This window comes from Tachypleus tridentatus, chromosome 11 (genome assembly GCF_004210375.1).
Source record: "Tachypleus tridentatus isolate NWPU-2018 chromosome 11, ASM421037v1, whole genome shotgun sequence".
Lineage (NCBI taxonomy): Eukaryota > Metazoa > Arthropoda > Merostomata > Xiphosura > Limulidae > Tachypleus > Tachypleus tridentatus.
The window spans coordinates 45,086,338-45,197,270 of NC_134835.1; the positions used below are offsets into that span (position 1 = coordinate 45,086,338).

Sequence of the window (110,933 nt, forward strand, 5' to 3'; positions counted from 1 at the left end):
AAATTCGTACATTTATTTATTTGTCAAAATATTCGTGAAACATAATAATCGTGAACAAAACAAAAAAAAGGCATATGTGGAACTAAAAATGAAATAGAAAATATCTTTCAGACACATTAACTTTATTAAATAACAATATTTTACCTAATGAGATTTCGACCAAAATTGTTGAGAGATTGTTCTGAGATTACCGAGTGGAATGAAGGCTTTATGACTCATCAATATTACCTTTATTACAATAAAAGAACAAATAAAAACATCAAACTCTCTACACTTTACTGCGTTCATATACTTAAAAAACAACAAATTAACAAATACGACCATCAAAATATGTATACAATAAACAAATATGGATACTATTTCACTTATTGCAGCTATATGAGAAAAATAACTATGTCTAAAACAAGCATCGGTGTATGTTTTACAAGCTTATACAAAGTATCTCTCACAATCAATTCGTCAGTATTGACATTAGTGAAGTTGCTCTAATTCTAACAGGTATTATGATTCATTTTATTAAAATATTTATCTACAGTCGTATAAAAACACACAAAAAACTATTGAGTGATGAAATTTTATGTACTGTAAAGTTTATAATTTTGAAAAGTAAAATAAATGTCTTATTCAGTATATTTTTATGAACTGTAAGAATAATAATTATTATTATCATTGTTTGTTGTTGATAAGTTTTAAGCATTCGCTATCTTTACACTAAAAGCCAAATATTTAAAACAAATTTTATTTAGCCACCTATAAAAAAGAAATAGAATTCTTATCCCCTAGATCGCATGCGCAAATATTTCATCGCATTAGTAATGTTACATGTATCCAGCTGACACCTTACTCTGTCGTAGGGTTAACATTGATTAATAATTTTATCTTTATTTTAATTTATATATGTGAGAGTAAAAAAGTCTAATTGATAACAAGGCATGGATATGAAGTAGGTCTTTTAGTTGATTTTTACATCCTATGCAAAACCTAGCCAGTAACTTAACTTATTTAACCGAAGGTTTTAAAACTGGAATATCTTCCCTGATGAATTTAGCTGGAGAAGGAGGGGACCCCAACAGTGGAGTTTGTTTTGTTAACTTCAATCAAGACTGCACGTAAGTTTCTCTAGCTTATCAACACCTAGTACTTAAATTTAAAAGCATATTTGGTTGAGGATCAAACATGTTGATTTAATTGATTTTGATTTTCCTTCAGTAAACTAAAATGAAAGTTATAGTTGAACTCAATCATGAGGTTTAATTTATGATTTACAGTAATGACTTCTAGTATCACTAATCATAGTAATATTAGTACTAATTTTAAGTCCTACTTCCAACAAGTAAAATATAGTTAAAAGAAATATAAATACCTTGCTGTGTTTCCCTGTGTTGCAGTTTTCTTATCTTAATATCATGTTTGTTAACTTAAATTTGAGTGTTACTGTTAGTAACATTATTATTAATACTAGGGTTTTATAGTCTACTCTGAAGTTATGCTGGTGTGACTACAGTGGCTATGATATTGTGTAACATTGTGAAATGCTTAAAGTTTACCATTTAGTCAAATTCATGCCTAACCCTCCAAGTTTAATGAAATCAGTAGATTGTGTATGATAATTACATATAAAATAAATGAGTATAAAATCTACTATGCTAATATATTTGTACTAATTGTGTCAAAAGGAATAAATTGCCCTTAAACAGAGATGTATGACCAACTATTAAAAGTATGATCTCAAAGTAACTGTTTACATTGAGTACACTACTTACAGTTGGACCCTAAAGAACCTACCTCATAACCCAAGGAACTGTAAATTTTCCAGCTCAATAATTTTACTAACATTGTGAAATGACATATCATATGTGTCCTAGTACAGAGCAATGGAAAATGTCTTAAGAAAATTGCATGTGCTATGATACAAAAAATATTATTGTATCAATTATGTTTTATTAAAAACATTTAAGTTTCCTTCCTTCATATACCACATTATGTACAAAGTTACTTCCTGTGTTAAATTTATTATATTACACTTAAACATGTTTCATAATAATACTTCAAGGTAATTTACAATTTTTGCTTTTTATTTGAGAGTATAAGACATTAATTGTTGGGTAGAAATGCTTGAAGTTTGTATAAACTTTCAAAAAAAATGTTTAGAGGATATTGTTTGCTATGAATAAATAACTTGCAAAATTATTGACAAGTAACATTTTCGTCAACTGTTTGATTTTTGATAAAACTACACCTGGCATGGACAGGTGGGTTAAGGCATTCAATCCATAATCTGAGGGTCGTAGGTTTGAATTCCAACCCCACCAAACATGCTTGCCCTTTCAGCCATGGGAGCATTATAATGTTATGGTCAACCCTACTATTTGTTGGTTAAAGAGTAACCCAAGAGTTGGTGATAGGTGGTGGTGACTAGTGGAATGTGTTAATTGTTGGACTTCTTGGTTATCCTCATATGAGATATTTTTTTCTTGTTTCTTATCTTTTAAGACATTATTTTTTGACCTTTCATTTAATCCCATAGACTTCTACATTTAAAACCTATTTTCATTTGACATTTCAGAAGCTTAACTACAGAGACAACTAACTCTGGATTGTATATACAGTAATTTTTTCATTCAGATAACTCATTGTAATCAAATGCTTCAGTCTAGCTATTGTGGTTGTTTCAGTAGATTAAACAATTGAACATTTTGAACCAACTTGCAACCAGGATCATATCAGTTAAAATGAATATAATTATTTATCACTAGTGAAAGGGAACAGTAACTAAACAGCACATTCCATGTTGCTTAAAGTTATAGTAGTGTCAGATTATTGTGAGTATGAACTAGTCATTTTTTTGCACCCAACAATATTCTGGTGTGAAGTGGACCAAATGTTTTATATTAAATCCAGAAAATGTTGATTCAACATTTATTTTTATTCATTGATACAAATAATGGCAATAGTTTGATTGCTTGTACAATTTAAGTAATCGAAATTAAACAGTAAGTTCAATTAATTATTTTCCTGACAGTAATTGATTTAATGGCAATTTTGGTTAATTGATAATTTTAATCCCTAATCAATACTCTTAGGTGATCAATTAGTATAATTAATCCTATGTTTTTAATCAAATTTGATCAACATCATAATAAGTCAACATAAAATATAAGAAAGACCAAAGTGACAGAAGGACATGCAATACATTAAGGTTATCCATTCCCTCACAAAAACAACCAAAGTATCAAAGGTAAACTAAAAATAAACTTGTGTGTTCATAAACCTAATCAACAATTATTTAAGGGATCATAAACTAAAACTAACAACATACACTACATCATTAAACAAACCATTTCACAAGGTTTATTTAACAGTTTTATGTATTAAACTTTTGTTGGTTTGGGAGGGTTTTTTTTATCTTAATAGCTTAAATGGCCTTCTGTATTATTGTGCTTCATGAATAATAAATGGGAGGATTGAAAATATGGATTGTTATTTCTGTAATTTCTATAAGAAGTATCCAAAAGTAAATAAATGCTGCAACAAAAAGTATGCAAACAAGTGAAGTAGTAGCACTTGGATATATTTTAAAACAGTTTACAATCCTTTGACTGGCAAATTTAGACTTCTTAATTTAACTATATGAATTATAATGCCAACCAAACTATTATCAATTCAATTGTGTACTTTTTATTGTAGTATTTGTTTTGGATACTTCTTATAGCAATTCTACAAATAACGAACAATTTCCACTTTCTTTTAAAATTTTATTTTTTCCCATTTATACATGCAAAAACGGCTCGTTTGGGTTGAGAAAATATTTTACGTAGAAGAGCAAACAACGTTTCGACCTTCTACGTAAAATATTTTCTGAACCCAAACAAGCCACTTTTGCATATATATTTCTCTACAAGTGGGTTTTCTTGACATCACTTATTATTTTTTCCCATTTAATCCCCCTTGGTGTGGATTCCTCTATGTGGTAAGGGGACCTCCTGGGGAAGGTTCTGTTCTTTCAATTTACCTCCTCTGGGATTTAAACATCCACCCATGTGTTTGCAGTGCATGGTGACCTAAGTAGGGGAGGAGAGGATCCTGGTGGTCCAACCCTAACACACACTTTGGCCTTGAATTACTGTAGATGGGTGGCCAAAGGATGGCTCCCCTTGGGCCATTCGGCTGGTCCACTTAGGGTAGGGTCAACCAAGTATTCCTTTTTTATTATGGATCCTCCAAATAAACATTTAAAATACTGTACAAACAGTTCATAGGCAAACGACTGCATCTTGATTCTGAGCAGCAATCTTCAACATCTGTACCACCTGTTGTATGTCATCTTAATACTACATTCTCTTTCAGACAAATCTTCAGGGCAAATATCTCCCTTTTTCATTCAGAAGGGGCTAGAGGGACTTGCTGACTCTCCAAAGTCAGTAAAGAAGCTTAGCTCTAGTGATATTGGTTTAAACATCCATATCTCAACAATGAATTTCTCTTGCATTCAAAGGCAATTGGGCATATACCTATTGAGGTTACACCTCATGCTACTTTGAATTCATCATGAGGAGTTATTGTTGAAAGGGATTTGAAAAACATCTCCAAGTCAGAGATTTTTGCTGGTTTCTGCAGTGAGGCATACCTCCACTCATAAAGATGGAATTACAATGCCAACCAGGATCCTCATTCTGACATTTACGTCACTAGATCCACTTGCCACCATTAAAACAGGTTATCTTAATTGCAGAGTACGGCCATACATTCCAAACCCTCTTCGATGTTTCCAGTGTCAGCAGTTAGGTCATTCAAACATGTCATGTTGTGATTCCTTGATGTGTGCTAGTTGCAGTGGCAAGGACCATGATGCCTTTGAATGTGAAATGGACCCTCATAGTGTCAATTGCAATGGATCTCACCCGTCCTACTTTCGGTCTTGCTCTAACTGGTGGAAGAAAAAGAGGTGCAGCATTTGGAAATGATTCATTACATTACTTATCTGGGGGCTTGAAAATTACTGTCCAACACTTAATCTCGGACGCATGCTGCTGCACTTCATTTCACTACCACAGTGGGAGTGCAGTTGGATCTCTTTGTTACTTCAAAAGAATTGTTCTCAAAACAAATGAAAGTCTTTTGCACTTCATGGTTAAAAAGTTGATGAATCAACTTCAACACCCATCTCTGGCCCTTACATACATTCCAACAAATCCCAAGATCCACTTCCTTTGGTTCCAGGTATAGGCATTTCCTCGGATCCATCTTCTTCTCCCACCCCAAGATGCAAAACAATAATTCGTTAATGTCCCCATTCACTGGAATCCTCTTCCAACAGCAAAGACCTGTGCAGTCGACCCAGGGCAGGATCCATGGAGGTTGATAGACCACCCTCGAATAAAGACAGTAAGGAAAAAAAGACAATTGTAAATAGAAGGGTTCTCTACCCAATTTGCCTACACAAATAAAAATGGCCACCTTGATGCAATGGAACTGTTGATGTTTACATTCTAATCTGGATGACATCAAAACACTGATTGCTTCCTACCATCCTGTATGTCTTTCCTTACAGGAAACATTTCTGAAGCCTGCTGATACAGTCACCTTTTGGCACTTTTCTTTGTACAGAAATGACAGGCTATGTGATAGAAGAGTGAATGGAGGGACAGCACTGTTGGTTGATCAGCATGTGCTCACCCTGCCTTTGCCACTTAATACACCCTTGGAAGCTGTAGCCATCCATGTTTCCTTAAGTCATACCATCACTGTTCGTTCTCTCTAGCTGTTGCCTGGAGAGACCTATGATTAATCAGACCTTGATGCTTTCATTGAACAGTTGCTGTTTCCCCTATTAATCCCGGGCGACTTTAATGGACATCATCCCTCTTGGGAAGTGTTGATATTGATAGGAGGGATTGTCTGGTGGAGCATCTGCTCTCTGGTCAAAACCTTTGTTTTCAAAACTGGTTCTTCTACTTATTTTCATGCACCTAGTCAGTCCTTTACTGCTATTGATCTCTCAGTTTGCTCCCCTTCACTATTCTCCCATTTTTCATGGAGGGTTGACAATAATTCTTGAGGCAGTGATCATTTTCCTATGATTTTGAGAGACACTGGCCGTGGTCAATGCCACCCGACCTCTGTGCCCTGGTAGAAACTGGATCATGCAAAGTGGCCTTCTTTCACAGCTCATGCAGAACTTGATCCTGTCATAGTCAGTAAGCCATCAACAGATGACTGTGTGGCAGCAGTAACTGATGTATTATACAAGCAGCTGCTCAATGTATTCCTAAAACCTCGATGCATTTTCTATGATATTCTCCTCTGTGGTGGAATCCTGCCTGCCACATGGCACAAAAGGCTCAAAAATGGGCCTAGGATACTGTCTGTAGACATCATGTACTCTTGAATCGCATCACTTTCCAGCAGACCCATGCACATGATTGGTGGGTACGATGTCAAAGCTAGAAGGATTAAGTTCACGACCAGCATATCTTTTATCACCAGTTCCAAAGTCATATGGGACAAGATCAGAAAGGTCAGTGGGCAATATAATTCTGTTCCCCTCTCAATCTTGCTCTCTGATGGCCAGGAAGAAGCTGATACCCAGATCATTGCCGATACTCTAGCTTTTGCTGGGTATCTAGCACTTCTGCTGTTTCTTCCATCTTTTCAGCCATCAAGTCTCATGCAGAGCAATCACCTCTTTCCTTTCAAGCTGATTGTCTTCATGACTATAAACATCCCTTTACACTGGTGGAACTCAAACTGGCCCTTCATTGGTATGGCAGTACATCAGTTGGACCTCATGATGTACACTATGAAATGCTGTGCCATCTGTCTCCTGCTTCTCTTGCTATTCTTCTGATTGTTTTAACCAGATCTGGCAGGAGAATGTTTTCTGATACCTGGTGCCAGGCTACCTTTCTCTAAGCCTGGGAAGGATCTCAAGATTCCTTCAAACTACTGTCCAATTGCTTTGACTAGCTGTCTCTGTAAGACCTTAAAGAGGATAATTCATGCTCATCTTGTTTGGTTTTTCAAATCAAACAACTCTCACCTACCAAGTGTGGGTTTCAATGACAGCGCTGCACCATGGACCACCTGATTCAACTTGAAATGTCAATCAGAGAAGCCTTTCTCAAATGACAACATCTTATATCAGTATTCTTCGACATTGAGAAAGCTTATGATACAACATGGAGGCATGGCATTTTGTGAGACCTCCATAAATAAGTATGGGTTACATGGTTATTTGCCCATTTTTATAAATTTTTTAATGGCAGGAGATTCCAAGTTTTTGTGGGTTCAACACTATGCTGTTCTTTTCTGCAGGAACTTGGAATCCCTCAGGGCTGTGTTTTGAGTGTCACACTTTTCAGTATAAAGATTAATACCATCACTGAACAACTCCCTCTCACTGTTGCAAACAGGCTCTATGTTGATGACTCTCACGTATCATCATTTGTTGAGCATGAGGTATATTGAGCAACAGCTACAGACTGCCCTCAATCATTTACTGAAGTGGACCACAGCAAACGGCTTTAACTTATCTCTCTCTCTGAAACCATTTGCATGCACTTTTGCTGCCAACAGTGTATTCACCCTGGTCCTGAACTCCGTATCAGTGAAGTTGTGCTACCTCTGGTCCCTGAGACAAAGTTCTTGGGGCTTATCTTTGACCGTAAGCTGACTTTTATACCACCCATGAAGCAGCTGTGGATCAAATGTTCAAGAGCACTGAAAATCCTCTGTGTCCTCTCCTTCACCACTGGGGTGGGGGAACAGATCATTGTTCTATGCTAAAGATATATTGTGCTTTTATTTGATTGAAACTCGACATGATCACTGGTCTGTGGCTCTGCCAGAACCTCTTTTAAAGATGCTGGACCCCATTCATCATCATGGACTTCTGCTCTGCACTTGGGCTTTCCACACTTCTCCAGTTCAGAGCTTATACATAAAGTCTCATGAACCTTCTTTGCATATCTGCCATTTGCTACTGTCTTCACTATATGCTTCGAAACTTAGTTCCTTACCAAAGCATCTCATCTGGGGTTGTGTTTTCCTTCCTCAGTGAGCCATACTTTTTCAGAACCAGATAATCTGCCATTGCTTCTTTTGGCTTTCGTATCTATTCACAGTTGGATGAATTGGATCTGTCTTTGGGTAACACTGTTGTATCCACTAGTCAGCCCATCCCACCATTGCTTATTACAGTCCCCAAATGTGAGCCATCTTTAAGTTATCTGAGAAAAGCAGACACTTGCGATTGGAAATACTGTCTGTTATTTGCTGAACATCTTTTGAACCATCCTTCCACTCCTATTTATACAGATAGTTTAAAATCAGGTACTGTGTAGGCTCTGCCATGGTATGTTGTGGTTCAGTGGTTGCATGCAAAATCCTCTCTACAGTTTCTGTGTTCACTGCTGAACTGTATGCCATTTCCCTTGCCCTGAATCACATGGAAGCTAAGCAGTACTTAAACTGCAATATTTATACTGGCTTGCTCAGTTCTCTACTGGCCCTGGAATTGCTTTCATGTCAGTTCACACCTTGTTTTTGCTGATATTCAAAACTGACTGGCCCATTTCTCTTTAACATTTAGTTCTATCCAGTTTTTCTGGATACCAGGCCACGTTGGTATTTACAGGAACGAGCTCGCTGACACTGCAGCTAAATCTATCTGCTTTGGCACTGTACTGCTCTGCCTGTTCCATACATGGTCTATGGTCCTGTATTCAAGACTCAGCTTTATGCCAGCTGGCAGTCAACTTGAAATGAGCAACATGAAAACAAGCTTTTCCAAATAAAACCCTACATTGGATTTTGGCTGTCTTGCTGTTGTAAGGATCCAAAAGTGGAAGTTCTCACTAGACTAAGCATTGGCCACAATTTTTTAACTCATTGTTTTCTTTTATCTTGGACTGATGCACCAGTGTGTAGTTTGTGTAACATTCAGGTCACAGTAAGCCACATTTTGCTTTCTTGTCATCATTATAACTCTCAACGATGGCACCATTTTAAACATGTTCTGTCCCAAAGTTTGTCCATAACATTACAGTGTTATTGGTGATGGTGAGACTGTTCACCTTGGAGAGGTTTTTATTTTTTTAAAGGCTATTAATCTTATTAATGCCATTTAAGTTTTAATTTATACATTAGACCTTTTTTGATGTGATTCCCTTTTAAGAATTAGTCCATCTGGTTCGATTTGAAATTTGTAAATGTCCGTAACATCAAAATACTCGAAACCAGGCCTGAAAGACCAACTTCAGGTCACTAATGCTGCTTTTTGAACTACCCGTTAGTCATCCTGGTGAGTTATAATAATTAAAATATTGCTACAAATCACTTTTATTACTTTCTGAAAATGGCCATAACATCAAATAAGTCAGAAGCAGGACTGGAAAGGCCAACTTCAGGTGACTGGTGGTGGTTTTTGTACTTACCTATCAGTCTTCCTGGCAAGTTATGATAATTACAATTATGCTTCAAAAAGTCCTTCACAACTTGCATTGCTGTAGTTTTTCTCTAAATATTGTAGACATTGATTTATGTTGTTTTCTTAAACTTTGTTTTGTTTTACTTTAATTTCCTTATATGAATTTTACTAAATATCCTTTAATTTTAACTTAACAGATGTTTGGCTCAGATAGCCTAGCTGCTTTATGCCTTAAAACACTAAATCAACCAACCATACAACTAACCAATCCTATTTATTTTGTCAGCTTTTATATATACACGGAATGGACACAATGTGTATGAATTTTAAGTATAACTATATGTGATCTCTACTATAAATGGTCTTTATAGACCATTTTTCTGACTTGTTGGAGTTAAGATGAAGGCTGTTTATCAACACTTCTCCATTTTTGTCAGCGGTCTCTTATCTTTCACAATCTTTCTTTCTTTTGTTCTTGTCACAACTGCCACTCTGCCTGTTTACATTTTCCCAGAACCTTCCCAATAATTTGATAATTGGTCCGTTGTTGCCAATAACGCCAGTGACTATACCTTAGATTCTAGTACAGTTGAATCATGTTTGGCCAGATTTGTGCATCTAAGGAGTAATAATTTCACTTTAGATCACTGGGTGCTTCTAAGGGTCATTCAAAGGTCATTTTCTAAGCCCACTTCCCTTATCTAAACATCTCATTCCCTTCCCTCATCCTTGGGATCCAGTATCGGCATCTTTCTGAAGCAGTTTGGGCTCTTCTCCAGGAAGCTGTTAAACCTATCGGCAATTCTTCAAGGTTTTATTCTTGGTTGTTTGTAGTACCCAAGAAGGTTGGAGACAAGTACCATGGTATAGATTTTTCCAAACTCAACCATTTTATTGACTTTCCTCGTATCACTCTTCATTGAATCGTTTATCTCTAATATATGATTGAAAGAAGGATGTCTCGGATGCTTACCTTCATATACTTTTTCTCCCATTATCCAGATGTTACCTTCACTTTTTCCACAAATGTTTCTCGATTTCTCACTCTTCTGTTTGCTCTGGCTTATGCACTTTTGTTTTTTTTTCTGTTGCACTGTCAAGGGCTTTGTTCAAATTTTCATTCTCATACCCTGCTGCAATTTCATCATTATATGGATAATTGGTTGCTTTTAGCTCCATCTCAACAAACATCTCATTACATAAGTTTCTTCTTCAATAGATGACTTGTTTGGGTTGGCTACTCAAGTTTAATTTTTTTCTCATCTTGATCAAATACCTCATCCATTTGGGAGTTTTTTAACTATTATCTCAGTTGGGCCTAGCCTTCTCTTTATTTGAGATTGATAGAGCTATTAGGTCCCAAGTCTCAAGCCTTTTCTTCTCACTTCATGCAAATTTCTTTTTCTTTTGGGGATGTGGACTTCCATTGTAACCCAAATCCCCTTGGGTCATGCATGGGTGTGTGCTTTTATATGATTAATGGAATATTGAATCTTGCTTGGGATCTCTTGGAATTGGTTATCCTATTCTCAGTTGACAAGGGGGCACCAGGCTGGCATGTGGACAACACTATTATCAATCATTATCTTCAACATGTGGCTGTCTCATCTTGTTGAGATAAGATGTTCCTCAAGGTCAGTAGAGGTTTCATTGCAGTGTTTTGCATCCCAAATATCTGTTCCAGACTGCATCAACTAATGAACTATCATGAGTAAAGCTGTATCAGGATAGCTGCCCATCCCTATGATAATGGCTGAATAAATTGACTCTGGCCTGCTTTTAAAAAGCTTCATGGCAACCCATTCTGCTATCTCTAGTGTTGCATCCTTCCTTAATTTCCACTGCATTGTTCCCCTTTCTTTTAATGGAGTACAGGAGTCCTTGCTGCTTATCAGTTCTTAGTTGGTGGGGTGGTAGATCATGGTGGCATCTTCCTGAGTGAGTTGGTGTAAATGGTGTGAACGATAGACTGGAAGACAAATTCTTGACATCACCTGGTTTTGAACTGGAGATGATCCACTAAATACAGCTCACCCCTTCAGTTCTCCTCTATCTTTTTTTTTTAATTTGACCATATATATTTGTGTGTGTGTCTGTTCTAAGTCCTAAAAGAAAAATGCTTAAGCCCTAATTTATTTCTTACTCTTACATTAATCCAATAACTAAGAACAAATTGTCATATTTTGTGTAGGTAAAAGAAATTTGATTTACCAAATGCCTGTAATAAATAAAAGCACATCAGTTGTTAAATGACAGTTAAAATCATGTTAGATGGGTTAGCCTAAACAAACTTCCAGTGTGTGTGTGTGTGTGTGTGTTTTCATATAACAAAGCCACATGGGGCTATCTGCTGAGTCCACTTAGGGGAATCGAACCCCTGATTTTAGCATTGTAAATTGGAAGACTTACCACTACCAGCAGGGGGCCTCCAGTAAGCAACTCTTAAGTCTTAATACATAGTTACCTAAAAAAAAAAACTGGTTATTTTGTATCGTCAAAATATTGAAAAAATCTTCAGGTTTTTTACAGATTTTGCATTTGCTTTAAACTTGTTTATGATCTGGGCTAACTTAGAACCTGTCTTTTCTTACCTATACCACACAATCTAGTACAGGGGTTTCCAACTTAGAGTGCCTGAGGGCCACAACTGTAATGAGTCTAGTGCCAGGCAGCATTATATTTTTGTCAAATTGGGGCTTGTTGGTGTATTATGTAATGTAAAATAAAGAGTACATAGATTCATGGTAGGGTTAATTTATGTTCTTTCAACATGGTTAAATGAGTTACGATTGGGGAAGGAGTTAATCTGAATGTGAATTTGTTACATGATATTTGGACAGGCATATTTGTGAAAAAAGATGTATTCCATTGTGAAAATAAAAGGAAAATGTAAATTAAACATGTTCAATTACGTAATAAATTCTAATGAAAAATGCTGCATGTAAAAGAAACTAGAATAGCAAACATATCTATGATATTTAACATTGTAAAGAAGTAAAATTTTCAATGTGAACTTTGAGGTCACTCACCAGGACTGTCCAAAGTGGGTATGTTGACATGGAGTGCTATTGTTGCTAGTCTCAGGAGGGGATGATGGTATAATACACCGAGGTGTATATGATATAACTTAAAAGCTATTACTATCAAGTTATTGCTGTAAAACAATAACTTAAAAATTTTAAAATTTCGTTAGTGAATATTACTTGGAGCTTTTATGCATTTCTACTTTGCAAGTCAATTTTTTATTTCTTCACTACAAAATATAAAAGTAGGTTATTTTTCAATAGATCTTCATGGGCCACATAAAACCACGCCTCGGGCCACATGTGACCCACGTTCTGCCTTTTGGAAATCCCTGATCCAGTATATATATCATCAAAACAATTTCCATTCTCTTTACATAACACGTACGTTATATTTTGACCAAAGAATGATATGTAGATGGTTGTATTAATTATAAAGTACATGTTTCATGGGACAAGAAGTGACAGGGATAAAAAGCTCACATTGACAGTCATACACTTATTGCTTTAAGATTCCTTATAAGAGGATAACCAAAAGCTTTAGGGAAGGTCATACAATCAAGTTTTATCACAAAAAGCCCACACATAAAATTAAAGGATTGTATTATAAAGTTTTAAACAATAAAATTTATAGAAATTTGATATTTTCACACAATTTACACTACTATAACAGGCAAACTCCACATGAATTTCACATATGTGGTATATATCTTTAAGTTTTGTAAGTTTCTATTTCTTATCTTAATAATACAGGTCTTTTAGTTTCTTCCTTATCAAGTTAAAAAATTCAAACTTTTCAAACAGGTTTATCAAGTATCTGCAAGTAGTTAGTCCAATTTTCTAACTTTTCTGAACACCTAAATCATTCGTGCGTTAACCACCACCAGTGCAGTAAAGTTATACGTCTTTATTATAAAGAGAGAAATGTGTGAGTTGTTAGACTGGATGTTACTTCATATTTCAGGTTCCAACATTGTACAGATAGAAAGTACATCATTCAGTACTTTCCTAATAGTATATTTGTGTGAAAGGTCATTCACAACTGTCAAAGCTTATAATAGACTGCTCCATAAATGTCATTAATTATTGGCTCACAAGATGATTCCTAGTGCTTCTGTTGTGTAAAAATTACTGTTTTTTAGAAGCATTCTAATATAAAAATTCATTTTAATTATTGTCCTAAAGAACTGCCTTTCATGCAGTACTAACATGCAGTACTGAAATTATTTGTCCATATACTTAATAGTAAATTTGCTAATAAGTTTTCATTATTTGTATATGACCATTGTTCTATAGTAAATAAACATTACATATCAATAATGTTTAAGTTGTGGTAAATTACATTTTGCCTCAAGTCTTTAACATGAAGATAACATTGTTCTATCGCACTAGTCACAGCAATTTTATCACCATGTAGCTGTTTGCAGTTATGCTCTAATTCTTTTTACCTTAAATTACATGTATTCAAGTTGTTGAATTAGGAAATGTTTTAACACTCCTACGAAAAGTGGGGCCTAATAGGCCCCAGAGCAACTTGAAAGGTTATTAATATTAGGCTAATAATTTTGTATTTAAATGAAATTGCCATTTAAATCCATTAATGAATGGATTAACGAGATTCCCACTGTCCCTATCTACTATCTAGCAAAACCACAGCCAGGGGAACGAGCTTGGAGAAATCAGGACTAGAAACGTCTTTTCGTAGGAGTGTTAATGGGCAAAGTGGCACTGTTCATATTGTATACAGCATGTTAGGAACTCTGTAGTGAAAAATTGTATATTTTGTGAAATTGGACTTGGTAAATCAGTATTCTACTCTTGAGGATTCAACTGTAGTGTACACATATAGATAATCACTGTATTGATGTTTCAATTATAAATATAAGTATTACATTGCAATCAGGGACAGAGCCATAAAATGTAGATGCACAACATTCAATACTTTATTTGTAAATCGGAGATATAATTTCTAAAATCATTCCACTCTTGTAATTTATTGGTATTCCATTTGTCCTACTTGTAATATCTAGATACCCAAGGATTTTTATTGGGTTTAGAGCACGTACTATTTTTGACAGTTTTGATTTATGTGCTGAAACTTTGTATATTTGAGCAGTTTTGATCTGGTATCCCTTCACTCCATTACCTGACCAGATAGATGAGTATTTAATTTTTATCACCTGGAACAATTCATTGCATTAAATTTGATGTCAGTATAAGATGGCAGGATGTTACCTATTGGGTGTGTTGCCACAGTGACTTAGGAAGAAAATAATTATATGAATTCACATGTATGAGAATTTATTGATATTTTAAGTACTTCTAATGTAAAAATGACCCTCTGAAGCTAAGTTTTCCATGTATGCAACATGCACCTTTAGATACTTAACTCTTTGTATGTGTTAAGTGCTATATTGTAATCATGTTTTGAAAGAGTACATGTAGATATCACATGACTGGAAACTAGCTAGTGTAGTTGTTAATTTCAGGAATCCACGTAGATTTGTTTTTTTATTACTCATACATATATTTCTAAATAAGCTTAACTATTGGCTGCTCAATCAGCTTACACTGTAAGTGTTGAAGAAAGTAGTGGGCTCCACTTTGAATTTAGCTGTTGTTGAAAACCTGTTTTTTTCTTAAATGATAGGTTTAGAATGAAGTATTCACTGCTGTTAGTGATAGTAAATGTTAGGTTTGTAGCAGCTAAACCTGCTAAACATGTACCAATTAAATTTTTTTGTACTTCTTGGTTCCACATACATGTACTCTTGTAGGTGGTAGTACAGACCTACTTATCCAGTTTTGCTGCCATTGTAACAATAAAAAAAACTTAGTGAGGTTTTTGGATGTTAGCAAGATGTTGTTTTTTTTCTGTATGGTACCTATATTGAGAAAGGGCTCTTTCAACTTCTGAATTTTGTGATCCAAGGCATCCATAAACTCATTGTTTCAGTAATTACACCAGGAAAGCATTTACTGGTAATAGTCTGGTTTCACAATTGTATACCAAAATAGTATATTGTTTTGTTTTCATTTCTTCTGCCTCCCAGTGGCTCAACAGTAACTCTGAAGGCTTATAGTGATAAAACCAGAGTTCAGTACCTATAGTAGGGTACAGCACAAATAGCCCATTGTGTAGCTTTGTGTTTCATAACAAACAAGCAAACAAAATATTTCTTCTAATACAAATGCAATGAATATATATATATAAATTATCACACAGTCCAGGTGATGCAGCAGTTATTACACCACCATATATATATTTTATTTTATTTTTTAAGTGCTGCCCTTCACTTCTTTGAAATGTGTATCTCTGATATCAACACAGTACAATAATAGGTTCTCTTCCACATCCATTTCTGCAAGTTTATTTAAATCCCACCCAATTATTGTGAGAAAAATGAGGCATTGAAACACAAACATTAATTGGAATAATCATAGGAAGGGCAGGACTTAGAAATACTATGGTGGTGTGAAATTTTAAATTATGCTATACCAAGTTCACGTTTATTTCATGATAACTTCATTTTTTTAGATCCCTTGCTGTTGGAACGAAGACTGGATATAAATTATTTTCTTTGAATTATGTGGATAAATTTGAAAAGATATATGAAAATGGTGAGTTAATTGTGTAACTTAAAAATTTCTTTTTATTGGAAGTTCATTAAGTAAGATTTGAGTAAGCAAATCAGCTTTTATAACTCCATTAATTTTTTGTTTAGAGGCCTAGTGTCCAGACAAAATGAGTAAGTTAAACATATAAAAATGGTTTTATTCATGTATAAATTAAACTTCAATATAAATTCCATCCACAGCTAAAAACAACTTTTATTTATTGGAACATTTTCTTAACACTTTTTAACAAATTTTGAACCAAGGCTGGTTACACTACATTCATTCTGGGAAAAAAAACTATATCAGAAAATCTCAGAATATATATATATATATAGTCACTTGGTTGAAAACAGTTGTAGACTCAGATGATTATTCATTATTGAAAGTAGTAAACAAGTATCCTTACATTTGAAGAAACATTATCAGCTCGCTGTTTTGGAAGTGAATCTTTTGTGCAAGTTTAGATTTTTGATGTGCATTTATTAAAGAGTTGTGCGAGTTATAGCCAACAGAGATCACCACAGTGTTTAAAATTGATGAAAGATTAGATTAAGCTCGTTCAGAATTATCTCAAATGAAAACATAATTATAAACCTTAAAATTATAACCTGTAAAAATCATTCATCCATAAACTTTCTTAGCAACTGCAGAGTTAAAAGAGAAATTATACCACAGCAAGTTGTCCCTTAAAATAAACTGAAGTTCAGAGTTAATCTTGAAGTTGTTTTAAAATTACATGTAACTGGTGATATTGTATATATTTTTGGGTTGAATTAAGCTAGTAAATTTTGTGATCATGATTAAATGAGAGATTTTCCTCATGAGATTAGTGTGGTACCTCTCGAATGTGTATTCACATAGCTAAATTAATCTTTTGGTTAAAATCATGATTGTATTAATGAATGATGTGGTTTCACCTTTTAATAGGAATGCTGCCCATTGTTTTTGTTGGATTGAAGAGTGTTTATGTAAATTAACATACATATCTGGTATATTATTTCTACATAAATACCTGTAAAGTTTAAGTTCCTCTTCAAGGTAGGTCATCACACTATTGGTAATATCACACAATACATTATCTTCAATCGAGGAAATATCTGGTCTAATTTCAGCAATGAATGATTGTATAGTTTAATATAGCATTATGTTACATAATCCTACCCTCAGAAGTACAATAAGGTTTATGTTGATGCCTTGTCACTCCACAATTAACCCACAATTACAATGGTGATATTCAATGATATTGCATTGATATTTTTTCACTACTAGCTATCCAAAAATGAACTCTTCAAATATTTTAGAAACATTAAATTTATCTGTAAAAACAGAAAAGTGCAAAGGAGTTGTGCAATCAGTTGTGAGGTTGAATTGGGGGTTTTCAGCTTTAGTCTGTTCACCATTTGGTCATTGCTGATTATTGTAATTACTATACCAAGTGAACATGTCATGCAGATAGTGTAATGTACAAATGTAGATAGTGATCTTCTGAAATCTTGCTGTTAACTTTCCCATTACACACATTAATACCTCTAAAATGAACTATTATTTGCTACTGTTTGTCTATTTTCCAACATTTAAATAGCTTTACCAGTCTGAGTTTCTAACAAGCACCACAGACAAGTTCTCATACGTGTATATGAAAATAATCAAAACTGAAGAACCAACAAATGGGAAGCTGGTGAATTATCAAATGTTATGTTGATATTTTCAAGTATACTTAATTAGTATTTTGAGTTTTGTATTAAATGTTTTACATTTATGAAATTCTCTCATTTTTATTGGTTTATTTCATTTTAGGAGCAAAAACTTAATTGCTGTTTAAGGAAAATATTTTCTGATATAAGTTGTACACCTTACATGTATTGTGACATTAACTACTTTTAAAAGACCTGAAGGAATTCTGAATTCACTAATGAAGTTCTGAAATACTTGCATTTTACTTCTGTCTTTATCACTAAAAAGATTCAAGAGAGCATCAGTTCTTGTACTGCTATGATATACATGTATTTGAAAGTATTAATAAAACTTATCAAATTAAATATTTTTACTGCATTTTTTTATAGCTGCATGTTGTATTTTTAATACAAGAATACTATTTTTACATATAAATTAATATCCAGTTTGTGTCTCTCTTCACAGATACTGAAGATATTTGCATTGTTGAGAGACTGTTTTCTTCAAGTCTGGTGGCCATTGTCAGTCTTTCATCTCCACGAAAGCTTAAAGTTTGCCATTTCAAGAAGGGAACAGAAATCTGCAACTATAGCTACTCTAATACTATCTTAGCTGTCAAACTAAATAGAGCTGTGAGTATTGAGTGTCAAAATGTAATCATGTATTTGCTACCTACCCTTTGGGATATACGCATATGTAGGTAGTATTTAGTATCAACACAATATGTATTTGTAAAGAAACGTAATTCTTCAGCATTAGCAAATATCACTTTTTTATTTGTTCTTGTTAGGTAGGATTGATGTAGTCTTTCTTTTGTTTGATTTTATAAATTTTCATTTGAAGGTTCTTGTATTATGATTTAACAACTCCTTTATTAAGGTTAAAACTTCTCAGAAATTGTGAAAGTGGCAAATTTCCACCTGGAAAAATTCGGAAATTTTGTGATAAAATTGAGAATTTTCGTCTTGTTATATTGAACAAATGAGTTATCTTGGATCAGGTACTCAGTGTAACTATTGTTTTGGAATACAGGAGAAAGAAGTAATTTTTGCATCTGCTTTGTTTCAAGATTTGTGGGACATTTGTATTTTTTAAAATTATTTTACTGTTTACAAGCCTTTTTAATATACTGTTGATAAAAGTATTTAAATAATTGATTCTTTTACATTATTTGTTACTAAAGTGAAATATTTCCATACTTTCAGTGGTAAACATGGCATTATTCTATAAAATTAAATAAAAAAACAAGATTTAGATATTGATATTAAATATGTACGATTAGTTATGAAACCTAAACCCAAAATATGATGTTAAATTTGGAGATGACACATTTCCTCTGTAAACTAAAAGGCTTGAAACCTTCATGCATGTGTTGTAAGATTTGCATATCACTAACCTTAAATTACCTCCCACCTAAAAAATTTAACTCCAACTGCACTGGTGCATGATGTCATAATCACATGTAGATAGACCCCGTATGGCTAGGTGAGTTAAGGTGTTTGATTCATAATCTGAGGATTGCGGGTTTGAATCCCTGTCGCACCAGCATGCTTGCCCTTTCAAACATGGGGGTGTTATAATATGACGGTCATTCATACTATTCGTTGGTAAGAGTATCCCACGAGTTGGTGGTAGGTGGTGATGACTAGCTACCTTCCCTCTAGTCTTACACTGCTAAATTAGGGACAGCTAGCTTAGATACCGCTTGAGTTGCTTTACGTAAAATTCAAAAACAAACAAAACCACATTAAGATATTTCTCCACTAGTAGGGAGGGCATTACAACCTCTTTGTACTTTAGCTCCCTGTAAGCACTTGCACTTGGATCAACTTCATTCCTTTTCTTAGTATTGCCTACACATGTTCCAAAATTGTTAATCAGTTATTTGAGACTTACGACAGTTTGCAACTGAGTTATTTTTTGCTCAGATTTACCTGGTTTACTTTTTGTTCCACATAACCAGAGATTTATTTTATTTCACATAGAAAACAAGTAAAGTTTTTTTTATAACCTTTTGTTATGAATTTTCAAGTATTGGTGACATCCACTTTATCCTGTGATAGTGACAATTTCTCTAAGACAAATCCTGTGTCTAATTAAGGCCCACTGTCTGTGAAGGATGTGACAGACATTATTCAATATGTTGTTGGTTTCTTCAAGCACACTGAGCCTCCTTTTCCCCTTCATCCAGCTGATTTTCCTTCCTCTCAGTTTTAACATGACCGGGATGATGATTTTGACTGGTTGTACACCTACCAGGATTTGATCTAGATACAGCTTTATTTGTAAAGGAAAATTTTCATCCTTCTAATTTTTTCTTGAAACAATTTTATAGGTCAGTTATTTTTCTTCTGTGTCTTCCATTTCCTTCTGTACTTTAGGACACAAAACTAATACTCTAGATTACTTTATCTTACACTCCTTCACTTGATAGTAGTATCCATGTAGACTCACTTCTCAAGAAGTGTACACCTGTAGTAATATGCCTCTTCCTCCTGATCCACTTGAGTCTTTTTGTCTTAAAGTTACTCTTGATTTTCATTCTTTTTTACTTGTTTGTGAGATAGACCACTTAGAGTGAGTTCCTACATTATATTTTGGCTCCTCTCACAAAATAGCTTTTCTCAATCAGTACTGTTTTCTATCAGCCTTCCACCTCCTACTTCTGCATATTCACATGTTAATGATCATGTAACAACTTTCCACCAGTGGAAGCAAGATCGTTCGGGAACCATTTCTTGATTTCATAGTACTGTACAGACATGCTTGTTATTACTTGCAAATTTGTCAGTTTTCCTTTATATTACAGATTTAATTTTCTTTAACATTTCTTTACTTCACATTTTTCAGTTGTGAATGGTTGCTTTTTCCAACTTTTCATTTTTCATTTTTTTTTCTTCCACTTTGTTTCAGGTATTTACAACTACCACAGTTGTTAATGCTGCTGTGAGTGTTCCACCTAATACCACTGGGTCGAGTATTCCAAATATCAGCCAAGGACATGATAGCAGTTGTTTGATGAGAGATGTCCATATTTACGTAATCTTCACCATCACGAGAACTGTTCTGTCACATTCCTGCTCCTGGATTTTGACAGGGAGGATTAAAATTTGGACAGCATAATCCACCCCTTTCTGAATATGTCTTCCTGTCACAAATAATATTGGGGATTTACCAAGACATTTTTCACAATTTGTGAAATTAATTAATCAGGTTTGTATTGTCTTATTCTTACTTCCTGCTTCGTATAATTCTCAAACTGCCCTCCTTGGTGAAGGATCTATGGGTATTTAGTGTTCCCTCACCTGGTTTTGGGGATCAATTTTGGTTGCAGGTTAGCATATCTTGTTTACTCTATACATCTGAAGATCATGCTTATGCACTTCATAGCTTTTTCTCTAATTCTCTTGATTCCTAATTTTTGGAATCTCTCATTATATTGTGAGGTTAAAATTAAAACTCTACTGCACTAATGAATTTCTCACAACCTTAATTTTCATGTATCAGATTGTTGTCCACTATTCTGCATGCATAATTAACTGACTTGGACAATTCATTTGTCTCCTAAAGGATTTCCAGATGATTTTCTGTTTAATACAGTAGCAAATCTTTCATCTTTGACTTTTCAGATATGGCTAATATGCTGTTAAGACCTTTTACGTTTTGGTTCAGGTTCCATTATTAGATGAATGGCTGGTCTCTCCTTTTCTCACATTAGAATTCTGCTGGAGACTGCTTGGCTGGACTGGCTTATCAAACCTTAAGTCTTTTCTCATCTCTATGTAATATTTAGTACATCTGACCATGTCAATACCATGATTGGCATTCCTTTGTTGCCCACCTGACTGGACATCTAGCTCTTCATTAGTACTTCTCTGTCAGGCTGGGATTTACTTACATAACAGCATAACATTGTAGATGTGGGCTTCGAATCAACATTCACATCATTCTGGAACTTCTGGCAGCCCATTGGGCATGTTGTCATTTTATTCCTGTTTTTGTGATTTGTTTGGTTGTAATCTGAACTTGGCTGATCAGGATTCTACCCACACGATGTTCTCTCCACTCCTGTGTTGTTCATTAACTATGCTCTTATTTAAACAAGCCTCTCATTTATGCTGTTATTACTCCTCTCAACACCAGCCCCTCAGTGTGGATTCCTGTATGTGATGAGAGGACCTCCCAGGGAAGGTTCTGTTCTTTCAATTTCTGCCTGGGATCTAAACATCCACCCACGTGTTTGCTATGCGTGGTGATCCATGAAGAGGAGGAGAGGATTTTGGTTGGTTGAGGGGTCGAACCCTAACACACCACTTTGGCCTTGAATTTCTGTGGATGAGTGGTCTTGGGGTGGCTACCCTTGGGTCAATCAGCTGGTCTGCTTGGACTAGGGTCATCCAAGTACCAGTGTGTGTTCTCGACAAATGTTGTGGACATTGTATCTGATGCTGGTGTTTGAGTATAGTGCTCACAAAAACCTGGAGTTGCTGCAGTATCTGTGTTTGGCATTTTAGTGCATCACCTCACAGGGCTCTATGGTGGGTAGGGTCAGATGGCAATGAAAAATTTGTTTTTTACTATGGATCCTCCAAATAAAAACTTAAATAGTGAAAAACGTCCACAGGTAAACAACCACATCTTGAAGATTCTGAGCAGCAATTGTCAACATCTGTAATACCTGTTCTACCTCATTTTCTTATACAACATTCTGTTTCAGATAAACCTTCAGTGCAGATGTCTCCCTTTTTCATTCAGAAAGGACTAAAGGGACTTGCTGGCTCTCCAAAGTCAGTAATGAAACTTTGCTCTTGTGATATATTGATGGAAACATCCACATCTCAACACAGTGAACTCCTCTTACATTCAAAGGCGATTGGGAATATATCTATTGAGGTTACACCTCATGCTGCTTTGAATTCCTCACAAGGAGTTATTATTAAGAGGGATTTGAATAACATCCTGAGTCAGAGATTCTTGCTGGTTTCTTCACTGAAGGATTTTCTGCAGTGAGGCGTATCTCCACTCATAAAGATGGAATTATGATGCCAACCAGTATCCTCATTCTGACATTTACGTCACTACATCCACCTGCCACAATCAAGGCAGGTTATCTTAATTGCAGGGTACGGCCATACATTCCAAACCCTCTCCGATGTTTCCAGTGTCAGCAGTTTTGTCATTCAAAGATGTCATGTTGTGGTTTCTTGACATGTGCTCATTGCAGTGGCAAGGACCATGATGCATACAAATGTGAAATGGACCCTCACTGCATCAATTGCAATGGCTCTCACCCTTCCTACTTTTGTTCTTGCCCCAAATGGTTGGAAGAAAAAGAGGTGCAGTGTTTGAAAACAATTCATAACATTACCTATCCTGAGGCTCGAAAATTGCTGTCCACCACTTCATCTCGGATGTATGCTGCTGCACTTCATTCCGCAACTACTGTGGGAGTGCAGACAGATCTCTCTTGCCACTTAAAGAATGGTACTCCAAACAAATGAAAAGTCTTTTGACCTCCATAGTTAAAAAAAGTTAATGAATCAACTTCAACACCTATCTCTGTCTCTTATATACATTCCTCCAAACCCCAAGATCCACATCCTTTGGTTCAAGGTACAGGCATTTCCTTGGATCCATCTTCTTCTCTCACCCCAAGATGCAAAACAATCATTTCTTCACATCCTCAGTCTCTGGAATCTCCTTCCAACAGCAAAGATCTGCCCAATCGACCCAGGGCAGGATCCATGGAGGTAGATACTCCTCCCTTAAATAAGGAAAGTAAGGAAAAAAGACATGGTTGTAAACAGAAGGGTTTTCCACCCAATTTGCCTACACATGAATAAAAATGGACACTGGCACAATGGAACTGTCAAGGTTTGTTCTAATCTGGATGATATCAAAGCACTAATTGCTTCTTATCATTCTGTGTGTCTTTCCTTACAGGAAACATTTATGAAACCTGCTGATACAGTCACTTTTCAGTAGTTTTCTTTGTACAAAAATGACAAGCTGTGTGATGGACAAGTGAATGGAGGGACAGCACTGTTGGTTGATCAGCATGTGCCTACTCTGTCTTTGCCACTCGATACATCCTTGGAGGCTGTAGCCATTCGTGTTTCCTTAAGTTGTACGATCACTGTTTGTTCTCTCTACCTGTCACCTGGAGAGATCCATGATCAATCAGACCTTAATGCTCTCAATGAACAGTTGTTGTCTCCATTTTTAATCCTAGGGGACTTTAATGGACATCATCTCCTCTGAGGAATTGGTGATATTGATGGGAGGGGTTGCTCCATAGAATGTATGCTCTCTGATCACAACCTTTCTCTTTTCAATACTTGTTCTTCTACTTATTTTCATGCACTTATTCTGTCCTTTACTGCTATTTATCTGTCATTTTGCTCCCCTTCACTATTCTCTCACTTTTCCTGGAAGGTTGACAATAATTCCCAAAGCTGTGATCATTTTCCTATAATATTGAGAAAAACTGGCTGTGGTCAGTGCCATCTGACCAGCGTGCCCTGTTGGAAGCTGGATCAAGCAAACTGGCTCTCTTTCACTGCTCTTGTAGAACTTGATCCTGCAATCATCTATAAGCCATCAACAGATGACTGTGTGGCAACAGTAACTGACTGTATTATACAGGCATTTGCTCAATGTATTTCTAAAACCTTGACATGTTTTCACGATATTCTCGTCTGTGGTGGAATCCAACTTGTCACATGGCATGGAAGGCTCAAAAACGGGCCTGGAATGCTTTTTGTAGGTATTTCACACTCTCGCACTGCATCACTTTCCATCAGGCTTGTGCATATGCTAGGTGAGTAAGACGTCAAAGCCAGAAGGACACTTGGATCAAGTTCAGTCAGCATATCTTCTACTACCATTTTCTAAATCACATAGGACAAGATTTGAAAGGTTAGTGGGCAATATAATTCTGTACCCCTTTCGATCTTGCTCTCTGATGTCCAGAAAGTAGCTGATACCCAAATCATTGCTGATGCTCTAGGTGATAACTTTTGCTAAGTATCTAGTACTTCTGCTTCTTCCTCCACCCTTAAATGATCAAGACTCAGTCAGAGTGATCACCTTTTTCCATGAGAGCAGATTGTCTCTGACTGTAATTGCTCTTTACACTGGTGGAACTCAAACTGGCCCTTCATTGTTCTGGCAGTACATTGGATGGACCTAGTGATGTACACTATGAAATGCTGAACCATCTATCTCCTGCTTCTCTTGCTATTATGATTGTTCTTAATTGGATCTGGTAGGAAAATCTTTTTTCTGATGCCTGGTGTCAGGCTATTGTCCTACCTTTTTCTAAGACTGAGAAGGATCCCAAGATTTCTTCAAACTACCATCCAATTCCTATGATGAGTTGTTTCTGTAAGACCTCAAAGAGTATGGTTAATGCTCATCTTATTTGGTTCTTTGAATTAAACAACCTCCTCTCCCCACCCAGTGTGGGTTCCATCGTGGACCACCTGATTCGACTTGAAACGTCAATCAAAGAAGCCTTACTCAAACGTTATCTTTTATCAGTATTCTTTGACATTGAGAAGGCTTCTGATACAACATGGAGGTAAGGCATTTTGTGAGACCTCCGTATATATATGGGAAACATGGCCATTTATCCACTTTTATTAAATTTTTTTAATGAACAGACAATTCTAAGTTTGTGTGGGGTTGACACTTGCCTGTTCTTTTTTACAGACACTTGGAGTCCCTTAGGACTGTGTTTTGAATGTCACACTTTTCAGTATAAAGATTAATGCTGACACTGAAAAACTCCCACTCACTTTTGCGAACAGACTCTCTATTGACGACTTTCACATCTAATGTCAGTTGTTGAACATGAGGTATATTGAGCAGCAACCATAGACTGCCCTCAATCATTTACTGAAGTGGACCACAGCAAACAGCTTTAACTTCTCTCTCTCTCAAACTGTTTGCATGCACTTTTGCTGCCAACAGGATATTCACCTTGATCCTGAACTCAGTAGTTGTGCTGAAGTTGTGCTGCCTGTGGTCCCTGAGACAAAGTTTTGGGGGCTTATCTTTGACTGTAAGCTGACCTTTATACCACACATCAAGCAGCTAAGGATTAAATGTACAATAGCACTAAACATCCGTGTCCTCTCTTCCACCACTTGGGGAGGGGATCGATGTTCTATGCTAAAGATATATAGTGCTCTTATACGATTGAAACTTGACTATTGATCACTGTTCTGTGGCTCTACCAGGACCTCAGCCATCAAGATGCTGGACTTTATTCATTATTAAGAATTTTGGATCTGCACCGGGGCTTTCTGCACTTCCCCAGTTCAAAGCTTATACATAGTTTCATGAACCTACTTTGCACCTCCACTGTTTTCAACTGTCTTTACTATATGCTTTGAAAGTTCATTCCTTACCAAAGCATCCCATCTGAGGTTGTGTTTTCCTTCCTTGGCAGACCATGCTTTCTCAGAACAGATGATCTGTCATTGCTCCTTTTGGCCTTTGTATCCAGGTGCAATTGGATGAATTGGGTCTCTCCTTGAATAACATTGCTGTATCCCACCATGACTTATTAGTCCCCAAATGTGAGCTATCTTTAAGTCACCTGAGAAAAGCAGACACTCCCGATTGGAAATATTGTCTGTAATTTCTCTTGCCCTGAATCACATAGAAGCTTAGCAGTACAAATAATTTCACAATTTATACTGACTCAGTTCTCTGTTGGCCCTGGAATTACTTCATGTTAGTTCACAACTTGTTCTCACTGATATTCAAAACCGATTGGCCTATTTCAATTTAACATCTATTTCTAATGTTTCTGGATACCGGGTCACGTTGGTATTTGCAGGAACAAGTTTGCTGACACTACAGCTAAATCTATCTGCTCTGGCACTATCACTGTTATGCCTGTTCCATACATGGACTCTGGTCCTGTATTCAACATTTGGCTCCGTGCCAGTTAATAGTCAACTTGGAATGAGCAACATGAAACAAGCTTTTCCAAATAAAACCCCCTATTGGACATTGACCATCTTGCTTCCATAAAGATCGGAAAAATAAAATTGTTCTAACTAGACTATGCATTGATCACAGTTTTTTATTTAACTCATCGTATTCTTTTATCTGGGACTGATGCACTAATGTGTTTTCTGTGTAACACACAGGTCACAATAAGCCACATTTTACTGTCCTGCCGTCATTATGACTCAACTATGGCACAATTTTAAACGTGTTCTGTCCCAAGGTTTATCCATAACGTTAGACAGTGTTATTGGTAATGGTGACACTGTCCACTTTAGAAATTTTTTTAGTTTTTTAAAGGCCTTTTATTTTTTAATGCTATTTAAGTTTTTTAATTTATACATTAGGCCTTTGTTAATGCAATTTCCTTTTAAGAACTAAAGTACATCTAGTTCAGTTTGAAATTTTAAAATGGCTGTAATGTCAAATAACTCAACCAGGACTGGAAAGGCCAACTTCAGGTGACTCATGCTGCTGTTTGAACTACCTGTTAGTCATCCTGGTGAGTTGTTATTATAATTTTGCTCCACGTCTTTTAAAACTTTTATTACTTTCTGAAAATAGCCATAATGTCAAAAAGCTCAACCAGGACTGGAATGGCCAACTTCAGGTGACTCTCAGTGGTTTTGAACTTACCTCTTAGTCTTCCTGGCATTATGATAACTACAATTATGCTACAGAAAGTCCTTTACAACTTGTTTCACTGCAGTTTTTCTCTTACTGCTGTAAACTAGATGTAAAAATTGAATTTAGCACTATATGCTTTTAATTAAAAATTAAACTTTTTGTTTTACCTTAATTTCCTTTTTTGAATTTTATTAATTTTAATTTTAACTTTTTATTGGATGTTTGGCACAGATAGCTTAGATGCTTGGTGCCATAAAACACGAACCAACCAACTCAACACAAAACATCTCCTTTTCTGGTCTCCAGTTCTGCATCCTTGAGCTGTGGATGTCAGTGTTCTTATCTTAGACTGGTCTCACCTTCTGTATGCATACCCTCATTTTCATCTCATCCCTCATGTCCATGCTTTGAGGTATAAGAATCCTTTTTGAGTGCTGTTGAGTTTTCCTGCTTCATTAGTTGGAATCCAGCCCCCCCCCCCTCTTCCTCTGCTTCATTTATGCTCTTAGTCCAACAACATATTTTTTTTTTTTACCTTGGAGTACATTCCTTCTTGTCATTGCTGGTCATCTATTCACCTAAAGTTGATAAAAACATCTTTGACTTGAATAATGCCAGCATCAAGATGTAGCATAAAACTTTAAAAAGATGAAAAAAAATAATCCATAAACTGGGTGAAGTTGAACCACAGAAGATGTTAGGTGTGTACATCACCTGATGAAGCATTCTGATATGTACCAGAGATGTTCAGTTGGATTGATGTGCAGAAACTGTGTTGGCCAAAAGTATATACAAGAGAAATCTGTGCGAAGTTCATGGAGCCAGTCATACACTACACGAGCCCAATGAATGTTTACATTGTCAATTTGAAATATCTTATTATCTGAATATATGAGTAATATTAAAGGGTGCACTTGGTAGGCTGAATCCTAAGATACTTTCTCAGTGTCATCTGGTCTTTTAATGGGATGAGAGTTTCTAAATCATAACAGTTGAACATTTTCAGATCAGTACACAACTTATAGCAGCAGAATTAAATGTTGGAACACTGTACTCAAGAACAAAAAGTTTCTGAAATTTCTGCTGCATCTGGATCTTGTCATGAGATTGAAATAATGTAAAACAATATCAGTGATGATGAGAAAACCCACTTGTAGAGAAAAATATATATGTAAAAACAGTTGGTTTGGGTTGAGAAAAATTTTTATGTAAAGGAGCGAACAACATTTTGACCTACTTTGGTCATCGTCAGGTTTACAAAGAAAGAAAGAGGTAACTGACTGATAGCTGACTACATGTTTGAAGGGGGTTGTGTAGATGACACGATTGTGGGATTCACATCTACAGAACACACACTTAATTTTTTTCAATCACATTAACTTTATACATTTCACATTAACTTCACATTTGAACAGGAAGAAAACAAATATCATTTCTTAACCTCAATATTACAAGAGCCGATACACAATTTAAAACAGAAATTCACCTAAAAGTCACCATACTTGACTATACATTCCTTGAGGCTCAGCACATGAAACAAAACAACAACTCAACATATTAAGAAACCAAATATATACAGCCATAAAACTATGCTCACCAGATAAAATTAACGAATAATTAGACAAAATAACTGATACTTCATCAACATCAACAAGTTTCCTCCACAAACCATAGAAAACATTATATGCAAACACCTAAACAGAAAGCAAAATCAACTAAAAATAAATGTATCCCACGAATTAAAAAAATCATAAAACCATATACTGCTGCATACCATATATTTCCGACATCAACAGAAAAATAACCAACATTCTATATTGGAGAAACAAGTAGAAAAATGGAAGTCAGATTCAAAGAACACAAAGTCACCTTCACACATTTTCGAATGCTGCAAGTCAAATAAACACAATATAACAATAGAAAACACCAAAATACTAAATAAAGAAGCAAACATAAACAAATGCAAAATTAAAGAAGCCTTACTTATACAACAACTCAAGCCCAAAATAAACCAATACAAAGGAATACCTTTTTACCTATATTAATAAATATAGCATCTCAACACACCCTCTACATTCCTGCACTCAGTTACACAACCCCCTTCCAACATGTGGTCTGCTATTGGTCAGTTACCTCTTTCTTTTTTTGTGAACCTGACAGACCAAAGAAGGTCAATGTTTTTTGGCTCCTCTACATAAAAATTTTCTCAACCCAAGCCAGCCGTTTTTACATACATATTTTAAAACTATTTGTTACACCACATGACTTTCTTGCATTGGCTCAGAGTCCATTCTTAGTGATTAAAATGACACTGTAGGTGGCATATCCAGTTCTCCCCTCGGTGTGGATTCCTGTACGTGGTGAGGGGACCTCCCAGGGAAGGTTCTGTTCTTTCAGGTTAGTTCCTCTGAGATCTAAACATCCACTCACATGTTTGCCATGCATGGTAACCCGTGAAGGGGAGAAGAAGATCCTGGTGGTTGAGGGGTCCAACCCTAACACACCACTTTGTCCTGTAGACGGGAGGCCTTTGGGTAGTCCCCCCTTGGGTCAGTTGGCTGGTCCACTTGGGCTAGAGTCAACCAAGTACCAGTGTTGGAAGTTCTCAATGGGTGTTGTGGACATTGTATCTGATGCTGGTGTTTGGGTATAGTGCTCACGAAACCCTGGCATTGTTGCAATGTTTTGCTTGACATTGTTGTGGACCTCATAGGGCTTCATGATGGGTGGCATCAGTGGGCACTGAAATTTTCTTTTTTTCCTATGGATCTTCCTAATAGGTAAACAACCACATCTTGAAGATTCTGATCAGCAATCTTCAACATCTGTACCACCAGTTGTACCTCATTTTCTCATCCTACATTCTCTTTCAGAGAAATCTTTAGGGCAAATGTCCCCTTTTTGATTTAGAAGGGACTGGATGGACTTGCTGGCTCTCCAAAGTCCGTAAAGAAGCTTCGATCTGGAGACATATTGGTTGAAACATCCACATCCCAACACAGTGATTTCCTCTTGAATTCAAAGGCAATTGGGGATATACCTATTGAGGTTACACCTCATGCTACATTGAATTAATCACTAGGAGTTATTGTTGAGAGGGATATGAAGAACATTCCCAATTCAGAGATTCTTGCTGGTTTCTTCACTCAAGGAGTTTCTGTAGTGATGCACATTTCCACTTGCAAAGATGGAGTTGCACTGCTGACAAATATCCTTGTTTTGACATTTACATCACCACGTGCACCTACCACCATCAAGGCAGATTATCTTAATTGCAGGGTATGGCCATACATTTTAAACCCTCTCAGATGTTTCCATTGTCAGATGTTCAGTCATTCAAAGACATCATGTCGTAGTTCCCTAACATGCTCGTTGTGATGACAAGGATCACAATGCCTATGAGTGTGAAATGGACCCACATTGTGTCAGTTGCAATGGTTCTCACACTTCCTACTTTCGTTCTTGCCCTAAATGGTTGGAGCTTTTGAAAACGACTCATAACATTACTTATTCTGGGGCTCGAAAATTGCTGTCCACCACTTCATCTTGGACATATACTGTTGCACTTCATTTCACAACTACAGTGGGAGTGCAGACAGATCTCTCTGTGCCTCCAAGAGAATCATTCTCAAAACAAATGAAAAGCCTTTTGATCTCCATGATTAAAAAAGTTGATGAATGAACTTCTACACTCATCTCTGTTCCTCCCACACATTTCAACAAACACCACAATCAACATTCTTTGGTTCCAGGTACAGGCATTTCTTTGGATACATCTTTTTCTCTCACCCCCAGATGCAAAACAGTCATTCGTTTGTGTCTTCAGTCACTGGAATCCCCTTCCAACAAAAAAGACCTGCTCAATCAAATCAGGGCAAGATCCATGGAGGTTGATCAACCTCCCTTGAATAAGGACAGTAAAGAAAAAAGACGTGGTTGTAAACAGAAGTGTTCTCCAGCCAATTTGTCGACACATCATTAAAAATGGCCACCTTGATACAATTGAACTCTCGAGGTTTACAATCTAATCTGGATGACATCAAAACACTGATTGCTTCCTACCATCCTGTATATCTTTCCTTACAGGAAACATTTCTAAAACCTGCTGATACAGTCACCTTTTGGCAATTTTCTCTGTACAGAAATGACAGGCTGTGTGATGGAAGAGTATGTGGAGGGGTGGCACTGTTAGTTGATCAGCATGTGCCCACGCTGTCTTTGTCACTCAACACACCCTTGGAGGCTGTAGCCATCCGTGTTTCCCTGGGTCATACAATCACTTTTTGTTATCTCTACTTGTAACCTGGAAAGACATTTGATCAATCAGACCTTGATACTTTCATTGAACAGTTGCCATCTCCCTTTCTAATCCTGGGGGATTTAATGGGCATCATCCCCTTTGGGGAAGTGCTGTTATTGATAGGAGGGATTGCCCTGTAGAGCATATGCTCTCTGATTACAACGTTTTTTCTTTTCAATACTGGTTCTTCCACTTATTTTCATGCACTTAGGTAATCCTTTGTGGCTATTGATCTCTCAGTTTGCTACCCTTCATTTTTCTTCCATTTTTCATGGAGGGTTGACAATAATCCACGAGGCAGTGATCATTTTCCTATACTTTTGAGAGAGACTGGCCGTTGTCGATGCCACCCAACAAGCGTGCCCCGATGGAAGCTGGATCAGGCAGACTGGTCCACTTTCACTGCTCTTGCAAAACTTGATTCTGCCATCATCTGTTAGCCATCAATAGATGACTGTGTGGCAGCAGTAACTGACTGTATTATACAAGCAGCTGCTCAATGTATTCCCAAAACCTTCACACGTTTTCCACTATATTCTCATCTGTGATAGAATCCTGCCTGCCACATGGCATTGAAGGCTCAAAAACGGGCCTGAGATACTTTCTGTAGATATCCCACAATTTCAAACTGCATCACTTTCCAACGGGCCTGTGCACATGCTAGGTGGGTAAGACATCAAAGCCAGAAGGAATCTTGGATCAAGTTTACAATCAGCATATCTTCTATTACCATTTCCTAAGTAGTATGGGACAGGGTTTGAAAGGTCAGTGGGCACTACACTTCTGTCCCCCTCTCGATCTTACTCTGATGGCCAAGAAGTAGCTGATATCGGGAGCATTGCCGATATCCTAGGTAAAAGCTTTTGCTGGATACCTAGCACTTCTGCTTGTTCCTCCACCTTCTTGGCCATCAAGACTCAGGCAGAGCGATCACCTCTTTCCTTCGAACTGATTGTCTCTATGACTATAATCGTCCCTTTACACTGGTGGAACTGAAACTGGCCCTTCATCGGTCTGGCAGTACATCTGTTGGACCAGATGATGTACACTATGACATGCTGTGCCATCCATCTCCTGCTTCTCTTGATATTCTTCTAATTGTTTTTAATTGCATCTGGCAGGAGAATGTTTTTCCTAATGCCTGGCAACAGGCTATTAACTTACCTTTTCTTCAAACTGCCATCCAATTGCTATGATGAGCTGTCTCTGTTTGGTTCCTTGAATCAAACAACCTCCTCTTGCCCACTCAAAGTGGGTTCTAATGCCAACGCTCTACCATGGACCATCTGATTTGACTTGAAACATCAATCAGAGAAGCCTTTTTCAAACGGCATCATCTTGTATCAATATTCTTTGACATTGAGAAGACTTATGACACAACATGGAGATATGGCATTTCGTGAGACCTCCATATATATGGGTTATGTGGCCATTTATCCATTTTTATTAAAAAATTTTTAATGGACAGGAGATTCCATGTTTGTGTGAGTTTGACACTTTCCCATTCTTTTCTACAGGAACTTGGAGTCCCTCAGAGCAGTGTTTTGAGTGTCACACTTTTCAGTATAAAAATTAATACCATCACTGAACAACTCCCTCTCACTGTTGCAAACAGGCTCTATGTCGAAGACTTTCACATCTTATGTTAGTCGTCAAACATGAGATATATTGAGCGGCAACTACAAACTGCTTTCGATGTTATACTGAAATGGACCACAGCAAACGGCTTTAATTTTTCTCTCTAAAACCGTTTGCATGCACTTTTGTCGCCAGTGGGGTATTCACCCTGATCCTGAACTCCGTATCGGTGAAGTTTTGCTGCCTGTGGTCCCTGAGACCAAGTTCATGGGGTTTATCTTTGTAAGCTGACCTTTTATACCACACGTTAAGCAACTACAGGTCAAATGTACAAAAGCACTGAACATCCTCCGTGTCCTCTTTGTTCTCTGTTTGGGAGCGGATCGATGTTCTATATTAAATATATATTGTGCTCTTATTCAATCAAAACTCAACTATGGATCACTGGTCTATGGCTCTGCCAGACCCTCAGCCTTTAAAAATGCTGGACCCCATTGATCATCAAAAATTTCGGCTCTGCGCTGGGGTTTTCCACACCTTCGCCATGTGCAACTGTTTTACTATATTCTTCAAAACTCTGTTCCTTACCAAAGCATCGCACCAGAGGTTGTGTTTTCCTTCCTCAGTGGGCCATGCTTTTTCTGAACAGATGATCTGCCATTGCTTCTTTTGGTCTTTGCATCCAGGTGCAGTTGGATTAATTGGGTCTATTCTTGGATTACCTTGCAGTATCCACTGGTCAGCCCATCCCACCATGGCTTATTATAGTCCCCAACTATGACCTTTCTTTAAGTTATCTGAGAAGAGCAGATACTCCCGATTGAAAGTATTGTCTTTTATTTACTGAGCATCTTTCAAACCATTCTTCCAGTACTATTTATAAGGATTATTCAAAATCAGGTGACTGTATAAATTTTGTTATGGTTTGTTCTTTGGTGGTTGTTGGCAGAATCCCCTCTACAACTTTTGTGTTCACTGCTGAACTGTACACCATTTCTCTTGTCCTGGATCATATTGAGCTAAGCAGTACTGCAACTTCACTATTTTTACTGACACACTTAGTTCTCTACTGGCTCTGGAATCACTTCATGTTGGTTCACACCCTGTTCTCAATGATATTCAAAACCGACTGGCCTATTTTTCATTAATATATACTTCTCTCCAGTTTTTCTGAATATCAGGCTATGTTGGTATTTATGGTAAGGAGCTTGCAGACACGGCAGCTAAATCTATCTGCTCTGCCACTATCATCTCAGTGCCTATTCCATACATGAACTATGGTCCTGTATTCAAGGCTTAGCTCTATGCCAGCTGGCAGTTGACTTGGAGTGAGCAATGCAAAAACAAGCTTTTCCAAATAGAACTCTACATTGGACTTAGGCTGTCTTGCTTTTGTAAGGATTGGAAGGAGGAAGTTCTAACTTGACTAAGCATTGATCACAGTTTTTTAACTCATCATTTTCTTTTATCTGAAACTGATGCACCAGTTTGTAGTCTATGTAACACTCAAATCACTATAAGCCACATTTTACTTTCTTGTCATCGTTACAACTCTCAATGATGGCATCATTTTAAACATGTTATGTCCAAAGGTTTGTCCATAACATTAGACACTGTTATTGGTGACTGTGACAATGTCCACCTTGATAAAGTTTTTAGTTTTTTAAAGGCCATTAATCTTTTTAATGTCATTTAAGTGTTTTATATTTGTTAATTAAACCTTTTTTATTGTGGTTACCTTTTAAGAATCACAATCTCTTTAGTTCGATTTGAAATGAGAAAATGTCCATAACATTAAATAACTTGACCCCAGAATTGGAAAGGCCAACTTCAGGTGACTAACACTGCTGTTTGATCTGTTAGTCATACTGGTGAGTTATTATGACACTTTTGCTGCATGCCTTTTAAAACTTTTATTACTTTAATTTTTGATAATGGCTGTAATGACACAACTCGGTACCAGGACTGGAAAGGCCAACTTCAGGTGACTGAAGGTGGTTTTTGTACTCACCTGTTAGTCTTCCTGGCAGGTTATGAAAATTACCATTATGCTACAGAAAGTCCTTTACAACTTCTCTTGCTGTGGTTTCTCTCTTAACATTGTAGACTAGATGTCAACATTGATTTTATGCTATTTATGTTTTTAAATGCTGTTTTGTTTTACCTTCAGCTCCTTTTATTAATTTTACTACATTTACTTTAGTTTTACCTTTATACTGGACGTTTGGCACAGATAATCTAGCTGCTTTGTGCCATAAAACACTAAATCAACCAATATCTAGTTCTTGTCCAAAATCAGAGGCTTGTATAGAGGTGCCTGGATGTTAAACCCAGTTCTATGAAGATTTTTGCGTAGTGTTATGATCCTGCTCATGTTCAACCCATTATTTGTGGTAACCATTTCATACCTGTGACTTCTCATCATGAATCCAATGAATTATCTACCTCTACTGGTTGTACTTCTATAATGATCAGAATTCTGCATATTGGTGAATGTTTTTTTCTGTTTATTTTCTTGGTAGACATATTAGTCAAGTTAGGTACTTTGAGAGAAGCACATGCTTTGATCTACTTGCATGCATCTTGTACAACCTGTATTATTTATTGATATTCTCTACTGTACTCCCTGTTTTTAACGTTTTTTGATGATGTGGAGCACTGTGATCCAGTTTATTTTACATAATAGTTCAGTAGTGAGTTTAAGAATAGTATTATTAAAACCCTCTAATCAGATGTATGTTGCCATTGGCAAATGTAAAATTAAAAATACTTTACTAATGTTTAGAAGTTGTTTCAATGTACCAGTTCTGCCTTTTCAGAGACTTGTTGTCTGTCTTGAAGAAAGTCTGTACATACACAACATCAGGGACATGAAGGTTTTACATACAATAAGGGATACACCACCTAATCCTCACGGAATATGCACACTCTCTGCTAGCGGTGACAACTGTTACTTGGCTTTTCCAGGCAGTAACACAATAGGAGAAGTTCAGATATTTGATGCTGATAACTTGGTAAGATGTTTTATTTGTTACTGTTGCTGTTGGATACAAAGCAATAGAAATGTTAGGTTTATAATATCTGTTGTTCTAAGTTATTCAAAGTGATGCATTTGCTGTTAGTCATCATTACAGTAAAATCTGAATATTTTGTGAAAAAAATAAGAATTAGTGGTATTTGATAAAACTTTCATGCTTAAGTGTTTATTCAAAACGATAAGTGTTATTGACTGCATGATTTAGCAGTTTGTTTCATACCTTTCATTCTAGTTGACTATAATGTAACTTAACCTGCTTCTGCATCATAGTTGTAGCTGCAAAAAATATTTTATAAGACTTTCATTAGTTTCTTATGTTTGATTACTGCTAGAACTTGCATTTTAGAAAGAAAAACATCTTGCTATCACTGAAGAAAATTGTAGGTATATAGAATATTAATCCCAGTTTCAACAGTAAAACTGGGAAATATTGAAGAGAATCTACAGACTTAAATTATTATATTAAAGAAAGTTAGCTATGGATTTTGGTCACATTTGTATTAATTTCTCCATTGCAGCTTGAAATTGGAGATGTGTAAAAGTAGCATTTCAGACCAATATTTACATACACACAAAAATAAAATAATCACACTTTAGCACACATGACTTAAATTCCAAAGATTCATAATATGGCTTACCCAAAGCTTAAAAAAATAACAAATACAAACTGACAACTGAAGAGAACAAACATCACAATTAAACACTGACTAAACATTAGTAATGTCACAGTATTTCACACATTAAAAAGTTAAAATAAATAAGCAGCAGAAAAGTTCAACTTATTGAACAAAAAGAATAATGTTTATAATAATTACAAAGGCCAAACACTTATTTTTATTTTAGGTTAATGAGAATGAATCGGGAGGTGCTCAAGGTGTTCATAATAAAGCAAATCATTACATTTAGCCAAGAATTTTATTAAATATTATTCTTATCTACTGTACCCATGTTTCAGCAGATAGTGTTCAGCAGTAGCTCATTAGAATCAAGATTTGTGGTAGTATGGTTGTTTCTTAGAATATATTTTTAGTGGATTGCTAGTATCACCAATGCAGTTATCACAGAAGTATGTCATTTCATATATTACATTTTTAACAATACAAGAGTAATATCTAGTCCATTGTTTATAGCAAGACAATATTTTGTTGTAAAATCACTTTCTTGTTAAAAGCCAAATGAATAAATAATTTTTAGTACAATTCTCATATTTCATACAATATAAATCTCTAACCTAGATTTTTACAGCTTTAATAATGCTTTTTGAAAATATCCTGAGCAAAAGATAGTCTATATGTCATTATCAGTCTGTGAAGGTTTACTGAACTGCTTTTGTCTTCTCTATTTGTACGCCCGGCATGGCCAAGCGTGTTAAGGCGTGCAACTAGTAATCTGAGGGTCGCAGGTTCGAATCCCGGTCGCACCAAACATACTCGCCCTCCCAGCCGTTGAGGCGTTATAATGTGACGGCCAATCCCACTATTCATTGGTAAAAGAGTAGCTCAAGAGTTGGCAGTGGGTGGTGATGACTAACTGCCTTCCCTCTAGTCTTACACTGCTAAATGAGGGACGGCTACCACAGATAGCCCTCGAGAAGCTTTGTGCAAAATTCCAAAACAAACAAACAATTCTCTATTTGAATGAAAGATTTTAAAAATTTGTGAAATATAGTTATTAGGGTAGCCATTACAACAAAGATTAAGTCTGACCTAGTGGTCATATTACTATTTTTGTTCCAGGTTCTTTCAATTCTTTAAAGTTGTCTATAAATTTTGCAGTAGTCAGTATTAGGTGGATGTTATGAATTTAAATGTAAAATCAATAATTAAATAGTAATTTAGTAAGTTTGTTACTATCAACAGAAACATTTTACATGGAATTAATGTAGAGAAATACAAACTTATCAAGATAAGACTAGACAATATTTTTGATGACAAGAAACCCACTTGAAATAAAAATATCTCAAAGGCTGGTATGGGTATTAACACTTATTGATAAGGAGAGAACAACATTTTGACATTCCTAGGTCATCTTCAGGTTTAATAACTTGTGATTTGCTGTTGCTTAATAACTAATTCTTTACAGAAGCCTGAAGATGACCTAGGAAGGTCGAAACATTCTCTCCTTATCAATAAGTGTTAATGCCTATTATACCAGCCATTCTAAGATACAGACTAGACAATAAATCTAAGAAATTTTCTAATCAAAACTTCAATGCTTTCAAAGGCATGGATAAAAATTTAGAATGAGAGCAACAGCAATGTTGTCACCTGTAGCAATACACATATTTGTTCATTCAATTTAAATTAGTTAATTAAAAGATGGATAATATTCTCAACCATTTGAGGTGGTATATCTCAAGTGTCAATGAGAAAAGATTTGATTTTATAAGATTTGTATTTGCATTGATTTATTCCTGTATGAAAATAGAGGGACACATGGCAACAATATTGAGAGTGAATAACATATCCAAGCTACCATAAATCTTGATTCTAAGAAAAATCCCTGAACACTTTCTAATGAAAGATGGTACATTAGATAAAACACTGTTTAATATTGAGCACCTAACAAAATGTAATATTTTTCTTGATTATAAATTCAAAGTATAGGCCTTTATAATTGTTTCTGTTGTTGTTGTTGTTGTTGTTTAATAATTTGTGGTTTACTGTTGCTTAATCACTAATTCTTACAGTACATGTGTGGTAACATTGGGCATTACCATTGTTAAGTTGGTTTTAATTGTTGTTTATGTTATTTTCAGTGATAGCTTTATATTTGTGTTGGATGCTCTTATCCTTGAAAGGTGTGTGCCAAATATTGTATTTTATCCTGGAGTTTGAATATTATTTTTTGTAAACATGTTTTCAGTTCTTCAATCCAATGTGTAAGTTTTAAAAATTAATATGCATTTCAGATTCATGTTTTGTCTCCCACAAATCAGTGAGTAATAAGGTTTTCACTCAATGTCTGAACAGTGAAAGTTTTTATGAATGTATGTATTGTAATATATTAATTAATGGTTTAATTGCTGAAAGCTGGGAAAATATTAGAAATTCAATATTTCTAAAAATTGTTATAAAAACAAGTTATCTACAGTTGTTTTTTTTGTTTTTTTAGCATTTCTCAGAATTTAATCATTGCAACTCAAAGTCAGGGATGTTTAAAAAAATACCACTTTCATCTTTTATCTGCAATTTCCCAGTTAATATATTGAATTTTATATTTAGTTTGATTTCTTAATTATATTCCTATAATATTGGCTCTTGGGTGGTTATGAAATTATACGAAACTCGACTTTTATCATAAATAAAAGATTCTGAAATGAATTCAGAAGTCTCTCCTTAACTTTTTATTGCTAATATAAATATGTATAGTATGTGTGCACAAGGAAGCAAATATACTTTTGAAATGAGTAATGACTTCCTTTAACAAAATGGTTTGTTAGGGTTAATTTGGTTCTAATTTTATAAAAATATTCCAGAGTCAAAGGACCTTTTTCCATAATAATAATAATAATAACAAAACTCCATAAACCTCTTCCAGTTTTGGTTTAAAAAAAATATAAATATCTCAAATAATTTTATAAACTTTTGAACATTTCAGTTTCAAAATATCTTGTAATTCAAGTGGCAAAAGTTAGAGATACTTTTGTTCCCATTGACATTCTAGAACTTTGTTGATGTCTATTACTTTTATAAATAACATAACAGGTAATTAAATTAAGGTTAAAACCTTTACTTATCACTTTATTAAAATGTGAATGTAATGAATCTGGAAAAATATCTAAATATTGAATAACTTTTAAACCATATTTGTCTTTGATATTTGGGTGAAGGGAAGCAACGTCTAACAATATTAAAATATTATTTTCAATTTTCTTTGGTAAGTGATTAATAAAATCAAAATCAACTTTTAAATAATTTTGTACCTGAGATGTAAATAGTTTTTAAAATTGTCCTTTACAGAACTAAGTGGCTCATTCACCTTATTTTCTCCACCTATAACTGGTCTTCTAGAAATTTTTGTAGGACTATCTAGAGATATTTCACCTTACCTTTTTCTAAAATTTCTTTAAATACTTTACATGTATAATTTTGCATAATACATAATGTTTCCAGTTAATGTTTGCTCAACAAATTTTTTTTTCTTAATATATAATACTCAAATTATTTTATATTAATTTCTTCTTTGACATTATTTATAATTTTGAAATATTTATAGAAGACATATTTAAGTTTTTATCATATAAATATTTTAAAACCAAATTATCATAGTACTCTTGATCATTATAACAAAAACTTTAACACTTTTTGATTGAAAATCTATTTTCATATTTTTCAATTCAACTTCCTAACTTGGAAGTTCAACACAGATAATTAAAATATCATTATCCAGAAAGTGTAATAGGAATATGGTTTTTAATTAGCTAAAATTAAAAGAACAAATTTTCTTTTATAATAAAGCATTACTACAGAGTTAAAATTAATACCAGTTATATCTGAAAAGAATTTCAAGTAAAACTTAAAGCTAAATTTTAAAAACATACAAAGATAAGCTAAAAATTTTTGTGCTGTCTTAAATTAGAGAAATTTTCAAAATTCTGATTAAGGGATTTTCTGCTGCAGCAAACAAAATTGTTACATTTATGAGAAAGATTATATTAAATATATTATAGCCTTATTGGATAGAAAATATTTTTATAAACTTTAGATTTAGTTGTAATTTGCATAATGTTATTTATGTGCTATCCTATTTATTATTATAAAATATAGATTGCAGTGATAGATAATTTATCTATGAGAATAAATTTACACAACTCATATTTAAAAAACAAACAAATAATAGCCAATTAAGTAATAACACAATAAGTGTATTCTGGAGAAATATACTGTAGAAGAACATTTTTATAAGATTTTCTATTTTAGTATTATTGTTTAACATAGAGTTTAAAATGTAAAGCTTTAAGGTAAGTTTGAAGTTTTTAAGTAGGTCTTTGATAAAAATCTTATTTTAAAAATTGAAAGGTATCCTGGATTATACAAAACTCGTGGCTTTCTATATATGTGTGGTATATCTTTTTTCTGAATGAATAGTAATAAAGAAGTTTTTTTGAAACATTTTTGGTCACTTTTATATTGTATTGTGTGTATGTGTTTGTTTCTAGAAATGAGTGGTCCATTAAAGATTTGAAAACTAATTAGAGCATAATTGTAAAACTTCATGATGATGAATGCATAGGTTTTGTCTCTTACGGAGAAAAAACCTACTTAATAAAGAAAATGACAAATTTTTCACAGTGCTTCTGCTGTATAGATTATCAACAGGTATCAAACTACACATCTTTAGGACAGAATTAAAAACATACTGAAAGATTGTGAGAGCAACTTCTAATGCCTCTTCATATCTATTAAAAAATCTCAAATCTTTATGCTCTAAAACTCCCAACTTGTATGAAATGTCTAAATATAAAATAGGTGTACCATTTAGACCCATAGTTTCTATGCTGAATTCTCCTCTCGTTCCTTTGTATAATTATCTTATATTATAATATTTCCATCAAACTAAAGAAATTATAGCAAATGTTTGAGCATACATTGATTATTATCCTGAACATATGACACTAAAAAATAGTACATAATGGTACAGTTAATTAACATCACAATAAAAAGCTTGAGTGAACTTTGTAGCCTGATGCCTTTCATGATCTTTAGAGAAGATTGTAATGCTATGAAAGAAGAGTGAAGTAATAACCTCTGATAATCGATTATTACTTAACTGGGAGGGGCAGTGATACAGAAATGTATTCTATATAGCTGAAAGATTTTGTTCCAGTTGTATATTTATGTATAACTCTTTATTTTTGTGTTCTCTTTCTGCACATTACACCCACTTCTGAAATCCTAGTTTTTGCAATTTGTATTTAGTCGTTAATTAAACCTCTGTAACAACATATTTTTGCTTCATATACAACGTGGTTCTGGGAGTTTTATTTCCTTATTTTTCAGTCTGAAACTACCAGTAATGTATAGTTTGAACAAAAGCAGTATAAAATATTTCAAACATTGTTTGGCAACATGATTGTGTAGTTTGTTTAATATAAGAATAACAATTTACTGTCAGATTGTGTCCTTCAGTAGTATGTTTGTATAAAATCTTGAACTTCAAATTTAGGCCTAAAAACACAGACTTCTGTCCAACCTAAGTCAGATGTCTTGCATCATAGTCTAAACAACGTTGTGCATGAATTTCATCAAAATATAATATAAATTGAATTATTAAAAAATAACGATAAATTGTTTGTAAGCCCATATTTTATTACGCAAGTATTTGGTACATAACACTAATTTTTTTTTACGTGTATAGTGAAAGTAACATATATGTTACTTCTTAAGTATTTTAATTTAATAAATATCAGAGTTGTTTACTGTTTAGTAGAACTTGTTACTCATTTTTTTCAAGATAGTTTCATTATCTGCTTTAAAGAGTTTAGTACTATGACCGACACAGATTGTACTAGAGGTATGGGTTCCATTTATTTTTTTTCAAAAGTTTTCTTTTTTTAATCTACCTTTCAACTTAATTATGTATTCCCTACCATTTTACATTTTGTTTTCACTTTAAGTACTAAACTCATCAATTAAATATTTTTTTTCATAGAAAGTAATCAAGAGATGACCATTAAAATTGTTTATCTAAAGCAGCTACTCATATTTTATCTCTCTTTATTTAAAGAGTGAAACAAGTGACTTTATAAAAATGTTAATTTTGATCATAAAGTTTGCAGGTTATGACAATGGTACAGATGATCTTATGGAGCTCCATCTGAACTGACACAGTCTGTAGGTTTTAAAGTGAGTTTCTTGTCTTTTGGCATCCATTGAAAATTAAATATATGTACTTAATATTACTCTGGTTAAGAATGTTTATCATTTAGGTAACATGTTCTTTCCTTAACCATCTTTTTTCTCATTGACTACAGACTATTTATTACTATGATTTTATTATCAACAGTTTGCTGTTACTTCAGCAAAATTTAACATTATAGTTTTTGTTTTGTGCTTAATATATCTAAGAGCCTGGAAAATAAAATTATAAGTGAAATTTTGATTTTTCAGTATACTCTGTCCAGATGGTTCTCCAGAAGACCATGTATGAGAAGTACCTTGTCATGGCCATAGCAACATAAAATAAAACTTTAGTGGTTAGTATGAGCTTCTTTAACATTGTATTTGTCAAATGTATCACATTATTATGTGTCTTTACATTGAAACTTTATTTCTTTGTCATTTGTTTGCACTTGATATATCTTTTTACTACTACTACTTTAACTTTTGAAAATTAAGTGGGAGTTTTTAGAACAAACAAGAAATTTCCATTTCTGTCCCTGACAGATACTTGTATACTGTATTTGTTTTTCCTTGCAAACTATTTAAGTAATTGAATTACACCTAAGATAATAGTGATATGAGTAATGTTAGGCAGATAGTTTTTTTGATAGAATTCTGGACAGAAGATTAAAAGTAATTGAATGGGATTGACTACTGCAAACATCTATGAACAGAAGTCTGCATGTAAGTAGACAAACATAAACAGCTACATTTATTTCCCTGTAGCTGTGTGTGTATTACTACTAGTATGATGATCAGCTCAATTGCATGGTTATGCACAAGCATGAAATATGCATTTTGTTTCCCATCCTTTAACATTTTTTATAGTCGTATGTAAAATTTTTCATTACTTTTCAGCAAGCTAAGATCATGATACAAGCCCATGATAGCCCTTTGGCAGCTATGACTTTTAATCCTTGTGGAACCAAAATTGCTACAGCATCAGAAAAAGTAAGATTAGTGTGTTTACAGTTATATTAGCATCTTGAGTGAACAGTACACAATATATGAACCATAATCATACTTTGATACATATAGATGTCTGTTTTACATATGCACAACAGTAAAAAGTACTAGAATAATTTCATATTCCTTGATAGTATAAATCTGTTTTCATAAATACACTTGATTTAGAATAGTTCCTCCTAAAATTTAAAGTAAGTTAGTGTATTTATACATTTTTTGTTATTAATGTCAAGTATTAACTTTCTAGTTAAAGTTTATATTTGTTTCTTACAACTGAGCATGAAGATTTCATTAATCTGAGTGTCTTCCTTCTATCGCTTCTAGAGGTCTTCTATTGTAAACTAGTGATAACTTTCCATGTGTTTCATTTATGGCTCTAAACCTCTTATTGAATTAAAGAAACTAAAAGTTTAGTTAACATATGAGATTAGGAATATTTTTTTAGTCCATGTGAAGTGTTACAAAATAAACTGTTTGGGCAATACTAAAAACTTGTGTTTTAAATTATAACTGTTATTTAATTGTTGTTCTTTAATTACATAACTTGCCTGGAAGAGCTTTGAAATTGTACAACATTTTACTGCATTTATGTGAAACGTTTTCGTATTGCTGATTAATGTTGTGTCCTCATGAATATGATAAATTTTGTTTGAACATTTCTTGTAAAAGTTTGACTAACAAGACCTAAATCCTCTTTCTGGATCACTGGGATGAGTAGCTTGTTTAGCTTTTTTTTTTAATCTGTGTTCAAGGTTAAGTTTTGTTTTGTAAGAAGAGACTTGTATCCCTATGCAAGCTATCATATATTTTTTCCCTGTGATTGTACAGCTTTTCTAACTTGCATGGTGTTTTGTTAGTAAGATTTTCATGTATCCTAATCTTATAAAAGAAATTTATTGAACTTTCATATCAAAAAGGATATAAAAAAGAACTATGTTTAGGCCCTTATGCAGAATGTTTGAAAGTATTCTTCTGATGTGCGAGATCAAAAGCCAACACATTGCATGAAGCACAATCAACACGTAAAACATGCTAATACCGTGGGAGTGTTGGGCATGTCTCCCCCGAGAAAATATGTAAAAATTGGTTCTATGAGATTAAATATTGAAGCAATTTTGCATGAAATAGCTTACATTTGCATGGTTCTTCACATAAAATCCATAAACATTCAATAAAAAGTTAATAAATCATCATTCTGCTCTAACACTACATGTGGAGCTACATTAAATTACAATAAATGTGTATGTTTTATTATGGTAAATTATTTGAAGCTCTGGATACAACTGTGATAACATATATACATTTGCCTTGTTTTAAGATATTTTGAAACAAGTGGGTTGAGCTGCTTTTTGCTTATTGTTCAAAATTTATCACCAGCAAACCACACACTTACTGTAAAGAGTTTAGCATACAATGCAGTGTGCTGCATTAATTTGCATATTTAAAATATTCTGCCTAGCCCTAATACATATATTTAAGTTTCAAGTGACCCATCAAGAAAAGTACAGTAACCTTCTGACCATTGAAGCTGCAAAACTTTCTGATATTACATCTTTGTTGGCAGATTAAAAATACTTGAGAGGAAACTTGAACTAATATATATTTGAATGACTTACTGTAATAAGCCAGTTTGAATAAATCAAATTTATGATTCCATTTACTCTCAAATTGAAGTAGTATTAAAACATTAAAGAAAAATTCACATTTATTCTAAAACCAGTTATCCTACAGAAGTCAATTAATTGTGTGCAGTGTGGAGTATATATATGTAGTTATTAATAATATTTTTGTAAAAACCAGCAAATATCAAAGTTGCAAACAAAGAGAAAATTAGATGTAGTCTCAAGTATCATCTTAAATATCAGAATAATTCTTTAAATTTGTATTTTATATCAGCTGCAAACAATATCTGAGAAAACAAATTGTGGAAAGGAACTGAGTAGAGTTTGGATTTCACTGACCCTAAAATTTCAATTTTCATACTTGAGTAAAAATATATTTATGTTCAAATAGGCAAAGTTCTTAACAGCTACATGTGAATAAAAAATACATTGCCTGTGCATCAAAATATTATTCAAACTTCAAGTTTACCAGACAGATCATTTAACTCCTCAGTATATGCTGTTTCAAGTGAAATTTAATCAGATATTTAACTAAAATCTATATGAAAGTGAAATGTAACAGTAATTTCTCTTAAACTGTGCAGTGCGTTTAGAAAACTAAATTATTTCTCAGTCCATGTGATTGATTACATTTACTTTGTCTTAACTAATTTTTACTTTCTGTGAAGCAGTGTTTTGAAGAATTTTGTGTGTGCATGCATGTGCACACACACACACACACACACACACACACATTTTCTCAAAACATTTTAACTGCATAAATCACAGCTTAGCTCCTACAATATACTTGTTTCTCTTTTAGCACTTTAATAACTAGAGCATAACCACTGATTAGTGTTAATTATGAATTTGTTTTTAAGAGTTTCTTTTATTGATCTGACTAAATTAATAAGTATGTTCTTGCACAAGTGTAATGATCTTAATTCTGGATTATATGTATAGTAATTCAAATTAAATCTTTCATTATGCAGGGAACAGTAATTAGAGTGTTTAATGTAGCAGATGGAGTAAAGCTATATGAATTTAGAAGAGGTGTAAAGAGGTAAAGATAAAAATTTCATTAAACATTAATTATTGATTGTAGTTCATCTACTGATGTGTTTAGAAGAGTAGTGTAGTCAAAAGTAAATAACTTAATTGGTTGATAAGAAAAATTACAGAGTTCCAGTGTTTTAATTTAAGTTTTTACTTATTTAAACAAAAAAAAATGCTTTATGAACCTTAACTTTATGGAGTTGATAGTTTTAGAGATTTTAATTTTATGAAGAGTGTGCATGTGCAATTCAGTTCAGTTTTAATATACAAAGTGTATTACAAATAATTGTTTCAAGACAAAAAGTATATTGCTTTCATAGGTGAATATTTCACTTATAAACAGCTCTCTTTTAAATTTTTCCAGTTTATAATTAGAGTACAAAAAAGTAAATATATATTCATTATTTACATTGTTACTAGCATTATAAAATGTTTAGCCCAGTACTGATAGATTTACTAGATACTGAATAAGCTGTCTTTTGTTTAGGTGTGTGAACATATACTCCTTATCATTTAGTTCAGACTCTAATTTTCTCTGTGCCTCAAGTAACACAGAAACTGTTCATGTATTCAAGTTGGATGATCCACAAGAAGAGTAAGATAAGGACTTTAATACATTCATACTTAAAAGTACCTTGTTATTATGATCCATGAGAAGTGTACAATAAGAAGTTAATTTGTATGTTCAAAGGGTTTAAATTATTATGGTTTTGTTTGAAGTAATAAAATTAGTATTATGGATGCTTTGCCATTTGATGAAATTAATCAATATGTGATGTTAGTTTACTTAAACAATGTAAGATATATCTTTTAATTTAAAAAAAATCAATCCATGAAAGAGTATACATAATATTCAGAAAAAATATTTGAATAATTTTTAAATTGATATTTAATGTATTACTCCATTAAAAGAAAATGTATTACATGTACCAGTTTATCAAGAATCATTGAAAATTTAAACTATGCATTCTATAATTTTAGATGTAGCTGTTTCACATTTTTTAAAATAAATTAATCCTTATTTTTAAGAAAAATATTCTGTAAAGAGAAGGTATTCATATTTTTCACTAACATTATTTATAGATATTTCAATTAAAATCCCTTGTATCGTTTCATTCTGATTTACATAACAGTAAGGTAGAATGGTATATGTAAATTCAAGTACTTAGGTTGTTTTTCCATGTGACCCCCACAAATGTTTACTTCCATGTAGACTATAACATATCATGTAATAACACAATTTGTCACTTACTGCTAGATTCCTGTTAGAAACAAAATCTGTATTTCCTGTTTTTCCTCTACAGGAGGTATGTTGAAGAACCTCAAGGTTGGATGGATTATGTAGGAAAAGCCTTAATGCAGTCAGCAAGCTACTTGCCAACTCAAGTAACAGATATGTTTAACCAAGGAAGATCATTTGCTAGTGTTCATCTCCCTTTCTCTGGCCTTAAAAACGTTTGTGCCTTGGCATTGTGAGTCTTTCCAACATTCTGTGTACTTGTTATTTAGAAGAAGACACATTTTCTACTATGTAAACAAACAGCTATGTTAAGCTTATTGTTAAACATGTAATTAACTAGTATTTGTTCCTTATCTGTTTTCAAAGACATTATTACTCAGTCAAGCTCGTAGAACTAGAAATTTGAGAAGTTGTCAAAGAAGCATTTTTTAGTTAATTACATCTGCATGTAGAAATGCTATTTAATTTTTGCATCACAGATAATCACTGAAGGTTACAGTTGTGGTGAGAGAGAAGTAGTAGGTCAATTATTTATGGGAAATTTGTGAAAGTTCTGCACATTGTGGGCCAAGTTTTATAACTGAAAAGAAATATACTAAGTTTTGGTTTTGTTTCAAATTTGGTAAGTGGTTAATTTTACTGTTAAGGCTTATTTCGATGCACTAACTATGGGTTTTACTAAATATATTTGTTGGAAAAAAATGCTTGTTTATCATGAAAGTTACATTATTACACTTGGCTTTGAACACAGAAGGAATTATATGTAAAACTCATTTTGGGATATTGTTTCTTTATGGTATTTTGCCATAGAATTCAGAAGATACCAAGAGTACTGGTAGCTTCAGCAGATGGATACTTGTATATCTATAATTTGGAGCCAGGTGAAGGAGGAAACTGTGCTCTTGTCAAGCAGCACAGGTGTGTGAATTTCTTTTTTGACATATATTATTGCCTTTAACATCTTCAAAAAAATTCATTTTATTATCTGGCTAAAGAAAAACATTGTCACAAAAAACAATACAGTTTAATAGTATTTAAATTTTTTATTGCAGATTTATATTTGTGGTTGCTATAGCTAAAGCCTTATTTATAAATTGTTTCTAATTAGTTTGTTTTATGACAACCCTGATAGTTAATAGAATGTGTCAGGTTTTAACACAAAGGTTTGAGACTGATTTTCTTATAAAATGTTGCACAAAAAGTGTGTTTTGAATTTTTCTTGTCAATTCAAAGCTAAGTGCTCCTGCTGTTTTTATATAAAGTTTTCCAAAGCTATGTAATTGATCACTATCACTACATAAATCTTTTATATTTTTATACAGCTATGATTTCAAAGATTTGCTCTAAGGAGCATTGCATATAACAGTTGAAATTTGTTGATACGTAGTTTGTGTGAAATATTTTTTTTAAACTTGAAATAAATGTGGTAATATTATGCTGCATTATTTAATGAGTAGTGAACAAACAATACTGTGTGGTCTCTGGGGAGTGGTTCAAGACAATGTCATTGAACATGCTGTGCACTTTCAGCCATGGGGATAAGTGATAGTATCATTACTTTATTCACAGTATTTGGATAAATCTGTTGTGGAGGCACGTGCTTCAGGCTGCTCTCTGGTCAGTAATTCAACATTAAAGACAGCTGTACTAGACATTATTATTAATCCATGTATGCATGAGATGTTCACATTTAATATTTCAATATACAAGTTTCTTTTCAGTTACTGGAATTAATGATGTTACAAGAACAATACATTTGTGAAATAAATATTTTATTCTAATCTGGATAGCAAAGGACATATAGTAATTTAGTTTTGATTTACACTCTTGAAAGTAGTGGCTTATTAAGTACTTATTATATGTGTTTATTTTACATTGTGGTAGTTTGTGTGGTTTTAACATTTATTTCAGTGTAATTCTGTGGAGTGTACTTGCTTGTAATTAATACTCAATATATAACTTTTCAAACATATAAGATTATTGTCTTTATATATCTAAGCTAAAATATTTATAAATGCACCAAATTATGAGTTTCTTAGAATTATCAAGTACTTTTATACCACATTGGCTCTATGTATTTTTTAGATCTTCTGCATTTCAGATCTGATAAAAGAAAATACATTATCTTAAGGAAGTTGATCTTACTATATGACCTAAGAAGTGAAATCCTAAACTATCTTTTGAATTTTTGTATATAGACTGGATGGACATGCTGATTTAGCAGGTGATCAGGCTTCTGGACTAGTACAAGTCAAAGAAAGTCCAGTGGCTGCTAACAGAAGAATGGAGAGACCAGGTTAGATGTTTTACACATATTGACATAACAAACTTTTCCATAAGTGTAGAATGTATGTACAGGGTAAGAAAAAAGTCCCATTTATTCCTATTGTTTAGAAGTAGGTGTGGAATTTTGAAAATTGACTGATCTAAAGTGTGTAGGCATATGTGAACAACTAACATGTCATGATAAAGGTAAAACGAAAGCCATAAAAATGTATAACTCCATAATTCTAACAACAGTGTTTATTTGGTATGTTTCTGACAAATTTATCGTTGATGATATGAGGTTATATTTATATTCTGCTGACCTTGATAAAAAGTGATGCATCTGCAGGAAATTGAAGTATACAAGTTTAAGACTTAAATGTTCTACATATTTTATAGAAAATTATTGATAATATATATATATATATATATATATATATATATAGTGCATATGCTAATTTTCTTTTTTAGTATAACTATGCAACCTTTGTGTACTTATTAATTTAATATAAATGCTGTACAAAATATTTTATTATATTAGGTAATGGCCTAACTGCTGTATTACTCACTGTAGTAAATTTCTTCTTGAGCCAAGCAATTTGTTAAACTCATATGAACACATGGTAAAGTGTATGTCACAATAACAGATGTAATATTCCATGCAAGCTTATTGTATTGTTATAATTAGCTTTCTGTGGAAAGATTATAACTGAAAATTTCAGAACATTATGATTATTAGCCATAATGCTCTTCACCATTTTAAAAACTGAAATAACACTTTGTGCTGTTAACTGGTTTCCTTCTCTCTACTCTCAGTTCAAAACATAGTCATACTTATATAAAGGTAACTCTTATATAAATTTCTGCAAAATTCTAAAACAAAAACCTTTGTAGCTCTGCTTCAGAGAGCTATTAAGGAATAAACCCCTAATACATTACAAAGATTTTGCAAACCTGCATGAAGGGATAGAGTCATCAGAATTTTACTGTTATAATTCAGGTCCATGGTTTATAAGGTTTGGGTTTAATACAAAAATAAAAATTAAATTAGAGTTGTGTTATGCTAAATAAAGAGGGAAGTATATGGTATACAGTGATATTTAATGTATCCTAACAGTGTTCCTTTGTTAAAAAAAAAATGGGTGCATGTATGCACGCACACACAAATGATTTATCAATCTGATTCAGAGCTCTGGGGCCTTTTGTAATCAAAGTTTAACTGCTTTAAGTAAATTAAAATGTATCTGAAGCATTCACATAGTACTTTAAATTTCACACAATTCTTTATCTGACACTCGATAACAAAAAGAAAAATACATTAGCTACAAATTATTTATTTTGTTATATATCAGTCTTGCTTTTTTATCTATCAGTTTCTTTTGCTTTTTATGCTCTTCACCTTTTGTCACTGTTTTTGTGAATAATTACATATTTTAGGCTCTTGATCTGTAGCTTGTTATTACTTTCTGTATAAACGTTTTATTTAAATCATGTTTTTGATGTTTTTTTATTCAGTTATCTTTAAATAAAATATATAATTTTATGGGAAGTAACAAAACTCATTTAAAAAAAAATTAAAATTTAGCAGATTGGGTACCTGCATACCCCTAATAGTGTGGGCTAATAAAATTGACTTATCTTCGGCTACAGGGGCTTCAAGTTATGCTGCTGTTGTACGGGGCTGTGAGGGAAGTTCCAGTGAAGGTTTGTAGGCTCCTGGTTCATGTTTGCATGCTCTTTCATCTCATTAGCTTGTTTTTACTGGGCTTAAACTATTGTGCTTTAGGATAAACAGTTGACTGAAACATTTAGTTCGATTTTCATAATTGTTCTCTTAATGGGACTAGTATAAGAACTGCTGTTTGCACACTTGCTATTAGATGTTAGTCCAGAAGAAAAAAAAATTAAAGCAAGCATGTGCAGTAGAACTGAAATTTTGCTAACATTTAAGTGATTATTTTTAATTAAATCTATAAGAAAGTGTAACGGAAGTTTCAAACATTGAATTTAAGTGCAAAGACATAACTCAGCTATATAATTAACATTTCTTGGTGACAAACTTACAAGTTATATCAGTGTTCTAAAATTATATGTAATTATTAATATTTGTTGGTACCTAACTGATAAAAAAAAGTTCCTTTAATGAAAATTATTTTAATGTAGCCAGACCTACAATCTGTAACTGTAATCTAGTAATAGTCAAAATTGTAAATCTCAAGTTGAAAGTCTTCTGTAATGCTTTTTTAAAGTATTCTGCTTTTCATTCCAAATCAAAAAGAGTGACTGCATAAAACAAGAAAGTATTTTTAGGGTAATAAGATGTGATTTAGTGAATAATATTGAAAAATAATTTTAATAATTGTTCTTGAAAAAAACACACACCAAAAAACAGGGTAAGTACTGCTTTATTGTAGAAAAGAGAAGTTTCACACATGAAAATTTAATTGGCTGTTTTATGTTAAACACAAGGATGTAATAAAAAAAAAGTAAACATTTAGTCTATTTTTCCTCTGTAATAAACTTAGAATATTTGAAGAATTGCAAGATAATTAACTGCATATAACATGGCAATCTATTGTGTTTTTTGTTTGTTTTCCTGTTCATTTTTGTTGAAAAAAATGTAGGTATACATATCAAATTGTACAAGGATTTTGAATAATAGAATATCATAGTGAAAATATTTTTTTTTAAATTGATAAATAAAATGGACAAGACCTTAAAGGAGTATGATATCACAATGTCTATGAGCATCAAATATAACCTCTGGTTCTTCTGTTTTTCTCCAGAATATAATTGAAGCTACAAATAACTCTGAAGGTACTTCATCTGGATATGATTATCTGTTTAAAGTATCTGGAAATAAAAAGGAATGTTTTAATTATCTTGTAGCAAATATAAACCAAGTGTGTTACTTTGAAGGTAGTCTTGATAATAAATATGAAATGGCATGCCACACTATTAAGGGCTCAGGTGTAAGACTTGATTATAAGACAAGCTGAAAATACATTTAGATCAAAATAGGAGGAGGTTATTTCTTGCTGTATTTATTAATATACACTGTGAATTTGTTTTGAACCTATTGGGTCAGCTACTTTTAATTTTAGACATTCATATTTTATGTAATGGCACTTTTTCATTTTCTTTTTTTAACTTTAAAAGGTATCTTAAGTTTGGCTTCTGTGATTGCTGTTTTATCATTCCTAAATTTTAAAAATTTATTATTACTTAGTTTTCACTTTATTAATGTAATTTACTTTATTTAAACTTCAACCCCATTTTTTTCTTGTCCAGTGAATGATTTTTTTTTAAATTCTCAAAACTTGGTATTCATCCTTGCTTAACATCACATTACCACTGGATGCATGTATCCAATGGTATGCTAGCCAGTGCTTCCAATGTATGTGTGTTAGATAAAACTTATACAATACAATATCTGTTCTTAGAGTACAGTTATGTTATTGTTCTAACCAATAGGAATACAACACACCCTCCTGATGCATTTGGTTGCCTCTTTACTGTAGAACTCGATTTTCACTTTTCAATTTAACACAATTTTGTAAAGACATGTTAAAACTTTGCTTATGTTTGATTTTTTAATTTTTTCTCTGACTTTGCTTCTCATTTGTTTCCTTTTTTCTGCAATTAAATTTGAGTTATTGTAGGTTGTTACTTTTGTTATCCATTCTCAGTTGAGTTACCAATTCCAAATCTCAAATCATGGCTACTACTGCAGCAGTTATCACCAATATTGCATCTCAGCATGTAATTTATGAAGTTTCACACTTTTGACTCAAGAAGTCTCAGTTTTAGTACATTGTGAATTGGAATCAATTATATGGCTTGTAGTGTCACCTAATCCCAAATCGGTTATTACCTTTCCTGATGAAAATGGACAAGGTGATGATGGTGTTTGCCATGCGTAGTGACCTGTGAAGAGGATGAGAGGACCCTGGTGGTTGAGGGATCCAACCCTAACACACCACTTTGACATTTAATTCCTGTAGATGTGTAGCCTTGGGGTGGCCCCCTAGGGTCAATCTGCCGGTTTACTTGGGCTATGGGTAACCAAGTACCGGTGTTTGACATTTGCAGCAAGTGTTGTGGACATTGTATCTGATGGTGGTGTTTGGGTGTAGTGCTTGCAAAACCCTGGCATTGCTGCAGTGCCCTTGTTTGGCATTGTAGGGCTACATGGTGAATGGGGTCAGTGGGCAGTGAAAAATTCTTGTTTTTATTATGGATCCTCTAAATAAAAACTTAAATAGTGAAAAAACAGTCCATAGGTAAATGACCACATCTTGAAGATTCTGAGCAGCAATCTTCAACATCTGTAACACTTGTTGTACCTCATTATCTTATACTACATTCTCTTTCAGACAAACCTTTAGTGCAGATGTCTCCATTTTTTATTCAGAAGGATTAGAGGGACTTGCTAGCTCTCCAAAGTCTGTCAGAAACCTTTGCTTTGGTGACATTGGTGGAAACATCCACATCTAAACATAGTAAACTCCTTACATTCAAAGGCAATTGGAGATATATCTATTGAGGTTATGCCTCATGCTACTTTGAATTCTTCACGAAGAGTTATTGTTGAGAGGGATTTGAGGAACATCCCAGAGTCATAGATTCTTGCTGGTTTCTCCACCCAAGGAGTTTCTGCAGTGAGGCATATCTCCACTCACAAAGATGGAATTATGGGGCTAACCAATGTTCTCATTTTAACATTTACGACACCTTGTCTACCTGCTACCATCAAGGCAGGTTACCTTAATTACAGGGTACGGCCATACATTCCAAACCCTCTTTGATATTTCCAGTGTCAGCGGTTTGGTCACTCAGACGTCATGTTGTGGTTCCTTGTCGTGTGCTCGTTGTGGTGGCAAGGACCATGGTGCCTATGAATGTTAAACAGACCCTCATAGCATCAATTGCAATGGCTCTTACCCGTCCTACTTTTGATTTTGCCATACATGATTGGAAGAAAAAGAGTTGCAGTGTTTGAAAACGATTCAAAACATTACGTATGCTAAGGCTCGAAAGTTGCTGTCCACCACTTCATATACTGCTGCACTTCATTTCACTGCTACGGGGAATGCAGATGGATCTCTCTGTGCCTCTAAAAGAATCATTCTCAAACCAGATGGAAAGTCTTTTGATCTCCATGGATAGAAAAAGTTGATGAATCAATGTCAACACCCATCTCTGTCTCTAACATTCATTCCAGCAAACTCCAAGATCCACTTCCTTTGGTTCCTGGTACTGGCATTTCCTTGGGTACATATTCTTCTCCCACCCCAATATGCAAAACAGTTATTTGTTCAAGTCCTCAATCACTGGAATCCTTTTCCAACAACAAAGACCTGCCCAACTAACCCAGGGCAGGATCCACGGAGGTCGACAGGCCACCCTCGAATAAAGATAGTAAAGAAAAAAAGATGTGGTTGTGAATAGAAGGGCTCTCCACCTAATTTGCCTACACATAAATAAAAATGACCACCTTGATACAATGGAACTGTCAAGGTTTATGTTCTAATCTGGATGACATTAAAACACTGATTGCTTTCTACCATCCTGTGCATCTTTCCTTACAAGACATTTCTGAAACCTACCAATATAGTCATCTTTCAGCAGTGTTTCTTGAACAGAAATGACAGGCTGTGTGATAGATGAGTGCTTGAAGGGTATCACTGTCGGTTGAACAGCATGTGCTCACCCTGTCTTTGCCACTCGACACACCTTTGGAGGCTGTAGCCATCCATGTTTCCTTGTGTTGTACCATTATTGTTTGTTCTCTCTACCTGTTGCCTGGAGAGACCTATGAGCAATTAGCCCTTGATGCTCTCATTGAACAGTTGCCATCTCCCTCTTTAATCCTGGGGGACTTTAATGGACATCATTCCCTCTGGGGAAGTGCTGATATTGATGGAAGGGGTTGCTTTGTAGAGTGTTTCCTCTCTGATCACAGCCTTTCCCTTGTCAATACTGGTTCTTGTACTTATTTTCATGCACTTAGTCAGTCCTTTACTGCTATTGATCTGTCAATTTACTCCCCTTCACTATTCTCCCATTTTTCATGGAGGATTGACAATAACCTATAAGGCAGCAATCATTTTCCTATAATTTTGAGAGACTGGCCATGGTTGATGCCACATGACTGCCATGCCATAATGGAAGCTGGATCAAGCAAACTGGTTCTCTTTCACTGCTCTCACAGAACTTGATCCTGCCATCGTCTGTAAGCCATCAATAGACAACTGTGTGGCAGCACTAACTGACTGTACTATACAGGCAGTTACTAAATGTGGTCCTAAAACTTTGACATATTTTCCACAATTTCCTCATCAGTAGTGGAATCCTGAGTGCCACATGGCACGGAAGGCTCAAAAACAGGCCTGGGATACTTTTTCATAGGTATTCCACACTCTAGAACTGCATTGCTTTTCAACTGGCCCATGCACATGTTTGGTGGGTAAGATATCAAAGCCAGAAGGACTCTTGGATTAAGTTCACAACCAGCATATCTTCTGTCACAAGTTCCAAATTGTATGGGACAAGATTTGTAATTTTGTACCCTTCTCTATCTTGCTCTCTGATGGCCAGGAAATAACTGATACCCAGAAGTGAAAGCCTTTGCTGGGTATCTAGCACTTCTACTTCATCCTCTACCTCCTTGGGCAGAGTGATCACCTCTCTCCTTTCGAGCTGATTGTCTGTGGCAATAATTGTCCTTTTACATTGGTGGAACTCAAACTGGCTTTTCATTGGTCTGGTAGTATATTGATTAGATCAGATGATGTACACTATGAAATGCTGTGTCATCTATCTCCTGCTTCTCTTACTATTCTTCTGATTGTTTTTAACTGGATCTGACAGGAGAATGTGTTTCCTGATGCCTGGTGCTGAGCTATTGTCCAACCTTTCTGCTCAGCCTGGGAAGGATCCCAAGATTCCTTCAAACTACTGTCCAGTTGCTTTGACGAGCTGTCTCTGTAAGATGTTAGAGAGGGTGGTTAATGCTCATCTTGTTTGCTTTTTTGAATCAAACAACCTCCTCTCGCTCACCGAGTGTGGATTCCAACGACAGTGCTCCACTATGGACCACTTGATTTGACTTCAAATGTCAATCATAGAAGCCTTTCTCAAATTACATCCTGTATCAATATTCTTTGACATTGAGAAGGCTTCTGATACAACATGGAAGTATGGCATTTTCCAAGCCCTCCATTTATATGGCTTTTGTGGCCATTTGCCCACTTTTATCAATTTATTTTAATTAACAGACAATTCCAAGTTCATATGGGTTCGATTCTTTTCCACAGGAACTTGGAGTCCCTCAGGGCTGTGTTTTGAGTGTCACACTTTTCAGTATAAAGATTGCCATCACTGAACAACTCCCTCTCACTGTTGCAAACAGGCTCTATGTCAATGACTTTCACATCTTATATCAGTCATCGAACATGAGGTATATTGAGCAGTAGCTACAGACTGCCTTCAATTGTTTACTAAAGTAGACCACAGCAAAAGGTTCTGACTTCTCTCTCTAAAACTGTTTGCATGCACTTTTGTTGCTAATGGGGTATTCACCCTGATCCTGAGCTCTGTATCGGTGAAGTTGTGCTACCTGTTGTCCCTGAGTCAAAGTTCATGGGGTTTATCTTTGTAAGCTGACCTTTATACCACACATCAAGCAGCTATGGGTCAAATGTACAAGAGCACTAAACATCCTCCATGTTCCTTCTTCCACCACTTGGGGAGGAGATTGATGTTCCATACTAAAGATATACAGTGCTCTTATTCAATCGCAACTCGACTATGGATCGCTGGTTTATGGCTCTGCCAGGACCTCAGCCTTGAAAATGCTGGAACCCGTTCATCATCAAGGACTTTGACTCTACACTGGGGCTTTTTGCACTTCCCCAGTTCAGAGCTTATACACAGTTTCATGAACCTTCTCTACATCTCCACTGTTTGCAACTCTTTACTCTATGCTTTGAAACTTTGTTTCTTACCAAAGCATCCCACCTGGGGTTGTGTTTTCCTTTCTCGGTGGGCCATGCTTTTTCAGAACAGATGATCTGCCATAGCTCCTTTTGGCCTACATATCCAGGCACAGTTGGATGAATTGGGTTTGTCCTTGGATAATATTGCTGTCCACTGGTTAGCCCATCCCACCATTGCTTATTACAATCCCCAAATGTGACCTTTCTTTAAGTCATCTGAGAAAAGCAGACACTCCTGATTGGAAATACTGTCTGTTATTTGCTGAACATCTTTCAAACCATCCTTCCAGTACTATTTATAAGGATGGTTCGAAATCAGGTTACTCTATAGGTTCTGTCATGGTTTGTTGTTCTTTGGTGGTTGTAGGCAGAATCCCCTCTATAGCTTCTGTGTTCACTGCTGAACTGTATACCATTTCTCTTGCCCTGGATGACACAGAAGCTAAGCAGTACTCAAATGCACAAATGTCACTATTACTATTCATACTGACTTGCTTAGTTCTCCGCTGGCCCTGGAATTGCTTCACATTATTCACACTCTGTTGTTGCCGATATTCAAAACCGACTGGCCCATTTCTCTTTAACATCAACTTCTATCCAGTTTTTGTGGATACAGGGCCACATTGGTATTTGTGGGAACAAGCTCACTAACACTGCAGCTAAATCTCTCCACTCTGGCACTATCACTATTGTTCCTGTTCTATTGGACTCTGGCCATTTTTATTCTGTAAGGATCAGAAAGAGTTCTGACTGGACTAAGCATTGATCACTTTTTAACTCGTTTTCTTTTATCTGGGACTGATGCTCCAATGTGTTGTCTGTGTAACACGCAGGTCACAATAAGCCACATTTTACTGTCCTGCCGTCATTATGACTCAACTATGGCACCATTTTAAATGTGTTCTGTCCCAAGGTTTATCTAATCCATAAGATTAGACAGTGTTATCAGTAATGGTGACACTGTCCATCTTGGAAATATTTTTAGTTTTTTAAAGGCCATTAATCTTTTTAATGCTATTTAAATGTATTAATTTATGGATGAGACCTTTTTTTTTAATGTTATTTCCTTTTAAGAATCAAAGTACATCTAGTTCAATTTGAAATTAGAAAATGCCTATAACATCAAATAACTCAAAACCAGGACTGGAAAGGTCAACTTCAGGTGACTAACACTGATGTTTGAGCTACCCGTTAGTCATCATGGTGAGTTTTAATAATTAAAATTTTGCTAGAAGTCTGTTAAAACTTTTTTACTTTACTTTCTGAAAATGGCCATAACATCAAATAACTTGAAACCAGGACTGGAAAGGCGAACTTCAGGTGACTAATGCTGATTTTTGAACTTGTTCGTTAGTCTTCCTGGCAAGTTTTGATAATTACAGTTATGCTACAGAAAGCCCCTTACATTTTGTATTACTGTAGTTTTTCTCTTATCTCTGTAGACTAGATGTAAAAATTGAATTTAATGCTATTTGATTTTAATTGAAAAATTAAACTTTGTTTTGTTTTACCTTAATTTCCTTTCATGAATTTTAATAATTTTACCTTAACTTTTATTGGATGTTTAGTGCAGATAGCCCAGTTGCTTTGCACCATAAAACATCAAATCAACAAACCATTCTTCATCATGCAATACTGTAATCCCCTTGACTACACCACTAGATTGTCATCAGCTTTTCTGGATATAGTGTCAGAGATATGTAACATCTTTTTGTATCTCTTCTGTATCTGAATACTCTTCCCCTTTCACATTCTGCCCCTTTATATTATTATCTGGTTCTCATCATACCTCTAAGTCCTGCTCAGCCATTATTTCTGGTTCTTATCCTCCTTCAGTCAGCATCTGTTGTCACTTTTGCTATTCCTTTCTCTCTGTTGACAACCTCAATTACCAGTGAATCATCCCAGTGTCTTCACACTCCATCTTCACATGTGGCATTTGTCTGCTCCATTGTGAGATGGTTCATGCTAGCCATACAGCTAACTACTTTTCTTTCCATCCTTCTTTCTTACTGGTCTATCGGAGAAGACGATGTGTTTTTCTTCGGTGTTTTCTGTGCCATTTTTTTTACCTAGCTGTTTAACAGTGGATTTTGTGTTTCTGTCACTGCTGGTTATAGAAAAACCTTTCCTGTATCTTCCATTTCTTGAGATCTTTTAAAATATTTTTATTTCCAGTCCTCTCCCTTTTGTTTTGGTCCTTACATCTCCGTCATCCTATGTCCCTTCCTGATTGGGACTTCACTGTGGTTCTTCATGGCCATACGCTATTTCCTTTCAAACCTTTGGCCATTTGTTTTCTGTACCATTTGTCCTGCAAGAGCTGTTTTTGCTCTTTTTTTTGCCTATGGCTATTAATAGTTGGATGTTTTTTTTCTTAACATGTGTTCTTGATCACCATACCTGTGTTCTCATATATCTGAATTGCAGCTTGTATTTCCAATATGTAGGTGGCTATTAAAGATTACATCACTTTCACCCCTATTTCCCTTTCACACACATCCCTTTTATATTCCTGTTCCAATCTAGATCATCTCCTCTTTTCTATTTGTGCTGTTACACTACCTACTTGCGTGGCTTCTTTCTGTGGTTCCTGTTCACATTTGTTTACCTATTGGCACCTTTCCTTTCTGTCATATTATGCCTATGATCCTGATGGAGTGGATTCACCATTTTATTAGATTGACTTGTACTTCCTTCTCTTTTGATTTCCAGTTTTTCTAGGGGAGTCCTCTTATCAGGTCCAACAACTCTCCCTTTCTCTTGGTGCCAATTTCCATCATACCATGAAAGATTTTCCCCAATGTATCTTGTGGACCATGCCTAATATATTCATTATGTCTCTTATTATTAGATTCATTAGACAATTTGGATAGTTTTCTCAAAGTGAGAATGACTATTGTCCAAATGAAGTAAATGACATTGATTATGAGATATGAAATTTCTTCAGTGTTTTGAATGAATTTTTAGTTAAAAATGAAGATGCTAAGCATAATATTTTTAAGTCTAGTAACTTTAGCTGTGTAAGGATATTACTCTTGATGAGCTAAACATTTTTTTATGGTTGTGGCTTCACATGAGACATATTCAAATGTGATATTTACATGACTGTATGTTAACTATTCTTGTACATTCAAAACCTACCCCAAAACCACGACAAGACGTGAAAATTAGATGACTCACATGTGATATTACTCCTTAACAGGTTTTAGCTGCAATGCCAATTATCTCATGTTGATAAGGGTATAGATTTTTGATGAATAAGCAGACATGCTCTTAAATTCTTTATCTGACATTATTTTGCATTAATAAAATGCTCTTGACAAAAGAAACCCAATGGCACCTGGTATGGGTATCTATCTCTGAGGCAGCATTTATAGGCAATTTATTTACTTTGATAATTAGGACTTTATCTACTTAAACTTAATCCTCTTGGAAAGCTTAATGTCTACTTTGCACCTTAAAAATACTGGTCTATAATTTCTGATATCTTAGTCTTCCTGGAAATTTGGGGTAGTTTTAAAAATATATAAATAATATTTATTATGAAAGCACAAGAGTTTATCACAATTTCTCCTAGTAAGTCAAACAATTTATAGATGAGTTTAAGATAACAAATAAGAAACCATTAATTTTTGTGTCTAAACAAAGAAAATAAATATAAAAAGTAACTGCCTGTTGATTTACAATTTTGCTTATGGTAAGGAATGTTAGTCACTTAATAACAAGATACTTCTGTGGTTATGAATATTACTGGATTATCTGTTCAAATATTGAATGTGTTCTCAATTATACTGGAAAATTGGACTTCATAATAATTACAGAAAATTTCACTAGTTCTGCTGAATAAAAACTATGTAAAGGAAGATTTTTTTTTTTTTAAATGCCATCATAATAGTATGCTCAGGATAAACCGTAATAACATTTTATTAGCTTTGTGTGAAATGTGAACATTCGATTTTATGCTGTGACACATTACTTGTATCAGTTAAATTTTTAAAAATAAGCTGTTTTCTATAACTACATTTATTGTGTTGGTGCAATGGATAAAACCCCTAATGTTTTTGAAACTGTAGATAGTAATGTTTACAACTAGTAGTTGTACTTATTAAAGAATCAATAATTGTAAAAAGGACATTGTTTTATATAATGTTCTCCTTCCTTCCTTTCTTTTGTTAATACATTCCTAATGACCTCATTAAGTTCTTATTGCATTGCAAGGTAATAATTGACTTATTTTACTGATTGTCTTTAAATTCAAAGCGAAGTTTCTATAAAAACAAAAGTAATAATGTGCCATATTTCTGGAAAATTTATTCTTAGGCAAAACTCCTAAAATGAAATAGCCAATATACACCATCTGACACTTTACAATTATCAGACCAGAAATTATGGTAATTGAACCAGTTAACTCTGGGTGATGAATACGCATACACGGTGGTTCATTTTTGTAACTCAAATACCAAATTACTAAGTATATCTTCACAAAATTTGACGAGTTTTTAGCAAATGTGAAATATCTTTGAAAACAGACAACTTACAATGCTCATATTTCAGGCATGTAACCTATAAAACCTCCTAAATGAATATCAAAATTTATTTGGAAAACTTTATATTCTGTCTTATTTTTTTTATATTAAACACTGTATACAGACACGGCTCAATTGACCAACATTGTAACAATCACCACAAAAATGTAGGAAATCTATATTATACTTTTCTTTCTGGAATGACTATATTGCTACAGAGTTATCCACTATTTACTCTTGCAACCAATGCTAATACAGTTTAAATCTCTAGAATATTTAAATTTATTGCTTTATTTAGATTAGTGCCAAAACAGCTTATCACAGCAAAGAAGCTTTATGTAAACTCTGTATTGAACTCCCATCATGCCAGTCAAATTGCAACATGTGTTCTCATTAAACATGCTCATGCTGTGTAATATTTTTATTTTAATTTTTCTTATCTAACCTAATAACCTTCTGACTCTTACATTTGAGTTACTTTATGCAATAATAATTGAAAAGTGTACATAAAAAACAAATTGCCAAAAAACAAATTACTTAATACTTACCTGTGAATCTTGTTCTGCTTTGATTTTAGTTCCTGGATGAAACTTGAACCTTTTATTTGTAATGGTAATAGTAGTAAGTAAAATAATTATTTCAAAAATGCAATTAATTTTTTTCTTTTTAACACAAAAAATATAATAGCCTAAAACTATTATAATTTTATTGGCTTTCTGGCTGAGCTAAAAGTGGATTAAAATAACTCCCCTACCAGATTAAGATGACTTTAGTAATAGTAATTATAAAACTGTGTGTTATAATCAAGTAGGATTAATGGCAATTAGTATATTAAAATGTCCTCTTTCTCTTGGTTATAAATAATAAAATGTCAAAGAATTATTGACATTTTTGTGAGACAGTATATTGTAGGAGTGTGTGACGTGGTTTGACTTTTTAACTTGTATTTCAGTAACGTGAATCGATTGGATAATAAAAATTCAAATCTCTTTGCAGCAGCTGTTCTATAAAATTCTATGTCAAATAGAGAAGATCATATAAAGGTAGTAACTTAGTGGGCAAATCTGAGAGAGTTTCATGTGATACACTAAAGGAAAGATTTAGAATTTATTTAAATATTTTACTTTGAAACTAAGGAATTAAGTTGTGAATTATGAACTAAATTTTGATACTAAGCTTTTCAAGATACATAAATAATAGTCATTTAATTAAATTTTAAGTGTAATTTTAAAAGTTTGGCTTACGCTTCCACGCAATCATACATATATGATTAAAATTTTAAAAAACTCAGCAATTCCTTGCTTCAGTTTACTGAACCATGTTTGTGTTTGCCAAGACTTGTAAATACTAGATGTTGTCAGATATATGCAATGTTTAGGCACCTGTTAAATTAGTAGATGTTACTGCTACAAATGCTGTTTCTTTTCAAGTATTCTATAGCATTAAACACTGTACTTGCAGATCACCATCAGGAATTGAAATGCAGTTTGGAATCTCCACCTCATTCTGGAATTTCTCTTGAAGATGAAAATGAATTTCCACCCATTACTCACAAGTCTGATTGGTAAGATACTTTTCTCCTAACTCCAGAATAAATAAATATTTTTATACAAACAGTTTTCTACATTACGTTATCTTTCAACTCAACTGATTAGGGTGTTTAATACAAAATAATACTTTAATTATTCTTAACAAATTAAAAATGAATTTTTGTATTTTACTCGTTTATTATTCTTGTCTGTATTATATAGTTGAATCAGTATATGATCTTCTAACTTATAGATTTTGCAGAATTATAGAGAACTAGATCAAGAGTTCTGAAACCTCCCACAAGAAACTTTCTATTTCTGATATAAAAGTTTGTCATAAAAAGTTACCATTTTTTATTGCTTTAAATTCTCACTTGTTGCTGCTACAATGGGTAGTACTATGCATTCTTATTTGATAAAGCCAATATTAAGGTATGTTGAAATTGTACATTGTGTCATATGTAATTCTTGTACAGGTAATTGTAAACAATTTGCTTTGTACATACATATGTAATGTCACATAATTAAAATCATACTGCTTGTTTTGTATGAATATATTTTGTAAGATTTTAACAAATTTGTTACTAAGCTTTGAATATATCACTTGTGATGAATTTAATAAACATTAGTACTCTCAGAAACTTGAGCACTGAATGAAGATATAATTAAGCAAAACATATCAGTTTTTAGCACATTTATCAAAAAATAAGCAACAATCTGTTAAAATCTGTCTTAAGATTTTATCTATTTTATTCTTATATGAAATTTATTCAGTTGTTGTGAATAAAGGTTAATGCAGAACTATACTTGAATGAATTTCTTTTTTGTAATATTTTTTTGTCTATGTTATAGCTGATTTTTTATTTAACTCTAGAGTTGTAAAATATATATATATATAAAATGTTATATAGACTGTAATAAACCTTGAACTTTTAAATGTTAGAAGAAAAAAAAAAAACTTAAGTTGCAACTTCTGACTGTTTAATATGGTTTACTGATTTAACCAAAGAATATGACCAAACAAAAGTTATGAATGTGATGTTTTTGTTTCCTTTTAAAGTATGATGTACATCTGTTATTTCTGAGCTTATGGATTTTCAGGAATTCTATGAAAGAAATTTATATATATATATCTATAGAGTTGTACTTCTGAAGAATGTTTTCATAGTTATATGAAAAGCCAGTATAAGTTGAGTCAGATGTACTGAGAAATATAATTTTCTTCAAAGTTATTGTTTTACTGTTAGTCATTGTTATTATTTGGGTTTTTTGGTAAAATTCCTATTGCTCTCATTTGACCATTTTTACTAAGTTACTGTGAAATATAATCTTATATTTCAGTGAAAGGTTTTTGACATATCTATACACAGTGTGGTAAAATGAAGTTTTAGAGAAAATTTTGTTGGAAAAACATCATGATTAGTTAGTATGTTGCATATTATTGAGAATGTTCTAAAACAAATGTACTTGATTTACTGTGCACTGGAAAAATTTAATTTCTTGGAGATTATGAGTTACACTTAATGTACAGTTTTATAGGATTTCAACATTAGAAAGAAGGTTCAAACTAATTATAGCACTGTAGTGCAGTTTCATCTTATAGAAGAGGTTTTTAACATGTGGATAGGTAGATTACAATGTTGCAAAATTAAATCAGCCAAGTAAAGGGTGTATAACTGTATTTCTCAAAGAAAGTTTGTTCATACAGTGTAGTGGAATTATATTGCATAAATAAAGGTCGTTTACAAGTTACTGTAAAATTAGTGGGTATTTTATTTTCCACAAGATGTATATACATATATACACTCATTTTTATGTTGTGGAACATAACCTCTTACAGGGAACTTCAAAATGAATTGATTTATTATGTAATGAAATTGCATCTCCATTAAAAAGTTTTGTACATTTACACAGTATAGTTGAAGTAGACCTTGCAGGAAAGGTTTTTGAAGTACTTAATGTGAGTTGTATTAAAACTGCACATCTCACAATATTTTTGGGAAGTTTAATATAGTTTATTTGTTGTATGTATGAATATTTTCTCCATCAGAATATTTGTTTTAATATCTGTAGCCTTAGCTTTATTTCATACTTGCTTTTATTCTACTTGTCTGTAAAATTTATTATATGACTGTTCAGAAAGGTAATCTTTTAAGATTCATAAATGGTTTATGATTTTTTACAAAACAGAACACAAAATTTATAAAGGAATTATAGGAGGAAAGCTAAATGTTATTGACTTCTTAGCCAGGGTTGAGTTCTTAGTTGTAATTATTGATTTAAATGCACTGTTTTCACGTATTTAGAACATTGTGAATAATAACAGTGGAAACAAATTGAGATTTCTTTTGTTAATCATTTTTATGCATGCATTATTTTACCTAATGTTGAAATGATGGTTGATGTACAGATTATTTGAGTGTATGTGTAATTTCTCAGTTTCTTTATTGGATGATACATTTCTGATAAATGTGTTACAAAATTTGTTGCATTATTTGGTTATCTGTTAATTTCTTTTGAGAGAGAAACCATTTATGAAATTCTTATAATCTCACTGTAGTTGAATTCATAATAATTTGCTTCTTTAAATTATCTACATTCTTTCCTTTTCATGTGACTATACCTATATCTGCTTAAATATTATATTCAAATTTATCAAAAAATTATTTTCAAGTCTATGTAACAGCTAAATGAATCTCTTAAGTGTCAAAACCAAGCACACTATTAATAATAATTCTCGCATGAATGATTTGTTAATTTTTTTAAATTCAAATATTAAAGTATGTAGTATCAGTTGTAACTTATTTATGAAGTTTTTTGTTACTTTAAATTCAAGAACTTTAAACAAAATAAATTTGAAAAAAAGTGCAACTTTAAAAAAAAACAAGGCTTATTTTGAAATAGTAACTATTTCTGACCAAGGCCTTTCATTAATAGATAATGAAAACAAACTTGAATTGCAGTAACAATAAAAATATGGAACATATACATCACATCATTTGTATGTTAATCTTCAAAATAGTTACATGGGTAAAATAAAGGATGCTATAAAGCACAAGTAACTGCTACATAATAACTTAAAACAATTAAGTGAGAAAGTTATTCAAGGAAATTCAAAATAAGGGGAAAAAAAATTCTTCTTACAGTTACAAACTACTGGTTAAAGAAGGGAAGAACATAAGGTGTAGGTATCAAATTTGGTCACCGACCATAAGGAAGAACAAAAAATTAAGTTGTTTTTTTAATCCTGATAAAGTGTGCTCAAGATGTAAAATAAGGCACCATTTCATGTGTTTGTATGAGAAACATTTAACAGGAGCATGCCTTAAGGTTACTTATGCAAGTTGGACATAATTGAAATTACATTCATTTTGATTGAGTATTTGATTTCATAAAAGCATTGTATTAAATGCCATTAATTTTCCTAAAATTACATCAGTTACTGCATACAATAAAGTTGTCAGTTAGTAAATTACTTTACATTTACTAGTTCATAAAATAAGAAAAAGGTTCACAGAGATAGATTATTTTTTTTATTTCAGTAAGTCATCAATCCAAGATTCTAAAGTGAAGTTCTATCATGAACTGTAGTGGTTTGTTGCATAATTTCTAACACTATCTGTTTCAAGGAAGAATAATTTATGTAAAAATTAATTTACTTAATACATAAACAGAAAGTGCTAAGCACAATAAATATTTTGTTTCAGTTTATTTTATTAACTTCCTGAATTTTATAATGTCTACAGTTTCTGGTTTAATTATGAACTGCAAGGTCTTTTTTTCATAAATGGGTATTCCATTGTTCTTCAGTATAGATGGATATCAGATGGGGCATAGTCTGGAGAATAAGGAGGATGTGAGAGGTTTTCCCAGGCTAGCTCTTCAACCTTTGCAGATGTGATCCTTGCTGGGGCCCGTGCGTTATCCTGGTGTAACACAACACCTTTACGATTAATCAAAGCATGCCTCTTCTTTCAGTGCAACATTCAATTGCTTTAACAGTTGACAATAGAAATCTGATGTAATATTTACATTGAGTGGCAGCAACTCAATGTGGATCACACCAACAATATCCCACCAAACACTTAACAACACTTTCCTAGGGTGAAGGTCCATTTTGGGCTGTGCTTTAGCTAGTTTACTTGCACTGATCCATTGTCTGCAGCAGTTAACATTTTTGAAAAATATTCATTTTTCATCTCCAGTCACTAACTTGTCGAAAAAGGTGAGTTGCATTCAATAGAGTGCAGAGAAGTGCAAATGTTCTCTTGCTCTAAGGTTGGCTTGTGCCAAATCATTGGTGACCCATTTTTCAAGTTTTGATATCTTTCCAAACTGTTGCAAATAATGGTGAACTCTGAATGGGTTGAATTAAGATTTTGTGCTAATTCTCCAACTGTTACAGCACAATCTTCATCAAGTGCAGCCAGCAGCGAGTCATCATTAAACTCAACAGGATGATTTGAACGTGGCACATCACTTAAGCGGTAGTAACCTGACCAGAACTTCTGAAATCACCTTTGACATTTTCTTTCATTGAGAGACTGCACCATAAATACTTTAAATGTTTTGTGTAGTTTCTGCTGCACTATTGCCTTTTTTAAACTCATAAAGCATTATATACCTAATCTGCTCCTCAGACACATCCATTTTCATAAGGGTTTATTTGATTAATGATCTGAAAAAGCGGAGTTGGGTAAGTTTCTCTTATTTGTTTGACCATTTTTATACATGTCCTACTACATATTTTAGTCATTAAAGCCTTCTACAAAGACAAAAATGATGATGCACTTTCTGTATTAAATTTTTGGGCATTACTTATGTCTGATACTCAAGTTAATTTATCTTTATTGTTTTGGAAATGTTGCAAACATGCTTATTTTTTATTCATGCAGAATGAGCTTAGCTTGTAGGACCATAAACTGTCACAGCCTCCTTTAATTTCTATCAATATATATGTATGTGAATCAGTTTTTAGTTAGTTTTTTCTCATAAGTTTATAGATTTGTCTGTTTCCTTTGATTGTTGTAGGACTGACTTGTCTTTTCACAGTGATACAAGACACAATAGGTTACAACTTTCACTTCTATATTACACGAATGTGGTATCATTATTCAGTTTGTTGTCTGACTTTCCCAGTTGGGACTTTTGCAAAAATGCTCTGTAGTAAGAGCTGAGGAGTGGAATAATGTTTTGCAGGTTAAACAATGACCATTTGCTAAGCAGATTGGCAAAAGACACATTTGTTGAAAAGAAATAAGAAGTTCAGGAAACGTCATTTTGTCTTTCCATAGTCTGTGCAAAATCACTATTTTCAAATACTGAGTAACTTTGTTATTCTAACCTATAGAATACACTAATGTTAAAATTATTAAACCTTCCAGAGTATGTTTAATGGTGTATATATATATATATATGTGTGTGTGTGATAGTTCACCTGCATAAGGAGGAATATTTTGTATATAGTGTAACAAGAAATTTGGACTTGTACCATAACTTCACAAGTGATTGGATGTAGAACTTACCAACATGTAAACTGTGTTTTCTCTTCATGAATAATTATACCACATATCAAACTTAATTTGCTTTGAAATCAAGCAGAAGATGAGCCAATTTTGTTATTATTTAATACAGTTGTATTGAAGATAAATTATTAATATTGCATTCCTGGAACAGAACTGTGGTATTCAGTTAATGCAGTGTATAATGTACACCTTGGTAGAATGTGATGTTTATTGAAATGTTATTTTTTACTTCTTAGCATCATTGAGTTTTTGGAATACACCTATATTGTGTTGTCTGATGAAGCTTAATGTAGTATATGTACAACATTGTGCTCCTCACTTTATCCATTAATGTAGAATTGAAATCTGGCATTTCCTGAATCACAAACAGTAAAAGGTACTGATATTTTATAATGATTTTCAGTATTTGCCTTAACACTTAATAAATTGCTTGGATGGCTTAAGAAACTGATTACCGAGGATACCAAGATTTTGTTATTCCATAGCAATATTTTGAGTACTTTTATCAAAGTTATACTTGTAATTCGAAATGTGATATTACTAACATGCATTACCTTGCATTTATTATAATTAAATGGTATTTGCTAATTATTTCACCAAATAATCCAAAAACCTATGGAAAGAAGGATGCTACTTTACAACAGCAAACAACACCCAAGACTTTCATATCATCATCAAGTTTAAATAATTTATTGACACTTCATCTATGACATTAATGCATATTAAAAGTAGCAAAGCTCCTAACACTGAGAGCAGAGATACCCTACTTGCAGCAGAAATATAGCTTGACTGAACTCTATTTATAACAATTCTCTTTCTTCCATTAATTCAGTGAGCCAGTCTATCTCCCACACCTACAGAGATAACACTTTTAATAAGCCTTTTATGTGGCATGTTATCACTATTGGCTATTATCATCAGAACTGTACTCGTAATTCAAATTATGGTATGCAACATGCATTACCTTGCATTTGTTATAGTTAAGAGCCATCTGCCCTTTACAAGTTACATCACTGTTATTAAAATCTTAAAAGGCCTGAAGCACAACAAAATACAAGTTATAAATGTACACTACTTAATATAACAAATAACTAGAGCAACATGAGAATTGTGTGTGTAAGCCATTTTCCTCACACAATTATTATATCGAAAACTTGGACTTTTACAATGGTTAATTTTGTATATTTTATTGAAATTTATATTTATAATGCTTGGCTACGTGGTAAGGGGTATAACCCGCAATTTGAGGATCTCGGATTTGAATACCAGTCCAACCAAATATGCTCGCATTTTCAGCTGTGGGAGCATTACAATATGACAGTCAATCCCACTATTTGTTGGTAAAAGAGTAGCCCAAGAATTGGCAGTAAGTGGTGATAACTAGCTGCCTTTCCTTTCATCGTTAAATTCTTAATATTACGTACCTATTAACACTAACCACAATAGATCTCTTGTTTAGAAGCTAGTTTTTCGTCTAAAGCTGTATAACAAGGTGCTGTTTAATACCACTAGGGGAGTGTGAGAAGGTTATTACTGTTTTACTCTCCTAAAATTGTTAAACTATTGTCAATAAATATTAATATAAAATAAACAGTAGTAATTGTGTGGCAGTTACTACAAATAATATCGTGTAACTGTCATTCTAATTACGTATTTTGTATAAATATATTTTAATTTTTGCTCTTTTTAAAAATAAATATAAACATTAATGTTTCGTGAGGTTAAAGAATTTGGTTTGTTAAGGTTAGTAAGCTTTAAGTAACGTTGTGTTCAGAACAAACTTTATTTCTGAAAATTAGTACATGAATATTATGACACTTAATACACAACTATTTCAAAGGAAACTAAGTTTAAGTGTGAAAGCTTAAAATATCTAATACGTGTATAAAGTTGTCCCACAATCCTTTACTGCTTTGCACAGCTTCTACTCGTAAACGTAAAAGAGAAGTTAGAACAAAATCATTTTGTTTATGACCCGGAATTTATTTTTAACAGCTTTATATGGGTATATGATGAAATTGTAATAGCGAAATAACCAGTGTGAATGTAATGATTTTTCGAGGTGTAGGTCCTTTTTCTTTATCTACCAAAACTTTTCTGGCTAAATGTTGTTCACAAATATACAACCATTCACCATAGGGTTCAGTTTTAGCAATTAAAACAAAATCCAAATGAGGATGTTCAAACAACTCGATCAACGGAAGTGATTGGTTTTTAATAGCAATTAATGAAAGAAAAAATTTTGGAAAGCGGTTTTCTTATATTTCTTAAACGAACAGCAACAATATATGAAGCAGATTACAGTATTTTACGCCTTGTAAGACGCACTTATCTTTAAAAATACTTTGAAAATTCCCATGCGTCTTCGAAGACAAAAGTGATTGATTAGCTTTGGGTCTACTCACAACGGCCTTTCATACAGATCGTAATCTCATTACTTACAAATTACAAGTGTGTTTAATAGCGTAAAACATTCAATTTAAGCAATATTGTTGATATACTATGAAGAATATGATGTATTTTACTGTATTTACCCAGTTGAAAACAAGTCAAGGCTACATCAAGGTTGATGAGTCAAAATAGGCCTGGCATAGCCAAGCGCGTAAGGCGTGCGACACCTAATCCGACGGTCGCAGGTTCGCGCCCGCATCGCGCTAAACATGCTCGCCCTCCCAGCCGTGGGAGTGTATAATGTGACGGTCAATCCCACTATTCGTTGGTACAAGAGTAGACCAAGAGTTGGCGGTGGGTGGTGATGACTAGCTGCCTTCCCTCTAGTCTTACACTGCTGAATTAGGGACGGCTAACATAGATAGCCCTCTAGTAGCTTTGTGCGAAATTCCAAAAACAAACAAACAAAAACAATCAAAATGTTTTCTTAGAATTGTTTTTTCCAATATTAGAGTGCATATATCACGATGTAACGTCTTACGAGGCGTTAATTACGGTAATACTAATACATTGATTGATCTTGCATAAAATTTTATAAAACGAATGCATTAATTACGCTACAAAACTAAACTGTATTTATAAAATTTACAGTACTTACTAGAGAATGGTGGAGCTTAAAAGATTAATATATTATAGAAATATGGGTAACTATGTGAAACGATCGTAATTCAGAAATGTATATTTTATATGTATTAACTGACTTGTTTTGTTTAACCATACCAATTTAAATTTATAAATTTAAATATTGTATATAGGTTGTTTAAGGTTTTTCAGTTTCAAAACTGATTTAAACACAAGTATGTGAAAATGTATTACTTAAATACAACAGAACTGATTTTTGTAAATCAAAAATTGAAGTCTGTAAATAATCCATTCTCCAATATAATATCTTGTGTGGACCTTCAGTTCACTCAGTTTCTATTTTTCGTAAACTGATATATTTTTATGGATGGGTTCTATTAGTACTCTATCATATGGTGTTAAACAATAGAAGTCACGGTATTTTATAAAATGTATATAATGAACATAATGGAAGTCGGAGACCACTAGACCCTTTGACATTTTTTAAACGTGTGCAAATAAAATAAAAACACAAGATCTGAGATACCCAAGTACAATGCCGTTGAAGTAAAATATGTATTACACAGCTAGTTATCGGTAATATTTTTACGAAAATTCGTAAGTTTCTTTTATGTTTAAAATTGTTGAAGAAACAAAGTTCGGTTCTATAAAACAGACAACTGGCATGGCTTGGTTACATAGGAAGTAACTTCTACTATATATAATGTTGAGTTTCAAAAAATAAAACAATTATAAATGAAAAGTTCAAAAAAAGAACGTACCATGCTTGATTTTCAAAAGTTTTAGAAACAATCAGTAATTTATTGTATCTTTAGTTTGTGATTTTCTGAAATATCTATTTCAGCTATCAACGATGTAGCATGGCTAAACTTAATTCGTTTCTTAATTTTGAAAAAAAAAAAAAGAACATCAACCAACTGACGAGTCGTTTTAATTTCACGTTAGTGTATTTTCTTCACTTCATGAAGTAAGCTAACAACGGATTACAAATTACCAGTAAATCTTTTGTTATTTTTGTTTGATGGAGCTAAGATATGTAGTGATTTTACGTATTAAATCATTTCCTTTTATCAGTATTTATATGTAATAAACGAGTCAGTAACGGAACACTTAAGGATGAGGGTAGTAACAAACTTTTAGAACATGATTATAATTAAAGTTCGTGTTAGTTAAATACACTTTTTAATTTCACCTCGTCTCAAAGTCACAATGGATATATTTTTTTAACGAGCTATGGATTGGTTCGTCTTCATTTCAATCCACTCATTTATTTACGTTTCGACATCGTTGTGGTGCTCAAGACCTTCGTTCTTGATCTTGTCTCCAGGTTGTAGAATATCTGTATGTACTTCCTGATGTGTAGGAAATAATTCTTCAACAGTCTTTTCGTGTGGTTCGCTATCTGTTTCTTCCTCCGTCACTTCAGGAATCGTCCAGTGGTCCTGTGCTCGAAGCATTGGAGTTTTCGTCCGTCCTTCTCCATCGTCGTCCGCATTTTTGGCAGCACTATCGGGATCTTCCACGTTACACGGGGCGTACTTAGTGGCCGATATGAGATAGTTTATGGGTATAGGTTTCAAGTTACCTTTTTCTTCCCATGCTGATTTTTCCTTACCGAAGTTCATACGGTTGTTATCGCGAGATGCTTGCTGACGCCTTTTTCTCCAACATACAAACGCTATTGTGAGGACAATGAAACCCCCGAGACCAACACTCAGCCCAACTGCTATTCCTACATTACTAGAAGAAACACTATCTTTTTGATGGGATTCGCCATAATTCAAACGGTGTAAAATGTCATAGTACGATTCCAAAATGGACTCTAACCCCTGGTAGTAGTTACCGTTACTAAAGTGAAGTTTGCTTTGGTTATAAATATCCATAGCCTGTTCTAGTCTTAGGAACTGCTCAAACATTGGTCCAATAGCAAAGTTGGACTGCATAAAAAATATATATATATGTTTATGATCTGACAATATATGTAGTAACTTAACAACCAACAATAAAAAACAGTTTCTCATCTATAATGAAAAACATATATAAGGTAAAGCAGAAATTCATTATTTCCTAATCTCAGAAAACGAAATGTGTTTATAATTTTGATATGGTTAATGTTGATATCAAGATGTTTTCCTTATCCATGTCTATTCAGTAAATTGATAATGGTGTTACTTCTCTGAATTTCTTTGTTCTTTAAAATTATAAACACTCTGGAAATAATTAATTCGACCAAGTGTTACAGATTGTACATACGACTACCAAAATAAACAACCTAGGTGAAATAAGGCAGTAATAATTTACCTCTTATTAAATAAAGTAAATTATTTAACTTTGAGTGAGGTAATTAGTCTCTGTATAACTGTGTACTGTTGTACCACTGAAGAAGTGAGGATCACCTTCATTGTCTTTTTATTTTTTCATCTTAGTTGTCCCCAATTTTGAACTGATAATCTAGAGAGATATTAGCGAGTCACCAACACCCCCAGCTAACTCTGGGGTTACACTATATATAATCGAATAATGCACTCACTGTCCTAAAGTGTGAGCCTGGCATGGCCAGGTGGTTAAGTTACTCGAACCGTAATCCGAGGCTCGTGGGTTCGAATCCCCATCACACCAAACATGCTCACCCTTTCAGCCGTGGGGGCGTTATAGTGTGACGATCAATCCAACTATTCGTTGGTAAAAGAGTAGCCCAAGTAGTGGTGGGTGATGATGACTAGCTGCTTTCCCTCTAGTCTTACACTACAAAATTAGGGACGGCTAGCGCAAATAGCCCTCGTGTAGCTTTGAGCGAAATTCAAAACAAACCAAATCAAACCTAAAGAGTGAAGCGCATCTTTTCGGTAATAAGACTCAAATTGAGGATTCTCTTATTTACAGTCCGGCGCGCTAACCATAAGGCTATGCATGTCCAGCCTAAGATTCAAATACGGCCATCTTTAACTGAGGAGAGTTGACCAGAAGAATTTCAACCAATCAGCAGCACCAACCGTCTCTATCCTTATCCTAAAAGCAATTACAAAGCTTCCATAGCTGAGAGTGTTGTGCGTGTTTAGCGGCAACTCACGACTCGCACCTTGGACCTCCCAATACACATCCCGGTACACCCAGCCACTGGTAGACATAAGAGTAGCTGGTAAATTAAACTTCTTCAGTTAATTAAACAGGCAAGTTAGAACAACTTAGTGATCGTTACATGTAATCTGAACACACATTTAATGAAATATAAAAAGTTAATCGCATTATTAAAAAACCCTATTGCGTTTATATAAATAAGGGTTAACACCACATAATAGAAAACAACTCATAACAATAGCCATTTTCAACATAAAACATCACTAGTTTGATACAGATGTTTTATAAGAAAGCTAGCAAAGGACACAGTTGTTATTTCTTTTCTTTGATGGTGTTGTTTTTGTCCCCCTAATGGATCAACGGTAAGTTTAAGAACTTACAACTCTCAAATTTTAGGTTTGATTCCTCAAGGTGAACAAAGTGCGGCCAGTCTTTTCGTACGTTTGCGCTCAACAAATACTTTTTTGGCTAGATGTAATTGTTTATACTTGTACAACCACTTAATATAGCATCAGTCTTAGCTTGGCCCACCATGACCAGGTGATCAGAGCGCTAGACTCTATCGATCTAAGGGTTGTGGATTCAAATCCCCATCGCACCAAACATTCTCATCCTTACAGCAGTGAGGGCGTTATTATGTGACGTTTGATCCAACTATTCGCTGGTAAAAGAGTAGCCCAAGAGTTGGCAGTGGGTGGTGATGACTAGCTGATTTCCCTCTAGTCTTACACTGCTAAATTAAGGAGGGCTGGGGCACATAGCCTTCGTGTAGCTTTGCGCAAAAATTCAAAATAAACAAATACTACTCTTATTAATTAAAACAACTCCAAATGAAAACGATGAAATGACTCAGTTAACGGAAGTTATTTTTTTGCAAGTAATGAAACATTTTTACGAGTTTGGTTTGTAATTATTATGGATTACTATAACTTAACATTATTGAAAATGAATTAGCTATTTTGTAAATATTAGAAATAAATCTCCTTATCTCTTCCGACCTTGTAAATCAGTGATTCCCAACCAGGGGTGCGACATATCTTTCCAGGGGGTGCGAGATAACATTTCAGTTTGTTTTTTTTTTTTGTTTATATTTAGGGTACTGACCTATATATTCAAAAATTACGTTCGATTTTTAATTCTTATTTTTCTTGTTACAAAAGTAGCTCTTTACCTTGTTACGATAAACTATCGTTTCTACCGTCCCTGGCGCAGACCGAAATCTTAATATACAATTGTAAACAAACAACATACGAAACGTAAACGTGACCTAAATACTCGGCACTACTAATTAGGTTACGTTCGTGAACGCCGTCTTAAAGTGTCTATCATTTATTTATATTATGTATTCACGTGATCTTGACTCAAGAAACTTCCAGAAGTATTCAGAATTAATCGATAACGTCATGTGACGTATATTCGAGAATGTTCTAGAAAGTTTCGCAGAGTATATAAACCCATGCGTGATGTTATGGTTGTCAGTGCATTGTTGATTCTGTGTTCGTGCAAAAAAACTTCATTATGTCAAAGAAAAGTGAATGGAATGATGATTATGTGAAGTTTGGTTTCACTTGCATCGGGACAACTGAGGATCTGCAAAAACCTTAGTGCATGCTTTGTGACGCTGTTCTTTCAAGCGCAAATTTGAAGCCATCTAAGCTGCAGGAACTCTTAACAACCGGCATGGTAGAGTAGCTGTTGCAGGCCATGATGTTGAATCGTTGAAAGGTAGAAGAGCCTGCTTTGATTCTCGAGCAACCCTTCCAAAATTAGGTTTTATATCTGTTGACAAACCACTGATGATGGCTTCAAACCACGTAGCGTATAAAGTAGCCAAATCAAAGAAGCCCCATACAATTGAAGAAGAGGTGATAAAACCATGTGAATCAGAAATGGCAACAATTGTTCTGGGAAAAGAAGCCTCAAACAAGCTTATATTAGTGCCGTTATCAAATAATGTTATTCAAAACTCAATTGGTGATTTGAGTTCGGACATTTTGGACCAAGTTATCGCAGATATCAGGGCTAGTCCCTTGAAAATCTCTTCAATTGGACGAAACAACTGATGTTCCAAATTGCAGTCAACTCATCGCACTAGTGAGGTATGTCCATGATGGTGCCATAATGGAAGATTTCATGTTCTGTGAAGATCTGAAACAACCACAAAAGGGAGAGATGTCTTCCAGTGTGTTAAGGACTTCTTTGCGAAATATGATTTAGATATCCAAATTATTGGTTCTGTGTGTATCGACGGTGCCCCTGCTATGCTGGGAAATAAATCAGGATTTTTTGCACTGATGAAACAAGAGATTCTGCACTTGCAAGGTACTCACTGTTTTCTTCATCGACATGCTTTGGCATCAAAAACATTGCCTTCAAAGTTGAAAAAGGTCCTTGACACTTCTGTGAAAACCATCAACTGGATTAGGGGTCGCGCTCTGAACCACCGCCTCTCCAAGTCGCTTTGTGAAGATTTTGGAAGTGAGCATTCAGTTTTGGTTTTCCACACAAAAGTCCGCTGGCTGTCACGTGGGAGAGCTTTAACGCGCTTCTTTGAACTGCGAGAAGAAGTCAAAATTTTTCTGGAAGAACGTGACTATGATCTGCCCGGAGAAATAGAATCACAAGAATTCAACCAAATGCTAGCCCATTTGAGTGACATTTTCACTCGTATGAATGACCTGAGCGTACTTCTTCAAGGGAAAAACATATTGAAATGCTGCGAAAAGTTAAATGCTTTCAAAGAAAAGGTACATCTTTGGTGTCGACGAGTTAAAAGAGAGAATATTTCAAATTTTCCATCACTTGAAGAAATGGTAGGTGAGGATGAGTCCCTAATTCCATGTGTGTGAAGAAATTGTGGATCATTTGGAAATACTATCAAAGTCATTTGATGGATATTTTGGAGGAGAACTGGAAACTTCTGAAGAATGGATTATGAATCCATACTCCTTCAATTTGGATAATATGTCGGATGATGAAGAACTGAAGGAAGATCTTATTGAACTGCGCACAAATCGAGTTCTTGAAATGCAGTTTGAAAGCAAAACTTTGGAACAATATTGGTGTTCGGCAATGGACATGTTTCCAAGACTTTGTGAAAAAGCATTAAATGTGCTCATCACATTCGCGACGACATACTTATGTGAGTTTGGATTTAGTGCCCTTTTGTTAATCAAGACAAAATCTAGAAATCGCTTGATTGCACAGCAGACTTGCGGATTGCTATCAACAACAAAGTGCCACGCTTTGAAAAACTCGTAAGAAATAAACAGGAACAAAAGAGTCATTAAATTTAAATTGGCTTATGAACATTTGAACATTTCAAATTCAAAGAACTTTCATTTCATGCATGGATGAAAATTTATTTTTTTTAGGCCATGTAGGGTTTATGCAACTTTTAGTTTGTTGTAACATTTTTTCTTTTCCAAATGTTTCGTTTTTGTTTATATATCATTAAAAACTAATTATAAAAATTTGTTTTCGCCACCTTCACCTTTATTTTTAAATAAATAATTACTGTGAGGGGTGCGAGAACATATTAAAATTTTTTAGGGGTGCGAAGCATAAAAAAGGTTGGGAACCATTGAATGTAAATGATGGTTCTCTAGTATGTGATCGAACGTCTCATTCTTAACATCATATTATACACGGACTTTTATGTTGTGTGTTATAAAGAAACAAAAATTTTAGTATGCACAGCCAACAAAAATTTGTCAAAATTTTAAAAACATGATTATTTTTAACACTTAAGTACAGTAAAACTGGGCAGCTGATACTTCAAAAAGCCTCATAATTCCCTATTCAGTCAGCAATGTTTTTACCATACCTGTTTTTCTTCAGTTGCAACCAAAATAATGAGGTCATTGTCACAGTGACCAAGTTTCCATATTTTGCGAAGGCTCTCAGCAAATTCAAACACAACCTTCATCTGAGGTTCACTAAAAGAAAACACACAACGAATACAAACATTTTTTGCTTTAGCTAAAATAGCTAGATAATTTTTAAACTATCCATAACTCTAGCTGAAGGTAACGTCTTTAACCAATGCTTCTTATAGCAAGGAACAACACTTATTCTCTTCCATGAACATAGTTTCCAAGCAACAAATGTTAACAGTATATATCATATTAAAGAATAATACTTGTGGTGGTCAAAAACAGAAAATAACTTATATACCTGTCTGTAGTCCTATGTACAAATATTCTTGCATAATTTTGCTTGTATATTGAAATATAAATATAGTTTTATATCATTACTATATCTCGTGCTTGCTATACAGACTTAAATCACATACATTTTCCTTTATAAATCTCTGTAAAATTCTGTTTCTCCTATAAACAGAAGTTAGTCGTTCCAATATTGTTTTATAACTTACCGATTGTCTTCTGAAACAACTTGAGCTACGCTCCTGTTAATAAGTTGACCCAGCACGGTCATGATTAAGGCATTTAACTAACAATCTGAGAGTCGCGGGTCCGAATTCCCATCACACCAAACATGCTTGCCCTTTCAGCCGTGGGGACGTTATTATGTGACGATCAATCCCTCTATTCGTTGATAAAAGAGTGGCCCAACAGTTGGCACTGGATGGTGATGACTGGTTGTCATTTATTTAGGTTTACACTGCTAAATTATGGACGGCTAGCGCTGATAGCCCTTATGGAGCTTTGCGCGAAATTGAAAACAAACATACGTGTTTACAAATAATTGCTTTACACAGCCTTAGTTGTGGACTTCAATGACAAATGACCCTTTATTCATTCACAAACAGGATTGAAAATAAAATTCTCAACATATAAACGTTTACAGTTGAAAGGATGGAATGTCTCGAAACCGGGACCATAAGGTCCACAGTCTGACACGCTAATTACCAAACAGTATTAGCTTGTTTAGTTTGTGAATTTCGCGCAAAGCTACTCGAGGGCTATCTGCGCTAGTCGTCCCTAATTTAGCAGTGTAAGACTAGAGGGAAGGCAGCTAGTCATCACCATCCACCGCCAACTCTTGATCTACTCTTGTACCAACGAATAGTGGGATTGACCGTCATAGTCTAACACCTCCACCGCTGAAAGAGCGAGCATGTTTGGTGTAACGGAGATTCGAACCCGCGACTCTCGGATTACGAGTCGAGTGTTTAACCACCTGGCCATGCGGGGCCAACAATATCAGTAAGCAGATGCCACAACCTAACCAAATCATTTAAGCACATGATTTGCTGTTCAAGTTATAAACCATAAAAATAAATTGCAATCTAGTTTGTTTTTGTTTAATTTGATTTCTTTTTCTTTGAAAATTTAACACAATGACATACTTGTACGGACGAAACATTTTCTTCATCAGGGCTATTCCGACAGTGAATCCTCCCATTAATTTCTCTGGACACTGTTGGCAGACACAAATAGTTTTCGCCTGTATCCGAATCATAATTTCGTTAAGCCTATCAGCTGGTTGAAAAGAGAACTATTATGTTATGAAACCAATAGCTACAAACAGCAACACAAGAACAAAAACATTATTATGTTTAACATTTTTTCCCCATTGATATAGTACTGGCTTTTTTTTTCATGTGAATTTATTTCAGATCAAAATCTTACATTAGGAATTATTCGATAAATTTTTACATTATTATTTTCTGAAAGAACAATTACAAATGAATCTCCTTATCTATTCTTTGCTTGTAAATGATTGTTCACTATATATGTGAACGAACGTTTCATTTTGAACATCATAACATACACGGACTTTTACGTTGTAAAAAAAAAAAGTGCAGGAAATCGAATCCCGAATTTTAGCATTGTGAGTCTATAAATTTACCGCTGTTTACCGGGGGACTTTAAAATAGGCAGTTATATAATCTGAAAAACTCTAAATACAATTCCGAAAATGTCACCTCATTACCTGTCACTAACAACATACTTCACAAATGGTTGAACAGAAAAAGATTTTTGCCCATTGTTAAGAAAAACAAAAACTGTTAGGCTTAATAACGATGCATATTAAAGAACTCAAATGGAACCTGGAATATATATATTTACACAATTACTTTATATATGTGTATGAAATTTAATTTTCCTAATTTCTCATTTTTACCTTGATACTTCAATAAAATGCTGTCAGGATCGCAGATGAAGGACTTTTGAGGACGGTTACACTTCTGCGGATATCTAAGAGGGTTGGGATAACTGGTAACTGTCCAGATGTCCGTATCAGCAACAGTCAAGATCACCACAATATTTATCACAAGAAGACGATAAAGTGAGGCGACCATTTTTCAGATCTACAGTATATTAAATATATATACATAAAACATAGATTTTTTTGGTTTAAATTAACTATGACGTGATTATGATCAAGTATATCAACTTTATATGTTATAAATTTTTTACGTTATTGACGGGTATTTTGAAGAAAAAAACTCGCTTTACCAAACCTTTTTCACAACTATTTTAACACGTTTTCTCCAGGATAAGGCACTGGTGTAAGCCAGTTTATTTTTTGATTTTGAATTCTGACACTTAGACTTATTTTAATAAAACCGTTTGTAATTGCTTCAGTAATTTTTCTGTTGCCTAATCCTTGTCTACTAAAATGTATAAAGTATGTTTCGTGTGGTTTAGAGTAACATTCAGTTTTTACTTAGCTACAGTATTAGAAGGAATGAACTTATCATCGGTCCTTGAGGAAAATCTAAACATCTTAATGTTTCTGTTAGTAGCTGCAGAGAAAACAAAGTGTAGAGAGATAAGACGTTTTGTAATTCATATATCAAATTCACACGCCACGCAGTGTCAAAAACCTTTTTTTCTTCTTCTAAATTTAAAAGTTAAAGCAAGTGTACATTCATCGTTGTTGAAATTAGTTATGATTTTTCTTACTTCATAATACTGAAACTGTACCAAAGAAATGTTTATTAAAGGAGGTTTAAATACGTCCACATACAGACACGCAAATTTCTAGTTTCTAGCTCTAGGAGAATCATTCTATTGGTTCTATCATCACATATTATAAACTAAAACTTGGTTATTTAGGTCTTAGCGTGTTTATCATAAATATGAAATGTAATAGATGTTAAAGCAAGACCAAATACAACAGGAAATATAATACAATCCGTTGTTGTGAATCTTAAGACGCTTAAGTAGTAAGAGAAGCATGCATATCTGATAGATTTAAAAGAACATAATCCTATGTATGGTGTCAAAATGTTCAAAATATGAATGATTGTCTAAATGTGAAACTTCAGATTTAGGAAGAAATCCAGTCTACAGTTAGTTATAAAACTCTAGAAAGACATAATGTTACGCAAGATATTTTTATCAGAAAGTAAGTTTGATCTGCAGAAACAAATTAAAATATTTCTTGTGATAAAACAAGCGCTAGTATTTTAACAAGTTTGCTCATCTTCACTGAAAATACAGAAAACAATATTATTACCACAGAACATTTTATTTTTTCGACCTGAAACAACCAACATGTGAAAAAGTTGTTACTACCAAATGAGCTCAAGTTGCTTTATTTGTTTTTGAATTTCGTGCAAAGCTAAACGAGGGTTATCTGCACTAGCCGTCCCTAATTTAGCATTGTAATACTAGACCACCCACCACCAACTCTTGAGTTACTCTTTCACCAACGAATAGTTATAGCGGCCCCACGGATAAAAAAAACAAGCATATTTGGTATGACGACCATATCATACCGGCTCAGCTTGTGATGACTGTGATAATTATATTTCAGTCACTTAGAACAAACATGAAAGTGATCTCCCCAGTAACAATATTCATCAATTATGACTCCTGTTATGAAATTATGTGTAAGGAACATCAGCTGGGACTGAGAGAGGTGAGAAACAGGCTAGATCTCGGTCTGTCTTTAAGAATTAAGGGAATTAAGTTCATCCTGTACAGAAATTACAAGTCTTACTATTATTATGAAACGTTATAATCGAACGTACTGGGAAACAAACAGGTGCAAAGTAAGAAAAAAAGAGGCCTGTTAGGCGTGGGTTTCAGAAACAAAAATGAAATACAGGAGTTCAATGAAGAAACAAATTGAGGAGATGTGAGAGAAACCGAATAAACTAAGAGAGGTGAAAGAAGAAAGTAATATGCTACCTGTAAGTAAAAAAACTGATTTCTAAAGCTATATTATTAATTGTCACCAATAAACAGTAGTGTGTGTGTGTTATATTTATGTTGGTATGAGTTAATTCCTGATAGAAATATATTCTACCTAAATAGAGTTGACGGATATAATAAGGGTGCGTTTGTGTTTTTCTTATAGCAAAGCCACATCGGGTTATCTGCTCAACCCACCGAGGGGAATCGAACCCCGGATTTTAGAGTTGTAAATCCCGAGACATACCGCTGTACTAGCGGGGGGCCGTAATAAGGGAAAAAGAAGTATGGGAATAGTATAATTCATACTATAAATTTCTTTTTTTTTTTTTTTTTTTACTATTAGTCATGGAGGTGGTAGTTTTCAAGCTTATGTATAAAACAAGTTCAACTAGAGATTTATGGTCGGTTTCGTTCTGTAAGCAAAAAGTAATATTAGGCAATCTGCTATGTTAACCGCGGGAAATCGATCCCCAGATTTTGGTATAAGCTGATTTAATTCGTAGATGATCCACAGAGAACTTTAGGGGTTGGAAACTTTCTTCCCTAGTTCCTTGATGCATTAATCAGTATTTTAAATACTGTTTCGAGTAATACGAATATCAAAATAACGATAATAAACAGACACTGAAAAATATTACCCTTAGATATTTTTAAAAAACACATGCGTAGAAATTCAAGAATTTATTATCATCAACTTGCAAAATAATTATAATTAAAATTTACATCTCGTCCCATAGTGTATGTCTACTGTTCCTGAATGAACCGTGTTTCTGTCGTTTTGCAATATCATTTTTTTGTTATATGTTTAGCTAGAAATATCAAAAAAGCTGTTTTTGCCAGATTTGGACATAAAACTTTAAGTAAATGATGAAATTTTACAAAACATATTTTACTTAATAATATTAAAACCGCTTTAGTTCAATAATCATATTTTATCTGTATGACTGCCCGTATCTCTTAAACTCACTTGCATCAAAAGTAGTTATAAAAGGCAAAGTTGGCTGATCAGATTCATTCTTGTTTTTCACTAACCGTTTATTAGAGATGAATATTAAGTTGTTGCAAGCGCGTAGTGTTTTGCACTCGTACGCGTATTTTAATAACTGAGAAACTGTTGAAAGAAAGGGAGAAACTTTGATCAAGGTATTCTATCCATACTAAATAATTTAAAAAAGTTTGTGACTGCTTTTACACACTGTACTCTCTTTCTCTTCAACTGTTTTTTTTTGTCATCTTCATCTAAACGCATTAAGATACTTAAAAAAAAGACAAATAATAAATTATATTTGTGTCATTGGAAGTTGGTTATATAAAGAATTGCATTGAAGTATGAAGTAGAACAAAAAGAGCAAACTTTTATCATATAAAGATGGACAAAATGTTACTCATGTAAAACAAAATGATAGTTACTATATTTCTACTTTACTTTTTCGTGGCTTTAAGAATTTTTGATAAATATATATATATTTTTTTTACATTAGGCGATAAATTTATAATTCTTCCACCAAGAGGATTCAGCTGTAAACTATTCGTAAATGCAGATACAGTTGTTTGACAGTGTTTGCAGCTTCTACTTAAGCCTGAAAAATGATTAATTAAAAAAACTTGTTCATTAGCCTAACTCGTTTTTATACAATAATTAGATATGTATAATCTTGCATAACTTTGGTTTGAATAGCAGATGGACTTATTATTTACCATAGTACGACGTAATGATTCTTGATATTAAAAAGCGCCACGGTAAATACTGTAAGTTTGGTTACATGTGCTTAACTTGAAAACACACTTTAGAAAGAAATTTTCACTTTTAAAATTATTTATAAAAGTTTGGGTCCCATAAGTGGGGTGAATATTTCCACCATAAGCTTACGATTCACTACAGTACCGTAAGTGGAGTAAATATATCCAACACAAATTTGCGATTTAGTAAAATAATGCAAGCGGGATGAATATTTACAATATAAATATAAGATTCAGTACACTACTATATTACAGGGTGAGTATTTCAAAATGTGGACTCAATTACAGTTATGCTTATTTGATCTACATCTAAACTCAACATTTGGCGCTTTGACCTTGATGTCAAAAATCATTATATGACCTAAAATGTGTACAGTGTAAATATATCACAGGCTTACAGTGGTTTATCGTTTAAATTAACTGATGACGGTACGTATTGTACTTACCTATTTGAAACAAGCTAAACCTGATACCAACAACTATAGGTTATGATTGGCTAGTTCTCAGGGTTAACTCGTATGGAACATTCGGTTTACGTGACATCAACATTAGTGCCACATATAGGACATGTTTTCACGACACTTGTTAAACATGATCCTTTATTTTCCTGAAGAAGAATAGCGGACAATTCGAAAGCGCTCGAATTTTGGGTTGCGTTTGAAAACCATTACAGGTTTTGTATGTGATCCTATGGCTAACTTCTTAATGAAATAGGCTTGAAAGAGGAATTAATTAGGTGAATATTTTTAAACTAAGTTGGAATTAAAAACCAACAAGTTTAATCTAGTACAACAACATTTATTGTGTTGAAATATTCAAATTGCTCATTCACTATCATTTTTCCAGTTTTTATCTAATTCACTAAAATTGTCATTTTCTATTGAGCTTTCGGTAACTCAGATAGTTCGTCACCATTTAATTCATTACACTATTTTCATTATTTATATATGTACTATTGTTAACACATCAGTATGATATTGAACATTTTATGTAGATTTTAGGTTTTAACATTTAAAATACTGTTACGATCCATAATTATTTATGCTTGTTTTGTTTGGTGACTTTATTAACACTAAACTCATTTGACTGAATGCCATTTATTTTGCGGTTTTTGTTATCTCAATTCCAGAACAGTCAGGTTAAAGCTAGTGATTAATGTGTTTGTCTATAAATCAGAGAATTCATAGTTGCTACAAAAGGCCATAAGCACTCTAATAACGTTTTAAAAATGACTACCGAATCCTATCAGATAAGATTACCTCAAGAATGTGCTCAAAATACTGTTAACTTGTACAGCGGTAAGTCTAGTCTACGAATTTACAACGCTAAAATCAGGGGTTCGATTCCCCTCGATGGATTCAGCAGATAGCCAGCTGTGGCTTTGCTATAAGAAAACACACACACACACGCACATAAAAAAACATTATTCTAAAGCATAAAGTCCTCTAGTGGCTCAACGGTAAGTTTTCGTACTCACAAAGCTAAAAAACGTATAACTTTGCGCCTAACAACAAATAGATCAAAACACAAAGAGCTAATAAAATATACGATTACACAGTTCAACGTTTCTTTCTGTAATGAGCAAAGATACTTTTTCAATTAATAAAAAAATTGTTAAAACATGAAGTTTTTATACAACTGTCTTCTATGTTAAGGCTAACACTCTAAACTACATTGAATTGAACACACTAAGCATATAAGAACCCCAAAACTCTTAGGGGTTTATACAAATATAAAATAATACACTGGCAAACCAATTTATTACCACATTCTTGAAATAATGTACTAAGCACAAACCTGTTGTATCATTTTCTGTCCGTATGACAAATTGTTTTATCTTTTGTGAGGAAATGAATATCAATATTAGCTGTTCCAAAATACATATACGTGTGTGCCAAATCGTGTCACAGTCAATATAACATTATGATTAATGTTGTTGTTTTTTTCTTACACACCTTAAATTAATTAATAATTAAATAATATTAGAAGCACTGTTGTAACAGGCACAATATTTTCAAACATGAAGAATTAGGAAAAAGGTAGATATATCATGATTCAACATATTTATTACCCAAGTGTTCTTGGAAAGTATACTTTCGTTGTAGACAAGACATTCATTCACATCTAACTATTAGCAAGATAGTTACGAGCTGAATACAACACAGATAAAGGAGTTTTGTTTGTATGATTTCCAGTACTTCATTGTTTGACTGTAAGTGTTTCTATTTGGAATAATTTTTGAAAAATAGGGCAGTTTCTTAGAATAATTTCGCACAGCAAAAAAACAAACATGTTGTCATTTTGTAATCTATTTTTTATTTTATTGATAACGTTCTGAGTCAGTGCAATACATTTGAGCAAAATACATGTTATTCTTTACGATTATATGTTCAACATTGTTCACTAGGTATCGTTTCTTTAGATTGTGTTTGAATTATAACATAAACAGTAAATAACAAGTACATTAAAGAACATTGATCACACAATATATAAAATACTGGCACTAAGTTTTTTTAGTGATGGCTATTAGAGGTACTGGCAGGATTTCTTCGGTTTATTTTGCATGACATAAAGTGTACACATAGTCTATGTAGTTCAATCGTTACTGGTATATACAGAATATAAAAAAACAATATTGTTTATATTTATAATTGATGAAACAATAATTATACAGCTGTATTTTTTTCAAATCTCATTAATCGTTGGGGATTTCTTTTTCACACATTGTTTAAACGGACTTTCATGATAAGCACAGTTATTTTTAAGTGAGATATATTTTTTAATGTGCACTTTAAACATAAACAGTAAATAACAACAACATTATAGAACATTCCTTGCAATTCTGTATATATAGTTTAAGAAAGAGCAAGTGACAGTTTACAAAATACATTGGAACTTAAACAAAGTTGTGTTTAGTAAAAAATTAAACTAACCAGTCATTATTTTATAATCTATCAAAACTATTTACGTTTTTAACGATCAGATATTGCAATTGTCATATGACAAATATAACTATTTATATCATTATTCGATAGCTACCAGAGGCTTTCAGGCATGACAATGTGGATATCACTTTTTTATTAATTAATTGGGTTTGTTTACAAATTAGCGAGTCTCAGCTATAAAATAACATTCTAATATTATTCTGTTTTAAGTTGTGTCTAGGCTTAGGTTAAACGTAAGCTACTTTATTTTCTCTTAAGACTTTTTACAATAACGTATTTTTGTTTTTCTATGGTTATATTTAAATAATAATTTCCTCGTCAGCTAATGTCAAGTTTATGGACTTATAACGATAAAATTAGGGGTTAAATTTCTTGTAATGGATAGAACGCACGAAGCTCACTACGTAGCTTTCCAAGAAAAAAAGAACAAAGACCAATCTTTACATCAAATGAGCTCCCTCGGCAAATCAGTGGACTTATAACATTTAAAATCTGGTTTCTGTACCTACGGTGGACAGATCACAGATAGTCCATTACGTAGTTTTGTGGTATAAAACAAATGAACAAACAATAAATCAAGCAATTTTGTTTCTCTTTCTGCTGACGGGCTTTGGTGTTTAGAGAGCTTGTTTTGCAATGTGCTAATCGCAGGTGCGAACTTCCTCACTCTTTTAGCCATGTGGGCATTATAATGTAATGGTCAATAGCTGTCGTTGATAAAGAGTAACTCTAAACATATATTGATGGTATTGACCACCTACCTGCCTTCCCACTTAGTCTATCGCTTCAAATTTAAGGACTCCTAGCACAAAAAGCCCTGAAATATTTCTGCGTGAAATTCTATAAAACAAACAATAAAGTAAATCTCCTAAACTGTTTCTGCTAGACATCAGAGTCCGTCGTTGTTAAGGATCAGAACTATGTAAGTTTCAGCACTTTCTTCCAGTATGATACGAATACAATTTATATATGTTTTGCACACAACGTTCTTTTCCGGTTTTTTCTTCAAATAATCTTTAAAATATTCAAACTGTATGCTAGATATGAAAAATACTTACTATTTTTTTCCAAAATAAATTGGTCACCTAAAAGTTGTTTTAACAGTTGAGTTTGATAAAGGCAAGACGCGCACTTTTTTGTAAAGTGCAAACTTGAACAATATGATTTCAAGATCACATCACGTTTAACTTGACTCAAATAACTGTTACTCATAAAACGGGAGTGCTATTAGGCTAAATATTGTTTAAAATATTTTTGTTAAACACATTATATTCAATCTGCAGTATTTACGAGTCTTTTAGAAACGGAATTTGACAAACATTAATTGCGTCTTCTGGTTTCTGAAGATACATTTAATCTAAACATTTAAGTTCGCGAATCAACCGTTACACTTTTATTCCTTGTACTTCGAACTTTGTACCAGCACCACTTATCAAATGCAACGGTTTATACAGAGTTGACTCCTTCATGTTGACACCTGTGCAGTAACTGTTTGAGTCATTGTTTGAATAGCTTTTCAAAGATTGATATCAAATGCATGTACGACAGTTTGCTCCATATTTCGTAGTTACACCTTTTGATATATCTTTCAACCATAATAGTGAAACTATTATCTCTTTGCTTTTGTATCTGTACGCTAGAAATAGAAAAACGTACGTATTGAAAATATTTATTAAACTGCAGCATAATATTTTAAAATCGTAAAATAATCAAACACTAAAATAGAAGAAAAATTCGTATTTCTTAGTAACTTTAGAATTGTGACAGCAAAGAGAATTTATCAGGTAGACAATTTTAACCGCTAGAGAAGTCTACCACAATTTAAAAGAAGTCTTTTAGTTTGTCCTCTAACTTCTCTTAGGCTTTTACGTTTGATCCTGTCAGGTACGGTTTAACCAACTAGAAACGATTCAGGATGCATCAGCAAGGTATTTTTCATTTAAAATACGTAGGTTTCATAGCAGCCATACTGCGTAAATACAGATCAGTCAGAGGTGGTGGCTATTAGAGGTACTGACGGGACTTCTTCGGTTTCTTTTTGCATTACATGAGGTGTGCGCATAGCTAATGTAGTTCAGTCGTTACTGGATGGTTAGAATAAAAGCACTGGTTACATTAATAATTGATAAGACAATAATCACACAGTTGTAGTTGTTTTTTTTCAAATCTCTTTGATCATTTAAGGGATTTCCTTTTCACCCATTGTTTAAATTTACTTTCAGGATAAACACACTTATACTTAAGTGAGCGTTTTTTTAATGTCGTATGTCATTTACTGCTTTTTTGATAAAAAAAATGGTATACAAGTAAGCAGTTATGGTACAATCTCAATCTTTATATGGCTACTGCAACATTTCGCGAAAAAGCTCCTACAAACCTATCACTGCTACATCTGTTGATGTAAATAATATAAGAAAAAACTTTTGAAATAAAAAATGATTTAAAATAACTTTCTTTTCGTGCACATATAAAGTTAACATGCTTGAAACCACATGGTAAATGATTTAAAAATGACTCTTGTGTAAAACATTTTCTTACGATTAAAAGTAATACAACGTTCAAATAATTACACAGTAAACAGTTATTAAAAACTATATATTTAAGACTATGCATATTTCAGTGCCTATGAAATTATCTTTGGGAATAATGGTAAAACATGGTTAGGGATTTACACACACACACAATTACTTACATACCAATAACGACATCTAGGCTTAAACTATTCATAATTACAAAACACCTCTCTATTACTTTATTAGTTCTAGACCTGGGTCAATTTCTCTATTCAATACGATATCACGGTTCTTGTTTTTTGTAAATGTCAGTAGTTTCACTCGTATTTTATTCAATTTTAAATTTTACCTGTTTTATCACCTTATGTCTTATTCTAGTCTATGGCATGAGGTATTTCCGCCACATGTTATGCTAATATCTATTTATTTTCTTTTTGATGTAAAAGCAGAGTTAAGTTGCTTAAAACATGTAGCCAGAAATAAAGGATATAAACCTGAAATAATTGACATATTGCATCGTAAACATTTCAATAAATTAAGAATGTTAGAATGTACAAGATCAGAGGGAAAATGTAAAGTTAGTAATACGAGAACTTGAATTACTTTCAAGGATAGGTAATGTGATAACAAATACATAGAATGTAGTGTAGCAGTTTCTCTGAGTTGTAAGTTAAACGGCCTCATGAGCACATAGAAGAAATTGATAAATGTGGGATTTATAAAATTCCTTGCATCTGTCGTCGCTTCTTTATTAGTCTAACGTCTGGAAATTTAAAATGCAGGATTAAGAACATAAAAACGCGATAGAAAAATACAAAGTTGGTATTAGCAGAATAAGTGGTGGCAACATCTCATGTTATAGACAGGATTAACATTTAAACTTATAAAAGTAGTAAAATTTAAAATTGAATTAGACATCAGAGAAGTTACTGAAATTGAGAAAACAAATTTATCGTATTCAACTAGAAAGCTGATCCAGGTTTAGAAATAATATGATACTCTATAAATGTTTTGTAAGTTTGGTTAACTTACTCTAGGTGGCGTTATTGGAATGTAACTGATTATGTGGGTATATATGTACCAGTCATGCCTTTACCGCTATTCCTGATGGTGATGTCAAAGGTAGATTCTTCTTTTTTTTATCTTTGTAAGGCATACCCCTGTTTTAAATAACTATTTATTGTATACTGATTTTAACGTTGCATTACTTTTAATTGTAAATTTGTAAATAAACCACAGTTTATCATTATATCCGTTAGCTATGACAAATAACATAATAGTATGCTGAAAAGATGCTCTTCTAAAAAATATTAAACAACCGTAAATATTCTAAATATTGCAGGCTCAAGCAGAGAAATCAATTAATTATGAGACGCAGAAACTGACCAAACAGATATGATACTGTTGTTATTTTCAAGAAGGTTCATTTCTATATGTAATCCAAAACAATAATATCTTCACTGTGTTTTTCTATAGACAGATTACAATTTCTTTATCGAGTGGAATTATAGCATTTCTGTGGAAGTTAATAGTTAAGAAATACAATAATAATTACAACAGTCAATAGTAAAGCAATGAAGGATTTTATTCATGTAACGAAGTATTTATTGAAGAAGTAAAAATGTAAATAACTGTTGTAAATGACTGATTCAGATGTATAATGCCATTTATCTGTAGTTTGTCAAAAAAAGGAGGACATTAGAACTGAAGCACATCTGGCAATATTGCTCAAGGTTCAGTTCCTCAAATACAGCAATCTGTACAGATCAATACTAAACATCATGTTCTTCTAGAACCTAGTGATACTCCTGTAACTGTAAAAGAAAAGAGGACAAAACAGGTGGTCATTAGAAGATAACTAACAAAAACATTTTGAAGTTCTAAAACGAACTGTTATTTCATTAAAAGTTTTGGATACCATAGAGTTTCTTTTGAACAGCTTGTAACAGCCTTAAATGAACATGCCTCTACAATCAGGGTTCAACAGCTATAACAGCTATATATGTATATATATATATTATTCACAGTAACCACATTTTAAAATAAATTCAATACTTACCAAAACACAGTTAACAAACAAGTATCTAGGCAAGACTTCACACCAATAGTAATAAACAATCTATCATAAGTATTAATAAATCAATAATAATGGAATCAGGCAAAGGAAATAGAAAGAAAACGTAAAATACAGGAATTCCGATATTCCGAAAATAATTTTCAATATTCATATTGAGTAATAAATAGCGTTAAATTCCTAATTCTCTCTTATGTAATAAATAAAATTATCATTCAAGACATAATGTTTGGATTTACTTCCGTATCTGCAATTACATTACAATCATCTGACGATACTCCAGTTTTAATATAAAAGTATATGTGCTTAAATTCGTCATCTTCAGTTACTTCAGTGGCCAATTGTTCTCTAGTATTATCAGAGTAGCATTTGGTTAAAAATGCGCTCAATGCCACGAATTAGAGATTGAAGACAGGTTGCTAGATAATAGGGACTTGAAACATATACTGCTAATGTTTGTCAACTGATGTGTTCCAGGAAGTGGCTAAGAGCTTCGCTATACATGACAAACATAATAGTGGTAAGGGTATAATGACATTCTTTACAGTGACCAGATCACGTGGGCTTTCAGAGACCATCTTGCTTTTCTGTTCATTTAGTTACACTTTATAACTTGTAACAACACGTGACTGATTGAAATTTTTCAGTTATCAAACGTATGTCAATAAATTATGACTACAAAACTTAGCAGCAATACTCAGGCCTTTCTGGAGATATTGTTATTTCATACATTATGTACTTCCTGTATAGAACTACACATGTATTCATAGACTATAGTATTAATATATATTTTATGTTCTCGTAGCTGGATGTGCTCTTTATCATCCATGGGAAGCCCTTATAGTGGGTATGGTAGGATCTTTGTTTGCCAATTTCATAGCCCGTGTGCTTAATAAGCTTAAAATTGACGATCCTGTCGGAGCTGTTTCGATTCATGGCAGTGGCTCTATCTGGGGAATGATTGCGGTAGGACTGTTTGTGGAAAAAGATTCCCTGTTGTTCTTGAGTAAAGAAAAGGCTGGACTTTTTCGTGGAGGTGGATGGTCTCTTTTGGGAGCACAGACATTGGCTATCACTACCATCATGACCTGGAGTGTTGTATGCACTTATATCCTATTATTCGTAAGTAGTACAGTTTACGTTCTTTTTGAAAATCCAAATATTTTTATGTGTTTTGTTAATAGTTATTTAGAGTTTTCAACCTTCACGCATCTTATACAACTAATGGTGTACATGGCCACATCAAAAGCCCCAAAGTACAGCTATAGCAGTCCATAACTTAGATGTTCTGATCAAATGGAGAGAAAACACATTACAAAACTCGCCTTTTACGTAGGTGCTGTTAATCGATAGCGTGATTGGTTGTAAAAATTATAACGCCACCACAGTTTAACAGATGGAGCGTGTAAAGCATCACATATTGGCTCGAACTTTGAACCGTACGATTTGTAACCCAGCACATTAATCAACATGCCACATCTAACCCCTGAATAATAAATGTAACGATATTTGCACAAACTGCGCAATTGGTGTCATAAGTCAGACACAGGCTGATTAATAACAATAACAAAATTCTCACAGTTAAGTTTTTTATTTACCAACGAGAAAAGAAAAAACAACAACTATATATTGTGCACAAAATTTATTCCAAAGATATCAAAAATATATCTATATTTTTCTCTATTTTTTACAAACATAATTTTACCCTACCAATTATTATCACACATTGTATAAACGTGTGAACGGAGTCACTTGTTTAATTCCAAACAAGAGTTATTTATTAAATAAACGTAAATTATTGGATGAAGTATCGTCTCATCATAAGTTTGTATTTTAATCTGTTATGAACATGTTCTTATTTAGGCCATCAACAAGGTTATACCAATTCGTATGTCTTTAGAAGACGAGTTGGCAGGTGCTGACTTCGTAGAGCATAACATTCGTCACGAATGGCATCCTCCTGGGCAAAACCTTCATCTCTTTGCTATCAGTACACAAGAAGAAACCATGGGTCCAGATATTGAAATAACAGCTGAATCATTACAAGAGAAAAGCGATTTAAACAGTTCAGAGCATGTGGAGTTCATCGCTATACCTATACAGGTAGATGAAATAGAAACAAAATTCAGAAAAACAAAGGAAACGTGGTTAAATGACAGTAATCATTCTATTTCTCTTAATTAAGATGAATGATTTTGACGTTTAAACTATGACTGTTTTATTTCAGCGTATTTATGATAAAATAAGTTAATATATTGTTCTGTTTGTTAATAATTTAATTAAACATACTCTCGACTAAAATGATCGGTAAATTAGGTTTCAACAGGCTACATAAACAGTATAAGTTGAGCATTTCTTCCTTTATACACCTGTATGGGACGAGTTGGCCAGTTTTTATAACTTAATTTTAATGCTGAGTAAACAATGAATAGAGAAACAATATATACATGTATATATTCCTTACATCATGTCCAAGTAGAAATGTTTTATTAGTCCTGGCTATGTATCCGTGATAAGTTTTGTTTACCCTGATGTTTGAAAATGTTATACTATGCAGCACACTAAAATAAGTATTGGGGCCCGGCATGGCCAAGCGTGTTAAGGCGTGCGACTCGTAATCTGAGGGTCGCGGGTTCACATCCCCGTCGCGCCAAACATGCTCGCCCTTTCAGCCGTGGGGGCGTTATAATGTGACGGTCAATCCCACTATTCGTTGGTAAAAGAGTAGCCCAAGAGTCGGCGGTGGGTGGTGATGACTAGCTGCCTTCCCTCTAGTCTTACACTGCTAAATTAGAGACGGCTAGCACAGATAGCCCTCGAGTAGCTTTGTGCGAAATTCAAAAACAAACAAACAAAATAAATATTATTTCAATTTAATACTCTGCTTGAAACTCGCATTAGGAATAATAATTAATAATTATTACACATTGTTTTTCTTCTTTCTATGAAACAGATATGTAATTGCATCATACATATAAAATGTTAAAACAATAAAAAGAATTGTGTATAAATACTGGATTTGGGTTTTTCCAAAAAGAATCACATGATTTTTCTACTAAAATAACCAAGATATCGGCTGAAAGTTTTCTTTTAGCAGAGAGTTGAAGCAGTATTAATTGTACACATCAATAAGGCATTAATGAAGGATGCCACCATACGTTAATTGGTTGCGTCAGTGAGAGGGGTAGGGAAGGTGGTGTTAATAATATTGTTATTGACGTAATAGTTCCAAAAGATGCCATTAGGCCGCCATGGCAGGATGCCATGATATTATAGTTCTATAAAAATTCTTCGGAGGACATTTTGCTAGCCGCAATGATTGGCGGCTATTACCTCATAAATTGTCACCAAAAGGCGCAACTATCTTAGAGAGGATTGAAATTATAACTTGATATCAGACAGACAGTCTTGACGTAACAGTACCACAGAGTATAGAACATGTTTGTAGGCCGCCATTACATACAATAACTCACATGATACTTGTCCCAAGATAAATATAATTAATCAATTTAAGTCATTAATTCAGTAGTTAATTAAATCGTCCTGAAAAGGATGCTTAACTTTGATTCGTTAGTCCATTAAATCAAGTTTAATTAAATAATGTCCTGAAAAAAATTCTTAACACTAATTCATATGTTAATTAATTATTAGTAATTAAATTCTTCTAAAAAGAACGCTTAAAATTAATTTTCATTTATAATTAATTATTCTAAAAGGAATACTTAATTTTATTTTTTTAAATATTATTCACATGTTTAAAACATTTTTAGTTACATGATCTACATATAAAGACACGTCTGTTAAGGACGTATTAACATGCAAATGTCATTTAATTACCATTATTTTAATAACTGTCCATTTTAACAAATCAGATCGCATTGCTACATCATCTTGACATAATATTGTACACATGTTACTTTATCTTAAAAGAGTTTTTACAAAAACAAAGTTTCATATATGTATATATTTAATTACTATTACTTTAGCTTCCCTGTGGCATATTGGTATGTCTGCGGACTTACAACGCTAAAAACCGAGTTTTTGATACTTGTGGTGAGCAGAGTACAAATATCCCTTTATATAACTTTTTGCTTAACTTCAAAATACTATTATTTTAACAATGTTCGTAGGATTTTAACAAATATACTGTGGCAGTACTTCAGCATGTCATCAATGTCTAAGCTTAATTATTTTGCACATTTTACCATCTGTACTGAAAATAATAGAATAATGACTGGTATAGCCATTGAACACTGGCAAGCACACCAAAGGAAAATAAGTCTTGTGAACGTACTTATTACATTACTTCTTTCTGACAATTTTCCCTAGAACACTTACTGTTTTGCTTTCACGAATCACATATATTATAACCAATAACCACCTTTCAAGTAAATATCATAAATGAATTTTACCGTTTTTTAAATACCAGAAAGTTCAGACTGTCTAACATAAGACACTATCATGGAACTGCACATAAATAAGTAGTTTAAATATGGTTGAGCACACGTGTTGTGTCTCCATGTTCACAAAACTAATGAACCCATATAATTTTGACATCATGTCAAATCTTGATACTTTTTTAAGTTTACGTCACATGCATACAGTCTTGTGAGAATTACACAGATCACAGGTACAAACAGATAGGGACAATTTTTGATAATTGAAAAGAACATTACGTGTTCCTTTTACATATTTCAAAACTCTATGTACATTTAAACTTAGTTGTTTTTCAAATATACAAATGAACATCATCAGCATTATAATTCTACGATTATTTCACCTTATAGACAGTTACTGTGGTTACGTATAAATCTCACGTTTTGTCTTAGTGCCCGAAAAACTGTCAGATTGTTTCAGTCTGCGTAGAATAAATTTTTCAAAATGAAAAATTGATTCGTCACATGATATCGACCTGAAGTCAAGAAAGAGTTGAACATTAATGGATAGTATGACTTTTAGTGTTATTTATATCAGATAAAAAACTTCTGTTTGAGTGTATAAAACGTTTATTAGAATAAAAGTCGGTTATAATACACTGCTGCTACAATATATTTTAAATAGATGCTTCGCTTTACAAAACAGTAAATATGTGATAAGGCATATCACTTAAATACAATTTTTCTATTTAATTAAAGTATATGCTTTTAGTGTAATTATCAATACATAGTGACTATCTATGTAAGTTAATTACATAGTGATAATGAACGTTAATTAAAGATTTTCAATATTGAATGGTTTTAGTTAGTTAGTTATCACCATTAGATTTCATCAAGGAACATAGGGCCGCAATCGTTTGCGGATTCTTCAACAAGTATTTAAGTGAATAGGTTGTTAGCCCACTGCACCGAGCCGTCCCTAATTTAGCAGTGTAAGACTAGAGGGAAGGCAGCTAGTCATCACCACCCACCACCAACTCTTGAGCTACTCTGTTACCAACGAATAGTAGGATTGATCGTTACATTATAACGCCCCCACGGCTGGGAGGGTAAATATGTTTGGCGCGACGCGGGCACGAACCCGCGGATTACGAGTCGCACGCCTTATGCGCTTGGCCATGCCAGGCATATTGAATTGTTTAGCTTACAATTATTACATACTGTATCCAAAATGCTGTCAGAATGTATCAGTTGGCATACAACAATTTTTTAAAATGAAAGGTCGGCTCTATTTAAATATGCAAGATTTCATTATTATTTCAATTATCATGTGCTTTCAAACATTGCAATATATTTTAAATATTGTATGTTGAGATCATTGACAGTGGCCAGTTTTGATTTATCTAACAGTATTGATAAGTTTATTTTATGACAAAGACAGAAGAAAGGTTTTTTTAAATATTTACATCAGGACTTATTACACTGACAATTAATATCGTAACAATTACACTCAGGACGTACTAACTGTGTAAAATATCTTGGGAACACTAATCGCCATGTTGGCATCCATAGAATTTTTTTTTAAAATCTGTTGTTTTTGCCTTCACAAGTAAATTAGACTAAAACACATTTTGTTCATCTTTATATCATTTGTTTAGTACTTCATCTTGCTACAGCTAGAAATAATAAGTTAACGATTTATTGTTTATCCATACGTTTTGTATTAAAAATTCACAAAACGTTGAAGCTAACTCATAGATCCATAAGATTACGAACTTGACAAAGAAGATATTGCAGTCACATTTTATGTTATGAGTGAAGGATCATTAACTTATTGCTTCAACACGTCATCAATAATTAGAAAGAAGTGACTGTCACTATCTTAGGGATCGCCAAATGTTATTCTTTAACCAGTTAGTATACTAACATAGAAAATACTTAAAACAGCAAAGGGTATTGTTTTCAACAGATCATTCACTTTAAGTTTAAATCATATCATATTAGGCCTGGCATAGCCAAGCGCGTAAGGCGTGCGACTCGTAATCTGAGGGTCGCGGGTTCATGCTCGCCCTCCCAGCCGTGGGGGTGTATAATGTGACGATCAATTCCACTATTCGTTGGTACAAGAGTAGCCCAAGAGTTGGCGGTGGGTGGTGATGACTAGCTGCCTTCCCTCTAGTCTTACACTGTTAAATTAGGGACGGCTAGCACAGATAACCCTCGAGTAGCTTTGTGCGAAATTCCAAAACAAACAAACAATCATACCATATCAATAATTTTCAAACCTTTGCAGCCAGCACTCTATGTCATTATTGTTGAAAGCTACGAAATAAGAATAAAAGTCAAAGTCCTGTTTGACTTGTAACATTTCAGTCAAATTTTGGCAGGGTTATTTTTGTAAATGGTCGTCACGTGGTCCCTGACGCATAAGTGTTGAAGGTAAGGTTAGCTTTGAGTTTGCCTGATAGCTGTTTTAATTATACTTGTTTTATCACAATATTAGTAACTTATAAAAATCACCACAATACCGGAGATTAGTTGACAATCAAGATCGTAAAAAAAAACTTTAGTTATAAATCACGTAATTATTCTTTGACTATTTCAAACCAGTCATATCTACTCACGTGGATTTTGAAATTGTTACCGTGATAAGAATTGCTTGTCGTTTGCACATCATCGAATGCATAAAAATCACAAGTTCCAAATCGGAGTTCTGTGATTTACTTATATCAAACTCACTTCTCATCATAGATTAAAACACTATTTTTAGTATATGTAAGTAAAATATTGGACTTAAGTAATGCATAATGAATTATAATATAATATAAGATATAATTTATGAAAACTTATTAGTTTATAAATAAATGTCAAGCTTAGTATTTTATAGTTAAATTAATGAATATTATTTTCTAACAAATTACTATATGATATAGAAAACTCATGTTTTATCATAACCGAATTCAAAATCATAATATATGATTTAACAGGCCCGGCATGGGCAGGTGGATTAAGGCGTTCCACTCTAATCTAAGGGTCGCGGATTCGAATTCCCATCGCACCAAACATGATCGCCCTTTCAGCCGTGGGGGTGTCATAATGTTACGGTCAATCCCACTATTCTTTGGTAAAATAGTAGCCCAAGAGTTGGTGGTGGTTGGTGATGACTAGCTGCCTTCCCTCTAGTCTTACACTGTAAAATTAGAGACGGCTAGCGCAGATAGCCCTTGTGTAGCTTTGCGCGAAATTCCAAAAAACAAACAAACACATATCTAGCAAGCATACTGAAACATTTCTGAACAAACCTTCAAGATATATTAATATTCTATTCAAGAAAACTTCTTAGTTTATAAAATACTGACATAAGTCTCAATGTAATAATACCTACTAGAAAAACTTACTTGTAAGAGGCAAGTAATCAAAGTTTCGTTATTATACATTTGAAAACTAAACTGCTGACCTTCACATACCTCTCCCCCACGTGTTATCTCCAATACATGTAAGTAAAGACTTGTGAAGTATTGTAAATTACTTCACAATAAACTTTGCAACTAAAACAAGTTGTATGTCCACTATACATTAACTCTGACAATAATTTTGTGTCGAAAAACATTTATATAATCTTACACTTTACATAATATTACAGAAAGATAAATTTAAATTGGCAATATTTGATTGTTCAATACGGAATTATTTTTATACTACTAGGTTACTACTTTCGGTTTTTGATCTATAATAGATATGTTTGTTGTTTAAATATCACATAGATGGTTTGAAAATGTAAAGAAATATAAATATCGTCCACCTTATAATTTGGAAATTTTTATCTGAGGGACAAATTCCTCTAAAAGTATTTAATATTTAGAAATAACACAATTGAACATGTATATGAATTACCAAGATTAAAGTAGCTGTCATACAAGTTAGTTTATAATTATAACAAGTTAGTTATAACTCCAATGTTATAGGATTTAAGATAACTTAGTAAAGTTCACTGTAGTAACAGGAATAATTATTCCACATGGTTCTTTTTAAGTTATGGTCATCATAATAAAAGGTAACTAGTGGAAAAGGCAGACACTTTGACACTAGTTTTGTAATTACTGATATCTTTTGACTGTAAATTGGTGTGTGCGATGTCATTAGAACATTATTTCTGCCATTCAAAAAATATTTAAGGAATGAGTGTTTGAAGATATCCTCGAGGTGTCAGTCTAAGTAAAAGTAGCAGACAAATACCGAAACAATCGTAGTTCCCTTCTCTTACAGACCTGCAAAACTTATATTCAATCTTAACATACCTTTTTCTTAAGTTAATGCAGAACATATAAATTTATCACAATGGAGAATCTAATGTCCAGTAGTCAAATTCGCAGCATTGACTGTATATGTCGTATCTAAAATTTTAATGTACCAATAACTGTTGTAGTGTTTTAACAGACATTTTTATACATTTCCAAATGACTGGAAATATCGTATCTAAAGTTAAATATATTTTGCAACATTAATACTTAATATACTATTTTAATAGATACTTTGATTCGTTTTAAGACGTAATGCCCGCTTGTCATGGCGACCGAGTAACGTGAACCTAACAACGCGTCAACTAGTGGCAACGTTTACACCCTTAAGTCATTGATGATATCATTGACTCCTCTCCTCTGCCTCTTTGAGGCAGCCAATCAATGTGAAGCAGCATCCTTTAACGCAAGAATAACTATTGACATTGTTACATTCTGAGCAAACTCTGTTACATTGTTTCGATTAATGCTGTCTAATGAACAAGCGAATTGTGTGGAGAAATACTAGGCGATTTTGTGGAAACTACTTATTGAAATTCCAAATAGAATTAGCAGATTATCAGGCTGTCACATAAAAAGTATGACTCGAATGTCAGAGCGATTCAAGATTAAATAATATATATCAAGTTCAACTATTGCTTTTTTCAGTTTATCATAACTCAAATAGCACAAAATACTAATAAAATCAGAAGGTATAATGAAACAGATGTCTCGTCTTTCACAAGTGGTTTCAGTCCTAAGCACAATGAGATAAAGTGAGAATTGAGCCCCTGATAAAGTGTTTATTTTTGCAAGCGAAGCTGACAAACAGTGAAGAGTCACGTAGGTATCACAAAAAAGTCAGAAAAATTAAGAATAAAATCTATATTTGTACATTCAAGACGTGGTACTAACCGTTTATTAACCATTATCAGCATAAAATTATAATAAGACAACAATAAATGCAATGAAATAATTCATATATTGTAATGACACTTTAGTTATAAAAAACTGCAACATTATAACATGTACTAAAAGGGAAGAATACCACAGCAGAAAAAAATATATACGTATAAAACAAAACATGTTTGCGTTTGTTTTGGAATTTCGCGCAAAGCTACACTAGGGCTATCTGCGCTAACCGTTCCTAATTTTGCAGTGTAAGACTAGAGAGAAGGCAGCTAGTCATCATCACCCATCTCCAAATCTTGGGCTACTCTTTTACAAACGAATAGTGGGATTAATCGTCACATTATGACACCCCACGGCTGAAAGGGCGAGCATGTTTGGTGCGATGGGGATAAAAAAAGCATAGGTTAAAAAAGTGTTAAATACAATTCATCAGGTTATTTTAATGGTACCTGTTATAAGGGTTTTTTATGATCAAAGTTTTATATCAGAACAACCATGAATCAGAAGTTTTAAATTCATATGGTGGTTTGTGTCCTCAGAGCGTAAATCGATTACAGAGATAACTCTTTATTCGTTCTGTAGAGCCTTTTCTAATTTTTGGATTGGGAAATCTATTGGTTGTTATTTTATAACCAACAAGCAGAGTGATGTTGGTATGCCGCTTAGAAAAATAAAAATTACTCAGTGAAATGAGAACCTAGAAAACAATTTTGAGTCGGATTTTAATTACACCCTACTTACCACGAAAGGAACGAACTAGAATAGCAGATACATTTGATGTTGTAATTTTAGGTCGTTTTTAGTGCTTATTGTTAAGCAACTTGTAAATAATCTTATGAATTCCATTAATCGATAAGTTTTGCGTTAAAAAGTGAACTCAATTTTATTATCAGCTCTGCGTGATAGGCAAAAAACAAAGTTAGATTTATTTTTCATGAAGTTTAGAGGCGGTAGGCGAAACTGAGAAATATTTAATGATACGTTTCATTGGAATGGCGGCCCAAAAGTAAATTATGCCTTGTTTGGGAATTTAGGTGTAGTCAAAGTATTGTGACTGGAATTCGAAACCACTAAAAGGAAAAAGAAACATCGTATTTTGAAATGATACGAAAGGAAAGCGTCACAAAACATATCGTATATAGAAAAGAGGTCTTAATGAAATTGAAGGGACAGGTGTGTAACAATACTTGTTTGGGATGACGTAAAAAAAAGAGTTAGCTAGGGTTAATTCGAGTAGTGACCTCCATAGTAAAGTTTCGTTCTCTTTATTTAAAATGACAATGAAATTATATAAGGGTGAGGTCAAGTGTAACTTCAAAATCTTGACGATTTAAACGGTTAACTAGTGGATCAGTCTCATTAAAATAAATTGGACAGAAGGAAGTCGACAATTTCTTGAACTGGAATGTTAGTGAAAAGTAACATCAAACTTGCCATAAACACTTATCCGTGGTTATCAGGTAACCTGTGATGCCAAAGCAATAGGCCACCTGAATGTCTGTATTTTATTTAAAAACGACAAAAAGAAATATATCTAATCCAACTAATCCTTCAAGTTCCTGACAAAGTAATTTTTTTAAAGTGTAGAAATGATATATAATCTAACATTTGTTGTTATAACATTTTGATATTAATATTCTTTGTATCTCTATTGTACACACTTTTCTGTATTTCTCTTTCATTTAGTTTTGAATTAATTATCACTATTTAAAAGAAAGGCAATTGCTTCAGCTGGGTAACTTTCTTTGTGAACCCGACGATGACCAAAGAAGGTCGAAACGTTGTTCGCTCCTCTATATAGTGCTTTCTCTATCCATACCAGCCGTTTTTACGTATATAATATTCATAGGTTTTATTTTTATCTTTATTATTTGCTTTTATTGGGTAAATAAGCACGTTACTTGCAAACATGATCTTCATCATAGCTGTGGCGTTTTTCACTAATTTATTTGCAGAAGTGGTCGAAATAATGGCATATTTAATCTCATTTAAAGTAATGAACAAGTCATATACATGGTTTATTAATACTGAAAAAGGCCCGGCATGACCAGGTGGTTAAGACACTTGACCCGTAATCGTAGATGTCGCGGATTCGAATTCACGTCACATCAAACATGCTAGCCCTTTCGGCCCTGAAGGCGTCATAATGTGTAGGTCAATCCCACTATTCGTTAATAAAAGAGTTGCCCAAGAATTGGCGGTGGCTGATGATGACTAGCTGTCTTCTATCTAGTCTTACACTGCTAAATTAGGGACGGATATCGCAGATAACCCTCGTGTAGCTTTGCGCGAAATTCAAAACAAACCAAACCAAACCACTTCTTTATCAAACATCTGTATCAGTCTGCCTTTTTCTTTTCTATCAAGTGTTTTTTCACATTCTACATGCGTTCCTTAATAATTAACTGTTCTTTAGTAATTAACCGTTTGTTAAATTTACCTTAATATTTCGAAACATCTCTAAGAATTTGTACAGGTTTTTTCTATACAATAAATGTTCTTTAACGTAATTTGATTGTATTAAAAGTTTCAAAAAATGTAAAATAATAATAATTTTTAAAATTAAGAATGTTTTAATTTTATCTCTTTAAGTTACACTGTGTATTTAAATATTTATCAGTTTAAAATAAATTACTTGTGGTATTTGTTCCCAAGCCATAGCTTTGTGTCATTCAAGGTTTTAAAATGCTCGTGTTACAGACCACTACTGATGCAAATGTTAATTTTTTTAATTAAAGTATTTGGCTTACTATCTGATTCGAGTATTTGTTTCTACGAAATCTGAATCAAGAGAAATGGCTAATATCTATTTAGCTGTAAACATCACACATGTTAATATGATGTCTTTTTTTTTTTAACCAATAATGGAAATAACAGTTGGAAGCCTCTTTCTTACTGTTCTCCTAACCTAAAGAAACGGGGTTCAAGATGAAACAGAGAAGGTAAGGTTTGAACTATTAAAGTCTAAAATACAAAAAATATCAGATATCATTCCAAATGTGTAGAACTGAGTGATTTATTATCTAAATCAACCTAGCTACTGTTCAAGACCTAATTAAATCAGAATGGCGAAATTGCAAGTGTTTTTAAATTATTTCTAACTCTAAGTTGTTTCGTTTTATGAAATTCTTAATTTTTGGGTATGTTGGGCCACTGAAAAGTTAAACTCCTGCTCATGCGTGAAACGGTTTTTCTGACAAATATTACAAACGGTATAAGAGTCCTAAGAAACCCAGTTTGCATTTTACACCATGAATACTAGTCGCATATAATTTTTGCAACATATACGTGTTCATACAGAAAAGAGGATTAGAGAACAAAGTTAAAGAAATTAGTTTACAATATTTTGGCAACTTTATCAAATTTAAGCAATATCACAATTAACATTTCACCAAAATAAACTTGGTTAATATTGGTAAGTTTGGTAGACGTTTAGTAGTGCATGCTCGCGTGGGTGTAAATGTTTTTCTTTACTGAATGAATTGCATTACAGAAAAACGGCGTTAAATTTGTGTCCTCGTTAACAAATAATTTTAAAATAGTAGTGTTTAATTCTAATTTTACTGAATCATAAATCGTTCATATCGACCAATTGCAGAGCTTTCTCACAGCTCAGGTGGTATGTTAATAACTCATCTCGCATCCCAAAAATTCAAGTATGTGATTAATATAAATCTTGTGTTTTAGTAATTTTAATTCATTCTTTTGTCATAAGGGAATTTTTCTTTTTCAAAAACTTTGGGTATCGAATTTCTTGTTTACTGATCAATATTATTCCAAGGTTTAAATATCTTCCATTGTGAGATGTCAATGTTGTTGAACTTTTAATATCATTTCGTTAGATGTGGATATAATTCTTCTTTTAAATTAAAAAGTGGAAGAAATAAATTACAGATACTGAGTACATTAACAATGCTGTGTATTTTGAATATCTGCTACGTCTCATGTTTAGCCTTGGTTTGTTTTGAATTTCGCGCGAAGCTACACGAGAGCTATCTGCGCTAGCTGTCCCTAATTTAGCAGTGTCTTACACATTATGTCTTAAATATATCAGCTTAATTAAGTCTAAACTGTTCCTTTTGCAGATGTGTTAAGGTTTAATCGGAACCTCCTGTATCATGTCATAAAATGATTTTTGCAAAAGGAACAGTTTAGACTTAATTAAGCTGATATATTTAAGACATAATTTGCGATGTAGCACAAACTAAATATATTAAAAAATCCGTGTTTAAAAATTTAAACACGTTAGTTATGTGTTATTTCTTTCTTTAAGTTTAAGGCGATATAATCCTTGAATCGAGAGAATATTTGTTTCAGTTTTGGCTGTAGCTAATGGGAGTATTATGACAAGTATAAGTAATATTATACGGTTTAACATAGAATATCAATTACTGTAGTGATTTGAATTTTTAACCCGATAACTAATAAAGCGCACATTTGTATATTCTTATTTGTATTACTCTGAGTTGTTTTTTAAATAAACTAGCTATCTCTTAAACTGTACTTCTGTGACCTAACATTGAATCATAAAACACGAGAAACAAAGTATATTAATAACAAGAACTAAAAGATTCGTTTACTAAACAATGAAAAAAGTTTTAAATGGTTAAATTCGCTTTGTTGTTCATTACTTAAATTTTACAACAGCTCCTGTGTTACAAACATTCTGTCAGAAGTTTTGTTTTCTCACAAAATATCTGAAGGTAAATTTACTGAAACTTTAATCCTTATTTTTGCTGTTTTTATAATGACAGCCATAATAGGGATCTGCATCTTCTCAAGATTATTATCAGCAGTAATTTTTACTTGTTCTATTATTTATTATAGATTTACACACTAGCTAATATAAGGATTTTCAATTTCATAGAGATATATTATTTAACACTTTATTTTTCAAACTTTATTATAGCTATGACGTCAGATCACCGTTACTCTTTTTTTTTTAAATGTTAATTTTTTAAATATCCAATTTGTTTATTTTTTATATCTGTTCATGGTTTAAATTGGTTAATTTTAGGTATAGTGTGCATAACAATAGGAAAATATATGCCTAGACTAAGACAGCCACCGCTAAGCGTGTATATAACTTTACCAGAAAAAAAGCAGCATTTTAAAATAATATATATATATATATTTGTATGTGTCTAAAACGTCGCTTTAAATAAATCTTTGTGTCTTTTACAGTAATTGTTCTACGAATGTATGCACTAAAATTTAATACTATGTGCATTGATTTATTTTATTTCTTCACTTCATGGGTAATATAAAGGTTGGCTCCCTAAAGAAACCGATTGTATAGTGTACAAATCACTAAGCTTCTATATGCTACAATTATACAATGTTAATCTATTATTGACTGATAATTCCTGTTTCGCCTTGTAGTTGAAAGTTTTAAAGTATGCGAAAAGTTAACATGTTGTTTTTCAGGTTATGTAAAATCTGTAAGAAACAAATCGACTTTTCCGTACCCTTAAGACCTTCGCAGTTTTGCTTTTCGTGTAACAATGCATGACAAGTGCATAAAAGTATTAATAATGAAAAAAGAAGATATACTGTGTTCAAGTAGGACAGCAAAAAACAAAATATTACGGTAAATTAATCAGAACTAGAACATGATGATTATTTTTCTGCCGATCTTACCGGTGAATTGCTCTTCACAGCCACTAGATTTAAACCAGGAACATATAAAAAATCTATTAGGAAAAATTGGCGTAACGATAAAAACTTTGCGTCTATGTTCATAACTTACTCTGGGGTATTATTTTTATTTAATTTGAAAATAATATGCAAATTAACATATATTATGATTATTGTAAGTTAAGAGAAATAAACAACAAAAGGTGATAAGAGATATTATTTCTATAATTTTTTTTTCTTGTTTCCAGTATCAAAGTACGAAAGGTTAATTGTTTTTAACCCATTTACTGAGGCTGATACTTATATGACCTTTAGAGTTCTTTTTTCTGTTCACTGCGGCTGCTACATATATAGTATCTTGCTTTTAAACTTCCTACACGAGATGCTGGATCGTAATTTTTTGTAATGTTGTTCATCGACATTTCGCTATATCGTGTCATACAATGAATTAATTATTTTATGATGAGCAACATTACTAGAAATACTTACGATCCAACACCTCGCGCGGGAATTTTAAAAATAATTATTTGTTTTTTCAACTTCGCCCAAAGCCACATGAGGGCTATTCGTTTGTTTGTTTGTTTGTTTGTTTGTTTGTTTTTGCATTTCGTGCAAAGCTACATGAATGCTATCTGCGCTAGCCGTCCCTAATTTAGCAGTGTAAGACTAGAGAGGAGGCAGCTAGTTACCACCACTAACCACCAACTCTTCAGCTACTTTTTAACCAACAAATAGTGGGATTGACCGTAACATTATAACGCTCTCACAGCTAAAAGGGCAAGCATGTGTTGTGTGACAGGGATTCAAACCCACGACACTCGGATTATGAGTCGAGTACCTCAAGCACCTAGTCATGCCGGTCTTTTTAAAAAATTAACCGTATATCTAACAGCCACAGTGGTATAATAAATCCTGATCATTTTATATGAATAGGATTTAGAATTTCTAAACACACTTTTATACAGCTGACCCCTTTGTTTTAACTTGGCTATTTTTATACACGTAAAATGTTTTGATCAGCTAGAACTTACAGCACCCAAAGACTTCGTAGTGGTATTATCTTGGAATAAAGTAAGTGCAAAACTATTTTTTTAAGAAAAACAACCTTGAGCACGCTTTATATAGATGGTTTAAACCTTACAATGATAACACGTGGTTATAAATAATTTACCGTCAAGGTGCTTGCGTGTGGGGCTGAACACCCGAAAGATTTACATTACAATGGCAAATCTCGAAAAACTACTCACTTCTAAACATAATTGTTCATTTTTGTATAACTTTAGTAAAAATACATGTAAATCTTGATTCATATGTCATTTTACTCAGACCTTATGTAAATGAAAATGTGAAATTTGCCCGTTTTAACATATAAAATAGGTTAATTTCTCTAAATTTCATTATCCAGGTCACAAAAGCAAAGTTTGAAGTGAATAATGGCCATTTTCTGTACTTTTACAACCTAAGCAATTAAAAATAACACATACTGTCCAGGAACAAAATTTGTGTTACATTGTGAAATCATTTTAGGGAAGTAACGTACCTGAAAATGACGTGTAGCGCCATCTGACAAGATTAGTAATTTAAAGATTATTGATATTTAAATATACCAGATCTTGAAGGCGAAATGAATAATGCCAAAACTTTAGCTGGAAACATTTAAGGTAGTATTTAGTTTCGTAATTTTGTTCCCCCACTCTTCACCATACTGGGTTATTATACTCGTACCATAAGATTACAAAATACAAGATACCAAAGTATTACAAAATATATTTTAATTGTGAAGTTATTAGTTTCTCCGCAATTTATTGTACTTTTAACTGGAACATTATAATTCCGTAAATCTTTGGCTGGAAGGTCATGAAGATGTCTTTTTTATTATTTCAGAATATTTTTTGCACCTTTTATTACTCCCATATCCCCCACTGGTACAGCGGTAAGTCTATGGGTTTAAAACTCTAAAATTATTGGTTCGATTCCTCTCTGTGAACTCAGCAAATAGACTGATGTGGCTTTGGTATAAGAAAACACACACATATTACTCCCATAACAGAAAATGTACGGTATATTAGTATATTCATTACAGTCCCCCATTGGGACAACTGTAAATACGCGGATTTACACGCTAAAATCATGGTTTGATTCCTCTTGGTAGCACAGTAGATAACCCAATGTGGCTTTGTTATAAGAAAAATATACACTTATTACAATATTGAAAACGAAACGCCGATTTTAAAGTATCTAAATAAAACTATAAAACAGCTAAAACTAAATGCTCGAAACCATTTTCATAACTTCTAATTTTTTACGTTTATTAATATTTGTTTTTTATTTTTT

General features: G+C 33.4%; 3 protein-coding genes across 17 annotated transcripts; 2 read left to right on the forward strand and 1 right to left on the reverse strand.

Annotated features, from left to right (window-relative positions):
- The first annotated feature begins 803 nt into the window (after window positions 1-803).
- Window positions 804-71,515, forward strand: LOC143232068 (WD repeat domain phosphoinositide-interacting protein 2-like). 15 transcript variants are annotated; one of them, XM_076467099.1, is made up of 13 exons: window positions 804-1,109; window positions 15,989-16,071; window positions 18,208-18,374; window positions 36,088-36,282; window positions 44,048-44,140; window positions 46,749-46,819; window positions 47,300-47,407; window positions 48,117-48,284; window positions 48,863-48,970; window positions 50,251-50,348; window positions 51,968-52,021; window positions 64,308-64,410; window positions 68,781-71,515. In XM_076467099.1, the coding sequence occupies exons 1-13, from the start codon at window positions 973-975 to the stop codon at window positions 68,839-68,841; spliced, it is 1,446 nt and encodes a 481-aa protein (XP_076323214.1). In that variant the 5' UTR covers window positions 804-972; the 3' UTR covers window positions 68,842-71,515. The 15 variants fall into 15 exon arrangements, with proteins under 15 accessions (XP_076323214.1, XP_076323213.1, XP_076323219.1 ...); XM_076467098.1 differs by lacking the exon at window positions 68,781-71,515 and adding an exon at window positions 68,186-68,767; XM_076467104.1 differs by lacking the exon at window positions 68,781-71,515 and adding an exon at window positions 68,191-68,767.
- A 149-nt stretch (window positions 71,516-71,664) lies between these two features.
- LOC143232070 (uncharacterized) lies at window positions 71,665-90,182 on the reverse strand. The gene is made up of 5 exons (XM_076467114.1): window positions 89,869-90,182; window positions 82,102-82,288; window positions 81,323-81,455; window positions 79,838-79,949; window positions 71,665-74,870 (listed from the first exon to the last, which is right to left on the reverse strand). Exons 2-5 carry the CDS (start codon window positions 82,277-82,279, stop codon window positions 74,205-74,207), a joined length of 1,089 nt encoding a protein of 362 aa, XP_076323229.1. The 5' UTR covers window positions 82,280-82,288; window positions 89,869-90,182; the 3' UTR covers window positions 71,665-74,204.
- Window positions 88,013-95,581, forward strand: LOC143231356 (putative ammonium transporter 2). The gene is made up of 3 exons (XM_076465898.1): window positions 88,013-88,077; window positions 94,203-94,519; window positions 95,261-95,581. Exons 1-3 carry the CDS (start codon window positions 88,050-88,052, stop codon window positions 95,579-95,581), a joined length of 666 nt encoding a protein of 221 aa, XP_076322013.1. The 5' UTR covers window positions 88,013-88,049.
- Window positions 95,582-110,933: the final 15,352 nt, after the last annotated feature.

Excerpts from the sequence above, each read along its gene's own strand:
- LOC143232068 (XM_076467098.1), top strand. The coding sequence starts at position 973 with ATGCAAAACCTAGCCAGTAACTTAACTTATTTAACCGAAGGTTTTAAA. Across the intron at positions 18,375-36,087 it reads CTGTCAAACTAAATAGAGCT|AGACTTGTTGTCTGTCTTGA; the intron begins GTGAGTATTGAG and ends CTGCCTTTTCAG. Across the intron at positions 47,408-48,116 it reads TTGGATGATCCACAAGAAGA|GAGGTATGTTGAAGAACCTC; the intron begins GTAAGATAAGGA and ends TTTCCTCTACAG.
- LOC143232070 (XM_076467114.1), bottom strand. The coding sequence starts at position 82,279 with ATGGTCGCCTCACTTTATCGTCTTCTTGTGATAAATATTGTGGTGATC. Across the intron at positions 81,456-82,101 it reads CATTTTATTGAAGTATCAAG|CTGATAGGCTTAACGAAATT; the intron begins GTAAAAATGAGA and ends CTTTTCAACCAG. Across the intron at positions 74,871-79,837 it reads TTGCAACTGAAGAAAAACAG|TCCAACTTTGCTATTGGACC; the intron begins GTATGGTAAAAA and ends TTTTTTATGCAG.
- LOC143231356 (XM_076465898.1), top strand. The coding sequence starts at position 88,050 with ATGATTTCCAGTACTTCATTGTTTGACT. Across the intron at positions 88,078-94,202 it reads CAGTACTTCATTGTTTGACT|CTGGATGTGCTCTTTATCAT; the intron begins GTAAGTGTTTCT and ends ATGTTCTCGTAG. Across the intron at positions 94,520-95,260 it reads GCACTTATATCCTATTATTC|GCCATCAACAAGGTTATACC; the intron begins GTAAGTAGTACA and ends GTTCTTATTTAG.